The 144,179-nt window shown below is 40.9% G+C and overlaps 2 protein-coding genes across 3 annotated transcripts; both read left to right on the top strand.

The window, feature by feature from the left end:
* The first annotated feature begins 8,045 nt into the window (after nt 1-8,045).
* On the top strand, nt 8,046-9,829 carry Cited2 (Cbp/p300 interacting transactivator with Glu/Asp rich carboxy-terminal domain 2). Of its 2 annotated transcripts, none has more exons than XM_042682654.1 (3): nt 8,046-8,286; nt 8,858-9,412; nt 9,488-9,829. In XM_042682654.1, the coding sequence occupies exons 2-3, from the start codon at nt 8,866-8,868 to the stop codon at nt 9,757-9,759; spliced, it is 819 nt and encodes a 272-aa protein (XP_042538588.1). In that variant the 5' UTR covers nt 8,046-8,286; nt 8,858-8,865; the 3' UTR covers nt 9,760-9,829. The 2 variants fall into 2 exon arrangements, with proteins under 2 accessions (XP_042538588.1, XP_042538650.1); XM_042682716.1 differs by having other exon boundaries at nt 8,852-9,412.
* Nucleotides 9,830-63,944: 54,115 nt separating this feature from the next.
* Txlnb (taxilin beta) lies at nt 63,945-106,190 on the top strand. The gene is made up of 9 exons (XM_042668526.1): nt 63,945-64,389; nt 72,823-72,914; nt 77,686-77,856; nt 87,594-87,788; nt 90,385-90,504; nt 93,740-93,814; nt 101,011-101,103; nt 103,511-103,606; nt 105,334-106,190. Exons 1-9 carry the CDS (start codon nt 63,945-63,947, stop codon nt 106,156-106,158), a joined length of 2,112 nt encoding a protein of 703 aa, XP_042524460.1. The 3' UTR covers nt 106,159-106,190.
* Nucleotides 106,191-144,179: the final 37,989 nt, after the last annotated feature.

The raw sequence follows: 144,179 nt of genomic DNA, 5'->3' as shown, positions 1-144,179 counted from the left end.
GACAGTGCCCAGGCCCTGAGTTCAAGCCCAGGATGGGCAAAAAAAAAAAAAGTCAAAGGTAAAGCAGTGTAACCCTTCCTTCCAATGGGGATATTTGGTAGACAGTAACTAGCTTCTCAGATGCCTATAGCCAACTGACCATGTATTTGCTCAGCTCACATTCAAAGACTCAAACTTCCAGTTTGAAGTGGTAAATTAATCTTAAATAAGGATACATATGTGCACACGTGTGTGTGCTTGGTAGTCCTCAGGCTTGAACTCAGGGCTTTTTTGCTCAAGGCTAGCACTCTACCACTTAAGCCATAGCTCTACTTTCAGCTGCTATGGTACTTAACTGGAGACAAAAGTCTCAGAGACTTTCCTGCCCAGGCTGGCTTTGAATCTTGATTCTCAGACCTTAGCCTCCTGAGTAGCTAGGATTACAGGCTTGAGCCACCAGTGCCTGACTTACTCCCCCCCTCCACCTTTTTTTTTTTCAAAGTAGAGATTGATGTGAATTCTGTTGTATCTTGTACAGCACCTTATAAAATAGAACTCTGGCTGGGAAATGCTGACCCCAGAACATTCCATACTACAATGTCAGTCTGTTTCATTGATGTCTTCATAAAGACAGGCTCATCTCTCTGATCATCTGCACTGGAATTCTAAAATCCTAATGTTTAGGAAGCCCTTTATGAACAAGTCTTGTAACCTCACAGACCTCAGATTTCTCATTTAGAGAATGAGGAAGTTTGGATAACTGGTTATTTTTAAAATGCCATCCAGAAGCAGAATTCTACGCTTTCCTTGTGTATTATTCAAAGTATCATTCAAAGTATTCATTTTCCTAACTGCTTGACATCAGAACACTGTTTTGAAACATACAGCACATAAAAAGCAACACTGAGTATACTCAAGATCTGCAGAACACAATTTGGAAATCACTCATTGAAAGCTGTCTTTAAAAAAAAAAAAGCTTTCCTTTTCTCTTTGTCCCAGTGGAAAAGGAAAACATCTGGGAAGGATCCACCATATTCATGTCCCTATGTGTACACCAGAACATACGGATTAAGTAACCTGACAGACTTTTCTTCTCCAGATTAAATAGCCAGTCACATTTCCTACTCCTTTAAAATATATTTCCTTTTTTTAAAAAAAAAAAAAGTAAAACTCCTTTGTTTTCTCTAATTCTTTATTAAAATGTAACATTACAAACCAACCATGATCTCTAAGCAGAGCCAAAGGATTATTTCCAGCTCTGTTGAGTGATCTTCTTACTCTTAATACACTTCCAGTTTTGTTTTGTTTTTAATCTCTTTTTTTTTTTTTTTTTTTGTAGGTTGTGGGGCTGAACTCTGGGCCTGGGCACTGTCCCTCAGCTCTTCAGCTCAAGGCTAGTGCTCTACCTCTTGAGCCACAGCGCCACTTCCGGCTTTTTCTGTTTATGTGGTGCTGAGGAATCGAACCTAGGGCCTCATACATGCAAGGCAAGCACTCTACCACTGAGCCAACCTCCCAGCCCTTTAGCCTCTTTTTTAATAATAGCATTCCATTCCTGATTCTGATTCAACCAACTCAGCATGAACCATAAGCCCTTCCCTGCTCCCCTCCCCACCCTCCTCTACTATAAACTTGTTGGAGCTACTCAATAATTTCCCATCCAGTCCCATGTAATTGGTTAGGATCTTTGTAAAGTCTCTGCTGTTTCATTCTGATTGAACATGATCTTGTTTTTCTCTAATCAAAGTCACTGGGTTTTTCTTCTGCCTTTCAACAGACCTCATCCAGCTTCAGAACCAACGCAAATGTAGTTTAGTCTTGAAGTCATAGACTACTAAAATGGCAAGTAGCCAAGAAGAGTTTGCACAGGAAGGTTAACATGGACAGAACTGTGACCCCCAACCCCTCTAACTTCCTATGCTGAAGGGCTAAGCCCCAGTACCTCAGAATGTAGCTGTATTGGGAGATAACGTCTTCAAAGATTACAGTAGAGCAGGTCCTAATCTAATCTAGCTAGTGTCTTTACAAGAAGAGGAAGCACTTACCCACAAGGAACACCAGGCTTTTCTGCACACAGAGAAAAGACCACATTGAACACAACAAAGAGGACAACTAAGACCTAGGAGGGAGCTCTCAGAAGAATAGGAGCCATCGACCTTGGAGATGTAGCCTCCGAAAACTCTGAGAAGATAAATTTCTTTCATTGAAGTCTAATTTGGCACGGCAATGCTAGCAAACTAGTACAAGGTTGCCTTGTTGGATGATATGGAGACCATGGAGCCTCCTTCCACCATTACAGAAAAGGCCTCAGGAAGGAACAAATAAGCCAGAATAGGTCAGAGAGGAAGACCTGGGCAAAACCCCTTGGAAACACTAAGGAAGTCTGAATACTTTCCATCTGAGGGACCCAAGAAAGCTCAAAAGAAGAGAAGGGTTCTGAGTTTGGCCTTCAAGGCTGGACAAAATTGCAGTTATGGGCAGGAGAGAGAAGAGATGGTAATGCAGGTAGGTAGGATCGTATGTGGATGAACTAGGTCCATGCTACATCTACTGTCCATGTCAACAACCACCTTAGTTGTCATCTGCTGGTGGTTTACAAACATAACTCATCACCATGATCAAGTGGGAAGCTTTAAAAAACAAACAAACAACAACAACAACCTGTAAAGGCTGACGAGTAATTCAGTGGTAGAGCATTGCCTTGCATGGACATAGCCCTGCAGCTGATTTCTAGAACCACAAAAATAAACTAAAAATACACACACAGATCCTTAAGTCCCAAACCCAGCCTGCTGAATCAGAAGCTCGAAGGATCATCCCAGAGTCTTTATATGTTAACCAAATGCTTACACGACAGCATGCCAACTTCATCAGTTTAATGACCCCTTTTAATATAAACATTGCCCTGGCCTCCCACACAATCATAGCTTGATTTTTTATTAAATGAGAAAATGTATGCGGAAGTCAATTAGGAGTGTAGTAATGATTTCAATGATTTTGTATTCTGTTCATTAGAACCAAATTCTTGAGTTTACAAGTGATATGCATGTATTATTTTGGCATTGTGTATTCAGGATGCAGGCGGTATCAGGTGGCTTAAAGGGTCTCTGGCTCTATTAACCAGAGGTTCATAACCTCTCTCTCTCCTCGCTCTCTCTCTCTCTCTCTCTCTCATCTTTCTCTCCCACTTTCTCCTTATTCCTCATTATGCCTTTCTACATTTTCTTAAAAACTCTGAAACTCCTTGTTGAGAATCAAAGGTGATTTAGGTAATATACAAGAACAAGGCCAGAGGTGCCATCCTACTCTTACATGACACAAAACACCCAAAGATACGAGACATGGAGATTTCTTTATCAGCCCTCAGAACCAACCCAGCCACACAGGTAGGAGCTCTTTAACTACCTGTGTTGGATTTGAGCTCTTCAGTTGGTCTTTTCTTAGCTCAAGTATTATTTCATTTAATTGTTTATTTACTTTTTTTTATGGTAGTGGTACTAGGACTTGCACTCAGGTCCTCATGCTCTTGCTTGACTTTTTCTCTTCAAGGCTAGTGCTCTACCACTAGAGCAACAGTTCCACTTCTGACTTTCTATTGGTTAATTGGAGATTAGAGACTCATGGACTTTAGTCCTCCACCTGGCTTTGAACTGTAATCTTCATATCTCAGCCTCCTGAGTAGCTAGGATTACAGGCATGAGCCACCAGCACCCAGGGAACAGCACAGTTCAGCTTTTAGCTAAAGCTCAAGACTAACCTTTAAAATGTTCATTTCTCTCCCTTTTTATTTCACTAATAGGAATCGTCTTCTATTTCTGAGCAGTCAATGGACCCCTGGGTGAGCCGACTTCCAAACAGAGGACAATTGAGTGCAAATAAATATTAGAGATAATGCACAGAGCAATGAGCAACTGTGTTCTTGTTTTGTCTTGTTATGAGATGGGGACTTGGTACCTGATACTTTGGCTCACTGGCTAGCACCCTACCACCTGAGCCATACCACCAGTCCCAGAGCAAACATTCTTTACCAGTGGAGTTTTCTACCCCACCCTTGAAACTGATCTCCAGAAAATCTTCCCCATCTTTTCATTTGGATTCCAAAACATTCATTCGCTCATGACTGTTTCATTCATTCATTCATCCATCTATCCATATTCATTGTCAGTGAAAGTCTACCCCATGCCAGGACTTGTTTCAGTCTCAGAATGATCAAACAGACTGAGTCTCTGCTCTCAGAGAGCTGCCATCTATCTGGAAAGGGGGTAAGATTGTCATTCTATGTTGTTATATGAAAGGTGGGACAAACACTAAAGAGAAAGCAAAGGAGGATAAAATAAAGAAGAGAGACATTGCCATTTGGGTAAGACAGGGAGGACGTTGTTTCTAAAGTGGAAGAAGGTTGGCCCAGTGAAACATCTGTGAAGAGGTCCAGATTTCTTCCTCAGTTTCTTCACAGATGTTACGGGTTGAATTGTATCATGGTGTAGTCCCAAACCCTAATATCTCAGAATGTGATTTAGATCAAATTAAAATGAGTTCTTGGGCTGGGATGTAACTCAGGGGCAAAGCCCTTACCTAGCAAGTTCAATATCCTGGGTTTAATCCCCAGTACCAAAAATAAAAAAAGAGAAAAAAAAGAGGTTCATAGGAACAAGCATTAATCCAATACAACTGGTATCCTTGTGAATAAATTAATAAATAAAAGGAAGGGGTGGGGGAGGGTGGACAGGGAGACACACATAGAAGGAAAAATGCCACGCAAGGTGAAGGCAGAGATCACTGTGATACATTTACAATGTGGCAAACACTGCCAGCAAACTGCCAAGAGATAGGAGAGAGTTCCGGAACAGGTTTGCCCTCACAGCCTTCACAACCAGCCCTGTCAACTCCATGATCTCCTACTTTGGGCCTCTAGAACTGTGAGACAATATTTGTCATTGAAGCATGATATTTTGTTATGTCAGTCCTAGCAAACCAACTAGCACCGCAAAGATCAGGGGCAGACCCCCACATATCTACTAGAATGACAGGACAACACCTGTCTGATTACAAGGAGCCTCCTAACTGGACTTTGAGTTTCCAGTATTTTTTTTTTCTTTTCCCCAAACCATGCTCAATCGCACATGCAATATACTTTCTCACAGTTTTACAAGCTTACAGCTGCCCCTTCAGGTCCCAACCCGATTTTCTCAGCTTTGAGATAGAGTCTTCATGGGTTTATCTACCTATGACTCTTATCTTCGCATTGTTAACTCCTTAACCAGGCATTTTCCAACTCTGGTCCTAGTGGTCAAACTTTTCTTCTTCTTGTAGTCTCAATGCAGTCACTATGTCCACTGGAAAGCTTCCTAACACCTCTAAGACAGGCCCTGGTGTCCCTGCAGGGTGCTCTGGGAAGCCCTGGCATGAAAGTTCTTGTCCTGACATTCATCACAGAGTGTCCAAGGCCTGTTGGTGTGACTCCTCCTCTTGACCATGTGCTCTTATCTTGTTTGTATCTCCGGACACTAAGAAAATTCCTGGCACTTGGAAACACCTATAGGATAAACCAGAATAAATGAACAAAGCATGCCAGATCCCAACCTGCTGGTCCCAGAAGTCTTCCTTCTCCCCGCCCCCATCCCCTTTAAGGGGTGGGGGAGGGGCAAGTGACCTTTCCAGAGATTTCTCAATATGTATGAAGCCCTGGAACTGGACGGTGTGGCTGTGTCTTTAATGGTTGTGAGAGGAATTTAGACATTCAAAAGCTGTGTCGCAAGACACTGCAGAATAAGGGAAGTAAACCTATCCAGCAATTTTTGAATAAAGGTGAACCAATATTTTAGCATCTTTTTTAAAAAAGGGGGGGTGGGGTGGGGGGCATCTTCAGGTTTCTTCCCTGCCTCTACCTCCCCTTGGCACATGTCTAACCTATAGATAAAGGTGGTGGTGGGCAGCAGAATAGGGAATTGTTGTGACTAAGCCATCCAACGGGGCCTCTTCTCAAGTCTCCCAAAAGTAAATATTTTTGAGGTTTCAAATTATTTGCATGCATGGTTATAAATGCCAAAGAGCTGGGAAAAGGAGAGGAAGACAGAGGAAAGTGTGTGCTGGTGGTGGGGTGGGGGTGGGCAATATTTTTAGACACAGGAGTAACGGTTGAAAAGAATCAGGATTTGGGTGTCTTTTGCGAATTACTAAATGGGGACATACATCTGAATCCCCCCCCCCCCCCTTCAGAAGTCTTGTGTGCTAAGAGAGAGAAAAAGGAGTGGGGGGAAGGGGGGAGGGGAGAGGAAGAGGGGGGGGAGGGGAGAGGAGAGGGGGAAGACGACTCCTCTCTGCAACAGGAAGTCTTCAATGGCTATCGAGTTCAGAAGAAGCCGCTCAGCCCTGAAGTCCTCATTCCGAGCGCGGATTTCTCCCCCCCCCCCCCCCCCCCGCACACATAAAGAACGATCTAAAAGCTCGGGAGCCACTCCTCCTGGTGTTGGGGAAACAGCTCGGCTGGCCGGTGCGCGAAAGCCAGCCCAGCTCCTCGCGGCGACTGGGTGGTGGCCGGGACCCGGGTGCGGGGTTTTATTTGCAAGTCAATGAGCCAAATGGGCGAACGGGCTCGTGGGGCCGCGTTCGGCAGGCAGGGTTATTATTATCGCCTATTGCTCCACTGAACAATTTCACTGAAAAGAAAGAGTCCCAGCCGAGTGTGTGCGCGCGCGCGTGTGCGCGTGTGCGCGCGTGCGCGCGCGCCCTGCGGGACGGCTGCCGCCACGGCCCCCCCTCCAGAACGACTTTATTTACAAAGCGATCACCGTGTTATCTATTTGTTTTCCCTTTTCCAGCGACCAGCGGCCGCCTTACCCAGCCCTCGAATTTCTTCATTACAAACCCGTTTGCTTCTTTAAAAATAAACCAACCCCAAGCCGCCAGGCAGAGCCCAGAGGGAGGTTGTGCAAGTTTGCACACACACACACACACACACACACACACACACACCCGGATCAAGGGCAGCAGAAGAAGAAAAGTAACTGTGTATGTGCAAAAAGGTGGATCTGGGGACGGGGATCGCTGAGTTTGTTTACAGAGCACAGACGCCTCAGCTCGGATGCCAAAGCTACCAAGAGCTGCAAATGCAAACTTAGTAGAAGCACACGTACCCGGCGGCGCAGAGCCGGCCCCAAAGTGCGGACCGGATTCCCCGGCGCGGGGAACGGAGGGCCCCGGGCCCCGCAAAGCCAGCGCGCTCGCTCCACCTGCCGCTCCCCGCCCCGAGAGCTCCCGTCCTTGAAGGGGGGCGGCGGCGGGGAGGAATCGGTCTCTACGCAGAGTAATCCACATGCAGCTTCTTGGCCGCCCCCTAGAAAAGCACAAAGAATAGTGCCCGGGAACGCTCGCCCGGGGTGGAGAGGACATTACTTGTCCAGGGCTTTCCACGCAACGCCCCCCCCCCCCGCCCCGCAGCCTAAGCAGGCGTTTGCAAGGTCTAGGAAGCCGAGGGGGAGCTGCGCAGGGCGGGCGGGAGGCGTGGGGCGGTTGAACCCCCTTTTCCTGTAGAGGGCAGACCAGATCGCTGGGCGAACCGACTGTGAGGGCTGTGGGGGGGGGGGGGGTAGGGAGGGGAGGAGCAGGGGGGGGGCGCTGGAGGACCCGGAGGTCTCCTCGCTTCTCGCGAGCAGGCGCTGCCGTCTGCGGCCAGGCCGAGGGGATTATCTACCCCCCCCCCCCCCCCGCTTTCGGCCAGGTGGCAGATCCGGCCCTGGTGTTTCTCAGCTAGAAGGAAACCCGAGTTCGGGGCGCTGCCGGGCGGCTCCGGGGCGCACAGCCTCTGTCTCTGCCCCCCTCCGCTCCCCCCCACCTCTCTCTCTCTCTCTCTCTCTCTCTCTCTCTCTCTCTCTCTCTCTCTCTCTCTCTCTCTCTCTGCGCACGTGCCGCTGGCCGCGCGGGGACGCCGCAGCTCCCGGGAGCCGGTCCGTAATTCCGGAATCCGTCTGTTCGCATCACCCTCCCGGGCGGCCTTGGCTCCGCCCTCCCCGAATCCCTTATATTAACCGTGGCCAAAGCCCAGAGAAACACAGCTCATTGTTGGCAGCTGCCGGGCGGTCCTGCGGAGCGGGCGGGCGGGCGGCGGGCGAGAGCCGGCGGAGAGGGGAATCAAAGGGACGGCTGCGACTCGGCTGCGAGCCCTCGGCACCGACAGCGCTGCGGCCGGCGCTCGGCACGCCTCGAAGGCTTCTCCCCCCCATCCCGCACACCTATGCGCGGCTGAGCCGGTCCTGGACCCGTCGATCCCGCCCTCGGTCTTCCGAGCAGAAATCGCCAAGACGGAAGGTGAGCGCGCGGCGGCGGGCGGGTGCACCCGGGCCCGTGGGGCGGCCGGGGAGGGGCGGGGGACCCGCTGCCAGCGCCGTCCCCCGCGGAGGGCAGGGTTTGCCCGGAGGAAGAGCGCGAGGCGGAGCCGGGGGAATAACAACAGGATGTGCAACAACAGGATGAGGAGGGCTGCTTTCGTGCCTGAAGTTCGCGGCCGGGCTACGGGGCACTTCCTTTATTAGGCCACTTCGGGGAACACCGGAGGAGGAGGAGGAGGGGTGGGCTCGGGTGACCTCCCCCCCCCCCCGCACCACCCCGATCGCAGGGGCCGGGGGACATGGCGCAGCGGCCCCCGGCTCTGCCCTGGCTGTAGGTCCGCTCAGATGGCAAGCCGGGCTGGCACGGGCTGGAGCGGTGGGCATCCTGGACCCGAGGGGGAGCCGCGCGGGCGGGCGGGCGCCCGGTGGCGAGAGAGGGCTGGAGGGGCCCAGTGGGGTGCGCCGGGGTGGGCGACACGTGTGGCGCGCGGGTCTCAGCAGCGTCTGCCCCCCCTCCCCGCCCTCCCCTCCACCCCCCTCTGCCCTTTCAGGACTGGAAATGGCAGACCATATGATGGCCATGAACCACGGGCGCTTCCCGGACGGCTCCAACGGGCTGCACCACCACCCGGCCCACCGCATGAGCATGGGGCAGTTCCCGACCCCGCACCACCACCAGCAGCAGCCCCAGCAGCAGCCCCAGCACGCCTTCAACGCCCTGATGGGCGAGCACCTACACTACGGCGCGGGCGGCCTGAACGCCACCGGCGGCATCCGGCACGCCATGGGGCCGGGGACGGTGAACGGGGGGCACCCGGCCGGCGCGCTGGCCCCCGCCGCCAGGTTTAACAACTCGCAGTTCCTGGGCCCCCCGGTGGCCAGCCAGGGCGGCTCGCTGCCCGCCAGCATGCAGCTGCAGAAGCTCAACAACCAGTATTTCAACCATCACCCCTACCCCCACAACCACTACATGCCGGATTTGCACCCCGCCGCGGGCCACCAGATGAACGGGACCAACCAGCACTTCCGAGATTGCAATCCCAAGCACAGCGGCGGCAGCGGCGCGCCCGGCGGCTCGGGCGGCAGCGCCACCCCCGGGGGCTCCGGTTCCGCCGGCGGCGGCGGCGGCGGCGGCTCGGGCGGTGGTGGCGGCGGCGGCGGCAGCGGCTCGGGCGGTGGAGGTGGAGGCGGCGGCGGCGCGGGCAGCGGGAGCAGCGCGGGCGGCGGAGGCGGCGGCGGCTCCATGGCCGCGTCCGTGGCCCACGTCCCCGCCGCGATGCTGCCCAATGTCATAGACACTGATTTCATCGACGAGGAAGTGCTCATGTCCTTAGTGATAGAAATGGGCTTGGACCGCATCAAGGAGCTGCCCGAACTCTGGCTGGGGCAGAACGAGTTTGATTTTATGACGGACTTCGTGTGCAAACAGCAGCCCAGTAGAGTAAGCTGCTGACTGGGTCGAAAGGAAAAAAAAAAAAGAAAAAAATGAATCAACCCCCCCCTCCCCACCCCCACTTCTTCGGTGTGAATTAAGAAAAAAAAAAAAAAAAGAAAACCACAAGAAAAAAAAGCAAAAAAAAAAAAATCCACCCCCAAAACAAACAAATACAAAAAAAAAAAAAACAAAAAAAACAAAAAAAAAAAAAAGAAAATCATTCCCTTAGACACAGTATCTCACTTTTCACATCCTGAAAGGTTTGAGAACTTGGAAACAAAGTAAACTATAAACTTGTACAAATTGGTTTTGAAAAAAGAAATCGCTGCCAGTTTTTTTTTTCCCTCCTGTTTTTGTTTGTTTGTTTCTTTCTTTTTTTTTTTTTTTTGTAGCCTTGACATTGACTTCCCTGATGTAGTTGAAATATCTGGCTAACTTGGGTCTCTCTTTTTCTTTTTGGTTGTTGTTTGTTTTGACTCCTTATTTCTCACTTTCTCCAGTGCTCAACTGTTAGATATTAACCTTGGCAAACTGCTTAATCTTGTGGATTTTGTACATGGTCTCAAATGACTGAGCTGCATTCAGATTTATGAGGGAAAGGAAAAAAAAATTGCATTTAGTGGGTTGCATGAACTTTCGGAAGGCAGATATTACTGCACAAACTCTGCCATCTCGCTTCGTTTTTTTAACTATGCATTTGAGTACAGACTTAACTTTAAAAATAATAATAATAATAATATGCTAAACTGGAAGATGAAACAGATGTGGGTCGAACCGTCTGGATCAGGAAAAGTCATACTGTTCATGTCCACCTTGCTGCCCCCACCCCAGCCCCGTATGTACAGAACAGTAGAGTGTGGAATGTAGTCAGGCAAACATTTCACAGATTTTTATTTTGTTTCTGTCTTCAACATTTTTGACACTGTGCTAATAGTTATATTCAGTACATGAAAAGATACTACTGTGTTGAAAGCTTTTTAGGAAATTTTGACAGTATTTTTGTACAAAACATTTTTTTGAAAAAATACTTGTTAATTTATTCTATTTTAATTTGCCAATGTCAATAAAAAGTTAAGAAATACTTTTTTTTTGTTTTCTAGCTGTCATTTGGGGTTGGTTTTTCTCTTGTGTGGCTTTTTGTTTGTTTTGGTGGTTGTTGTTTAGTTTTCTGTCTTTAAGTTGAACACTTGACAGCTGAGAGCACTCCAAAGGCTAAGTTACAGGACACTAAAACAGGTCACCATGAGCTTAAGGAGAAGAGCAGGATTTAGCATAATTGGTATAATGCTTCATTGTTATCATTGTAAAATGCCTCTTGGTGTGGTTTCATCAAAAGCTTGCAGACTTGTCAAAGTGCTTTTTTTTTTTAAATTGCCATGGTATGCCAATGTATTCTAGTTACAAAGGTTTGCAATACTAAACATTCTAAATGTCCTTTTCACTTGGGGGGGGGGGGAAGAAATCAAGTGTTTCTGGTTATACCTGATTCAACTACTGAAAGGAGCTAGACTGGAATAATATACCGAGCGATTGATGGGGGTGGTATTAAATATAAATCTACTTTATCTCTTGTGATGAATTTTATTTCTCATCCAAAGTGCTAAGGATAGGCACACGTTTTCTAGCTTCATCTCTGAAATAGCTTCTGTCTAGTTTATAGTTCTAAAAGGAAGAGGGGGCGGAATTCCACCTTGAGGCTGCCTAGTTTGTTCTAGAATATTTAAAATTTCCTCAGCAAGGTTGATTCAAAGGGCAGATTACTGTTCCTTTTTCACACCTGTTCTGTTTCCCAGAATGCTGAGGATTGGTTCTTTTATTTTGGTTTTGGTTTGTTTTTTTTTTTTTCTGTGACATGCATTGCATTCAAAACACATGGGAGAAGATGATTTCAATATTCCTTAGGTGAGCTCTCAAGAGGACCCTGACTACAGTGAGCTGGGTGTGAAGTTTTGCCTTATAGACTCAAGGAGAAAAAAGTAATGTTGTTGAGAGAGATCTCAAATTATCCCAGGTGGAAGGAGAAGGAAAGCTATTTGGTGTCTCCTTTCATGTTTACATGGCTTATCTTCTAAGAAGATGTACCGGCTTCTACTTAACCTACTTGGGGAAGTAAAAAAATAAATTACATTGAGGACAATCGTTAAAAGAATGCTGTAGACTCAGATTCTCATCTTAAATGCCATACTTGATAATAAATCAAGAAAGACAGGTATATCAAAGTGTTCTATTAGATCTAGCATAAGTCTGATATAAGTGTAATTCATATCATCTACGTTCTGTAGGTAGGACTTGTAAAAATCAGGATATGTACTCCACTGGTATGTTTTTACACCTCTGTAGTTGACATTTTCTTATTAAAAAATATGTTCTTTGAGAATACATTGACTCACTCTAAACTCTGCTCACTCCATTAAGCATATACACATACATCTACACACAGGTTTCCCCATGAATAGTTAAAGCTGAAGTTTTCTTCAACACATTTCAATATTAAATTTGCAATCAGCAGTAAATCTTTCAGGCTATGCATCTTCACACTAAGTTTTTCTTTCTCTTTATTTTCCTTAAAGGTCAAGTGAAAGAAAAAAATATACATATGATATTTGCATACATATTAAGAGAACAATGTTAGATCTTTTCACTTGTGCTAGGAAAAAAGGAAGAAAGCTACTGCTATTGCAAAGAATTGCCACTCTTTACCATTTCTTCTGCCAGGGAAAAAGCTACAACACCTGCTCGGTCACTAAATTCCTCCTGCTGCTCCAACACCATACATGTATGTGGAGATGGGGAGCTCAAGAAACTATTATTAGTTCTTGGGCCCATTCCTGCCAGGACAGAAGAGCTGGCTACCAGCACAATTTGTCCTTGGTTCTGATACAACACACCTACCCTCAACTTCACTCAGATGATCTCTATGTCAGTAAAACTTTCTTGATCAACAATTGAGCAGATTCTGCGTGATATGTGCAGGTCTCTTATGCAGAGAAAAATAAGTCCTTGTTTAAACAACCTGCTTAATGAAACCTGCACAGTGACCTAGATCACCCGTCTCCTGGAGGACATTTGCCAAACCTTCTGTGGTTTTGCTTCCTATTAAGTTGCTTATAGCATATGGGGAAATTTGACCTCTATACCTTGGCTGTTCATCAAAAAAAAAAAAAAAAAGAAAGGTTCTAATACGGTACAAGGGAGCCTGTGTTCTTTAAGCTTTGTCCACAAATAGACACTCCATGCTTGATTTTCAAGAAGAAATCAATGAGGAGCTACAGCACAATCCCATAGACACAAGTCAGAAAAATCAGTCTGCATCAATACAGATGTGTACCTCTGCCATATGGCTGAAAAATCCTGGCAGTAGCATCTTTGCTGGAGCTGATAAAGATGTGAGAGCTATGGATGGGTCTTAAAGAATAGTTACCTAATCACCACTGTTTATGGAGTGCTAGGCTAGAACACTAGTTCCAGCAAGCTGACATCTATTGCGAAGTTTACGGTCTCTGTGACTTTTACTACTGTAAATGTCTGGGATGGCTATAAATTGATGTCAACATTAAAGGCCAGATCCTTTAGAGCAAAATATTAATCCACTAATCTATTATGGGTGGCCAGCTTTGCAAAACAAAAACTTTACAGTCTCAGACCATTGAGGTGTTTTCGCCCCCTGGTGGAATTTATTTAGAAGGTCAAAGGAAAGCTGTTTCCTCCAGGAGTTTTTTGTTGTGGTTTGGTTTGGTTTGGTTTTATTGTTTGTTTTCTATCATTGCTGAAACCTTTGATTTTTTTTCCCCTTGAGCAAATAGCATATATTTGTACAATATTTTTTTATCAACGAAGTCTCCAGAATAAACACCCTTTATGAAAACAAGAGCGTTTCACTTACCAAACACCTTAGCCTATGATTAACTGTGCATCATTGAAATTTGCCTCATATTTGAAAATAAGGACTGGCTAAGTGATTTTCTTTTTGAAAGTGTAATGAGCAGTGGTTTATGTCGTCGCTTTTGCCTGTCAACCACGTCAAGGAAGCAAACACCTGCACCGACCACCCCGCCCCCCTCCCCCAAAGAGTACTATGGGAGACAGCCAGGAATGCAGAATGCAGTTATCCACACTGGAATGCAATGAAGCCACTGGATGTGTGCAAAACCACCACAGGATTTTGTTTTTTAATGAGAATGAGTGGTGCTACCTAATGGAGTGGGTGACATTCACTTTACACATAACGGCGTCTCCAAATAAAGAAATAAATTTAGAATTCAAGGAATTTAGGGCTAATGCCACTGGCATCCATTCCCACCCCACCTCCCACCAACCCCCTACCTCCCCTACCCCCCCCCCCCACCGCAACCGGTGGTGTTTTTTGTTGTTGTTGTTGTTTTCCTAGTAGAAAAGATGTAACACACAGCTTTGCTTCTGAAATGGCATTTACCTTTCCGGGACTGTCTCCTATCTGCAGAATCAGAATTGCCACACAGGTGAAGGGTCCAAGGCAGCAGAAGGAGAACACTGTCATCATGTGTTCTGTTTGCCTCCCCCCACCCCCACCCCCAGAACAGAAGGAACAATGGCTGTGTCAGGATTTTAATTGCAGTGGACTGGCTTAAATTACTTGACCTATTTTTTATGCAGCCAGGAGAGAAATGACTCTTTCTTCCTGGTGACCACGCTTATCATTGAGACTGCAAAAGCAAACAGCAGGACATCTTCGGTCGGCCTGTGCGCTGTGGATACCTAGTTTTGCTTTGCCTTCTTGTACTTAAGTCGCACCTATATTTTTGAAAACTATTAGGGCATGTGAAATAAAGGTATGCTCCCCTCTCAGGAAGGCATTAACCTCCTCAGTAATGCTAAAGAATGGATTTCAAAGAGTTTAAGAGCTGTGTGAATTTGTATCCTAGTTTGCTATATAGAAGCACAATAAAGGAAAAGCTAAGACAATAGGAGTGTACTGTGGTGAGACTAAATTCACAGACCTCAATGAAGAAAGATGGTAGCACCAACTTTCTTCCATACTTTCCACAAATAAATACAGCCTTTACCCCCAAGATGAGTACCAAATATCAGAAGCAGGCCCAGAAGAGAGTGGATGCTACTTTGGGAAACCAAGGGCCTGAAGAATGATCGCAGGCAGACCAGAGGAGTACGATGAGTATTCCTACTTTCTTTCTATGTTGTTGCTGTCGGTGAGTCTGAACTAATCGGAATGATCAGTGGGCCCGAAGCACACCGGGTCAGCAGCATGGTTCACAGGTTTCTTGGAATTTCCCCCATGGTGTCACTAATTCTGTTCAGTGCTAAAATCCTTCCCTTTCTTCCTTCTCCCATAGGGGTTAACTTCGTGACTTGGGTTAGGGGAGGGCTTCTGTGGTCCAGGAAGGGCTGTGTGGTAGAAATGCAGGAGATAAGCAAATAGGCAAGCCAGTGGCTTTTGAAAAGTTAATAAGGCTAAAAGAATTTTGCCAGTGTATTCTTGGAAGCCGAGGAGGAAGTAAAATTTAGACTTAAGTGAATCAGACTAACAAACTCAGAAAGCAAGTTAGCCAGCTACACGTTGTCAATACTGTGTTATGAGCAGGTAAGTAGGACAAGGTGGCAGCAAGCCACAAACACGAAGTCTTTTCTTTTGTGTTTCCCTTTGGCCTTGTGGTCCCTTTAAGTTGGTTAGTTGGTCACAGAGGTGTTGGGTTTGTTTGTTTCCTTTCTTCCAATTCATTGCTTGGGGTATTGTTTTTGTTGGTTTCTCAATAATTAATATCTCCCTGCTAACATCTTTAAATTACCTGGCTAAATAGTGCCCTGCTCTATTTATTTGGGAAAAGTCTTGAAAGGAGGACAATACACAAGATGACGGCTATTCCCCGTTTCTCTATCCCATATGTTGACCAAATAAATGCTCAATAAGGCCAGCAGGTAAATGGTGATGGAACTGCTATTAAGTTCTTGATCCTCAAATAAATCCCTCAGTATTTCTGAAGTTCCTATGTCACACCATTTGGGGGATAATAATTCTCAAGTAGATGGGGCCACTCCTCTAGAAGGTGGATCAGAATAGGAAAAGAGGAGAAATAGTCCTTTGCAAACAAACAAACAAACAAACAAACCATATTCCATACTCTAGTTGAAAACTGTTTAAATAAATAATCGCATAATAAAACAAAATGCAAAGAGAGTAACTTGCAAGAAACACCGTATGATCTATGAGTCCCAATTAAGTGAAGATTTCTTAATACATTTCCTTGTGACCCTGAATTTCTTCTGGTTGACTTGGCTGAGCACCTACTAATGTGTTGGCATCGTAGGAGGCCTTTCACACACCATCTTATTGAATAGTCCTGCCTGTATGTGTAATTATTCAAATTTTAGAGATTGAAAATGCCATTTAGAAAGAAGGTAAGTCTCCAAGTCAGCATAGCTATCAAGGGCAAATACACAGAGTGGCTTCAGAATTTCCAAACAATTCTTCCTATTACACACCCCTGCTGACCAAAACCATCCCTCAATGGTTGTCAGTGAGTTCCAGCCACTGGTTGTCAAATGAATTTGTTTAATAATAGCCCTTTAAGAAAAAAAAAGTCTGTATGTTACATGTTAATAAATTATAAGAAACACTAACACTACACAGCCACAACATGGGTCCAAAGTAATCTATCCATAACTTTACACACCAGATCTTTTGGGAATCACAAGATGTAGGTCTACACTTTTTCAAACCCAATATAAATATTCTTGTAAGTATGATACCAGGTGCCTGTGGCTTATTCCTGTAATCTTTACTACTCAGGAAGCTGAGATCAGAGGAGCCTGCTTCCAAGTCAGCTTGGGCAGACAGACAGATTTATCTCCAATTAATTTGCAAAAAACTGGGAATAGGGTACAGCTCAATGAGAAGAGTGCTGGCCTTGAACAAAAAGGCTTAGCAACAGAGCCCTAGCTGTGAGTTCAAATCCCAGTACTGGCACAAAAGAAACAAAAACCGGTGTAGCCTGAAAGTACATGAGTTGCATCATGGTAGAGAGTCTGAGTCCTTCTTAGTGTCTTTACCTCATTCGAACAAAGAAATCATCAGAAAAGTGAACGAGTACCAGTGGTTTAAATTATGATCCTTTTTTATTCCTTGCTTGAATTTTATATTGCTGGATAGTAAATAGTTTCTTCAGAAGGTGGGTTTGGGGCAGAGTGTATGGCTCAAGTAGCAGAGCACCTGCCTGGTGAACCAAAAGCCCCGGGTTTAAAACTCAGTGACATATTGAAGGAAAACAAAATGCCTTCAGAAACTAAGCCCATGAACTCAGCTTTGCAAATTCTACAACCTATTAAATAAAATTATTTGTGGCATGGAAAGATGACAACTTCACCATGTGCCCTACTATCTGGAAGCAATTAGGAGTCTTAGCTGGTGCTAAGACTCCAGCTGATTTCTGAATGGCATTCTGTGAGAAAAATGTCTATCCTAAAAACAAAAGACAAACAGAACTTAGCTCACATTTACATAGTCTTCCTTGACCTATCCAAACTTTAATCATGGGCAAGTTTACTTCTCTTTGCTTTGGTTTTCCACCCAAAAAAGGAACAACTCTTCTTTTAATAGTTGTATACTAGACAGAATTTTTTTTTAAATGGTGTGTAGTCTTAACTCTGCAACCTAATAGCTGTGTAATTTAATCGTTGGTTCAAGTTTCTCCATCAGTCAAATGAAGATGTTTAATTAATACATCTTGTATTCAAATTCTCATGAAAAAAACACAAGCCCATTCCTAGTGTTTGTCCTCCTCTGCAAAGTGGGAAGGTTGTAAAACACTTAGATCACCTGTTACCCCGTTACCTGCCATTCTGTTTCCAGGCTAAGGCTGAGCCTTATCATGCTCCACTCCAGCAAGGGGTGGGTTGCGGTCATCTCTGTAAATATCATCCTGCAATGCTATCGTGACCACAGTGTGGGGCTGCTGAGATTTACCAGCCCTAGCACCAATAAAAAAAATTCAACACCCATGAGCTATGTCTAGCAGACGACACCTTCAAAGATACAAGGGACTACAGATCATTTTTCCTGGGGCAGTGGTTTAAATTGCAGGTACTGAAGGTGATAACTTTGATCAGCTCTTCAAGTTCTGTCCTTTTTTCTTAAAGATTTACTCAATTTTCCAAACGTCATAAATATACAACACTCAATAAACATTCGAGCTCTCTTTCCTTCAAACATATCTTCCCAGGCCATAATCACCACCACCACCATCACCACCATCACCACCACCACCACCATCACCACCACCACCATCACCATCATCATCGTCGTCATCATCATCATCATCATCATCACTATTTCTCAAAGGCAATATCCCATATCTGCTTCTAAAATAGAGGAGGTTAGCATATGATAAATGCTACAGCAGGTGGGTAAGGGTTTTTAAGCAATTATGAGTCTTATGCCTATATCCATTTACTTATTTCCTTTTCCCAACTCCCCAACATGGTCCTCAAACTTGGGGAATCAATTACTTTTTTAGGTGACAAACTGGTTGAAAATAGTTTACACAAAAAGGAACTATGCATCATAAGACATAACTTCCCAAGAAATATTTCTTGACTGATAGGTAAAAATAAGGTGGCTAAATTATTTGTTCATTTCCTTAAATCAGCACCAGGTGGCACTAAAAGCCTGTAAATTCTTATTTGCTCATTCTTCAGGAGCAGGTAGAAGATTATGACTTGTTTAAAGAACTGTCCCCTGCAAAGAGGGAGAATTTTACTTCATCTTTCCCTATTTGGATCCCTTTTATGTTTGCATCTTGTCTTATTGCTGTAGCTAGGCATTCTAATACTAAATTGAAGAGAAGCGGAGAGAGTGGACATCCTTGGCTCGTTCCTGAGTTAAGAGAAAATTGCTTTAGTTTTTCACCATTAAGTGTAATGCTGGCTGCCCAATAAATAAGTGGGCTAAAGACTAAAAGAGAAACTTCTCTGAAGAGGAAAGAAGGATGGACAATAGACATATGAAGAAATGCTCAACCTCCCTAGCCATAATAGAAATGCAAATCAAAACAACATTGAGATACCACCTCACCCAAGTTAGAATGGCTATAATCAAGACATCGAATAACAACAGATGCTAGAGGGGATGTGGACAGAAGGGAACCCTACCATTGTTGGTGGGAGTGTAAACTTGTTCAACCACTTTGGAAAGTAGTATGGAGGTTCCTCAAAAGCCTCCCATAGAGCTCCCCTATGACCCAGCAATCCCACTTCTGGGCATTTACCCAAACGATCACAAACAAGACCACACTAAAGCTATCAGCACAACTATGTTTATTGCAGCATTATTTACCATAGCTAAGATATGGAATCAACCCAGATGCCCCTCAGTAGATGAATGCATCAAGAAAATGTGGTAAATATACACAATGGAATTCTATGCCTCCATCAAAAAGAATGACATTGCCCCATTTGTTAGGAAATGGAAAGACTTGGAAAAAATTCTATTAAGTGAAGTAAGCCAGGCCCAAAGAAACATAGGTTCCATGGTTTCCCTTATTTGCAATAACTAGTATATGTCGGAGATAAGTAGAAACGGTTAGATAAGTTGATGTTAGGAAAAATGAACCCCAAGATGAGGACTGAAATGTTTTTTCTTTCTTGCTATTGTTTCTAACATATTTAGAAGATATTTCTTTGTTGCTTTGTATGTCCCTCCTCCATGGGATAAGCCCTGTTTTCACTGTATTTGATGTTGCTATAATTTGTGGAGGGGAAGGGGAAAAACCAATTGTTTAAATAGGGATACAGGTGGACCCATTGCAACAATGAGATGTACAAGACAGTATGTGGAAAAATGAACTTTACAACTTTGGCGCAGGAGGGGAGGGCATGGGAGGGAGGTAGAGATGGGAAGGGATGGGAAGGGGAAACAAAGGAGGAGGCAACAATGCTTGATAAGAAATGTACTCCTTATCTTGCCCATGTAATTGTAACCCCTCTGTATGGTATTTTCACAATTAAAAAAAAAAAAAGAACTGCCCCCTCCCTTGTTTTGTTGAGAGAAAATATCCTGTGTGACCTATTATAACCTTAAAAGCAGAGCTAAACCAAAGAGACCCTAGACATACTCTTCCGAGACACCATTTCTCACTACAGTCTAATGAACATTAGTGTTCAGAAAAGTTGGTCCCCTTCTTTGGTCCCCTTTCCTTCCTGAAGTGTCCTCCTCCTCCTGCCTTCCATTCACTCAAATGACAGTGACTCCACTTTATGCCCTGCTGGGAACATTCACATTATTAGAAAAAAAATATATAGAAATTAAAAGAAATTTTGAATGGAATGAATTGGTCCATCAGCCAAGAAGGTATTTATTTGCAGTTTTCTAGGCCTTTCTCTACCTTTGACCTGGACTCATTCCTTTCTCCTGCTTCTCTTACCTCTCAAGCCTGCCAATTCCAGTACCAACTAGGGCCTTTTGCACTCCCTTAGCTACTGGTGTTCACTCAATGCCTACCTAATCTCACCAGCCAGTTCCATGCATCCTTCCATCAAGACATTCCAAATTCCCCATACCTTAGCTTGGCCTACTAGAGAGTGAACACATGAACACACACACACACACACACACACACACACACACACACACCACAAACACAGAGATTTCTGAATAACCTTTAAGCAAAATATATCCAAGACTACATTCAATGTCTCCTCTGCTCATTCCTGGTCATTAGAACTATGACTTACTCACCTATCTCATAGGTCAGAGATCTACAAATCTCAATTCGTTCCTTCTCCACCACCAGCCCCCACTAAGCTAATGGGCTACTACATTCAGTAAGTTTGTTTACATTTTCTGTCTCTCTGCCCAGTATGTATGTTCTATGTATGCTCCTTCCTAGCCTCCTAGCTGCATTCTCCAGCTTCTTCCATTGAACGCCCTGTCTTCTTCTCTATCTTGCTCATTTTATTTTTGCCCCAGCGCACCATGCTTGGTTTTTAGGTGTTAACAAGTTCTTTGACACTTAGCAACTGGTGGCTTCCTTGGATTCCAGGGTTCACTAAGTGACTTTTCTGTCATTTGACTTCTGAGACAGTTTAAGAGAAAGGTGGAGAGAGAAAAGGAGCACAGCTTCCTCTTGGTTGGCTTAGGATGCATACCAAGGCTGCAATGAAATCCAGTTACGGTGAGGCTGCTGTGCTGGGAGAAGCCAGGCCCTGGGGAAAGCCCATGTGCTGGTGTTTCCAACAACAACCAGTGGTGACAGGTCCATAGTGACAATGGCTGTCTGCAGGCGCCACCACGACTGCGTGACCTTCCCTGGTGAGTTTCCCCAATATCAGATATAGAGCAGAGCAAGCCAGGCTTTCGTGAACTTCCTCTGAATTTGTGATTCACAGAATCCATGGACAAAATAATATGGCCAGTTGGGGAGTCATTTGGTAAATAGAGATACGAACTGGAAAGCACGTATCATCTTCCCATTGAAACATATCTCCTCCTTCAAATGATTTGTTGATTACCACCCTCACTGTAAAATAGAAGCTCCCATCCTTCCTTTAAAACAGATCAAACGCACTGATCAAAATGCATTGTATTCATAAACTGACACGTTGAATTGAAATCCCTTTGTACAACGACTTAAAGATAACTAAAAAGTAAGGATAAGAGATAAAGTGGTTGTCAGCCTCGGAAAAAATAAAGAATAGAAGCTCCATGAAGACAAGAGTTTTTGTCTTCGTTCATACAACACCACCTTCAGTACCTAAAAGAATAACCAGTACGTGCAATGTGTTCAGCCAATGCTCGCGTTCATTTATTTGATGAATAAATGAATGCGCCAATGAATGAATTAATGAATTTCACTTTTGCTGTGTGCTCCTTCTCTCCCTTTCACCTATTGTCTTAGTCCAGAAGATTATTCTCTGCGAGAACTCCTCATCTCGCGTGACTTCCTCCCACGTAGGCTCCACATAACCTCTGCTTCAAACTTCCAGAGGAGAAATTCTCAACTAGAGATTTATTCCTATAGCTCAGCTCAACTGAAATGGTACAGCTATGTGTGTGTTATAACTAACCAGTGAAACAATGGATCAGACTATGGGCCAAGGTACTGTCAGAGATCGCTGAAGAAGGCTAGCATGTGACTGGTCAGGAAAATCCCAATGAAGAAACAGAAACTATAGTGACAAGATGACAGTGCTTAAACTGAAATCAGCCAGACACCAGTGGCTCACGCCTGTAATCTGAGCTACTGAAAAGACTGAGATCTAAGGATCGCAGTTCGAGGCCAGCCTGAGCAGAAAAGTTCCCGAGACTCTTTTCTCCAAATAATCTCTTAAAACCTGGAAGTGGTGCTGTGGCTCAAGTGGTAAAGCGCTAGCCTTGAGCACAGAGAGGCTCAGAGACAGCACCCGGGCCTTGAGTTCAAGCCCCACAACTGACAAAAAACAATAAAAGGAAAAGAAAATTGAAATTATCTAGAGTGGAGCCTGGATGTCCCTTGAGCTCTCAGACACATGGAAGAACAGGGAAATTCGTTTGCAGAAGTCAACAGGTAAGTGCAACCACAGCCTGGACAAAGCAATACTAACATGATTACATGACCCTAAATAAAACTAGGAGAAGAGGCATTGACCAATTTCTAGTTTCTGAAGGAAATCCCCATCAGACCAGACCAGTTGCTGTCAGAGTCTCTCGGCCTTTCTTTATTTGCTCTGACAATAGTTAGACCTGTAGAGTAGAGCTAGACCTTTATTTGCTCTAGCATTTGCTCTACTCTGACACCAGCTATTTCTTCGTCTTTGTTCTTTGGGTGTTGGGCCCTCTGTCCGGAAGTCTCTCCTCATCTTCATCCCCGTGTTGAAGGGTTCATTAGTACCCACTGCAAGCATCTTCTCTGAGAAACATGATCACATGACTCCCAACTTGATGGCATAGCTATCTATCATAAATACCTCTAGTCTTTGTGCTGATTATGTAGTATGGTTATTTGACAACAAGCTCTGCTCTTCTGCTTTGCAGTTAGATCTTCGTGTTGGAAATGTTCCATCTGCAAGTTACAGAAACTCTGTTTCTGTTTAATCTTAGGAAAGATATTATCTCTCCCTGTCATGTCAAAGCAAGTGCAGTCTGGAGTTGATTAATTCACTTACTCCATAAGGCTGGCAAACGTTCACACTCTTTTCATCTCTCTATTGAGATGTCCTCTGTATTAATCATCTATCATGGCCTGGTAGCCAGTGGCTTTAGTAGAGTTCATGTGACACGAAGGGAACAGAAAACTTTCTGCTGAAACATCCCTTTCCTGATGGACCCTATCACTGGCCCATCTATGAATCGGCCAACCACTGAGGCCCATTTCCCACTTGAAGGAATGATCAGAACTGATTTAATTGCAGGGAGGTGGAATGGACAGAGGCCAGTAAATCTATTATCAGGACAGTCAACAGCCAATGCAGACCCTTTCTGATTTATTTTTTTGGTCAACCGTGGGGCTTGAACTCTGGGAATGGGTATTGTCCCTTGGCTCTTCAGCTGGAGGTGACTGCTCTACCACTTGAGCCACAGCACCACTTCCAGTTTTCTTGTGTTTAATTGGAGATAAGAATCTCATGGACTTTCCTGCCCAGGCTGGCTTTGAACTGCGATCCTCAGATCTCAGCCTCCTGAGTAGCTAGGATTACAGGCGGGAGCCACCTGGCCTCAGCTCTGAAATTTTTATTTCAAAACATAGATTTTCTTGAACCTGTAATTGAAAGTAACTCTTTTTAATTTTTTATGTTGTCAAGTCTTTAAGAAAGATTTACAACAAAATTATAGCTCGAACCATTTAAAGCAGGTTTAAATGTCTCCTACAAAGGGACATTTGTTAATATAAATAGTCTCTTTAAAAAGAACTATACCATTATTATGTCTACACTTACAGCCCTTCAAAAGTTCCCTTGTTAATATGCCTAATAAGTAAATTCTCTGAACCAAGAAAATCATGTATACATTGGCAAATGATTCATCTCAGTGCAAGTGAACAGAACCTAGCATTTATGAGCAAATTGCTGATGGTTGTATGGTCTGTTTCCTTGATAAAACATACTGGTCCATATGCCAACATCAAAAAGAATACAAAATTAGTCTTGCTGGCAAGAGAAATCCATTCAGGGCCTGGCCTATCCTTCCACAAAAGGCCTCCTTCTATACTTATACCTCAGTCATTTGTAGCCATGAATCACAAGTGCAACAGTGATCTACTCATTAGACAGTATGTAGAAAATGAACCATACAATTTGTGGGGGAGGGTATCGGGAGGGGAAAAACTGGAAGAAAAATGAGGGAAGAGGTGACATTGCTCAAAAAGAACTATACTCATTACCTGACTTATGTAACCTTAACCCCTCTGGATAGCACCTTTACAATAACAAAAACAAAAAATAACTTATCTTAATTTTACACGACCCTCTTCTAGGATACAGGGATTGGTTGGTCAGGGATGCTCAGAGAAAACCAGCTAAGGGAAGTCATCGGTACTCAACCTTCCTATCCTGACGGTGGTTGATTGGCTCATGGATTTCAGCAGACTCTCTCAAAATCTGTCCTCTGGAGTTTTAAAATTGACCACAGAGAGATTTGGGGTTGTCTTGAAAGGTAGTAATAGAGCCAGAAGCCTGGAAATGGCTGCCACTAGCCAAATTTCTGGCTGTGTGGAAGGAGCTACCCTGGAGGAAGCAAGACAATATGAAGCAGGAAGCTGACCAAGAAGCAATCTACGCCATCTTAGTCCATGAGGTCTAGTTCCAATTTCACCTTTCCTGAAGTTTGGTCAAATGAGGCAGTACCATTACCTGTTCTTAGAGTAATTGAATTGGGTTCAATAACAGAAAAAAAAAAAAAAAAAAAAAACATTAGTTAGGTACCAGTGGCTCATACCCGGCATCCTAGCTAGTCAGGAGGCTGAGATCTGAGGATACTGCTTTGAAGCCAGCTAGGGTATAAAAGGCCCTGAGACTCTTAACTTCAATTAACCATCAAAAAGCCAGAAGTAGAGCTGTGGCTCAAGTGGTAAAGTGACAACCTGTGGCTCAAGTGGTAAAGTGACAACCTTAGGTGAACAAGCTAGGGAGACAGTACCCTGGCCCAGAGTTCAAGCCCCAATATCTGGCACAGAACACCAAGGGTAACAAAATTTTCATCTCTGCTGTTATTTTGTTTAATTTTTCACTCCATGAACCTATATATGTTTGGAAGCCTTTCTATTTTATACCTCCAGTCATGAGCGACTTTAGAGTGATCTTTGCAATACACAAGATGAGATGTATGGCATCAGGACAACCGTTCACTTCCTTCTCCCTGAGATAACACTCCTGGTGTCTTCTTGTACCACTGTCACATTGGGTAATGGATGCTGTGCTGTGCTCTGCTGCCTGACTCCTTTGGAGAACTAAAGAACTCATCCCCCCTAGCTCCCCCTCCCCTGACCCTGTTTCTGGGACTGTGGCCAGCAGACATGGTTCTAGTACACCCAGCAGCATCCCCCCCATCCTTGTTCCCTCACTCAGACTTACTGTGAAACCCCATCCTGATTTCAGAGCTTCTCACGGGGTGAACATTAGACTTGATCAAGGCCGCATTGCCCAAATCCACCTTGCCAGGTCCCCCTTTTCCCTTCCTTGGCCTTCTTTAGGCTCTGCTTGTACACTCAATCCTCGGTCCCCTACGACATCCATCCTGTCCCACATGTGTGGAACTGTGAGCGTAGGATGTGGGATTTCAAGGGAAAATTCCATATGTACTAGAGGAAGGGCAGGGCTGACATCCGGCTCAGAGTAGCTTTCTAGTTCTATAGGAGACATACAAGGAAAGGAGAGACATCTTCATACCACACTGCAGTGTGCTCAGAGGATCAAACCAAAGGAAGCCAAATACTAATGCTAATATGCAGTGGGTCATTCATAAATATGAAATGAGTGCATGCGTTCATTCATGAATGGGGAAGAGTTATTGAGCTGGGGTAGATAATATCACTCACTTGAGGATAACCCACTCCCACCCTCGGCCACCTTTCTTTCATTCATGAACACCGCAGGATATTTCTCCCACATGCCAATGGTCCAACTTTCTCAGATGATTACAGAATAGACTTGAAAGGCAACAGCCAAGGAAAGGTGGAATGGCTGAAACAGGACAGACTGTGAACATCTCTACCTTGAAACAGGAGTTCCTTCCTTAGGCCTGGAGCTGCCTCCCCATGTGGCCTGCTTCCTGGGGTGTCCTCACATGGGGGACAGAGAGAGAGTAGGCAGGGGGAGTCTACCCACCCCGAGCAGTTTCCCAAGCCTTAGGGATTGGTTCATCCTGAGTCCTGTGCTTCTGTGATCTCCTGCTGTGGATCTGTGAGTAAAAAAACACAAAAGAGACAGGCACCTGTGGCCCATGCCTATCATCCTAGCTACTCAGGAGGCAGAGATCTGAGGATCACAGTTCAAAGCCAGCCTGTGCAGGAAAGTCTGTGAGACACTGTGAGACTCTTATCTCCAATAAACCACCAGAAAACCGGAAGTGGCACTGTGGCTCAAGTGATAGAGCACTAGCCTTGAGCTGAAGAGCTAATGGACAGCGCCCAGGTCCAGAGTTCAAGTCCTACTACCACCACACACATACACACACACACAAAATCCACTTGTGTAACCTTCTGTGCATGTGAGATATGATGCTGAGGAGAAAAAGAAAGAGAGAGAGAGAGAAAGAAAAGAAAGAGAGAGAGAAAGAAAGGAAAGAAAGAAAGAGAAAGATAAAGAAAGGAAAGAAAGAAAGAGAGAGAGGAAGGAAGGAAGCAAGCAAGCAAGCAAGCAAGCAAGAAAGCACAAATCAAGAGATAGGAGCCTGAAGTGACAATCAGCACACTATGAACCTGCTTCTCGCCCATTTTACCACCTCCAGTCCTTCAAAAAGTGGATCATGAGCCCACATGCACAGAGCCAGAACTGTTCTCTGGGAATAGAGCTTGTCACTTCCCCATAGGCCCAAACCTAAGCTCTCTTACACTCTCTTTCTGAATGGCCAAAGTGGACAACCATTCCATTTCACAACCACTGTAACCATGGCAACAACAATAATGTACATGAGTAGGTCAGTTTTCTGGCTTGGTTTGGTTTGAAACCTGGTGTCATTATATCACTCAGGCTGGCTTTGAGTTCTCAATCCTCATGCATTAGCCTCCCAAGTGCTGGGATTACTGATGTAAGCCTGCATGCTGATCCAAGCTGTTTTAGAGTTTGGTTGTCCCAGGCACATTGTCTTTTGTGATCAGTGCAGCATTCTGGGAGAAGTGGAAGTGCCAAAGTCCCACGTGCTAGAGCTGAGATGAAAATTGAAGTCTTCTTATTCCATTGCAAAGTCTCAGTTTCCATGTAGTGGGTCATTCGTAAATATGAAAAGAATGCATGCATTCATCCATGAATAGGGAAGAGTTACGTGTGAGCTGGGGTAGATAGTCTAAGTTTTTGCAGAGACCTCTCATAAGGTTTGATCTTTTATCCTACCAATTGAGTATTATGTTTATGGCAGTAACGAGGGAATTGGTATTTTTTTTTCTAGTTCAGGTAGAACAATTCATTCTGGACTCAATGAAGAGCAGTCACACTTAATAAAACACTTTTACAATTGCATCATGTATTGCTCCAAATGGATGCATTCAAATAGGAACCTTCATTTAGAAAGCAGGGAAAAGGCTAGGCGCTGGTGGCTCACGCCTGTAATCCTAGCTACTCAGGAGATTGAGATCTGAGGATCACTCTTCAAAACGAAACCAGGAAGGTCTGTGGCTCAAGTGATAGAGCACTAGCCTTGAGCAAAAAAGTTCAGGGACAGAACCCAGGCCCTGAGTTCAAGCCCAGGACTGGCACAATAAAAGAAAGAAAGAAAGAAAGAAAGGGAGGGAAGGAAGGAAGGAAGGGAGGGAGGGAGGGAGGGAGAGAGGGAGAGAGGGAGGGAGGGAGGGAAGGAGGAAGAGCAGAGGGAGGGGGGAGAGAAAAGTGTACAATTAGTTATATATACACAAATAAACAGGTATATTGCATTCTAAATAATAATTCTCTTTAAACTCTGTGTAGTGATATTTGTTATTATTTTATTATCTTCAGTTGTACAAAGAAGTTGCCACTTAACAAAGCAGTTTATGAATACAACACATTTTGATCCATATCACCACCCTATCCCTCCCCACCCACCCCTTCCCTTAGTCTTCCCTTGTTATTAATAATTTTATAATTCTTCAAGAAGTAAAAGCTAGATTTCATTGGAAATGTTTTTTTTTTCCTTTTCTTTTTGCTATACAGCAAAACACACATCTCTTCTTAGCTGAGATATGCATTTATTTTGAATGTCTACATTGGCAGGTCCCTTGTTTTTTTTTTTTTTTAAAAAAGGTGGCAGTGGGGGTAGGGAGAAAACTGATGGGAAAAGAAATTGGGCTGTCAGCTCCTGCGATGTGCCTTCAGCTTAAATCAGCGTGCGATTTCCTCCACGTGTCTTCCGAAGCATATGGCAAAAAAAAAAAAAAAATGGTTCATTTTCTCCTCCTTTCATGAGTGAATTGAGGTCATCTCTTGTGTAGTCATTACTCTGTAAGGATTGTTTTGAGGATGATTTGATTTCCTATTCTCTTGTCTACTCTTGTTTCCACCTATATTTACATCTCATTGATTCTCAGGAATAATGTCTTACTCAGCTTCATTCCATCTGCTCCTGTACATAATGAAGATTCTATTTCTAGCATGTTCCACTCCTGAATCTAAGATTCATCTCAGCCATCTCACTTAGAGACAATATGACCTTGGCCAAGACAATTATCTACTAACTGGCTTTGTCTTCATCCACTACCCAAAGGAGATAGAACTGTCTCTTTAATGTGCCTTGACATGCATCACTGTGGATCTGTGGCATGTGTGGCTGCAGTGCTCATGTTTGTACATTCACACATCATCTCTGAGAATCCTTGCCATCCACCGGGGCATGTTGTTTGAAGTGTGTGGATGTTTGAGGATGGAGCCCGTTTTGTGCGGCCCAGTTAACAACCTTGTTCAAGCTTCTCATTGCCCAAAGCTCCCATTAAGAAAATCTTCTTTTAGAAAGACTAAGTCAAAGCCCAACAAAATAAGCACCAAGGGATGGGTACTTGCAAGGAAAGGGGTCAAGGGGCCGGGGGTAGCCAATGAAGAGGGGAAGACCAGGAGAATGCAGTCAAGAATTCATTGTATACACCACAAAATTAAGAAATGTAAGGGAATGGAGGGGTCAAAGGGAAAAGAGATTGATGGCGTAGGTGACAGAGATCAAGACGCATTCTATTCAGATACTGCTTTGTTCAATGACACCTCCCTTGTACAACGACTTAAAGATAATTTTTAAAAAAGGAAAATCTTCTTCGTCATCTTAGTGAACAGAACTCCCAGACAAGCCAGCTATGAGTGACATTGGAAAGGGTGAAGAGAAAATAAAGTAGTGTAAGAAGATGATTATTAGTAATCATCAATGTACCACCTTGAATAAATGAGAGGATGCTGGAAGGGGTAATGTTTAGGCTCTATTATAAAAATAGCTCTACCAGATTGATTCAATATGGGAAGAAGAGTGATTGGTTTCGGCAAGGGTTTCGACCACTGCGCATATGGAAACTTGCAGGGAAAACTGTATGTTTAAGCAGTTTCATAGATTGAAAGATTCCAGATGGGTTTGGCTGTCTTGCTTTTGAACACTGAGCAGCTGCTACATGAGGAACTGTGGGAATGCCAGCATCTTCACACTATCCTAGCCAATGAGGTCATTCAGGAGTTGCTTTTACTTTATTTTCTAGTCCTCAGTATTTTATAGAACCTGGAGTTTATACGTCTTGCTGGGAAAATAGTAAGCATTTGTTATTCATAATAACAATAATTTAAAAAACAATTCGTAACTAAAATGTGCCACTATGATTGCATAAATGTCTATACCTTTTTAATTCATGTTCTCTACCAGCTGGATCTATCCTAGGAAACACATGCCTAAAATATAGACAGATGCTTATGCATTAATATGTATTGCAACATTGTTTGCAGCCAAAAGTTTTTGCCTACTATTTAAGACATGGTTCAAAAGCATAGAAAAGAAAATTACATAGCTGTTTAAAATGGTATTTTTAAAGAAGCTTACTGAAAAGGAGTCCTGTGACAAAAATGCTAAGAACTTCAAGAAGAAACTAGATTTTACTGTTTGAGTTCAACCATACAAAGCGTACGTGTGATTAAAAAGTAGCCTGAGGGGCTTGGAAGGTGGCTCAGTGGTAGAGCGCTTGCCTTGCATGCATGAGGCCCTGGGTTCGATTCCTCAGCACCACATAAGCAGAAAAAGCCAGAAGTGGTGCTGTGGCTCTGTGGTAGAGTGCTAGCCTTGAGCTGAAGAGCTGAGGGACAGTGCCCAGGCCCAGAGTTCAGGCCCCATGACTGGCAAAAATAAATAAATAAAATAAATAAAAAGTAGCCTGAAAGTGATAGTGCCAAAGTTTCTGAACATTAGAATAAAGAACTTAGAGTTAATGTCTTTTCTAGCTCAGTTATACTACATACATATTATATTTAGAGCCAGTGGGGAAAAAAAACTGAAGAAACTTTTAAATAGACTACTAACTTTCTTCTGTCTTTCTAGTAATTAACAATATTCTGTGGTGGAAGAATTCTCCATGAATAAATGAGACTATAACCCAACATTAGAAAACAACAACCAATAGCACTCACACATGCAGGCATGGAAATTTCTCCAAGATTCTTCTTGCCATCTGTGAAATCAGTCTGTCTATAACTTTTGAATATTTACCACAACTGATGAAACAAAAGATCATGGACGTAATTTTTAAAAAGGAAACTATCTAGATATCTCCCATTATTACCCAAAGTAGTCATCCATTTACAAATACCTAGCTAATTAGATGCCAGTTACTATATGTACTTGGTCAGAATTCATAATTCAGAGTTTGCAGTCTAATAGGAGAGTTAACTAAGAGGGAAATAATTATTTATCTGGAGGCTAGAAAGACCAGAGGGTATTAGCCAAGCCAAGTTAAGGGGTAAGTCAGTCATGGAGAGTATATATAACAGTTCAGGAAGCAAGAAGGTACCCAGACCAGATCTCCTTCCCTTGCTTGTCCAGAGCCTTCCACTCCTCAGCCCTCTTGTAAGGTAGGTAGTCATGTGACTATTTCTGTCCATTAAAATGTGAGCAGGAGTCAACACAAAGCACCTCCCATCCAACATAATCTATTTCCTCCCCCAATCTTTTATATGAGGCCCAAGTTTTCTAGAAGGCCCAGGTACATAATAGCATACTGAGAGAGCTGAATTGTGACCCTATGGATAGCTTTTGCCCTGGTTCATAGCCTGGATCTGCAGAGGATGGTGCATTGACAACAAATAAATCATCATGTTCAGCTGTAAGGGATTTCAGGTAATTTGTTTCTACTGTGCTCCCATCTATTTTTTCCTAAGAGGTTGTGGGTCAAAATCACATAATTAAGTCCAGTAGCAATGCATAATGCTACAAGGGATATGCATCTAGGAATGGCAGCATTAACTGCATCAGCTTCGGCTGACATCATTGCAACCGTTACCATGGAGACACATTCCTCAGCTCTGTAAGTTAGCACTCACCTTTCTTGTTCTCAAATGTCCCCACGACAGGCCTCTGGAACACTTGTTCAATTTCTGGCTGTTATTCGCAGGCTGCAGTTATGAGTTGGCTATCCTGTCATCAATCCTGACTATTTCCACCACTGTCTTTGAAGGCCCCCCGTCTAGTTAATGTAAAAATGGTATTTTAATACCCACCAGGAGGTTTCTTTGCCTTGCTTTCCTTGAACCCTGTCATCAAATCTGTTTTCCAAGCACAAAGTAAACATCATAAAGAGTAGTCACAGAAAAGCAAACTACCATGTTGCAATGCAGAGCCAGCTAGGCCCAAAATAGTACAGAGAAGAGTATGGGAGATAGGCCACACAAATACGCATGGATTACAGTCTGCTGAGCCACTTTTACTCTGTATATATAATAATAGCTAATGGTACAGGGCCTTGCCACATGTTGACATATTAGAACCAGAACAAACACCTCCAACAATCACACCAAACAGAACTAGAAGGACGATTTCCAGTTCTAACTTTGAATGTCTTAGGACTCACATAATACTTCCTTCTTCTTTTTTTTTTTTGGGGGGGGGTCCGGTCATGGGGCCTGAACTGTGGGTCTGGGTGCTGTCCCTCAGCTCTTCAGCACAAGGCTAGTGCTCTACCACTTGAGCCACAGCGCCACTTCCGGCTTCTTTTTCTTTTTGCTCATGTGGTGCTGGGGAATGGAACCCAGGGCCTCAGGCTTGCAAGGCAAGCGCTCTACTACTGAGCCACCTTCCCAGCCCTACTTCCTTCTTCTTTTGGAACCTCACAACACTCTCATCAAGGCTCAGTTAAAAAAAATCAACCAGTTCAAAAGACATTTCCCACTTATGATATACCAAGACCAACCAATAAAAATAAAAATTGGGTGATCAGCTGGGTGTCAGTGGCACACACCTATGATCCTAGCTTCTCTCAGGAGGCTGAAATTTGAGGATCATGGTTCAAAGCCAGCCTGGGCAGGGAAATCAGTGAGACTCATCTCCAATTGTATCAAAAATTTTTTGTATCAAAAAATACAAAACAAAACAAGCTAGAAGGGGAGCTGTAGTTCTCTTAAGTTCAAGTACAAGCACACACACACACATACACACACACACACACACACACACACACACACACAAGGTGATCATTTCCCTCCAAGGGACTAAAAAGTTCCTTTCTTGTTTGTGCAAGTTTATAGTTTTAATTATTTGAAGGGAATTTCCAGTTTGAAGAACCCATCAAAATTCAGTTCTAATCCTCTTGCTATAGACTATGATTCTGAGCCAAACAACTTCACTGTGTTTTCTTCAAGACACTGAATGTCTAGACGTTTCTGACCTACAGTGGAGAGGTGAGTTGCATGCTGGGATTGATTTCATTGTCACCTCCAAGCACTGAATTTGATTTTGTTGGTTGAGAACATTATCTTTCACTCATTGAAACCATGGACTTTTAATTAGGTCTGTGTGTCATTAAAAGTTCCTGGTGATTCAGTGTTCTCCATCTAACTTCAACTTTATCTTCTTTTTTTTTTGGGGGGGGGTCCCGTCGTGGGGCCTGAACTCTGGGCCTGGGCGCTGCCCCTCAGCTCTTCAGCTCAAGGCTAGTGCTCTACCACTTGAGCCACAGCACCACTTCTGGCTTTTTTCTTTTTGCTTATGTGGTGCTGAGGAACTGAACCCAGGGCCTCAGGCATGCAAGGCAAGTGCTCTACCATGGAGCCACCTTCCCAGCCCCCAACTTTATCTTCTTATGTCTTCTCATAAAAGAGAAACATCGAAGTTTGTTGTGTTGTTGTTTGTTGTGTTGTTTGTTTTTGTGCTGGTAATAGGGTTTGAACTCAGGGCGCTGTCACTGAGCTCTTTTGCTCAAGGTTAGCACTCTACCAGTTGAGCCATAACTCCATTTTTGGCTTTTTGGTGTTTAATTGGAGATAAGCATCTCACAGACTTCCTGCCCTGGCTGGTTTTGAACAGTGATCCTCAGATCTCAGCCTCCTGGGTAGCTAGGAGAGCAGGGTATAAACCACCAGCACCTGATTCCAATCCCCAAGTTTTCAGAAATATTTTCAAAATTCTACTCTTTGAAGGTTATTGTTAAGGAAATAAATCTCACACTAGGAAAATAGTCATAAACTGTATGAGGATCAAGCTGTGCCCTGCTCTCAGTGACTCCATATTGTCTACAGCATCAGCTTTCAGGCTCTGCCTTGCCCTGAGAGACTCCATTTTATAGAACAGCAATTTGCTCCACGTGCATGCCAATGCTGAGGCTGGTAACTCTATGTTGTGTTTGTGCGAGTAAACAACCACCATCTGTCTAGCATAAACCCTGAAGCACACACTGAAAACTTGTTCATGCAAATACAATACCATCACCTATGAACACTTCAAAGTAAATAAGGAACCCAGGACCCATGGGTATATCAGAGCAACCAGGTCCAGCAGCTTTGCAAATACACCAGAACCAGGAATTATGCAACCCCTTTACCTAGACCATACAAAAGGAGAGGCACTGAACATCCGGGTACAGCAGCACCCACTAATCCCCCATCAGACCATCTGGCGCACATGTCTGCAGATTCACAGATGACAAACTCCTGACTCCCTCCTGAGCCTTCAGCTCATCATTTCCCACGAGCTGGTACTCCAATTCCCATTCATCTGGACCTAGTAAGCCTGGACCAGTTCTGCACCTAGAAACACTCTGTGCCTCAAACCATCCCTGGCCAGAACAGCTCTGTAACTGCATTCCTCATAGCCAACTTCTTGCAATCCTTACCATCAGCAGGGCCTCACTGAAACTTGCAGTCACCTTAACTCTTCCTTAGCCATAAGTGTGTGAGTGTGTGTATGTATGTTATCTAAAAGTTACTATTAGTAATTAAGGGCTGGGAATGTGGCTTAGTGGTAGAGTGCTTGCCTAGCATGTATGAAGCTCTGGGTTCAATTCCTTAGTACCACATAAACAGAAAAAGCTAGACGTGATGTTGTGGCTTAAGTGGTAGAGTGCTAGCCTTAAGCAAAAAGAAGCCCAGGGACAGCGCCCCGGCCCTGAGTTCAAGTCACAGGACTGGCAAAAAGAATTGTAATTAAGAATGGAATATAAGAACTTAACTGCTGGGCGCTGGTGGCTCACACCTGTAATCCTAGCTACTCAGGAGGCTGAGATCTGAGGATCACGGTGCAAAGCCAGTCCAGGCAGGAAAAGTCTGTGAGACTCATCTCCAATTAACCACCAGAAAACTAGAAGTGGTGTTGTGACTCAAGTGGTAGAGGGCTAGCCTTGAGCTGAAGAGCTCAGGGATAGCGCCCAGGCCAAGTTCAAGACCCCATAACCAACAAAAGGAAGGAAAGAAAGAAGGAAAGAAGGAAGGAAGGAAGGAAGGAAAGACAGAAGGAAGAAAGGGAGGGAGGAAGGGAGAGAGAAAGAGAGAGAAAGAAAGAAAGAGAGAGAAGGAAAAGAAAAGAAAGAAAGAAATTAAACCTTGTAAGATGAGTATTATTCAATAAATGCTGACTTTGTGGAAAGACATCAACATGTCCTTCTGTGTTTTTGGCATAGCTCGCTCATGACATGTGATGTTCAAATTACATAAAGAAATTCCCCAACAACCCACTTTAAAAGTGGGTCTCAGGCTAGATGGAAAAGTCTCCACCAAAGAAGATATACAGATGGCAAATGTGAATAAACGATGTTCAATATCACTAGTCATCAGGGAAATAAAGATTGAAACCACAATGAGATACCATTAAACACTTGCTGAAGTGGTTTAAAAGATAGTTTAAAGATAGACCATAAAAGATAGACCATAAAAGTGTTGATGAGAATGTAGAGAGATTAAAACTCTCTCCAGTGATGGGAATAGAACTCTCTTATACTGCTGGTGAACATGTAACATTTGCATGGACATGTTGGAAACCAATTTGACAGTTTCTTTAAAAATTAAATATATAGCCAGGTGCTGGAGGCTCATGCTTTTTGTAATTCCAGCTACTCAGGAAGCTGAGATCTGACAATCGCAATTCAACCCCCCCTCCCTCCAGGCAGAAAATTCTGTGAGATTCATCTCCTATTAACCACCAGAAAACCAGAAGCGGAACTGTGGCTCAAAGTGGTAGAGTACAAACCTTGAGCAAAAAGAGCTCCCAGATAGCAACAAGGGCCTAAGTTCAAGCCCCCACGACCAACTACAACAACAAAATTAGATATATACTTGCCATACTTTACAGCTAGTCTACTCCTTGGTGTTTACTGAAAGGAAGACAAAGCCTGTTTCCTACAAAGACTCAGATATATATATAAATACTCCTAGTAGCCTAATTTTTAATAGCAGAAATATGAAAAGAATTTTAACATTCACAAATAGGTAAGTTGCAAAACAATTTTTGGCAATACCTATATAATAGAAAGCATGAAAAAATGTTTTATGAAGTTAAATGTTTTAATTATTAAAATTAATGATGAATGAACCACTGGGGTTTGAACACAGGGCAGGTGCTCTTCCACTTGAGTCACGCACTCAGTCCCATTTTGTTTTTTGTTATTTTTCAGAGAGGATCTTTTGTTTTTGCTCAGTCCATGTCTTCTCACCTATTCTTCCTGCATAGTTGGGATTGTAGACATACAGAAGCACTGCCCGGCTTCTTTATGAGATTGAGGCTCATTCATTTTTCACCGGGGCTGGCCTCAAACCCAAATCTCCTGATTTCTAAGTCCTAAATAAATTACAAACATGAGTTGCACATCCCACCCACCCCCCTCAAATGAACTGTTGACATTTCCACAACAAAAAGTGATTCTCCAAATAATTATGCTGCATGAAGAGGCAGGGAAGAAGAGAATGTGTGTGGCGTGCATTTATAACTGATCTGTCATGATAGACATAGTTCCAAATAGCATTGAGGAAACTTTAGGAAATGATATGCATTTTCAGGGCACCACAGTTGCAGATGTGTGTCAGAACATCAAATGTTATGCTTCCATTTTATCTCGTTGCATATCAATTAACCCCCCCCAAATCGTTTAATAAAAATTTTCAAGCTGGTATTCCTTCGTAGATAATATTTGCCTTGAGTCATCAGCCAAAAACCTTACAAGGTCTATTTTGCTTTTGCTCTGTGTTTGTAATTCTAGGGTTGATGTAGGAATGTTCAAAATTTCTGTCTGCTGAGGATTCTAAATGATCAGCCTCTTGCCAAATACAGTCAAAATATGACATTCTGCCCCCTGCCCACAATGAACTATTGATATGTCCACAAAAGGGGGTGAGTCTCAAAATAATTGTTGCATGAAAGAAGACAGGAAAGAAAAGACGGACCATGATGCTTTTGCCAAGAGTTGCCTCAGTCCAAGTTAGAGTTCTTGCCAACCCAGGCATCTGCTTCTTCATTAATACTCAAATTCTTGTACACATCTCACAAAATGGCAGGATGTTACCCACGATAATTTGAATTACAGCAGCCACATTGGGAAAAACCCCAGATATTTCCTAATACGTCCATCTTCCAGTGCTCTTAGATCAAATGGGCAGTAATGAAGTAATGTTCAATGTGCTGGGTTTGGTGTTTTTTGTTTTTTTTTTTTATTCGTACTAAGATTGTAAAGAAAATTCCACCTCTAAGTTGGGTGCCTGTGACTCATGCCTATAATCCTAGCTACTCAGGAGGCTGAAATCTGAGGATCACGGTTCAAAGCCAGCCAGGCAGAAAAATCTGTAAGACTCTTATCTCCAAGGAACTACTCAGAAAAAGCTGGAAATGGTGCTGCGGCTCAAGTGGTAGAGTGACAGCCTTGATAAAAGAAGCTCAGGGACAGTGCCTAGGCCCAGAGTTTAGGTCCCAGGCCTGGCAAAAAAAAAAGAAAGAAAGAAAGAAAAGAAGGAAGGAAGGAAGGATTTCAACTCTATTAGCTTTAATTACATGGGAAGCCCTCCAAACCTATAATTTATTATCATCTCCTTATGGAACCAAAGACAAAGATTTACCTTCCCTCCAAGCAATACCATTCTTTGCCAGATCCATGGCAGCCACTGCCCATTCAGTTTCAGGGTTTCTTTTGGAGCTAAGGCTACATAATTTTGGTATTTAACCCAAAAATAAATAAATATACATTTCCAGCAAGCTGGCTTACCTCTTGTAAATTAGTTCTACTTATCCTTTACAACTCTGTAGTCATTGTTTCATTTTGTTTTGTTAGGTTTGTTTTGTTTGGTGTCAGTAATGAGGCTTACACTCGGAGCCTTGGCACTGTCCCAATGTTTTTTCACTCAAGGCTTGTGTTGTATCATTTAAAGTCATACCTCCACCCAGGCATTTCTGGGGTTTATTGGAGGTAAGAGTCACACAGACTTTCCTGCCTAATCTGGCTTCAAACCAAGATCCTCAGATTTCAGCTTCTTGGATAGCTAGGATTATAGGCATGGGCAATGGCATCTGGCTGTAGTCATTGTTTTAACACTTTACAACTTGTCATTCATCTCATTCTCAGGAAATAAGGTGGCAGGGGGAGGGGGAAGTGTGTAACCTTGGATCACATCATCCACAATGCCTTCTGAAAATTTGATGCTGTTTCACCTCCAAATGGATCAAAGACCTCAGAGTCAAAGCAGACACGCTGAAAACATTATAGGACGGAAGAGGAGAAACCCTAGGTCTCCTTGGCAAAGGGCAAAATTTTCTTAATAGAGACCCAGAAACACAACAAATAAAAGAAAGGTTGGACAAATGGGATTGCATGAAACTATAGAGCTTCTGCTTGACAAAGGAGATAGCTAGCAAGATCAATAGAAAGCCCACGGATTGGGAGAAGATCTTTACTAGCCATACAATGGACAAGGGGCTCATATCTAAAATATACTTGGAACTCAAAAAATTAAATCCCCCAACAACAAATCCAAAGAAAGAACTGCCTGATAAGTAAGTGGGCTAAAGACTTAAAGAGAAACTTCTCTGTAGAGTAAATATGAATGGTCAACAGACACATGAAGAAATGCTCAATCTCTCTAGCCATAAAAGCAAGACAAATCAAAACAACATTGAAATTCTACCTCACCCCAGTTAGAATGGCTATAATCAAGACATTTAATAACAACAGATGCTGGAGGGGATGTGGACAGAAGGGAAGCCTACTGCATTGCTGGTGGGAGTGTAAACTTGTTCAACCACTTTGGAAAGCAGTATGGAGGTTCCCCAAAAGACTCCACATAGAGCTCCCCTATGACCCAGAAATCCCACTTTTGGGCATTGACCCAAATGATCACAAACAAGGCCATACAAAAGCTACCAGCACAACTATGTTTATTGCAGCATTATTTACCATAGCTAAAAGATGCCCAGATGCCCCACAGTAGATGAATGGATCAAAAAAAAGTGATATATATATATATATATATATATATATATATATATATACACACACACAATGGAATTCTATGCCTCCATCAGAAAGAATGACATTGCCCATTTGTTAGGAAATGGAAAGACTTGGAATTACATTAAGTGAAGTAAACAGACCCAAAAAATATAGGTCCCATGGTTTCCCTTATTTGCAATAACTAGTACATGTGTAGGACAAGCAGAAAAGGCCAAAAGCTATACATATGACCATATAAGATGATGTTAAGTGAAATGAACCCTAAGATAGGGACACAAACATCTTTTTTCTTTCTTGCTATTGTTTCTAACGTATTTATAATGTACCATGTGATTTTTTTTGTTTCATTGTATGTTCCTCCCCCGCAAGTATAGCCCCTATTTTCATTGCATTTGATGTTGGTGCCCTGCATCTTGTATATACACTTCTCTAATTAGGGGAGAGAAAGGAAAAACACAAAATGCTTAAATAAAGATACAGGTTGACCCATTGTAACCGTGAGATATATAAAACACTATGTTGAAAACTAACTTTACAACCTCAGTGGGGGTGAGGGGGTAGTTGTAGAGGTAGGAGCGAAGGGTTGGTAGGGGGAAAACAAAGGAGGAGACAACAATGCTCAGTAGGAAATGTACTCAAACTGTAACCCCTCTATACAACATTTTTACAATAAAAAATGTACAAAAAAAAAAAAAAAGAAAAAACTGAGCAATAGAAAAAAAAAGAAAATTTGATGCTGTTTCAGAAAAATTGAAATTCAGGGGAAGAAGCCTAAACTGAATATGTTTACTCTGAAATAATGTTTTCAAATTCCTAATTTGATTATGTTCCTTCTAAATTGAAACAACTAAAAATTTAATTACCAGGTAAAAATTAGCATATCGGGTAGAAATTAGATTTAGTTGCAGAAAAAAAAAATGTAGTGCTATGTTATTCACAGTTCAGTTTTGAATTAATACATTTGCATAATCCAGGAAGAACCAGGCTCTTGGTCTCCTTTGGCAATGATGGAGTGAATCATACAAGCTCCAGGGGAAGGGTTTTAAGCTAGAGTTTAACCACTACTGAAAACAGGCTCTAGGGTAGGAATGGGGAATCTAAGCCATATTCTATATTGAGGTTTAAGTGAATCTTATGTTCACATTCTTTCTTTCTTCAAATGACACTGTTCAGGGTATGAATTTCGCCGTGGCCTCTTACAGAGAGCAATGATTGTGATCTTGAAGCACCATCAGTGTGTTTAAGACAGATTATTTGAAGGTGCCACTCTGCATAGCAGAATGCCAAACGAGATGTGTAATCTCTTGAGAAACAGCCCTCCAAAAAGGCTTATATACCAAAATTATGGCTAAGGAAATTCAAATTTAAATTGATAAGAGACAAGCAGTGGGATTGTTTTTAACTGCCTAGACACAACGGGGTGGAGCTCAGATGGAGCCCTGAGGAATTTAGGCTGCTCCCCTACACCAAAAGCTTTCTGGGCTGTGTTCAGACTCGTTCTAAAGCTTCAAAGGTATAGAGCCACTTTCCAGAGACTGTTACTTTACCTCCCTCCCTCAGGAGACAAGCTAGAACTTACTCATTAGAGCAATTCTGGAGTATTTCTTAGAGGCTGAGCACATGTTGACTATGCATAAGGCCCTGGGTTCAATTCTCAGACACACAGACACAGACAGACACGCAGACACAAACACAATTTTTTAAGAGAACATATTTCTATATACAAAATTTACTCATTTTCATTTTCCTCCATAGCATATATACTTCAATTTCTTTCTAAAATCCTCCATGTTCAATAATTTCACTTAGATTTGGCTTTGCTTTCTGCCTGATGCATGATTCCAGGCCATTTATTATCCAACATCCCAAGGCCTTTTCCTCCCTGCCTCTCAAAAGAACATTTTCAGAGCATCTATCTAAGTAACAGCCTTACCTGCATGCTACCATCTCTGGGATTATAAAATCAATACAAATATATTTTTTTCTTTTGAGACAGATTTGATCAGCACAGCAGGCAAAGAAACATAAGATGATTTTTCTCCCCGCCCCCCATCTTTTTTTTTTTTTTTAGGGAGAGGTCTGTTTTGATGGAACACAAGCCCTATTCAGCAAAGGTTTAAATGGAACAGCGAGTTTGATGAATCTGTCTGAGGTTTAAGAATATTCAGACACCTTTTCTTCCCCCAGAAAATCCCTTCAGATCTGCTCAGGAACAAAAGCTTCTCTACAATGAGTCCAAATGATTCAGACATCCCTTCCTCTAGATGCCACCAAAGGGATTTCTTTGCTTTTACTAAAATCATTTGCCATGCTTGCCAAATTCTTCAGCAAAACAAAATTATAGTCTAGTCCTCTCTTGGGCCAGCTGAAATGGTGAAAACTGCCCAGAGAAAATTGAAACCAAAAAATTGAAACTGATCATTGATTTTCTTGCTGCTTTTCTCAAAAGACACAAACCTTTCCATGATTAAATGGAAACTTTCAGAGTGAACATAATCAGAACCACAGGGAATGTGTGGATATTCTTAGAAGTCTTCCAGCTATAACCTATAGATGACATTGCTTCTGATACAAATTCAGAATTGTTTTTCTAAAGAAAGACTTTCCCTGCTTATGCAGAATCAGCTAATTTGACTGCATGAGTCACTTTGTCCTGGTTACATGATGTTTACAAATTAAAGTAGAAAAGAAAAAATAAGGAAGTAATAGTTGTTAAACAAGTGCTTTATGCATAAATTTGATACTGAAAAAAACACCTCTTTCTCCTCATTAGCCAAATGCTAGAAATATAGACTGTTGGCAAAATAGCTAAGATGTGAGACTTGTAGTGTCCTCATTAAATATGCTTCTAAATGATTAGATAAGATTTTCAATATGCGTATGTGGCAAATATGTTTCCAAATAAAGATGCTTTATAAATTTCTAGAATACAGATCAGGTTGAACAAGACTATTGAAAAATATAGGGAAAAATATATGCTAAGGAAATATATGAAGGAAACTTTACCTTTGAAAATTCTTCTCATAAAAGAGCCAATGAACTTTTCCAGACTCACTCCTTATATTCCGCAAGAATATTTGGACTATTCATTATAATATTGAATTATTCATTTCTTCAATATGATTATATTATTCTGCTCAGGTTGCTGTAATAAAATGCTCTATAAACAGACTGGATTAAACTAGAGACATTTATTTCTCAAAGTTCTGGAAACTGGGAAGCCCAAGACAAGCCTGTGTCCTCACAGACATGACCGAAAGGTTCTCTCTCCCTCTCTCCCTCCTCCCCGCTCTTCCTCTCTCTTTCTTCTCCACTTTCCTCTATCCCTCCTTCCCTCCCTTTCTCCTTCTCCCCCTCCCTCTTGCTTTCCTTCTCCTTCTCTTGCTTCCCCTTTCTCTCCTCTCTCTCCTTCTTATGATTCACTACTCCCATCATGAGGACTCTCTCTTGTGACCTTATCCAACCCTAAGTAAAATTCCAAATTCCATCATATTGGGGGTTATGGTTCTAACACAGGAGTCAGGGGTGGGGTGTACAATTTACCCTTTAGCATTGATACAATGATAACAAATACCTTGGCTAATACATTCTTCATTCTCCAAGTCTTAGATCAGTAAAAAGGGGTTTGAAGAAAGACTACAAGGTCATTGACCCTGAACTCTGGCCAGCTCTGTCACCAGAACTTCTGTGTGCTACTTGAAGGTGGATTTTTCTTCCCAGAACATCCATTCCCCTTTATCATTGCAATAGTACCTCCATTTGTCTTTGGAGGTACAACTCCGTCCTTACTCCATGTGCTCAGGAAAAACTGAATCCACTATACTTTGTGATGGAGACTAAGCCACAGAGCCCATTTCCACCACCATCCTCTACACCCCCACCTTCAACCACAGTGCTGGAAACATAGGATGAACATATTGACCCAAACTGCACTGACAGGAGGCAGATCAGTAAACCCTAGACCTGTGAAAATGCTTCAGGTAAGCCATCCATCCTATACAGAATGCAGAAGGAGAATCATACAAGTTTCAGTTCATTGTGCGCCACAGTGCAGACCCTACGAATGGATCAAATGGAATTGTTTGAGCATAGAATCAAAGCACTTAAAACTATCTATATGCTTAGATGGTTTCACCTCTCCTAAAGGAACAAGAAATGCCAAGGTAAAATTTGATTTCCAAGAAAGTATTTGTAATAAGAAGGAAAACGAATTGACATTTGACTTTCTCCACTAGGCAAAAAAAAAAAAAAAAAAAGTTCATCTTACATTGTAATTAAATCATTGTGAAAAGTTTTCAAAAGAAACATGCATTCACCTGAGAGTAAAAAATACAACATATAATATAGATAGCTGTATCTGTAATTTATAAAGTATATGCATTGCTAGTAACTTGAATGGAAATATTATTTAGTCTTAAATTTCTTCGCCTTAAATATTTAGTCTTCAAAACAAATTAGATAAAGGGTCTTAGATATGCTAATCAGATCAGCAATAAGTACAGATTTGGGAACATATTTGTCTGTACTGTAGCTTTTCATAAGACTATCAGGAGAGCACAAAATACAATTCTGACTCTGGGGCTGTTTGAGCTTTGCAGGCTAGCAAACATCTTTCAACGTATGTTGGACAAACATTTATATTTGTATTTCTATTTCTACCCAAGAGGAGCAGAAACTCAGAGGTGATCTTTTAAAAGCTTACAGATTCCTTTAAAGCTACCCTGAAATCATTTGCTTGTAAGATCTTTTAGAAAGTATGCTGAGTGGCAAGATTCAACTGTGGTCAACTGTTTTTAGTGTCACTTTCAGATAAAGTTAATACTCTGTAAAAGAAAACGGTTGTCACTACAGTTTGTTTTTCTTTGACAATATAAGACAATTTTCAGTCCTGATCTGGGTTTTCCAATCTTTCACAAGGGGAAATACCCAAACATAACCAACCAATCACTACACTGCTGTACTTTCTTTCCAGTCACTTAAAGTAGCTAGATGAATGTCAGGATCATGTTGGTGTTCATTAAACACATTTGCTAGCTTCCCTTTCATGGGTGTAATCTTGGTATAGACAGCTAGCCTTTGAATTCCTTCCAGACAGTGTCTTAACATTCTGGCAGAATTCAAGTGAATGAGTGTGATGTTCCGAAGGCAGTTTTAAACTTCAATGTTTTGGAACTGGAACATGCATACGCCTGTGTGAAGGTACTGTAGCCGTGGTCTCCCCTTATTTACAGTAGATATATTTCAAGATCCCAGTGGATGCCAGAACCAGCCAGTGACACAGAACTGTATATGTACATTTTCTTCTTATCTGAACCTACTTACGAATTTATAAGTTAAGACAGTGAGAGATGGACAGTCACTAAGAATAAAGTAGAACAACTGTAACAGTGAAATATAATGAAAGTGATGTAAATGTCTTTTTCTCTCGACTGATTCAGGACACTGTTTTCAGAGTACAATGGAGTGTGGGTAAGTAAAACTACGGAATGTGAGGCCACAAGAAAAGGTCATTTCTGTAGTCATAGCTTGGGTCTTTGAAAAAGCTGGACAGATTCCAGCTTTCAGGTCTAGGTTTCTCAGTCTTATACTTCACACTATTAGCCTTCCCACCTTTTGAAGAGGATGTCCTTTTTAGTTGGATATTTTCTGCTGCATGCAACAGGAAAATGAACCGAAACTGACTTTATCAAGAAGAATATTTCTTCAGGCATGTCTGACTCCAAGACTCAAAAGCTGTTGTCAAGTCATCTCCTTATTCAGCTTTATCCTGTGTAGCCTATCATCTTGGGTCTCCCAGGTAGAAAGACAAGACTTAACTCCAGACCTTCTAGTTGGGAAAACAATTCTCTCTCCTAGAAATCAGAAAATGTCAATATCCCTCTTTGACTCAGGACAATCTTTAAAGCAATCAGGAAATGCAGTGTGTACAAATTTCTCTGTGTACAAATGCCAAATGGATGATAGGAAATCAAAGAATAACTCGTCTTCTAGGAAAACTTTACAATAGGTCACAAGAATTTGTGTGTGTGTGTGTGTGTGTGTGTGTGTTGTGTGTGTGTGTGTGCATTAGGGCTTGAACTCAGGACTTGGGCCCTGTCCATTAAATATTTTACTCAAGGCTGGTGCTCTACCACTGGAATCACAGCCCCACTGCAGGCTTTTTGGTGGTTATCAATATACTTTCACTGACTTTCCTGCTCAGGCTACTTTAAATCATACTCTTTAGATCTCAGCCTCCTGAGATTAGAGGCATGAGCCATCGATCCCCTGAGTATCATGGGACACATCTGTAATGCCTACTGGGTAGTTGTGGCAAAAATGTGAGATCCTATCTGGAGATCAAACAAAAAGCAAAGAAAGGAGGAAGCAACAATGCTTGATAAGAAATGTACTCATTACTTTGCTCATATAATTGTAACCCCTCTGTATGGTATTTTCACAATAATAATAATAATAAAAGCAAAGGACTGGGGGAGGGGAGGCATACCTTAAGTGGTAGAGTTGAATCCCAGGATCATAAAAAGACAGTTATTTGTTGTTGTTGTTTAAAAAGACCAAAAGTATGTGTCAACTTACTGCTAATACCTGCTGAGCTCTGTTCTCATTAGTCAACAATATCTCTCACTTGCATTGTGTTAAAGCTGTATAAACAAAAGTGCATAGGTTTGTCATCTCCCCTGTTCCCATGCAACTAGCATAGCTAGGGAAGATAAAAGAGAGACAGGCCAACACCGGGGACTCGGAGATCAGAGGGGCAGACACTCCACCGAGGAAGGAGGAGAGAAAACAATGGTGAACAGTCATCACTAACTTATGGAGAAAGTAGGGAAAGGGACGGGGTAGAAGCCTAATGCTCTGGTGGCAGAGGAAACACTCCCAGCCAAGGGACGCAGTCAGTGGCTGGCCCTGTCTGCTTTAGCCAACTATGGCAGCAAGGTAGGGGTATTTTGGTGTTCCCATGTCAGTCTTGCTCAGAACAAGTCTGTCCTAGTCTTTGATTAACCAAGAGGTTTTACTTTCATTCCCCTCCAAGGAAAAAAAAAATAGAAGTACTACTTATTTAGAAATTTTGAAGTTGGGGTTGTGTGTCTTGACCTGTTTCACTTTGTGTCAAGAAAACAATGTCGGTTTTATAATTACGAGGTAAAATAGTTAACAGTTACACACTTATTTGGCTGTGTGTGCATGCATTGAAGAGAAACTGTAGTGGTTATAAGCATGCATCAAATAAGCTCCCCTGGAAGAATGAGGAAGCAACGATTGCAGCTGGTGAGTGGTTTCGATCTCTAACCACAGAAGCAGCAGCCAGCAACAAATTCAATTTACAAAGTAAATGTAATTTCTACTGTTGGGCAGAGTCTGTTGTTTTCTTAAAGGAAATATATTTTAGTTTTGCACTATAAAAATACTTGGATTAGCATTTTTCAGAACATTAGGAATCAAATGCACTGTCATAAAAAGCCTAGAAAAAAGGGAAGTAATTTTCACCATCTAGTTACAGATGATGCTCAGAATTAAAATGGTGTGTGACTAATAGAGTCCAAATTTGTGTGGCTCTTCTCTTTTCCGTGTGGTGTTCCATATGTGGTTCTATAGGAGAGCAGAAGATAGGACCAGTATAAGAAGCCCACAGACAAAACCCCACCACTAAAGACAGATTAGGGCCGGGAAGGTGGCTCAGTGGTAGAGTGCTTGCCTAGCATGAATGCAGCCTCGGGTTCAATTCCTCAGTACCACATACACAGAAAAAGCCAGAAGTGGTGCTGTGGCTCAGGTGGTAGAGTGCTAGCCTTGAGCAAAAGAAACTCAGGGACAGTGCCCAGGCCCTGAGTTCAAGTCCCAGGACTGGTTAAAAAAAAAAAGATTAACAAGAGGAAAGCATAACCAATTTATTGAATCAACATTTTATGTGGCATAGGATAGGAATATTCAGATTGAAGAATCAAAAGAAAAGAAAAAAGAAAAAAAAAACTAGGAAAAGCCATTACTTTTGACTCTCTGACTTGATAAAGAATAGATGGCCTAGAAGAAATGGGATTGGACAAAAACGTAAGTACTACTAGACGGAAGTGGGGAGGCCCACCAAGGCCTGTGTGTCCAGATTCTTCCTGGTGTCTCAAGGTGTCCTTCCTCCAGGTACACGCAAGACCCTTTGAAAGAGGCTCATGATCAGACAAGTTTGGTCAGGGAATTTCTTTCTGGCCAACCCTTATACAGAAAGGCAAGGAAAGGCTAAAGAAATACTTGTAGGCTTTATGACTTGCATGGGGGAAAAGAGATCTGGTTCCCATGGTCTATCCTGGGAAAGAGGAGTCCTGATTTCTTTACCTTGTTTCTGGGGACAATGAGAGGAGGCAAGAGAAGGCCAAAGAGACCTTGGTGCTGCTGTTCCTGAGGCTTTTTAGTTCCCTCAGAGGGCCACAGTGCTGTGCCCCAATACCACCATGACTCAGTAAAACCACTCCAACTCCTGTCTCTGCCCAGCTTCTTAATATCACCTGACTCTGAAAAATAGTACCATCTTATTTGAATTAAATTTAGGATTTCTTTTTCTTTTTTTTTTTTTTTTTTTTTTTTTTGGTCGGCCGTGGGGCTTGAACTCTGGGCCTGGGCGCTGTCCCTCAGCTCTTCAGCTCAAGGCGAGTGCTCTACCACTTGAGCTACAGCACCACTTCCGGTTTTCTGGTGGTTTATTGGAGATAAGAGTCTCACGGTCTCTCCTGCCTGGGCTGGCTTTGAACTCTGATCCTCAGATCTCAGCCTCCTGAGTAGCTAGGATTACAGGCGTGAGCCACCAGCACCCGGCTAGGATTTCTTTTTCAAAGTAAATCCTCATCTTAAAAAATCAGTTTGTATTAATATTAGACAATTTTACTGGAATTTTCCAGAAATAATAATACACAAAGCAAAGCATTTTATGTGTTCCTAAATCAGAAAATAAACAATATGGATGCTCCTTGAGACTTTGGTTCATGTTGGTGCTTTGGGCTCAGACAGAAACTGAAGGAACCTGCTAGAAACTTCGGACAAGGTTTTCAAAACATAAAGTTAAGCGTAAGTATTAAGGTTGTATGCCTGCCATTTGACAATAGGATAAGACAATGTTAATATCCCACAGTACTTCTCAAAGTCAAAAGAGGAGTTCTAAGAGCTAAATAAGCAGTAATATAAATGAAGCAAAACTCATTTATATGAAGACGATTCCCCTGCTAGCTGTCTTGCTCAAAGCTTCTGAGGCTGGGCATGTTTTGCAAACCCTGGTCATTTCTGATGGACGTGGGGTGGGTACTAGCCGGACCAATGTGTGCACTGGACTGGAAACCAAAGTTGACCCGATTTGGAGAGAAGCAGCCAGAAGTGGGGGATGGGAGCTAACTCAAAAGGAAGTTCTGAGGCAGACCATGGCCCTTGCAAACTGAAGAGGAAATTAAAATTATGAGTAAGCAACGGAAGTTGGTAAGAAGCTTTCACAGGAAAATGGAGCAGATGTACAAAGATTCTGAGACCAAGTTTGGGACGCCTGCCTCTGGGTGACTTTGCTCCTCAGCCTCAGCTCACATCCCCAGTGCCATTATTATGGACAGGAAGAAAATGGTAAACAAGCCTTTCCTTGGGGTAGCTATAATGCATCTGTAGAGGTTTCTCGCAAAGAAGCCCTAACCACACACAGATCCACTTCATCTTACACTGACCCAAAGCACCGGTGATAGAAAATGACTTCCTGAGTCTTTCAGTAAGGAAACAGTTGCTGGCCCAAAACGCGGTTTCAAGTTGAAAAGACAAATGGAGTCTTTCCAAATCTCTCACAAAAATTCTGATGTAGCAATTTAAAATAATGAAGAGTCCTGAAGAGTTAAAGACAGATAGTAAGATGAAGAGGATTAAGAAAGTCATTCCAGCATTAGTGGTTCATGCCTGTAACCCTAGCTACTCAGGAGGCTGAGATTTGAGGATCCAGGTTCAAAGCCAGCTCCAGCAGAAATGTTTGTGAGATTCTTATCTCCAATTAATCTCCAAAAAAAGCTGGAAGTGGTACTGTGGCTGAAATGAAGCTGTGGCTGAAGTGGTACAGTGCTAGACATGTTCAAAAGCAGCTCAGGGACAGTGACCAAAATTCAAGCCCCCAGGACTGGCGCGCATGCGCGCGCGCGCACACACACACACACACACACACGTACAATCTAATCCATTAATGTAAGTTGATGCTGTGTAAATTCTCTCCCTTTACCTCTTTAATTTCGAGTAATATCTATTTCACATTTAATTAATTAATTAATCTTGCTGTTTCTGGGGCTTGAACTCAGGGCCTGGGCTCTATCCCTGAGCCTCTTTGTGCTCAAGGCTAGTGCTCTACCACTTGAGCCACAGAGCCACTTTCAGCTTTTTCTGAGTAGTTGATTGGAGATAAGAGTCTCTGGACTTTCCTGCCCTAGCTGGATTCTCAGATCTCAATCTCCCCCAGTAGCTAGGATTACAGACATGAGCCACCGGTACCCAGCCTAAATTAAATTTTAACTCTTTAAAAATGTTTCCCCAGGGATTAAAAAAAATTAATGTACCTTACTCTTTCCTGAGCCCATAAGTATTTCCTTGTATGCACCATGAAACATTTCCTCATTCATTTAGTAGTCTAATAGATCAAGAACATTTTAATTGCATATTATAAGCCTAAAGGATTCTATTCAGTGCCAGGTCCATTCAAAGTGTCTGACTTTTTGCAGGAAGATCAAAGACAGACTTTGTATGCAGGAAACATGACAATACAAGCTCTTGAGGCTTAGATTAAATATCTTTCCTTGACCTATGATCCAAAATTTATGTATTTAAAATACATCATATGATGAATTTTCTCTTATCTAAAACATATATGCTGTTAATTTAATTTCTCATGCTAGAACTTCAATTTCTCAGAGGTTTTGGATAAAGAAAAATGTCTCTTACTTTAATATTTTATGAATTCAAGCTTCCAAATACCAGCTTCAAATATCTGACAATAAGCGGAGAACTGTCAAAATAAAACAGTTCAGTAGAAATATACATTTGCATAAAGTAATTACATATCTCCATGTCAGTTTTTACACAGACATTAAAATCTATGTCACTATCCATTCTAGAAAAATGCAAAATCACATTAAATCTCACAGTTTTATTATACAATATAGACCTGGCTACCTTTCAGCATTTAGTAGCGTTTTAATACAAAAAACATGCATGTTGTGATATGCCTTACAGCACCCCCAGTAGATGAGACTCTTGCTATTCTTTGCCCCATGTCTTTCTAGAACTGAAAGTTTTGCTCTTAGAGAAGATTGAAAGCAGCCACTGTGTTCCCTCTCAGACTTTTCAGCCGGCCTAAGCTTCTTATTTCTGGGTTTATTTTCTTCTTTTCAGCCCAAAGGCAAACTTCTTTTCAGCTTAAATATCTGATATAAGAAGCATTCCTTTAAAAGACATTTAACCTTGTACACATATGTGCATATTATCATGACGGTTGGGCTGTGGTTTGTTCACCAAAGGCTCCTGTGCTGGAAGCTTCCCCTCCTCACTTGTAGCCTAATGCATGTGGGTCCTGGTACCAGCTGCTAAGGTCAACAAAGGGGATTAATGCTATGAGATCAAGTTGTAGTTGGAGGACCTACCACTCCCTCAGAATCCTCCTCATTTTCTCTTTCCTCACATGATCTCTTTTGTAAGTGTGCACGCACATGTGTGTGTGCACGGGTGCACATGTGTGTGTATACACAGGTGCACATGCACACACACACACACACACACTCCACCTATGGTAATGTCATCACCATGTGGCCCTCACCAGAGTCAAGTAGACACCAGGCCCATATTCTTGAGCCTCCAGGATTATAAGTTAAATAAACATCTTTTCTCTATAAAGTATCCTGCTTTGCATATCTTATTACAGCAACACCAAACACGTTGACTACAACTGCCATCTTATTTTCAAGCAAAATACACAAGTTCATTGAAGCAAAATATTCAAAGGCAAATTCTTTGTTTTTACCAAACAAAATCTGAGGTTTCAATTGTGTGTGTGTGTGTGTGTGTGTGTGTGTGTGTGTGTGTTTGGTGTGTTTGTTTCCATTTGTTTGGTGTTACTTCCTCCCCTACAAATGGTGCTCATATTTTAGTTTTTCAGATCCCTAGCTCTTTGCTACATGAGCCACAGCTCCACTTCCAGCTTTTTGGTGGTTAATTGGAGATAAGAGTAGAATGGACTTTCCTACTCAGGTTGGCTTTAAACCTGGCTCCTCAGATTTCAGCCTTCATAGTAGTTAGGATTGTAGCCAGATCCCACTAAGTTTAAACATTTTTTAGCCTAAAGTTAGTGGTGTGCCAAGGATTGTTTTATTGTTGTTGTTGTTGTTACTGTTGCTTTATTTCATTTTCAGTGGTAGAAGGGAAGACTTTTTTACATATTTAACTATTTTTATATATGCTCAGTGGGGGAAGAGGAGAGGTTACTTCATTTTTTATCTCTCTTCAGCTTCTGTGAAATAAAATCCAGTCAACGAAGACACCAATGCCAGTAAATAATCTTCAGTTAGGAAATGGGATATAAAGCTTTCCTTGGAAGGTCCTCAGAGTATTCTAAACTCATAACTTCTTAGGAATGCTGTTCTTTGCCACGGGAGACTTGCTGCCCATATTGCAGGGACTGACTCTAATTTCTAGACAAGCTCTAGAAAATGGATGGCAGGAGGCCTCTCTAGAGGAGGAAGTTTATGTCTTATAGAAAGATAGATGTGGGGCTCAGAGAAACAATAGAGGTTTACTCAGGCCCCCAGAACCAGAGATCGCTAATTACTAATCATACTTCCTATCAATACTTGTATTTTCCTCCTCCTCCTCCTCTTCCTCCTCCTCCTCCTCCTCCTCCTCCTCCTTCTTCTCCTCCTCCTCCTCCTTTCTTTTTTTCTTTGGTTGGTCATGGGGCTTGAACTTGGGGCCTAGACACTGAGCTCTTTTGCCCAAGGTTAGCACTCTGCCACTTTGAGCCACAGCTCCACTTCCAGTTTCTGATGGTTTATTGGAAATAAGAGTCTCACAGGGACTTTTCTGGCCCAGCTGGCTTCAATCCTTGATCCTCAGATCTCAGCTTCCTGAGTAGCTAGTATTACATGCGTGAGCCACTGGTGCTTGACTTCCTTCATATTTTTTAGTGTTCTCCAATCTCTCTTGGGTATCTGGGAGGAAAGCAATCAGGAATTTGTCCTTCCCACAGACACCATGATTCTATTTGTCTACCATTCTTAGTATATAGGTTCATGTTGAATCAAGGAATACTGTGTTACACAAATCCATGGGGCCTACATCTATTTTATTTAAATAGCAACCCATGGAACTAATAAGGCAGCTCAACCATGATCCAACTACAATCTGAAGTCATAAGTTGTACAGTTGCTAATTCATACAAGGCAAAGAGCATAAAATAGTTTAAACATAATAATTATGGTATCTCTTCCTAAACCTTGAATTTGAAATAAAGAGCTACATGGTAAATTAATCTAATCTAGGGATGAGCCAGTTAAGAAAGAATGCTCTCCAAGGTCAGACAGGCAGGTAGACTCAACAATGTCTGTTTCTAGGCTGGGAATGTGGCTTAGTTGTAGAATGCTTGTCTAGCATGCATGAAGTCCTGGGTTCGATTCCTCAGTACCATGTAAACAGAAAAAGCCAGAAGTGGCTCTGTGGCTCAAGTAGTAGAGTGCTAGCCTTGAGCAAAAGAAGCTCAGGGACAGTGTCCAGGCTCTGAGTTCAAGATCCAGGACTAGCAAAAAAAGAAGCAAGAAAGCGAGAAAGCAAAGAAGGAAGGAAGCAAGGAAGGAAGGAAGGAAGGAAGGAAGGAAGGAAGGAAGGAAGGATGGAAGGAAGGGGAAGGAAGGAAGGAAGGAAGGAGAAGGAAGGAAGGAAGGGAGGGAGGGAGGGAGGGAGGGAGGGAAGGAAAAAAATGTCTTTTCAAAGATGATCAAGCCTAAAAAGAGATATAATGAGGAGCAGAGAGAGATAAGGAATCAGAGTATGAACATTTGCTCCCTCTGTTCCCCCATCTTTCTGGCCACTTTGCCATGCCAACTTATTATAGAACAATCACCACACATTTAGACTTTTAAAATAAATGCATGCTCTTCAGAAGCACTAGCTGACCATTAGAGAGAAGAGCATTCAGTCATTGTCTATTAACTAGGTGACTGCCATATCACACCACTGTTTTTCATCACATCACTTTCCTTTAAATAGAAGTTCAGACTCCTGAGGAATGCTTTGTGACCAGCAGGAGAAGAGAGTCCTCGTGACACTCAGGTAGGGGAGAGAAGAATTTAGGATCTTTGGGAAGTGAAGTAAACAGAAAAGTAGTAAACAGAGATGTAATAAACAGAAAAGAAAAAGTAAAACCTGTAGCCATTAGAAATCCTCAAAAATGCACTTGAAAGGAGTCAAGGTGCTTATGGAATAAAATACCATGGAGCTATCATTTTTGGAGGCTGTATTTCTTTAACTATTGTGAGTAGAGCCATCTTATTAGGAATGGAGGATGTATTTTTCATCAAATGTCATCTGCCAAAAGATGGATCAAGGGGACTCTAGACGGGACCTTGGAGCTATTATGAAGTTTCTAATGTCAGTGGGTCTTTTGATAAACAGATTCCAGCCCAAAGGACAGCCCAGAACACATGTAGACCAGCCACTGATGAAGTCATCGTGTGTCTTGTGAAGTGGACTTAGAGAAGTGTCCGTGCTTCTGTCATGGGCTCTTGAGCCCTTCTCTGGCACACGGGAGTTGGAATGTGGAGGCTGTTTGAGAGAATGTCTTTGCTGCAGTATATGGCAGCTTTCAAAGCCCAACTCTGTTCTGTGGGTGGGAAGTTGACCCACAGTCCGATGCTCCTGAAACTACCACATCAAGAAGAAGGACTCTTCAAAGAAAGAAGGTCCAGTATTACTGCAGTATGATCGACTTTTATTCTGATTTTCCTGGGAGAAAATATTGGCATGAGTCAACTCCTCCCTGTAAAATGCATACAGCAAGACCTTCTTAGTTCAAATTAAACAAAGAATCAATATAAAGGAGCATTGTCTAAAACTTGTCTGCATTACCTCTAAGATGTCCACGATTAAAACTGCTACTGTGAAAAAAATGTAAGTGTAATTTAATAAGGCTATTGAAGAAGTGAAGCTCTTTACAAGCGCATACAAGTGTAGTACCCAATATTTATTCAAATTTCAAACTGCTCATTTTATTCATCACAGCCAGTCCACTTTACCCTTTATTGGAAATAAGCTTTGTTTGCTTAATTCTAGCTTAACAGAAATAAAATAAAATCCTTTTCACAGACTATGAATCATATTTTCCACATGTTGAGATCGACCACACACAACTAGTTCCAATGAGAGTTGTCACCATAAGAAATAACTATTATAAATGTGATGCATGGCTCGAGACTAATAAAAAAATATTTTCTGAGGAAGAATATAATGTTCCAACATTTGCACCCTTACCCCAACCCAGATTTAACCCAGATAAAATACATATCTGTATATCATGATATGACAGAATGGATTCTCCCACTTTGACGTGGTTCTAGACAACAATGCAAATGCCATTAGTGGAGGAAATATTAATTCCTATTCACAGGCTTAATTTCTTATCTATAATATTTATATGGAAAATGTTAGGGTAATTTAGTACATGTATAATAGTCAAGTGAAGTGATAAGTATTTCTACTCTTCAAGCATGAATCTATATCAGGAATTGTGCACTCTCGCTATGCTAGAGAATGAGAATTCTTTCATTCTAACTTGCTTTGTTTTTGTTTGTTGTTGCTTTCTTGCTTCCCTTTTTGTTTTCTCTCCTTTTGCTTGCTTGGTTGGTAGGTTGGGTTTTGAAATGGTCCAGCTGGCTTAGAACTTGACATGCACCCCAGGCTGGCTTTGTCCTTGTGATCCTCCTGTCTTTACTCCCAAGTGCTAGGATTACAGATGTGAGCCACCACACTCAGTTTTCTGTATATTGATACCCCTTATTGAACTTTTCATCCTGCCTTTCTCAGTCTTTGGTAAACACTGTTTCATTCCATTCTTTGATAAGATTGACTTACTGGTTTCCATCAATGAGTGATATTTGATTCAGGGTGACTGACTTATTTCACTTAACATAATGATATCCATTTCCCTCCATGTAGCTACAAAAGACAGGATTTCATTCTTTTTCTAGGACTGATTCATGTTACACTGTGTATATAGACCACATTTTCTTCATCCATTCATCCATTGAAGGTTACCTAAGTTAATTCTACATTTTAGCGATGAAGAATAGTGTTGCATGGGCTGGGAAGGTGGCTCAAGAGCACTTGCCTTGCATGCATGAGGCCCTGGGTTAGATTCCCCAGCACCACATAAACAAAAAGAAAAAAGCCGGAAGTGGTGCTGTGGCTCAAGTGGTAGAGCGCTAGGCTTGAGCTGAAGAGCTGAGGGACAGCGCCCAGGCCCAGAGTTCAGGCCCCACGACCAGACCCCCCCCCCAAAAAAAGAATAGTGTTGCAGCTGGGTGCCAGTGGCTCACTCCTATAATCCTAGCTACTCAAGAGACTGAGATCTGAGGATCAGAGTTCAAAGCCAGCCCGGGAAGGAAAGTCCATGAGACTCTTATCTCCAATAAACCACTAGAAAACGGGAAGTGGCGCTGTGGCTCAAGTGGTAGAACGCTCACCTTGAGCTGAAGAGCTGAGGGACAGCGCCCAAGCCTAGAGTTCAAGCCCCACAACTGACCCAAAAAAAAAAAAAAAAAAGAATAGTGTTGTATTAAGCATGCAAGTTCAAGTACGTTTTGGGGTACCATTATTTCATCTCCTTTTAATATATTCCTGGATTATGTGGTAGCTCTGTTTTTACTTTCCAGGTATTTTTAAAGAAATTTCCATAATGCCTAAAGTCATTTATAGTCCTAACAACAATGTATAAGGGTTCCATCTTCACCCTGTCCTCACTAGATCGGTTATTCTATGTCTCTTTGGAGCATAGCCATTCTAACTGGGATGAGGTGGACTCAACTGACTTTTGATTTACATTTTATAAGGACCAAACATAAATCCTCATTATGGATCATTCTTAGGCTTTTGCTCTGAGTCACAGAGGCGGGAGTTTCCCTCCTGTTGTGAGTATGAATCATTACCGGGTAGACACAGCCATCTAGAGCTGACTGAGGCATATCTTGGCCAGGGTAAAGTCTTTTCAAGCCAGTGCAAGTTTTCTGGAGCAGCCAGAGCCGGAGCAAGGCCGCCAGAGGCAGAAATGGTGGCTTCCGTGGCATCCAAAGCCGCGGTGGTCCTTGCAGCTGCAGTGGGGTGGCCTCTGCGTGACGCAGAAGGCCTCAAAGGCAGCATCCGCTGGTCGCCAGAGAAGGGGCTGCTTCGCAGACAGCTCCTCACTCAAGGCAGCTGGACACAAGGGAGGGACTGTCAGCTGTCCCTCGAGCAGCAACTGGCTCACACTTGACAACTTTTGCCCATTGAAAACAGCAAAAGATGCTTACAATGCAGTCCTGGGAAAATAGCCTTATTAGCAGTCGTTTATAGGGCCTAACTCCCCGTCAAAGACCCTTGGGGAAAATTGGATCCTTCAGTCTGTTTTTTTAGGGTTTTAAAGTAATATCTATTTTAATGTTAGTGTGTAAAAACTGCGAATCTAAAGATGCATACCTAGTTCCCCTCTTTTTTTTGGGGGGAAGGGGGGAGGGCACTAATAGAGTTCAAACTCAGGGCCTCACACTTGCTAAGCAGGTGCTGTACCACAAACGCCACTGCACCAGTCCCTTTTGTCATTGGTTATTTTCATTTTATGCCAAGGCTGGCCTGGTCTACTAGGATAGGTTTTCTAGGATAACAGGCATGTGACACAAGACCCAGTCATTGGCTGAGATAGCGTCTCGTAGATTTTGATGCTAAAGCTGGCCTCAAACCACAATCTCCTAGTCTCTGCTTCTCAAGTTTCTAGGATGATAGAGGGTTTTTGTTTGTTCATTTTTTGTCTTTGTGTGTGTGTGTGTGTGTGTGTGTGTGTCATGGGGCTTTAACTCTGGGCCTGGGCACTGTCCCTGCACTCTTCAGCTCAAGGTGAGCACTCTACTACTTGAGCCAAGCACCACTTCCAGTTTTCTGGTGGTTAATTGAAGATAAGAGTCTCATGGACTTTCCTGCCCACGCTGGCTTTGAACCTTGATCCTCAGATCTCAGCCTCCTGAGTAGCTAGGATTACAGGCATGAGCCATCAGCACCCAGCTGGATGATAGGTTTGTAATTATTGTGAAGGTCTATTTTCATATGAGTACATATTGGTATAAATGATCATTTAGTTCAATCAAAGTCAGATATTTTTCCTTTAAATTAATTTCAACATTATTTAAGTTATTTTGTTAAAAAGATTCTGTACATTACTTAGAGAAGCATAGGTATATCATTAGGGTTTACTTAGAACTCTGACTGCCTTGCACCCATCCACAATATGATGCTACCTAGTCTGACAACTTTACAAAACACTTGGAACGTAACACATTTTTCACTTATACATTTTACTAGCAAGCAATGCACTGACTATCTTTTATTTCTTAAGTACTGAAAAGGTTTTATTTGGAACTCTATTTGTTAGGTTAACTTATCAACATATATGTCTCTACTGAATGCAGAGAAAGAAGTAGGGAAACATTTGAGAATGGGAAGCTTTCATTTCCTTTTGCTGCTGTAAGAACTGACCACAAACTTAGTGGTTTTAAAACAACACAACGGTACTATTTTACAGTTCTGGTCCTCAAATGTCTAGCATGAATTTTGCCAGCTCACTATCAGCAGGACTGCATTCTCTGGAAACTCTACAGGAGAATGCGTTTCCTTACCTTTCCAGGCTCCTACAAGCTTCTTGTATTTCTTGGCTGATAAGTCTATACCACTTTGACCTATGCTTAGAGTACCAGATCTTTTTTTTCCCTCACTCCAACCTTCCATCTCTCAATTATAAAGACCCTAGAATGACAGTGGATTCACTCAGAAACTTCTAGATAACAGCCCTACATCAAGAGTCCTAACTTAATCACATGTGCCCAGTCCCTTTTGCCATAAAGTAACATATCACTGAATACAAACATTAGAACATGGATTACTTTGGCAGACGGCATTATTCTGCCTGCTACAACTGTGCCAGATTAGCCACATAAAAAAAGCTGGTGGAAGCCAGGCCCAAAGAAACATAGGTCCCATGGTTTCCCTTATTTGCAATAACTAGTATATGTCTAGGACAAGCAGAGAAGGTCAAAAGCTATGTGCATATGACCATATAAGATGATGTTAAGTGAAATGAACCCCAAGACAGGGACAGAAGTGGTTTTTTCTTGCTTGCTATTGTTTTTAACGCATTTATAATGTACTATGTGACTTTTTTGTGTTTCTTTATATGTTCCTCCCCCACAGTATAACACCTGTTTTCACTGTATTTGATTCCGGTGCCCTGCATCTTGTATATACATTTTTCTAATTTGGGGAGGGGAAGGGAAAAAACAAAATGCTTAAATAGGGATACAGGGTGACCCATTGTAACAATGAGATGCACAAGACATTATGTTGAAAATGAACTTTACAACTTCGGCTGAGGGGTGAGGGGGGAATAGTTGGGAAGGTAGGGATGGTAGGGGAAAAACAAAGGAGGAGGTAACAATGCTCGATAGGAAATGTCCTCATTACCTTACTCATGTAACTGTAACCCCTCTGTCCAGTACTTTTACAATAAAAAATATATTTAAAAACAAAACAAAGCTGGTGGAAGAAATCTGCCCCCACTGGGGAAAAGTGTCGATATACATTCTCCAGAACAAGAGGAGAGGAGTTCATCTAAGAGAAAGGCACCTTGTGTTGAGTGTGGAAGAGACTTGCAAAGAGGGGCAGAGCTGCAGTACAGGCCAAAGAACAGAGCTCCCTCAGGGCTCCCCCAAGATGACATCACTTAGCAAGATTGGGGTCCCGGGTTGGGCCAATCATGTGCACAAAACCCAGCTCCAAATGGCCACCTCCATTTTTTAAAATTCGAATTCTGCGAACAAACCAAGCAGTGCCATGGTCCTGGGCTTCCGCATCCTTCTTCCACGATGGCTGGAAGAAACCTGACACTCATCAGCCTCGTCCCAAGAAGGGGGCGAGGAGGAGCGGTGAATCACGAACCACAGTGGAATGGAGCCAAGAAATAAGCAAAAGTGATGTGGCCCCCACCCAGCCACCCAGCCAAAGGACAATGGTGAAAACGGCCAGGGGGTTATTTATCCAAGGTTAAAATTTTTAAAAGGACAAAACATGGAGCATCCAATTTAATCTTCCAGTTGCTTTTATTCTCTTAAGATATTCCCTTGGCAACAGCTTCTGAAGCTGGGAGGATTCGTCTCTTGCTGTGTCATCCCATGTTCCCTTCCCCGCCCCCCTCCTGCTGCCTGTGGGCTCCGTGTGTGTGTGTGTGTGTGTGTGTGTGTATTTGGTTTCTCTCTCCCCTGTAAGAGCACAGCCCTTCTCCTGTTCCTGCTCTTGCTGCTCTGCCTGGCTTTCTGCTGCCTCTTTCCTCTCCTTTCTCTTCCTGCTTAGCTCCAGGCCCTCTGGTAAGTGTGACAAACACTCCCCCAAGCCCGGAGAAGAAAGTGCAGTTTGTAGTGCTGGAAATGTGCAACTTGGACACGGCCAGGGAACTGCTGAAGAACTTGCCATTGTTGTATTCAAATTCCAGTGTGTTGCTCAGGAAGGGAAGGGGTGTGTGTGTGTGTGTGTGTGTGTGTGTGTGTGTGTGTGTGTGTGTGTGTGTGTGTGTGTGTGTGTGTGTGTGTGTGTGTGTGTGTGTGTGTGTGTGTGTGTCCACTGGGACTGCCAGTGCAAAGGAAAATTCAGAGGAGGGAGGAGGGGTCAATAAAGTTTTTAGAAGATAAAATTCAGAAATTGTTTCTTGGCTATCAAATACATTGCTAAGAAGGAATAATTGAAAAATAACAAAGTTCTTTGTTCTCCTCCCTGCCCTCTTGCTAATTTGTCTAAGTTCTTCTTGTAGGAATTGTGTTGTGCTGTTAGGCCACTTTAAAATACTTGTGATGGTTCTTTCTCCCTTGTCATTACGTTTGGAGTTTGGGGAAATGAAAACAGGACTAGCTAGTATAATAAACAGGACAAGTATATAATAAACATATACAATAAATTTCATTTCTATTTTATTTTATAGATAAGTAGTCAGAAAGAGACAGACAGATGGGTGGAGGGGTCAGGGATAAAGGGTCATTGGTAAAAGTACTCGTGTAGGACAATGAGGCCCTGTGTTCCCAGCACAACACCCAAAATACAGCAACATCAACACTAACATAAATGTGGTATAGAAGCTCAAGGAATGTCCATAGAACTAAGAATGAAAACTTGAACCATTGTGACTTCCGATGAATGACTAAGTCAAGGACAAAAAAGAAAAAAAAAACATTTTGCAGGTAACCTAACTACAGCAAAACTATGGACAGACATGTCTTAATTACTTACTTGGAAGTTCAGTTTACTTTAGGTTTTTTTTCCATCCAAAAATACTTTAAAACCCACATAGGGATTTAAACCAGTAAGTGCTTACTATTTTTAATTTGATTTTAAAATTATTCTCTGCACTTCCAAGGATAAAGTGCTACACACCATGACTCATTTTAGATGAGCTTAAAATAGCTTCTGGCTGGACCGAGGGTGACATGTGTCTTCTCTGAGTTTAGGGGAGGCAGAAGTTATATATAGATGAGTGTGTCTAATAAGGAGAGAGCAGGAGAAAGAAGTTATAGTGCTAGAGACTATTGGTTTTATAGATAAGACCATTTTACTTGGTAAAAGTTGGTGAATGAACATTGATGAGCTTACTTCCTGGTAGTCAACGGGACTGAGAGCGAGTACTAGTCGTCACTTTGATTGGTCCTCCTGCGCTCGCTTCCAAGCATTTGACTTCGATCTTGACAATGGAAGAAGGAAGCCATGCAGTTAGGAGAAACAATTTTTTGTTTTCATTTTGATACCAACACAACAGCAAAAAGCTGTGAACTAGAGGGCCTTGCCACCTTTTTATGCGGCTAATTAGCAACTATTAAATGTTATTTACAGGGGCTGGGAAGGTGGCTCAGTGGTAAAGCACTTGCCTTGCATGCTTGAGGCCCTGGGTTCAATTCCTCAGCACCCAACCATAAGCAAAAAAAAAAAAAAAAAAAATCCAGAAGTGGCGCTGTGGCTCAAGTGGTAGAGCGCTAGCCTTGAGCTGAAGAGCTGAGGGGCAGTGCCCAGGCTCAGAGTTCAGGTCCACGACCGGACCCAAAATTAAATACTATTTACAAATGAAATGCATCATACTTTAAATGTCTAAGCCAAACCTATTTACCCTACACAGGGTAATAACCAGAAGTCTTAGAATCTTTTTTTTTTTTTTTTGCTAGTCCTAGGCTCAAACTCAGGGCCTGGGTGCTGTCCCTTGTTAGGTTTTTAAAAAGAGGTAGCCGAGTAAAAACTGCACCAGCACGCACGTGGTATTCAGGTAAGGGGGAGGTTTATTCAGTAGACCTGCTGGGACCAGGCAAGGTTGGCACTCCACGTGGCTGAGAAAGGCCTGGCAATGAGAGAGAGCTGGGAAAGAGAGGAAAGAGCTAGAAAAGAAGAGCAGAGAGAGAGCAGAGAGAGCTAGAAAAGAAGAGCAAGAGCAAGAGAGCTAGAAGAGCAAGAGCAAGAGAGCTAGAAAAGAAGAGCAAGAGCAAGAGAGCTAGAAAAGAAGAGCAAGAGCAAGAGAGCTAGAAAAGAAGAGCAAGAGAGCTAGAAACGAACAGAGAGAGAAAGAGAGAGTCTGGGCCTGGGCTAGGCCTTATGTAGGGTATGGGCGGGGAAAGGTGTGGCCACATCAAATTCAGATGTGACCTCTTCCAGGTGTCTCAGTTGCCTAGGTAACGCAGGTACTGGGTGGAGACTTTGCTGCGAGGAGGGTGGAGTCTGCTTGCCATCCAGGAGCGGACCTTACATCCCTGAGCTCCTTTTGCTCAACTAGTGTTCTACCACTTGATCCACAGTGTCACTTCCAGCCTTTTCTGAGTAGTTTATTGGAGATAAGAGTCTCAAGGACTTTTCTGCCCGGGCTGGTGTCAAACCATATCCTCAGATCTCAGCCTCCTGAGTAGCTAGGATTACAGATATGATCCATCTGTCCCTGGCTTAAGTCTTGGAATTCTTAACTCATTCCCTCAACCCATATTTCCCCAAAGCTCATGGTACGTCTGAATTATATCCCTCATTGATTTACTCCCTGTATATTATACATAGGTATTTCTTTTTAAAATATTATTAAATTTCCTAAGGGATTTTTGACTTAGAAGTGAAAGTTGTCATCTGTTTTCTTCTAAAAGGAAGTCATTTTAGAGTAGAACAAAGACTATTGTAGAAATTTAAAGAATTAATATCACAAGTATCATCATGTTTCCAAATTAGTTGGCTTATTTATGCCCTCTCTCATTCCTTGTCTTACTTATTAAAATGATGATAGTTTGAACCTCAGAAAACCTGTTTTTTTTAAAGTGATAATTGCATGTTCCCCTCTAAGAAAAAGAAAACAGAGAAGAAATATTTCCTATTACTAACATAATATGTTTATATCAAAGAACACTAATCCAATGATGACTTGTGGAACAAAATAATGCTTAGGGACTTATTTATTTATGTAAGCCCATCCTAGGGCTTGAACTCAGGGCCTGACTCCTGTCCTTGGGCTTTTTTGCTCAAGGCTAGTATTCTACTGCTTTAGCCCCAGCTCCACTTCTGGCTTTTTTTAGTGGTTAATGGGAGATAAGAGTCTCAAGGACTTTCTTGCCTGGATTGGCTTTGAACTGCCATCTTCAGATCTCAGCCTCCCGAGTAGCTGGGATTACCCACGTAGCCATTGACATCCAGCTTACAAACCTACCTAGGATGAATGATTTTAGGAAGCACATTAGTTTTTGTACTAAATATTTTAACTTTGAAAAAAATGTATATATCTATGTAGCTCCAGCGATTAGGAATTATCAGTAATACTGGATACTACTGAAATCTGAAGAGCAAACCAAAAATATGCCAGTAATAGAACTTGATTTGAAAAATGTTTCTTGTTCTTTCTACCTCACCAATTGTAAAGTCAATGGTTTGTGAAGGTACATTGAGATCTTCTTCCTTCTTCTTCTGGTTCTTCTGCTTCTGCTTCTTCTTTTCTTCTTCTTCCTCCTCCTCCTCCCTCCTCCTCCCTCCTCCTCCTCCTCCTCCTCCTCCTCCTCCTCCTCCTCCTCCTCCTCCTCCTCCTCCTCCTCCTCCTCCTCCTCCTCCTCCTCCTCCTCCTCCTCCTCCTCCTCCTCCTCCTCCTCCTCCTCTTCCTCTTCCTCTTCCTCCTCCTTTCTTTTGCTAGTCCTGGGGCTTGAACTCAGGGCCTGGGCACTGTCCCTAAGTTTCTTTTGCTCAAGACTAGCATTCTACCACTTGAGCCACAGCACCACTTCTGGCTTTTTGTGTGTATGTGGTACTGAGGAATCAAACCCAGGGCTTCATGCATGCTAGGCAAGTACTCTACTATTAAGCCACATTCCCAGTCCCATAAAGAGTATTTTAAATATTCAGAGGAGTTACACCTTTAGGTTCCTCCCCTAAGAGCATCCTCCTTTTTAGGCTGACTGTGTGTGAATGCCTAGAGTCCTATATAATTTATTGTGTCCCAGAGTATTTTAGATCTAGCTTCCACATATGAAAGAAAACATGCACTGTTTGTCTCTCTGATCTTGGCTTACCTCCCTTAACATGATTTTTTTCTAGATCTATACAAATGACATAATCTATTTTTTTTTTGCCAGTCCTGGGCTTGAACTTAGAGCCTGGGCTCTGTCCCCAAGACCCTCTGTGCCCCAGCCTAATACTCTACCACTTGACACACAGCACCACTTCCAGCTTTTTCTGTTTATGTAGTACTGAGGAATAGAACCCAGGACTTCATGCATTCTAGGCAAGCACTCTACCACTAAGCCACATTCCTAGCCCAGAGATCTTTTTAATTGATATCTTTGCCATTAATATGTCATTGGGTTAACTGGGTTAATACTTAACTATGTTTACCACCAGATTCTACTGCCCTTTATGGAGGCTAATCACTCTGAACAGCCCTCAACCAAACCAGCACCACAGTCAACACCCCCAAATGACAGTTCATCATCACCCAATCAAAATGTCATGGGAAAGCAAGATGGTCAGGATTCCTCAACTTCACTCCAAGCAGCAGAGCAGGTGGCAAGTATACACTCTGAGAAAGGAGCTCACGATATCTCCGACGAATTGAATAGACAACTGGAAGACATCATAAGCATGTATGGGTCTGCTGCAGGTACAACTGGCAAAGAAGGCCCTGCCAAGCCCAAGGAGCAGTCTGAAAATGCAGAAGTACCTGACCATGAGGATGGGGACTGTGAAGAAACTGCTGAAGAGGCTGAAAGAGCAGCCAGTGCTCCTGGAGAGCCATCCACAGGCAAAGACCCAGCCAGCAATAAAGAGCAAAAATTGGAAAAGAAGATCCTAAAAGGATTAGGCAAGTAGATATACTCCATATTACCATGTTTTGCGGGGGTGTTGGTACTAGAACTTGGGGCCTGGGTACTGTTCCTGAGCTTTGTTGCTCAGGGCTAGAGCTCTACCACTTGAGCTGTAGCTCAACTTCCAGTTTTTGAATGGTTAATTGGAGGTCAGAGTCACCTGGACTTAACTGCCTAGATTGGCTTCAAACTGTGACCATTAGCTCTCAGCCTTTTGAGTAACTAGTATTACTCAGATAAGCCATCAGCACCCACCCAATTATAGTACTTAAAAAAATAAAACTACAAAAGCAGTGTACTTCCTAAGCTTTACTAAAAGTTACATCTAATATTTAGACTACGATAGCCCCCTCAGGACTTTCCTAAATTTCCTCTTGCTTTGTTTGTCCCTGGCTTCTTCCTCTTGATAGAGGTCACATGAAATTTTCAACTGGTTTTTCATCTACTCTGTATGGCAGTGGTAATTCCCATTGCTTTTGGAGAGAAGATATATTTTTTCAGAAAAAAAACCCACATTTTCTAAGGCCTTGGTCAAATTCCAACCAGTCCCAGTTTTACTTCATATGAGGGTACAGCCAAAACATTCCCTTCCTGAACACCCTGAACACCAAGCACACGGCAATCCTTCTGATCTTTCTCAGTGTTCAAACTTCCCATTGTCCATCCCCTGTATTCATTTCTTACTGCCATCAGTTCAGCCCTCGTCTGAGATCTTTATTGTACCATGCCCTTTTTTTCTTTGTTTAATTAACCAGTATTTGAAATTATATATTTATTTTGGGGATCTTTTATCTGAACAGTAGGGTATCAGTGTGCTTAGACATTACTGTATGCCTACTGCATAGGTCAAGAAATGACATATTCTAGGCTCAATAGATATTTCTGAATATCTACTGGAAAAATTGGGAAATAGCAATTGGAAGAATTGCTTATACCCAAGCTATTGGAGTCTGCATACAAGCAAAATATAAAAAGGTAAGTTTTTTTTCCATAAAATGATTATCAATGAGATCACTTAGTAATATATTCCATGACTACATAAAATATTTTGATTAAACACAACTCATCAGAAATGTATCGATTATCTTTGTCATTAATTGCAGAAAATATATACTCCATTGGTTTAATAAGAAAACATATACTTCATTGGTTTATAAGTATGTTAATGTCTAGCCATCGTGGGACACTGTACTAAGTATACAAAAGTAAAGAAGCTCTAGATAGGATAGATAGATAGATAGATAGATAGATAGATAGATAGATAGATAGATGATATATAAACTACTTTGTATATAGATAAGTGCCAAATCAGGAGGAGGATTTTCTTTTAAGTATGAGGGACTGGTAAAAACCAACAATAGTTTTAAAAGAAGAGTGAGAATGTTAACTTTCTCCTGAAAAGATGTTAATGTACATAGTAAAGTCTCACTACCAATCTGTCTTTCCTGGTGAAATTTCACTGAGAGTATCATTAGGTGATAATTTTCTCATTGTGCTAGGCTGAACTTTTATCCTCCATTAAATGTTTTGCAGCAATCATACGACTGTCTTCCATGCTGGATGGCTAGCTTATCAAGGGAAGTAGTGACATTTTATTTGTTTCTGGAAGAGAGACTGGGAGAATGAATAGGCATTGGGGCTCAAACTAGGTTCAAACTTCAGTAATAGATTGGCCTGAAGTATGTCTACATTTGAGTAAGATAGCACTATCATGAGTAAAAATCATTGAAGGGCTAATTAATACCCCTCCCAATTACCTACTTGATCCACTCAATATAGAGATCAATCTTTAAAAATCTCTTCCATTTCCAAAGTACAAACTGTGAATCAATCTAGAGAGTTTTTTTAATATTAAGATAATGAAGTTGCTCTATGTTGCAGAGCAAGTCTCCTTCTCTAATCAAAACATCTCAGACATGTCCTTTTGAATTAATGGCGTTAAATTTTCCATAGAAAGTTACCATAAACACTTATTTCAGAGGTAAACAAGTTCAAGTGTTTCTAATCAGTATGTTCCTAATGCACATCCTTAACCATTTTACCTTATCAATTCAAAACGTTTACCCAGGAATCTCTGTAGAGTATGCCATATTGAAAGGAAAGATATGAGGAAAAGAGGAGTAGAGTTCAAAGTAGCCAGTTCTGGCTTCTAAACTCTTTTCCATGAGTTATTTTATAATATAGATTAAGATTATAACTATAGCTGGGTGCTGGTGGCTCATACCTGTAATCCTAGCCAGGTTGGAGGCCAGCCCAGACAGGAAACTTTGTGTAACTTATCTCCAACTAATCACCAGAGCACCAGAAGTAGAACTGTGGCTCAAAATGGTAGAACACTCAACCAGGCTTGAGCAGAAAAGCTCAGGGGCAGGTCCAGGCCCTGAGTTCAAGCCCTACAATTGACAAAATTAAAAAGCTGGATGTGGAGGTGGTTCAAGAGCTAGAGTGCCAGCCTTAAACAGAAAAGCCAATCAAGATCATAAGGCTCTGGGTTTCAAGCCCCAATACCAGCACACACACACACACACACACACACACACACACACACACACTTTATAATTATACAATTACTAAATAATTACAATTGTACAATTGTACAATTGCCAAATAATAATGGATACAAAAATAGATATGAATTTTGTCATTTCCTAAACTTACTGGATCAGGATGACTGTGTGGTTTTTCACAGCTGAATCTACAACCCAAGCATTCAGGACTTGTTTTTCCAATAGAGGATGTGTATTCTCCCACAATCAACACACCATATCCTGACACAGTTGGGAGCATTTTTTAAATCTTTTTAGCTGGTAGAGTCTCTTTCCCCTTGATATCTGAACTGAAAGAAAGAAAAGAGTCTTGCGAGCTCCCTGCCACGTCCCATGAATATCTAACATGTCCCCCTTGTCTCCCTCACCCCCACTGCGCAAGCTCAGAAATGGCTTACTCATGACTCCCTTCACAACCTTATGTTGCCTGCATAATAACAAGCACAAGACAATGATATCATATAATATACCTTCTGCTATTTCACTTGTAACTGATGACATAGAAAATCAGAGGTTTGAAGCACAAACCTGGGGGTTGAGGAAACAAAGCTAAGCCCAGGTCCATTCTGAGCTCAGAATCTATCTACTCAACCTGCTAATTTTATAGACAGGGAAATTAAAGCCCAGGGACTTTAGGAGTCTGCCAAAAGGAAAAAAAAAAAGAACTCAGTGACTTGATGTGATTAGTCACAAAGAAGGCAAGGGGGTGGAACTGGCATCAGCATAGCAGGATCAACTGGCATGTTGGTTGAAGAGAACTGGACTATAGCTTAGTTAATGGATCTTGTCCTCCTGATGCTGAGAAGTTTCACAATTATTCTTTTCTCTCTGAAGTGTCAATAATTTTAGTTTATGAAATAAACAGATATAGGAGGGGAAAGAAAACTTAAGAATTTTATTACACGCCAAGGCACGGGGGTATGAAACTTAAAGAAGAGCAAGATGGCTCAATCCTTATAAGGAGCTTCTGTGGGGAAGAATGGTAGCACAGGTTCTGGAAGGTCGAGGAGAGGATCTAACCCAAGTAAAGGGTGTTCCAGGTGGCAGTAATGCATTGTGATCCGTTAGCACCAAGGGACAGATCCCAATCTTGTTAGATCTCTCCTGAACAGAACAACTCTCACTCCACCTATTTACATTACTAAAAGAAAGCTTTTCAGAGCCACTTCCATGACTGCAGAGATATGTAGTTTCTCTGAGCAACTGGTGCCAAAGAAATATATCTGTGGTGGGATATTTTACCCACCCACACCAGATACAGATGAATTTTAGTACCACCTTCTGAGAGGTCTCTAGCTAAGAAGTTGGTATTTCTGTGGTGTCTTCAGACACCCATTTACTTAGCCTTTCTTAGACTGACTTCTTCTGAGATGGTCTGATTCATCCTTTTTGGGTGATATCTTTATACTCTGAGAGGATACTATCCTGTGGCTTAGATGCAGATGCTAAATGTTCTGGAAGGAAAGACAGAACATCAAAGGAATATAAGGAAAAGAGGAATTGGCAAAGACTCATGACACATAGGAAAGCTAGAACTTAGGGCAGAATCTGAGTGGAGAGCAGATTAGAGAAACAGATGCAAAAGAAAAGCATGTCTTGAGTGATTATTGGTGAGCTCTTCTGACCATGGCAGGAAATGAAAGTGCCAGTATCTTACTACTCTTTCTGGATTTGTAAAAATGTTTCCTCTGTGACTGTTAATATTTTAAATACATCATTGGTTGAGCTAATAAGTCAAGGTCCACTCCCCAATTACATGAGAAGCTCCCAATTTAAGATCCCTAAACTACCAGAGACACAAAATGCCAGCTAAGTGGAAAATGTTTGGCCAGAAAATACAAGTAGGGTAGTACTTTTCAAATTGATAGTGGCAATAAAACTGTAAAACCTCTATGAGAAGAACAGTACTAGGTAGAACTCTGATAAATTTCAAAGGTGGATGAAAACCTTCTAGGGTGACTAGACCATCCAAACAATGCTGCTTTGGTTTTGATTGTTATTTAAGTTACAAATGGTTACAATTTCAGTTCTAGGATTATCTAACCTTAAATGCTAAACTCAGGATCCATTTAATCAGCCCATTAATAGTGTGTGTGTATGTGTGTGTGAGTGTGTATGTGTGTGTGTGTGTTTACACCAGTCCTGGAGCATGAACACAGGGTCTAGGCACTGTCCCTGAGCTTCTTTTGCTCAAGGTTAGCATTCTACCACTTGAACCACAGCTCTACTCCCAATGTTTTGGTAGTTTATTGGAGATAGAGTATCAAGGACTTAATGCTTGGGCTTTCTTTGAACTTTGAACTGGACTAACTTTGATACTCAGATCTCAACCCCCTGAGTAGCTAAGATTACAGGCATGAGCCACTGACACTTGGCACAACCCATTAATTATATACAAGGAAGTTGAGGCCACAGAATATAAATGTCTACCAAATAAAGTTGCACAAATAATTGAGGACAGAGTCAGTTCTAGAACTTAGGTCTCCTGGTCTTAGTCCAATGTGAATTTAACTACCCTAACTTCATATTTTCTACATACATAAAAAATTCTCTGAAAAGATATCTGCAAATGTGCAGGGATTATTTAATTATTTTTTATAATTCATAAGAAAACAAAAAAATGAAATATGATTCTGGGTCTACCATTTGAAAGAGGACACTTAATCTTCTCCTATTTTAGGTTTTGATTTCAATACATAGATATCAAAAATAGAACAGAGAAGCACACGAGTTATATTCAAGGCCAACTTTTAAACTTAAAGATAGAAAGTGTAATTTTGGAAGAGAAAAATATGAACACATCGGATTTGTGTGTTATCATCAAATTTAATAAAAACAATTACTTCTATGTAAGAAGTTTGAGAAATATCCTGGTCCACATTTCTGATCCAGTTGTTTGAAGTGATGGATTTTAATTTTCTTCTTGAAGGATAAAGAGGTTTTTTTATTTCTTAGATGTCAAAATAATTCCATTACATTCCAGTGTAACTGTGCCAAGGCCACAGCCAAACAGGACACTGTGGTTCGTGCCCCACGGTTGTCTTTCCTGCAGACTTCCCACTAAACTGACCACTTCCCACTACATGCCTTTGCCAGCTTTAGTGGGGGAGAAAAGGCCCTTGCTTTGGAATGACACATTAGGGAGACGGCGGATAGAATGCCCCCACAGAAAGTCAGTTTTCCTTTTGGGTCAGTAAATGACCCTACGTTTGTGGTCAGTTAATGGTAGCTTTTCTTAGAAGATAAGTAAGTCACTGCCCACTCCTCTCTTCCGTGATCATACCATCAGCTCTGGAGTCCAATAAAACCAACGAATGTTCAAAACCTGAGTGCTGAGTCTCTGAGTTCATAAATTTATGAATTTTGCACATTCCCCATTTTCTTAGATTTTTCTTTGCTGTTGCTGTTAAAGAGAGAAATGACATTTGAAGCTATATTGACCCACCTGAATAGGAATCTTCTATCCAAAATAACACATTTTCTGAGCAGAAAGAGACCTTAGGAAATATGAAGGTTAAACAACAGAAACAAAAGCTACTTTTCACGACTACACAAGAAAAAAAAAACCCTAAACACATTTAGTTCAGGAAGAAAGATCTATTGGATTCATTCACTGTTTTTATGAGAGTTGTCCCAGAATTCACTAAACGTCACAGAAAGACCTTTTTACTTCTAGTCAATCAAGACAGTATTCATCTGATAAACACGATTCTACTTTGTGTTACTTGGCTTTATTATCAAGCATTTACTGTGAATAGTTAAGTGTTTAGCAGTAGGCTAAGCACTGTGGTAGGCCCGGGCCCCATAATGATCTCTTGACTTTTCTAAGTGACTTGTGACTCCGGACCCTGGTCTTCCTATGAGCACCATCCACTGGCTGAAGTCAAGGTCAAGTCAAGGGTGAATAAATGGCCTGGTCAACGTAGATCATGTGGGCTTCTAGAGAAGTAATTGGAAGCACTTGCTTGGCAGGAGTGGGGCAGCAACTATCTTTAGGTACAAAGGACAGAGCCCTGTGTCATAGGTTATAACTGGAGAGCCAGGACACCCTCATCCCCCGCTCAACCCACTTTCTCTCTTGTCTTAGCCGGTGTTTCCTGTCCGAACTTACTCACTGGGCAAAGATAAACTAACTGTTGGGAATGTGGCCCTTTGTTCTTGTCTGCTTTCTTGCTTGATTTTTCAAAAGTTTCCATTACTTCTCTAGGTTTCCCCCACACCAAAGAAATGTAGCGATTTAAAACAAGAAGAGTCACCTTAGATTCAATCAGAGCCAAACTGATTATGTAACTTTGGTCTTTTCTGGGCTTTTGTTACTTTATCTAGAAGACTTAACTGTCTGGATGACCTCTGAAATTCCTTCTGTACCTAACTTTCTTTTATTCAAGGTAGTATTGCTAGATTTAGTAAATAAAAATACCAGGTTCCCAGTAAAGTTTGAATTTCAGGCAAACAATGACTAAGTTTTACACACAAGTGTGGCCCATCCATCTGTCATCGGGCTCCACCTTAGTTCTATATTCTCTGCCTCACCAAGACGAAAGCACAAATTCTAGCCAAGGGGACAATATTTATTCTTGGGGGAAAGGTGGGAAAGTTGTTAGCACTCTTCCATAGATTTATATCAGGAAACATGAGCTCTGTTGGGTGGCGTGAATCCCTGCTCTTACTAGACAGAGAAGTATCACAGAGAGTTGAAGACAGGAAAGTTCCTCCATCTTGAGTGAACAGCTTGAAAAGATATCATTAGCAGTAAATGTGGGAGTGAGTGTCCCAAACCTTCCTCCAAACTTGGAATGGTTGCTTGAAATCTTGAAGACAAAATATCTAGACAGAGGCTGGGGATGTGGCTTAGTGCTAGAGTGCTTGCCTAGCATTCATGAAGTCCTGGGTTTGATTCCTCAATACACACAGAAAAAGCCGACAGTGGTGCTGTGGGTCAAGTGGTAGAGCGCTAGCCTTGAACAAAAGAAGCTCAGGAATAGTGCCAGGGCCCTAAGTTCAAGCCCTAGGACTGGCAAAATGTCTAGACATCACAGAAGAAAAATTCTAAATAAAGGAAGAACAATGGGGAAAGAAAAGAAAAGCCTGAAAATCATTTTTCATAATTATGATGAGTTTTTAAAGTAGTTTTGAAGTCCATCTAGGGACAAAAACATGGAACCACCAACAGAAATTAAGTCCTGGATGGGAGAAAGGAAGGTCTGAGAAAGCTAGGATACAAAAAGACTTATGGAAACAGCTTTCCCTATCTTCACTGTTTCCCTTTTATATCCATTTTATTCTGTTTGGTAGAAAATATGATCAGAATTATTACCATGCAAGCCTCATGCACGGGCTTTTACACAGAGAGGAGAGAATTGGTTCCCAAATAAAGAGGAACAAGGGGTACTGAGAGAACTCAGGGGGAATTATGAGCCCAGCGCACTATCCTGCCAAGATTCTCTGCTTTTGGCTGTAATTCTAGCAAGTACATGTTTCATACTGACTGTTGCATGCTCATCACGAAGTTGTTTTGCTTTTTTAAAAAATTAATTTTAGAAAAGATAATTATTTTTTCATAAAGTCAGTGTTTTAATGCATTGTGTATCTTTTGAAAATTAAGATTTAGGAGGGAAAGTAACAAGATTGGAGTTGAGAATTTGGACACAATTGTTCTATTGTTATAGCAGACATTTATCCAGTCTCCCATGAATCTGACCTTGTACTCCATAAATGATCACAAACTTCCCAGCTAATCCACACTCAAAAGCAGTCTATCTGAGACTCAGATAGGCTAAGTGATTTGGCCAAGATTGGTAGTAAGTCAATCTGAGATACCAACTCAAGTTAACTGACTACAATTTCAACATTCATGTTTTAAAACATCTTTATATTTTTAAGGCAAAGAAGCCAACCTGCTAATGCAGAATCTGAACAAGCTGCAAACACCTGAAGAAAAGCTCGAGGTTTTATTCAAGAAGTATGCTGAATTGGTAAGATCTTTGATCAGTTCTTTTGGGAAGAGATATCTAGTCTCTTGTTAGAGCTGTGAAAAGGAGACTGTTAGATTTTTATGTACTTCATTCTAGACTAGAGCTGGTTACCTCACACAAGCCAAAGATAGAATTTATAAAAGAAGAATCTTCTTTAAGGAAAAGAAATCACAGCAAAAGGAAGAAAAGAGGATTCGAGTCTGCTCTGTTATTAATGGTGTTTTACACAATGGAAACGGGGAATGAGAGAGAAAAGTAATTGAGAAATATGAATATTTTAAAGTTCTTTTTTTACTTCAAAACAAAACAGAAATATACCCAGAATAATGATAAGCAAAGCTTACATTTTCATCCAGTTGTCATATTTAGAGTTTCCAAGGGTTAAAAAGAGAGGAAAACAGAGAATGAGTAAATGCCACCCTCTTGGAATATACTTGTTTGGTCTGGCCCATTTCTGTACTTTTCTTCCATTCTTTCTCTTCCCTACAATATGGGTGGTTGAGTGCTTAGTTCCAGGTCTTCCACAGGCAACCACACTCTGAGTAGATAGGGTCCTGGGAGTAAAGAAAGCCACTCCAATCCACCCAAGGCTTCTCGCAGGGAATATCTGCATAGTGCTCTAGAATCTGCCAATGGAAGAAAGGGGGAGGGGCTTAGTGAGAAAGTCTCACAGCCTGCTGAGATGAAGATGACTGCTCTCTAAGGTTTGTATACTTGCACACACAGAGAGGAAACTCGCAGCTGAGGTGTCAAGGTGTCCAGACACGAAGCCAGTGACAGGAAAATGAAATTTAGGTCTGCATATTCCAAGAAAACTTAACTCTAGCCAGGCGCTGGTGGCTCATATCTATAATCCTAGCTACTTAGGAAGCTGAGATCTGAGGAGCCCAGTTCCAACCTAACCCAGAAAGGAAAAGTGAGCCTCTCATCTCCAATTAACCACCAAAAAGCTGGACGCAGAGCTGTGGCTTGAGTGGTAGAGTCCCAACCTTGAATGACAAAGCTAATGGACAGTAACTAGGCCCTGTGTTCAAGCCCCAATACTGACAAACACATGCAGAGAGAGAGAGAGAGAGGGAGAGACAGAGAGAGAGAGAGAGAGAGAGAGATGCACATCCACACACATGTACATTCACAATTTTTTTTTTGCGGGGGGGGCGGGGGGGGGGGGGTCCTGTCATGAGGCCTGAACTCTGGTCCTGGGCACTGTCCCTCAGCTCTTCAGCTCAAGGCTAGCGCTCTACCACTTGAGCCACAGCGCCACTTCCGGCTTTTTTCTTCTTGCTTATGTGGTGCTGAGGAATCGAACCCAGGGCCTCATGCATGCAAGGCAAGCACTCTACCACTGAGCCACCTTCCCAGCCCACATTCACATTTTTAAAAGAAAAAGAAAAGAAAATCTTACTTCAGGGAGTTTATTGAAATGCCTCCCATGTCTAGGTGATTTTTTTTTACAGGTAATGAAACCCCAACATGGGTCATCTCACTTTTTAGGGTCTCTAGAAGATCTTAAACTTTATTCTTCCTCCTTAATTATTTTTTTCTTAAGTATACCATAAAATCTGACTAAGCTTCAGGCCCACAAATTCTCTAAGCCTGTGAATTAAATAGAGTGAATGACTTGCATTTTTTGTTGTTCACTCTGACTTTAATCCTGTAATCTTTATTTGTTCTCTCCTACCACTTTGAGTCATAGTACTACTTCTGGCTTTCTGGTGTTCTATTGGAGATGTGTCTCAAAGACTTCCTGCCCTGGCTGGCTTTGAACCATGATCCTCAAATCTCACTTCCTGAGTAGCTAGATTTATAGGCATGAGTCACCAATGCCTGGATTGAATTATTTGTAATCCACCAATTACATTACGGTGGTAGAAGAACACTGAATACACAAAACTTTTTTAACTCTAATCCCATCATCTAAAACACCAGCTTTTTAAGAGCATTCTAGTTCTGCTAAAGACACATCTTAGCTGGTATCTGGTTTTCCTGGTTCATATGACAGATATTTTCTCAGGTATTTTACAATTTTCATAGCCATATTTTATAAGTATTATGTCACATTAAACCAGGAATGGTAGCATATAACTATAATTCTAGTTATCTGTAGAGTGAGACAGGAAAGTTGCAAGTTCAAGGCTGGGGCTGGGAAGGTGGCTCAGTGGTAGAGTGCTTGCCTTGCATGCATGAGGCCCTGGGTTCGATTCCCCAGCACCACATAAGCAAAAAGAAAAAAAGCCGGAAGTGGTGCTGTGGCTCAAGTGGTAGAGTGCTAGCCTTGAGCTGAAGAGCTGAGGGACAGCGCCCAGGCCCAGAGTTCAGGCCCCACGACCAAAAAAAAAAAAAAAAAAGAGTGGCCCAAGAAAAAGTACTTTAATTTTCTTAAATTCAAATTTTTGGCACTTCCTTTTAAGTAATTAAAAGTTTTTAAAGTTTCAATGTACATAAAACAATAACACTAGTACAATTCTAATTTAGTATTTGATATTAACTTTACCTTGGTAATTTGGTAAGAAAGAGAGAAAACATGAAAGATTGTAGATAAAGTCCTATACGCCTGTTACAATTCTACAGTCAGCTGCAGCCAAAGCCAGCACTTGGCGAAGGTTGATCTAGTTACAATATGTTCGCTTTCATTCATTCATTAAGAAATCTCATGTACTCATATGCATTCACATAAGTTTGAATTATTATGAGCGTAATTATCTACCAAAAAAAAATCAGAAAAGTTAAGGGGTTTATTTTAGAGCAAACCAAAATACAGCCATCTAACTTTTACAATTGTATGATCTTTCAGTATAATTGTAATATTAACCAGTCAAGCACAAATCATCAATCTTCCAACTTATAAAACACTTTTTTTCCTTCTGACCAGAGGCAGTTTTGCTCATTTCCAGGGGTCAACAAGTATCTGTCTGGAGATGGTTTTAGATGTCAGAGCAGGATCGTGTTATTAGCATATAGTGAGTAGGTGTCAGTGACGTTAAATTGCCTACAATGTACATTGTTTTGCACAATACAAAATATGTGATCCAACGTGACAATGGTGCTGAAGTTGAGCAGCCTTGCATGTACTTTAATCTTCAAAAGGTAAAGTCTAAATCATAATAAGAATCACAATATGTAAATTCTAAGGAAGAATGCATTCACAATCCCAATATAATCACATGAATCAATTGCAGCCCTGTGGAATAATGGTACAAAGTCAAAGAACATATCTATCATATAAACAGGAGTTTAGCATGAGAAATATAACTTAAAAAATCAGCGACTTCCAAGAGAAATATAAATTTCAGTCAATATTTTTAGTAACATGGCTCTTGTTTTCCCCCCCAAGTTAATTTCTCCCCAGCAAGTAAAAAATTATACATGTGTATGAAGATATCAAATGTATATACCCTTTGCTTAATCTGGCAAGCATTTTATAATGGTTATTTCAGTGTGGCAGAAAGAAATGAATAAAGCAAAATGTCAACGCTCATATAGCTCACAAAGAATGAATTCCTTTTCAAAACATTTTAAAACTAACACATACAGCAGACACATGTGGTATGTGTATGCATTTGCATCAGGCTTTTTGAGGTACCAGGAGCAGCTGGGGTCTGGAGAGGCACCTGAGAGCTCTCCATGGCTTTTCTTTTCTATTAGCCAACAAGCTCATCATTTGTACCTTCACCATAGGTACTACATCATAGTACCTTCCTGGCTTAGGCACCATTCAGGCACTAAATGAACACACAGTTACGCACAAAAGGCTGGTGCATGAATGTGGCCACACCGTTGGTCTCTCTGGAACTGACATTCCAACGGTGTGCTAGTGTCTTTCTGAAGGCTTCTGAAGATTGATCCCTTAATCTGGATTAGTATTCCATGATGATGTTATCAAATTTAGTAAATAAAAAATGCATCCTTTAAGTTTTCATTTCCAATAACTAATAAACACTTTTATGGTAAAAGTGTAGCTCACCTAATATCTGGAATACATTTGCCCTTAGCAACATTTCCTTTATACCTGAAATTTAACTAGGTGTCCTGTGTTTTATCTGGCACCCCTACCCTAGAATTTTAGCATCTCAGGATGGAAAGTACAGGGGTAAATTGGTTTCATTTCACATGCCATCTGCGATTGCCAGAAACAAGTGCTTGTGGTGTCTTTGCTGTAGCACAGAGAGGGTAGGGGCGGGGTAGGCAGGAAACAGATATTTGTGTTCCGTGTTGTTGAGTTATGCAGTGGTTATTTCTGACTCTGGTGACAATTCACCAATGTTTAGGTGTTTGAAGGATGCTTTTTCTTCTACTCCTTTCCCACACTCAAAATATCCAAAGCCTAAAATTATAAAGAAGAAAATTCATCTTTTGTTCACCAGTAGGCCATTTTCCTCTTTCCTTTTTTAAATAGCACTACAAGTTTGCTTTGAGAAGGACTTAGAAGAAGGGAATTATAATCCAAGCAAATTGTTGACCATTGTTTGAATGAAAGGTTTATCACAAATTCTGGCAATTTACAGATTCTGAGATATGTCCTGCTAGCTATACTGTTGAACTCAGAAAAAATAGTCCTAAGACAACCAAAAAAAAAAAAAAAAAAAGGGCAAATCAAAGAAGAGACTATTCCTTCTGGTAGTACATCGAAAACCTCTAGCTATTATGTTAACACTGTCTATAAGTACTGCAAAGGTGTGTGTCCACTTAGTGATCATTAGGGTTTGCTTCTTTTCTGTCAACCCTCAAGACTCCAGTCAATTCCATTCTCATTTGCACCCCCAACCTTTAGCTGGATGAACATCGCACTGAGCAAAAGAAGTTAAAACTCCTGCAGAAAAAACTGGTACAAACCCAGAAAGAAAAGGACCAGTTACAAAGCGAGCACAGCAGAGCGATCCTCGCTAGAAGCAAACTGGAGAGTCTGTGCCGAGAGCTACAGAGACACAATAAGACACTGAAGGTATGTGTTCCCCCGCTGGATTAATGACATGTTTGCTTGTAGGCTGCATAGACACAGGCCTCTGCTACCCAGGGACAGATGAGTCCAACCATCAGAAAGCACTGAGTTTACTTGTTTGTGACCTTCAATGCATCATTTTTCACCCTTGACTTTTCTTACTGATAAAATGAGTATTTCTATGAACTTCCTTCTGGGGTTGGGGAAAAATTAGGTAAAATTCTATATTTAAGGAATCCATAAGTACCTGATACAAAGTAGGTCCTTAATAAAATAAAGGCAAGTCTTTTCCCCTTCTTACTATGTTGTATTTTATAAGGTAGCCCTTGGTTTACTATTTAAGACATTTGCAAAACTTTAATAGTTCATATTATACTAAATGCTACATGACATGAGACAGATCCAAAGCTAATTGATATGAGAAAGTGAGATTGAAAGCCAAAATGTCAATAGTTATCTGCCATGGCGGGGAGGGGCGGGAGGAACTACTTGGGAAAAAAAAAACCATAGGGACTCTTCAGACTTAATTATTCAATCTAAAAATAATAGACTGATCACTTCAGTCTGCACAAGGTTCATTAATTATAGCGTAAGCCCCTAACAGTGTGGTTAATTTGATTACATGCAGACACTAGCTCCATTCAATAAAATAAGATGCTGGGCCTTCTAGAATAATGCTGTCTTTGTCCATAGTTTCCTTTCAGTGAAAGATCTCAAAGCCCTGAACAAACAGTAATTAACCAGACACTAATGTTTCTGTGAGGTAGTTATTAGTGCATGAGATTAAAGGAGATACTTTAAGAGATGATGGCTTTAAGGATTCTGAGAAACCCAGGCTAGCAAGGGCCTGGAAATGGATGTGTTATCCTCTGCTCAAGATAGGCATCCATGTGTGGTTTTCTTTGTTTCGCTGAGTCTCCAAACTCTTGAGAATGTCATCTAGTGAGGACGTGCAGATTAAATCAAGCAAGTGGGAAATGTTTCAATCAGGAGATTTAAAGGAAGAATGATGCAGGTTGGGCCCTTTGATGACACTGAGAGGTAGGATGGTGGAAGAGGCAAAGACCTTGGCAGTGTGTCTACATTCCTGCAGTAATGGCTCATGGCTACAGGAGATGAAATGATGCAGCACTGCTACACCAGCTATGGTGCTATGCACCTTATTCTTCACAAACAACCCGTGAGTGCTTATATCTCCATTCTAATGAAGTGGCAGTCCAGATCAGTCATTCAAGGCTGTGACTGCTTTAAGCATCAGAATTAGGATTCAAATTCAAAGTATTTCTAGTTAGTTCCTTTTCTGCTTTTTTTTTCTTTGACCCATGGGTTTTGTTTAGAGTTACTGTTTAAATTTTTTTTTTTTTGTACTGTTGCTTGATACAGCTCCAACACCGAAGATATAAGAATTTAAGGGCAGGAAAAGGCTACAGAGCATTTATGTGTGCCTTTTTTTTTAATGTTTAAATTTTATAGCCATTGCATATGGTCTCTCTTAATAAGTATCTGGGCAACTTACTGTGCATTTGTATTCCTCTGTAACAATTAGCTTTAGGTCATGTCTAACTGCTGACAAATGGGTGTTAACAAAATTTACCCTAGAAAATTGTTGGAAACACTCTGCTTCTTTCAACCGTATCAATTTTTGTTTCATGTATTTTGAAGCATTGGTACTAAGTATATGCTCAATCATGATTGTTTTGTCTCCTTGATGTATTGGCCATTTTATCATTATGAAATATACTTTGGTATAGACCTTTGTCTTAATAGTTACATTATTTGATACCAAATTAGCCACTTTAGTTTCCTTACTCTCATTTTTTCCCCCAAGTTATCTCCTTTCATCCACTTATTAGACCTGGGTCTATAAGTTAAAGAGTATTTCTTCTAGGGAGTACATAGTTGTATTTTGCTCCTTTTCATTTGCAAATATCTTCCTTCAATTGCAGTGCCAGTCCATTAATATAGAATATAAAGACTGATGTGATTGGATGAAATGGCAGGTGCCATGGTAAATACCATTTTATTCTTTGTCTACTATATACCACCTCTCTTTTCTGTTTCTCTTTTCCAGTCTTCCTTTGGATTATTTGCCATTTAAAGATTCTTAAATTATATTTAATATCTTACTTTTTTGTTTTGTTTTGTTTTTTGTCAGTCATGGGGCTTGAACTCTGGTCCTGGGTGCTATCCCTGAGCTCTTCAGCTCTACCAGTGCTCTACCACTTGAGCCACAGCCACTTCCAGTGTTCTGGTGGTTAATTGGAGATAAGAGTCTTGCACAGTTTCCCACTCCAGCTGGCTTTGAACCATGATCCTCAGATCTCAGCCTCCTGAGTAGCTAGGATTACAGGTGTGAGCCACAGGCAACAGGCTAATGTCTTAGATTTTAAACTATCTACAGGTGTTGTTCAGTGATGACAATCTACATTCTTCACATTTCATAGCTTACCTGGAGTTCAATACTGTATCAACTCAACACATAGAACCATCACAACTAAAGAGATCTTACTTTTTATATCATTAAGCTATGGCTGTCACGTATACACAATGATGTTAGACTGTTTTCTTAACCTTTAAAAATTAAACTATAAAACTATCTTTTTACAAGTACCAAGATAGTTAACATTCCTGATACCTTTATTTACTCTCAGCCTAAAGAACTTGTGGTAGTACTTGTTCTATGGTACAGTTCTTCTAGCAATCAATTCTCTTGATTGTCTTTTTTTCATATTCTATTTTTTGTTATTAAGGAGTTGTACAAAAGTGGGCTACAATCCCATGTTAGGTAATGAGTACAATGCTACTTGAGCAATGTCACCCCTTCCTTCACTTTCCCCCATTTTCCCCTTTACATTCCTGCCCATAAATTGCTTCATTCATTTTTTACATAATGCATATTGAATACCATGCCTGCATTTGTTCACCCTCCCTCCATTTTTGTGCCCCCCCTTTGTCTTTTATGTTTAAAATGTCTTTTTTTAAAAAAAGTTTACTACTTAATATAATTTTTTCCAAGTCTTTCCATTTCCTAACAAATGGGCAATGTCATTCTTTCTGATGGAGGCATAGAATTCCTTTGTGTATATATACCACAGTTTCTTGATCCATTCATCTACTGAGGAGCATCTGGGTTGGCTCCATATCTTAGCTATGGTTAATAATGCTGCGATAAACATAGTTGTGCTGGTAGCTTTAGTGTGGTCTTGCTTGTGATCATTTGGGTAAATGCCCAAAAGTGAGAAGACTTGGAAAAAATTATATTAAGTGAAGTAAGCCAGTTCCAAAGAAACATAGGTCCCATGGTTTCCCTTATTTGCAATTACTACTAAATGTCTGAGACATACAGAAACGGTCAGGTAAGTTGATGTTAGGCAAAATGAACCCCAAGATAAGGACTTAAATGTTTTTTCTTTCTTGTGATTGTTTCTAACATATTTATAAGATGATTTCTTTGTTGCTTTGTATGTCCCTCCCCCACGGTATAACCCTTGTTTTCACTGTATTTGATGTCGGTATAATTTGTGGAGAAGGGGAAAAAACAAATTGTTTAGATAGGGATACAGGTGGACCCATTGCAAGAATGAGATGTACAAGACGTTATGTCAAAAAATGAACTTTACAATTTTGGCGGGGGGGGGGGGGGGGGGAGGGGGGAGGAAGAGGGGAGGGGAGGGGAAGGTGGGAAGGGATGGTAAAGGGAAACAAAGGAGGAGGCAGCAATGCTTGATAAGAAATGTACTCATTACCTTGTCCATGTAATTGTAACCCTTCTGTACGGTATTTTCACAATAAATTTATTTTTTAATTAAAAAAAGTTTACTACTGAAGACTATATTTATTGGCTATAAAATTCAACATTGACAGGATTTGTTTACAGTTTTTCTTTAAGCTTTTATATAAATTGTGTACTATGGTTTCTGATGAAAATCAACAATAAATTTGAGTTGCTATTCTTCTATGTATGATATCTAATTATCTGAGGTTATATCAACCTGCTCTCATGAGAATTAATGCATTCTTTAAAACCATCACTGATGCTTTCTGAAATCAGCACCCCCAATGACTTAACCACCTTCCACAAGACCCCACCTCTTAACACCATCTCTGATTACACTACTGAACACTAACTGTAAATACCACCAAGCTGAGATCCAGCATATAGCATATAAATCCCTGGGGGACACAGTCATAGCATATTTAAAACACAGTACATTTTATGACCCAGCCTCAAAAATCATGGAGTATCATTATCACAAGAGTCACTGTCCATCCAATTTCAAGAGGAAGAACATAGTGCTCACTTTGCTTTGGCAGGACTTCAAATGTGTTATTAAGAATGAAAAACTGAGCTGAGTGCTGGTGGCTCACACCTGTAATCCTAGCTACTCAGGAGGCTGACATCTGAGGATGGTAGTTCAAAGCCAACCCAGGCTGGAAAGTCATGAGAATCTTTTATTTTTTTAACATTTATTATTATTATATTATTTATTATTATTATTAAGTAGTTGCACAAAGAAGTTCCCATTCTACAAAACAGTATATGAATACAGGGTGTCTGACGATGTTCTTAGAGTCTATCACTGCATTGGTCATCTGTACCTCTTGCTCTTGTATCTTCAGACTTCATCATTTCTATTAGTCTATCTTCACCTTCATTGCTTCTTTCCTCTCTAATCTCTATCATACTGTAAACCCATTCCATGGCCTTAAATTTCTGATTCCATACTATTTAATTGATCATCAATTGAGACCATATATTTCCTTTACATCACTGAGCGGCATTATAATACCTATATAAAAATTCTTAGCCAGGTGCCAGTGGCCCACACCTATAATCCTAGCCACTCAGGAGGCTGAGATCTGAGGATCACGGTTCAAAGCCAGCCTAGGCTGGAGAGTCTGTGACACTCTTATCTCCAATAAACCACTAGAAAATTGGAAGTGGCATTGTGGCTTAAGTGGTAGAGCGCTAGCCTTGAGCCGAAGAGCTGAGGGATAGTGCCCAAGCCCAGAGTTCAAGCCCCACGACCAACAAAAATTAAAATTTTTTCTGCTATTTCCACATTGAGACTATTGTAGAATAAGCATACTCTGTCTTTTCTTTTGATAAGTAGTCACTTTTTTCTTAGCTTTTCATGTGTCAAGCCATTGCCAATTGTATCAAGGATATTGTGACTGATGTCCTGGAAAACAGATTCCTCCATTGCATTGACCTTCCTTGGCTGCGATGAAATACCTTAGAGAAATCATCTTAAAGGAGGACATGTTACTTGGGATCATGGTTCAGTTTGTGGTGACTGGCTTCATGGTCTCTGGGTTGTGCTGAGGTGGCTCCTGGTGTGAAGCAGGTGGCAGAGCAGGTTCCTCCACCTTGCCATGGCCAGGAAACAAAAAGCCACGCCCAGTGACCTACTTTCTCCGAAAAGGCTTCATCTCCTAACAGGCTATTCAGCTATAAACTCATCAATGAGTCCACTTGATCCCCTCATGATAGAAATAACCTCCCCAAAGCCCGTCAGTTGAGGACTCGTCCTTCAAAACATGAATCTTTAGGGTACAAACTTGCTAGGGAAACCATAACAATTATACTCCTTTGAAGAATGTTGACTTTTTCCCCCATCCAATCAGTTTAGCTAAATTAAAGCTACAATTCTTTGTTTCTGGGACAGTAACTTAGCTCTTCGTTCAGTTCTTGTTTTTTTGTTTTTTACTAAGCTGGGTTGCTTTGAGTCTACTCTACAATAGGTATGGTTCAGAATCAAAGCTTTGAGCCAGGGTTATTCACGGCATTTAGATTTCTCCCTCTCCCTCTCTTCTTCCTGAAACTCTCTCCTCCATGTCTGTGGCTATAATTGCTTAGCATTCTGACCTCTTGTTCTGCAGACCAGAAGCAGGGTAGATTTCCTAGGAAAAATTTTACTGGCAAGTGCCAACTTGCCTCCAGGACTGTCTGATTTTCTTTCTTTCCCAGTGTTTAAATAGCTGTTTCTTGCATTATTTAGTCCAGAAATTATAGATGTGATCTTGAGAAAGTCCAACCTGGTCTGACCTTTCTGGCTATACTAGTAAGACAGAGTCAGCTCCTGAATTTGTTCCTGGGAAGACCCAGGAAGACAATGCATAGCCAAATATCTTCCTACCATCATTAACGTTAACCTTCACTGTTTCTTCATTAAGGTAAAAACTCACACAAAACCTTAACAAGCTAGAAGAGCTTAGGGGAGAACAAAAACAATGAAAGTATAATGTGCTAATTTTAACAAAATACTACCTATCTTTGACGTATCAAAGTTGAGTCTAAAACAATATTGTGAAAGACCTGCCTAGTGAGAGATGTTATCTCAGGGAAAAGATTTGGTAAGGAAATAAGCAACATTTGATATCATAACACAGGATTTTTAGTGTGCAAAGGGCAATAGCCATCATCTCGTCCAAGCTACTCATTTGTCTATATAAAATTAATAATTTGTCAAGTAGTTAATTTTTTATTTTTATGCAGTTGTGGGGCTTGAACTCTGGGCCTGAGCACTGTCCCTCAGCTCTTCAGCTCAAGGAGAGCACTCTACCACTTGAGCTACAGCACCACTTCTGGTTTTCTGGTGGTTTATTGGAGATAAGAGTTTCACAGGGCTGGGAAGGTGGCTCAGTGGTAGAGCGCTTGCCTTGCATGCTCGAGGCCCTGGGTTCAATTCCTCAGCACCACATACGCAAAAAGAAAAAAGCCGGAAGTGGCGCTGTGGCTCAAGTGGTAGTGCGCTAGCCTTGAGCTGAAGAGCTGAGGGACAGCGCCCAGGCCCAGAGATCAGGCCCCACGACCGGACCCAAAAAAAAAGAGTTTCACAGACTTTCCTGACCAGGCTGGCTTTGAACCATGATCTTCAAATCTCAGCCTCCTGAGTAGCTAGGATTACAGGCAGGAGCCACCAGCACCCAGCTCCAGTAGTTAAGTATTAACTGAGTACCTATGGATTATATGCCAGGCATAGCATCAGTTCTAAGATCTGTGATAGTGGCTACAAAATTATTTCCAGATTGTGTCTTCAACCTTATTTGCTACTGATTTTTTTTCACTTTGAATAATGTACTTGGTTTTAAAAGACAAAATCTTGTCTCACTGTCCAAATGATTGCAAATTCTTTATCAGTGAACTCAAATGTGTAAGATATAGCTAAATTATGTATTTATTTTCAGTACTGGGGACTGAACTCAAGATGCCACTCTTGCCAGATAGGCATATTTACTGGTTTGCTGGGGTGTTTTTTAAATTAATCTTTACTTTAATCAAATTTTTTTATTATGATGTCTGAAGTTTCTTTCCCCCCCCCCCCCCCCACTTACTGTTGAGACACAGCCTCCAAACTTTTCTGTGTTGGTGATTTTTGAGATAGAGCCTAGATTCCTGATTGGCACAATGCCTAGAGGTCCCTTATTTTAGTCTTCCTGCCCTGGTGCATGCAACTGTGTCCAGCTCTTCATTTGAAAGGAGTCTCATGATTTGCCAGTCCAATCTGGCCTTCAATTGCAATCTTGCCAATCTAAGCTTCCCATCTCTAGATTTAATTATTTATTTACATGGTTGTAAGGTTTGAACTTAGGTCCTAGATGCTGTCCCTGAGCTCTCTTGCTCAAAGCTAGCACTCTACCACTTTGAGCCACAGTTCCACTTCCAATTTTTGAGAGGTTAATTGGAGATAAAGAGTCTCGTGGTGACTTTTCTGCCCAGACTAGAATCAAACTACAATCCTTATATCTCAGCCTCCTGAGTAGCTAGGATTACAGGTGTGAGCCACCAGTGCCCAGCTAGATTTTTATGTCATTGAGAAACATGATAGCGAGGTATGGTGATATAATCTGTAATATCAACACTCAGAAGACTAAAGCATAAGGATCAAAAGTTTGAGACAGGCTGGGTTCCATAGTAAAACGCTCTCAAAAAAGAGAGCGAAAGAAAAAATGAGAAGGGAAGAAAAAGGGAACACAAGAAGGGAAGAGGGGAGAGAAGATAGCAGAGAGGAGAAAGAAGAAAAGAAGAGAGGAGGAGAGAGAAATGAAAGATGTACATTTTGTGGCCAAGATTGAGTGTGGTTCCATAGTTTGCCATGAGTTTAGTGCCATCCTAACATCGGTTCCTTTTTTTGGTAGCCAGCTTCCCTGACTCACTTGTGGATGGGATCTTTATCAATTCAACTAGAGTTCATATCATGGTCTGTATGTAGTCCTGTAATTCAGAATTTCTTGACCTCTAATCTTATCAGAAGCAATGAGATGACAGTCATTATTGCATGCATCTTGAATTGCTCTTAACAGATAGCAATAGTCATTTTTAGCAAAATATATATAGTAGACATTAGTTCAGGGAAATAATATACAGTTCATGTCTTCATATTCAGAAGTAGAACTACCTTACACAATATCCCTGAGGAGTTATTGCTGGACAAAGGTTTATAACATAACTGAATTACAAAACTGATGGCCAGGTCAGAGATAGGAAATGTTTTAATTGTGATAAAAGGTTTCCAGAGCACATATTTTCAGGATCCGTTTTTATTTTGATCACATTATTCTATTATAATAAAGATTTGTGCAATTACTCCTGCTAAAGTAATTATTTCTTTTTTAAAATCCCATTGTATAACTTGAACTTGGTAGGCAACCAAATGCAGTATATTTTTACTTGCCAACAATGAAGCAAGCTTTCATATTAACAATCAATCAGAGCTGAAAAGAATCCTAAAATGTGTGTATCATTTGTCATCAGTGTAAGTGTCTATCTTTGGTATGATGTACCAAGATCAACTCCTTTTATTCTAAAACAATGAGAGGAATAATCACAAAGCAAATAATTCTCAATATAGATGTGGCAGGAAATTGGGTATATTGTTAATGGTAAGCAAAGAATGGAGAGTTTTGATTTGGGGGAAAAAAGAGAACAAAAATAATTTTAAAACTAATTTACAATTCTCTGTTAACAAAGGATCAGGGAGAGATCAGATGTTTTATTTTAGAGTTAAAGAGACTTAAAACTTAATATTACTTTTGATTCAAATGCTACATTGAATATTTCAATTACTCAATGTGACACACAGAATGGTTTTTCTTCCAGAAATAAAATATCCAACTTACTTAGAAATTTTCCTTTTTTTATTTTTGAAAAGCTTTTATTGACATATATCTGTCTTCATTTCCCTTTTTAAGCTTTCTGATGAAAATATCTTTCTTGCTATGAAGAGGTTTACATTAGTATAACATATTTCTAAAACCTGGGCATGACAATTGTGTGGATAATATGACATGGTTTAAAAAAAATAGAGGAATATTAGCTCTATCACTCCTCTCCCTGTACCTTTCTATGGGAACAAAAGGAACTCATGATCTGTCCCATCCATCAGTAAAATCAAGTTGCCTTTTTTTCCACTCCATAGTGAAGAGATCAAAACTGTGTGCCTGTTTGTCAGAATCACTGCAGTTCGTTCACCCAGCAGGGGACACATCATCTTTAAAACAAACCTATTCATCACCAGGATCAAATTCAAGGTCCTCCCAGCATCTGCTCTGAGTGACTGTGCATTTAACTGCCAAAACCTCTGCTCATATATTTATTTTGGGACAGGGTAACTTCAGCTCGAGAGGACTGAAAAAAAATTCCATTTACTCTACACTGAGTCCTCATGGTGATCTTATCCTGCATTCTCTAAGCCTATACACCAGCATAACAAAAACATTTGGCTTTTTATTCACAGGAGGAAACCCTCCAGCGGGCACGTGAAGAAGAAGAGAAAAGGAAAGAAATCACAAGTCACTTCCAGACTACCCTGACAGATATCCAGGCTCAGATAGAGCAACAGAGTGAGCGGAATATGAAGCTTTGTCAGGAGAACACGGAGCTTGCAGAAAAACTGAAAAGCATCATCGATCAGTATGAGCTCAGAGAGGAGGTGAGAACCACATCGAGCCTTTTGAAGAACTGCACATAGATCCGGCTCTGGGTTGTGAAGGTGGGGAGCTTGCTTGCTTAATAACAAAAGTCATGGCCAACCCTCTTGACTGATGAATGGTGAGGCTTGGATTTCCTTTACATCCAGACAGATGGTGCTTACAAAAATGCCTGGCTGAAATTCAAACTGGATTTCTTCAAAACTGAAATCACTGTAAAGGCAGTAAGTAGAAAGTGGAAGGCTTGGAAACAGTATTTCCCAGCCCTTTAAAAATGTTCTCTATATAGACAAAAGTACCTCTCATTTTCTTAATAAAAATCACTCTATCATCTAAATCAAGAGGTAGTAGTCTACAAAGTTTACAAGCCAATACTAGCACTAATAAGGTAACAATGATAATAATGATAGCATTTATTTGGCACTTACTTTTGTCAGGCAATATGCTAAGTGCTGTACTTTGCATACAATGTGTCATTTAATTGTCTCAGCCATTTTAAAATCAGCCAGAAGAAACTATATTTTTTACATTTTGTATATGATAAGCGGAGGCTCAAAAGCAAAAATCACTTCTAGTCACAAAAGCTAAGATTATTTTTTAATACTTTCGATGTTCTTAAGACCCCAGATGGCCCTTTCAGGAATTTGTTAAGCTTATATGCCTTTCCCCATCCTAGCCAAATTTTACATCTGCCTTAAAATATAACATAACATAGTCAAAGTGACTCTCTAGGCAATATTCTATGAAAAAAAAGGAACCTGAGCCAAGAGCATATGGTCCCAGTAGTTTGGTAAGCAGGAAACGCTTCACAGTGTACCAAAATGCCTTGCAACCACTTTAGCAAGCCTAGTTCAGAATGGAGGTTCAGATAAAGAAGAGGGGACGATGTGAAAAGAAAATGGCCACACTCTTCAGAGAGCTGCAGATGGGAAGCCCCGGTATACCAATTGTATATCCACACAATCTGATCTCTGTAAAGCCCAGAATTTCACATGGCCTCTTTTTGATGATGGGAACATCTCCATGATTAAGACTTCTCAATGAGGTAGAGTGGAAACTTTACTTTATCCAGAGTTCAAAAGGTATGTGAATTTGCACATCTGCAAATCTGTTCTTTTGTGGCCCTTGACTTTGTCATCCTCATTTGTGTTAGTCAGCTTTCTGTGGCTGTAACGAACGTGTGTTATAATGCACTTACCCAGAGGTTTGGGTTTTGTGGGGTTTTTTAAATTTTATTTTATTGTAAAGATGCTGTACAGGGGGTTTACAGTTACATGGGTAAGGTAATGAGTACATTTCCTATGAGCATTGTTACCTCCTCCTTGTTTTTCTCCTATTATCTGTTTTGACTTAAGAGCTCTGGAGGCTTTGGTCTACCCTCCATCGGCCCCAGTCATCTTGAGCCTGTGACAAGGCCACATAATCATGGTGAGAAATGTGGAGCCAGAGACATGCTCATGTCAAAGCAGCCAGGAAGCAAAAGAGGAATCCAAAGGAGCAGAGTCCACAGTACGCTTCGGGGCACTCACAAATCAGGCCCCACCTTTTACATTTTTCTGCCACTCCTCACTACCAGCAAGTTAGACACTAGGCTTTTAACACATGGCCTTTGAGTGCCATTTCAGATCCAAAGGACAGCACCAACCCATCAGACCAACGGAGTGGAATTCGGGGACCTGGGACTCACTCCTACACACAAGGACCACGTGGTGGTAACTCACACTTTCTCACCATAGTGCAGATACTAAGCATGATACATATGTTAATGTTGTAGTTAAAAGAGCCAAAATACTACAAGACAGTTTTCTGTCACTCACAGTATAGATCTTTGTGGTGGCTACCATAATGACATCCTATCAACTACTTAATTTTTTTTTTTTTTTTTTTTTGGTCAGTCATGGGCCTGAACTCTGGGCCTGGGCACTGTCCCTCAGCTCTTCAGCTCAAGGCTAACACTCTACCACTTGAGCCACAGCACCACTTCGGGCCTTTTCTGCTTAGGTGCTACTGAGGAATCAAACCCAGGGCCTCATGCGTACAAGGCAAGCACTCAACCAATGAGCCACCTTCCCAGCCCAACTACTTAAATTTTTTTAAGTAATGTTTTTAAATAATATTAGGATCTTAGTCAGGCACCAGTGGCTCATGCCTATGATCCTAGCTACTCAGGAAGCTGAGATTTGAGATTGTGATTCAAAGCTAGTCCAGGAAGAAAAGTCCCTGAGACTCTTATCTCCAAGTAATCACCAAAAAAGGTAGAAGCAGAGCTGTGGCTGAAATGATAGAATGCTAGCCTTGAATAGAAAAAGGGACAGTGTCTGGGCCCTGAGCTCAAGTCCCAGTACTGGCATGCATGCATGCACACACACGCACATACACAAAATAATAACTAGGTCTAAATCAGGCATTGACATGGTTGAACTCTGGCACCTCGACGCTTGTGTCTACCACTGCACATGCAGCAATGCAAGCACATTTATTCTGCCCCCCCCTCCCTTGTTAAATCTCAAAACAGAGCACTTGGGTTCCTGTGAATTCTTTTTGTTTCAAGCACCAACAATAAGCTATGTTTTCTGTGTGTTCTATATTTTTTCTTAGCATCTGGACAGAATATTTAAGCACAGAGAACTGCAGCAGAAGCTGGTGGATGCAAAACTTGAGCAGGCCCAGGAGCTGATGAAGGAAGCAGAGGAGCGGCACAGTCGAGAGAAGGAATATGTACATATCGTTTCAGTTGGTGTGCATACCTGGTCTCCCTGGTGTCATAGATGCTCTAGCCAAGTCGTTTACAATCACAGATAAAGAGCACTAGACGGATGAAGGAGTCCTAACTGGGCCAGCATAGTACAAAGTACTGTACACCACTTTTCACCCCCAATACTCAACAACTATTCAATGATTTTTTCCTTATGTACCTGTCATCTACTGAGCACCATTTAAGGTATTGGGGTGTAGCTACGAACAAGACAGAGAAGGGTTATCTTCCTCCAGGCAGAGGAGTTTCTGATTAGGAAGAGGCAGGCAATGATTTGAGGGAGCACTGTTATCTATAAGGAAATTAAGGTAGAACTGAGAAGGAACCAAAGGAGAGGATCTACTTTAGATTGGGTGATTCCAGAGGGGAGGGGGAAGCTCTCGAGGTAAGCCCTACTCAATTAGGGGCCACCACCTGGGGCGTGGTCTCCAGCCGCAGACTCTGCAGTTAGGCTTGTGATGACACAAGCCTGACCTGCTCCCCAAATAGCAAATGGTCAGGGAGTAAGGAAGAGTAAGTTAACCACTGGGGAAAGGCTTACAGTGAAGTTGCAGAGGTAAGCAAGTATCAATGCTACATTGTCTTGCTTAGAAAATAGTATGGAGCCATTCATGGTGATACATGATTATAATCCCAGTATTCAAGGGGTTAAGTCAGGAAGATCTTGGGTTCAAGACTATCCTGGGCCAGGTGCTGGTGGCTCACAACTGTAATCATATCTACTGAGGAGGCTGAGATCTGAGGATCACGGTTCAAAGCCAGCCTGGGCAGAAAAGTCTGTGAGACTCGTATCTCCCAATAAACCACTAGAAAACTGGAAGTGGCGCTGTGGCTCAAGCAGTAGAGTGATCGCCTTGAGCTGAAGAGCTCAGGGATAGCACCCAAGCTCAGAGTTCAAGCCCCACAACTGACAAAAAACAGAAAGAAAGAAGACTATCCTGGGCTACACAGTGAATTTGAGGTGACCCTGAGTTACAATAGCAAGTATCTAAAACAAAATAAGAAGTAGTTTGAATTTTATCCTAAATATAGTGGTTAAAGTAATGGGAAGCTTTAGGAAAAGAAATGAGAGAATCCTTTGCATCTGTAATGGATTCATTGGGCTTTTGGGTAGACAATGGCTGGGGGAATTGGCAGCTGAGATGGAAAGACGGAGATGGATAAAAGTTATTGTAACACCAACAAGCAGTGTGGATGATATAAGGTGATCATGAAGAAAAGTAGAGTCAAGGATGACTCCTAAATTTGGAGCTGACGAAGCTAAGTGGTCATATTTCCTGCTCTCATTAATCCTAAGCATCTCCTAAAAGTTTGGGGTGAAAAGAGCAAAGTTCAAGGAAGATACACAACTTAAGGCCACACACTGCTAAGTGACAAAATTGGGCTTCAAGTCCACATGGAACCACCCTCCAAAGAAGAAATTTTGGAAAACTTAAATGTGTAGCCATTTCATATCAGAAAGCTATGCTCTAAGAAATGGATCCAATCTAGTTCTTAAAGAAAACATTCAATCATGTCTCAAAATCCAAGAAAACAGGTACCCTCTTAGATAACATATGCTTCGTACAGGACAGCTGAACTTTCCTATGGAATATATGAGACTTGGCAAAGGGAGAATAAGACAAAGATGCAGGTGAGGGGTCCTGGAGAGCAGATTGCAGGGAGGGGTACAGCCTTAGTGAGAAGCAAGCTCTCTATCAGATTTTCCTACCCTGGCTAACCAAAATAGCAGATGTGAGTCAAAGATAGGAGGCTCCCTGAGGCCTCAAGGCTGGTCATGTGCTTGGCTTCCAGCTGGTACCACTTCTAATGAAGTGGTGAGGTACTACATCTGAGCTGGGGTCTTAATAGAATCACCTGGTTCCCTCCAGGCCACAGACAACAGTCCTACCTGGTTGGTTCAAAAAGACCGCTGCACGTCTACTTGCAGCTGCTCCAAGCCTCTCCTAGGACCAATCAGGTGCACTTCATAATTAGCTTTAGGTGGTAGCACAGTTGTTTTTTTGAATAACAACTAGAAGTCTTATATGGCACATCATAGATTGTGCATTGTATCTAACCCAATGCAAAGGCCACAGCTTTAAAAAAAATTTTAAATTGATACACATCTTAAGCTAAAATAATATCTGTTACACAAGTGTACATGGATGCGGTGCTAAAAGTACCTTTTCCAATCAACCATTCCAGGGCTCACTTCTGACCATGTCTGACCAGGTTTGGAGGTATCTGCCTGTAGAAGAGGGGTGAAGCATCTTGCTTTGTAAATTACCACAGGGCAGGACTGAGAACAGTTGGCCAAATTTCTGTTTTTTCAAAGTACGATCCATGGAACTCCAAGATCCAAAGCATCCTGGGTATTTACTATAAGCAAAGGGTTTGGTCCCACCCTATATTTCTTAAGTCTTACTCCCCAAGAAGGATCTGTCTTTTAATGTGCCCTGAGCACATTCAGATGCATTTTGGAAACTGTGTATCAGAAATGGGGCACAAAGATGAAATATAAATCTCTTACCGCATTGCACTCACCGTAGCGAAGCTCAGAGTCTTGGAGAATTGCTGTGATGATATAAAGCAGCAGCTGCTGCCAGTCACACCCAGGTAGAGAGGCTTAAGAGATGGTGAAGAAGAGATTGATGCTAGCTGAAGAGGATTGCTAGAGAATCTTCCAGAATTTGGTAGAAGGTTGAATTTTGTGTGATTCATCCTTGATTGGGAAAGGGTTGTTTAAATTAAAAATGCCAGTTTTTTATTAAAAATCTAAATTTTAAAAATAAAACTGTTAAACTTTTTTTTAGCTATCTCAGATTATTTTAAGTTCCAAACAAGATATAATCTGGTTAATATGAAAGAAATTAAGCTTTACCCAAATAGCAGGCAAATGGTGGTTAAAAACAATTTGAAAGCTGGGTACTGAGGAGCTCATGACTGTGATTCTAGCTCCTCAGGAGGCTGAGCTCTGAATGTCATGGCTCAAAGCCAGTCAGGATAGAAAAGTTTGGGAGAATCTGACCTCCGGTGAACAAACAAACAAAAACACCAAAAGTGGAGCTGTGGCTCAAGTGGTAGAGTACAAATTTTGAGTGCAAGGGCTAAGAGACAGCACTCAGGCCCTAAGTTCAAGCCCCAGTACCAGCACAAAGAAACAATAATTAAAAAAAACAATCTGACCTTCTTCCCTTGCATTCTGTCTTTTTCCAGTTGCTGAACCAGGCAGCAGAGTGGAAACTTCAGGCCAAAGTGCTGAAGGAGCAAGAGACGGTGCTGCAGGCTCAGGTAAAGTGGGGGTAACAGGGCATCTTGGTTCATGTTGACCGTACTCCTCCTCACCATGAGCCTAGGGCCAGAGGTGCCTCTGCACATGGCCTCACAGATGACAGAGGATGTGGGGACAGAGGGTGGAAACTAAAAATAAAAACCAACCTCATGTTTATTATTTTTAAGTAGAAATAAAAATATAGTATTACATCTATGAAAAGAATATGTTTTGCACCAAGAACATTGAGTCAAAGGTTTGTGGACGAATGATGCCATTAAAATGGCCAGTCACAGAAAGCCACAGTCCAGATTATCACCTGCCTGTGCAGAATTCCTATTTCTTCCTTTTCCCATTACCAAATTAAGAAGAAAACACAAACTGCGCCAGGCGCTGGTGGCTCACGCCTGTAATCCTAGCTACTCAGGAGGCTGAGATCTGAGGATCGCGGTTCAAAGCCAGCCCGGGCAGAAGAGACTGTGAGACTCCTATCTCCAATAAACCACCAGAAAACCGGAAGTGGTGCTGTAGCTCAAGTGGTAGAGTGCTCGCCTTGAGCTGAAGAGCTGAGAGACAGCGCCCAGGCCCAGAGTTCAGGCCCCACGACCGACAAAAAAAAAAAAGAAAAAAGAAAACACAAACTGCTGAGATGTACAATTTATAACTGTCAGTTCTTAAACTGGTGTGTGTGTGTGTGTGTGCGTGTATGTGTGTGTAAGACCATACTGGTGCTTGAACTCAGGGGATAGTGCTTTTGCTGGACTTTTTCTCTCAAGACTGATGGTCTACCATAAGAGTCACAGCCCCCCTTCTGATATTTTGCTGCTTAATTGGAGCCAAGAGTCTCAGATTTGTCTGCCCAGGCTGGCTTTAACTCAAGATTCTCAAATCTCAGCCTTCTAAGTAGCTAGGGCTATAGGCATGAGCCACCAGAGCCTGGCTTGATATAATTTTTAATAGGACCTGAGAGGGAAGGTTTTCCACGAGTTAGAGTCTGTATAGCAGGTCTACAACTGCCTTGTCCTAGGGCACAGAGAGGCTCTAGCTCTGCAGCTGGGAGTGTACCAGGCAATCCCAGAGTTCATCTGGGATTGTGTAGCAAGAGGCAGGCAATGGCAGATCCCTTGCTAGGAGATCAGTAGTGGAAAAGAGGTATGACCTTACTGTTCAGAGGTGCAAGAAAACCATGCCAGGGGTTCCGATTTACCTATCACTGTTCATTCAAAGCAGAGAGCTTGGGAGGAACAAGAAACTACTTGGAACTATGCAATGCTTACATCATCCATTATATACAGTCTACTCTTCTGTGCTAAATATAGATGAATTTGACAAGAGTCAATCAATATGATTAGATTCTGAGCTGAATTATTCAAGTGGCACTAGAATCTAGAGTTGTAATGATCTGAAAAATAAAACATAAAGATGCAATCCAACCTTCAAACCCTAGCATTTCAAACTTGGAAAAGAACCCATCAAGGGTTCTAGATTTGCCCTTGATCCTCATTCATCCCTCAGGCGTGGACAGCTCTAGGAACCAAAGTCAGGATCCTATTTCTCTATGTGACCCTGTGGACCTCTACTCAACCTATGTAAGACTAACTTTCCTTGTCTGTAGAGTGACATGCCAAGCTGGAGGCCTCGGGGATACCCAATGCTTTTTAGTGTTAAAAAAATAGCATAACACCAGGCACTGGTGGCTCATGCCTATAATTCTAGCTACTCAGGTGACTGAAATCTGAGGATTAAAGTTCAAAGCCAGCTCAGGCAGGGAGGTCCATGAGACTCTTATCTCCAATTAACCACCAAAAGAACTGGAAGTGGAACAGTAACTCAAGAGGTAGGGCACTAACCTTGAGCAATAAAAGCTCAGGGACAGTGTCTAGGCCCTGAGTTCAAGCCCCTCAGTATACACACAAAAGAAAATGAGGCTTCACTAATAAATATATAAAATGTATACAGTTGTTTACTAAATAATCTATGCAAAGCACCAGGCCAGTTCCTAGTCCCAAACAAGTACAATTAACTCAACCCATACCTACTGTACATTTTCCAAATGCTGGTCAGGGTTTTAGGTGATAGTATACAGTCAAGAAACAGAAAAATCACTGCCTGAGTTGATTCCCTTTTTAGTGTTTTCCCTAAGGCTAACAAAATGCTAACTAGCAATCAGTGTGTGAGTATTTCATAGGTAATCATCTTTTGAGAAAATAAGAGAGTCTTAAGTTGAAAAAGTTTTAAGAAGATGACCTCAGGACCCCAACTGGCTCTTGAGGATAACTGTGAAGAACTTGCAGAGCTGAAGAACTTGGCTCTGGTCTGAATGAACCCTAACTTCTCTGCCCACAGTGTAGACTACCTCTCAAGTTGCAAAGACTCTCCTTTTTTCTCCTCTTTAGACAAAAGCAGTGCTTTCAAAACTCCAATTATTACTTAATCTTCCAGAAGGAAAGAAAGGCTGTAATCATTATGTGTACTGTTGAAGCAAGCTTCCCCCCACCCTGAAGTATCAGCATTATTGGTGGTAAGCTTTTGCTGGGGATGGTAGCACACATACGCAGCCTCAGCGACTGAGGAGGCTGAGGCAGGAAGATCTGAGCGGCAGCCCCAGGGTAATGCAAGGCTAACCCACACAACATAAACAAGTCCTTGTGTCAAAAAACACCACACTTGCCAGGCATTGGTAGCTCACGCCTGTAGCTACTCAGGAGGCTGAGATCTGAGGATCACAGTTCAAAGCCAGCCCAGGCAGGAAAGTCTGTGAGACTCTTACCTTTAATAAACCACTAGAGAACCAGAAGTGGCGCTGTGGCTGAAGCAGTAGAGCACTCGCCTTGAGCTGAAGAGCTGAGGGACAGCGCCCAGGCCCAGAGTTCAAGCCCCACGACCGACAAAACAAAACAAAACACCTTGACAAGCAACCTTATTGCAAATCTTACTTAGCACTCTCACACTTTCTTTGGTTTTATGCAGTCTTTAAAGAGGTGTGAGTGGCACCACTCCAGGCCTCCTTCCCCATATCTAAGGCCTGAGCAAGAGAAAGCTCAAGGACAGACAACATTGTTTGTTCAAACTGAAGTCACATTTTATTCATAAGGCAACAGCTGGCCAGCTGGGAACATGTTTCTTACTTAGGGAAGAGATGTCTGGCTTTCAATTATATAGACTGAGGCAAGAGAGGGACTGTCAGAGATGATCAATGGCATACAATTGTCACTACAAATGAAGTGTTCATTGGATCAATAAGGATGCAGACAGTAGCTGATGTGGAAAGTCAGTAGTATCTGACAGCACAGGCACAAACCACCACCAGCGGGGAAAGATCAGTGAGTACATTCGTAAAAATGTGTCACCATGGTCTCAGAAGTCTTCTCCCTGGTCCATCCATGACGAGAGGAAAGCCCCTGCAAGTAGTTACTGTCTCCACACCATTCTCAAAGGCTAGCAAAGACAATTCCGGGACATGAGTTCAGTTTCCTACACTCTACAGATGTTTATAATTAAAATTCAGTGCTCAGTTAAAAGAATGTGTGAGTCCCTTGCTCCATTTAAAAATGAAATGTTGAAGCAATTAGCATGACTTTGAACAATAGAGTAGTTTTCTTTCTATTTCTGCCTCTGGTAGGAAAAATACTGCACACAACCTCTAGCTGTCCTCTGCTGGATTCTCTGAAACCCCAGGATGAGCATAGGAACATCCCTTGTCTATTCAAACATGCATTGTGTCAGCATAATCCTCAGAGGGAAAGTACAATTGGACAAATAACCATTAAGGAAATACGTTTTTTTTAGGGGATAGTGTTGAGGCTGGTTACCTGAAAAATACATAACTCACACATGTGTTGCCACTTAGGAAAAATAAGTCAGGTAAAAGAAAAGCAGACTATTAAATGCAGGTCACTAGAAGGAAGAAATAGAGAGTTGACAATAGGTTATAGGGTTTACATTTTTCATTTCTGAAAACTTCTAGAGATTGGCTGTACAGCCATGGGAACATACTTACTACTGATCTATATATTCAAAAGTGGTTAGAACTATATATATGTATATATATATGTATATATATAAACTATATATATAGAACTATATATATATATAAAACTATATATATGGAACTATATATAGTCCCCTACTGGAACTCAAACTTGGTACCTGATGCTTTCATTCACTCACTAGCATTTTACCAACTGAGCCATGCCTCCCACCTTAGGATGATAAATTTTGTTATACGCATTTTATCACAATTAAAATGGTTCGGGCTGGGAAGGTGGCTCAGTGGTAGAGCACTTGCCTTGCATGCATGAGGTCCTGGGTTCAATTCCTCAGCACCACATAAGCAAAAAGAAAAAAGCCGGAAGTGGTGCTGTGGCTCAAGTGGTAGACCGCTAGCCTTGAGCTGAAGAGCTGAGGGACAGCGCCCAGGCCCAGAGTTCAGGCCCCACGACCGGACCCCAAAAAAAAAAAAAACAATTAAAATGGTTCCCAAAAGTGGATATGGAAGGAAACAAAAATAGTCACCAGGAAAAGCCCAGAAGAGGTGGTAATGGAGCAAGGCATGCTTCTTGGCACTTGTCTGCCTTCTTCATGCCGCAAGCCAGCAACAAGAAAAAATGGCAAAGGAACAAAAACACCTGCCCAATTAATTCACAAAAAAATAAAAATTCTGATTTTCTCCCTTAGATCTTTTACTTTGAGAAATGATGGGGGAAGCTACTTTATAAGTACATGCAAGTAAAAGTCACTACAGCTGAGTGAAGACAGTCTAACCAAAAACAAAACAAAACAAACAAAACCAAGAATGCCTGTCAACACTGTTGACGTTGAAGTTCAGATGCAACTGTTTCTGACTGTGTCAGTGTCACATCTGGGAGTGGAGAGACCATGCAGGTTGCCTAACTGAATCCTGAAACTAGCGTGTAAGAAAGGATCGGGAAGACCAGTTTAGGAGACCACAGTTTTTCAGCAACCCCCACATTTGTGAAACTGCTGAGATTAGTAGTAAATTATTAAAAGATTCAGGGGGCATAAGGGATAAGAAAAAGAAAATTTCAGGATGGACTTGGCCAAGAATGCAAGTGAATAAATTTTGTGATAGACGATTCCAAGCTGTTTTAAGGAACAGACCACTAATGTATAGTATAGATAGCCAGACCCACAAGAGTTTACACTAGGATTATTATTATTTTATACATTCTGTGTGTGTGTGTGTGTGTGTGTGTGTGTGTGTGAAATCCAAGAGCATTTTCCTAGCCATGAATTCCTTGCTGCCCCTTGCTCAATTTTCTGTAATCTTTCTGCCAAGGAATCATGAGAAACAAACATAATTTCAATTCTGTCATATGGCAAATGAGAGGTTTCAGACTGATGGTCATTTGTTTGACTTCTCTTTGGAAAATTTATATCCTATGAAAGAATTTATGATAATATTTTGTTGCTGCTTGCTGTACTAAGCCTTCTATTATTCTGCATTATTTAGAAATAAACCAATGTGATCAGCTGCTTTCTGAGATCTAGGGGTCCTTTCTTCACATACACTCATCCACTCGCTCTGACACTGCCTCCACCTGTGAGCATTCTCCAGTCTCCTGCTATTTTAGTCTGTGTGCTCTTCTCTCTTTTAGAAAAGAGAGTCCCATCAAAACTACCAGTTGCTCAGCTTTTCAGACAGCCCAGTCCACCAAGTCTGGCCATATTTGTTATTGAGTGCTGTAAATTTGTTGTAACCATCTGAGGACCTGGGACTGTTTCCCACACTGAAGAGTACTGAACTGAAAATGGAGGCTTAACAATGTTAATTCATCTCTATTAAGTCTCTTCACTCAAAACAAGCCATCCGGATTCCATTTTCAGAACCAAGGTTTTGATGTTAGTGTCATTCACAGTCAGGGACTTAAACACTTTCCTTCCTAGTGCTGCCCACTGTTGTCATCTCAGATACAAAACTTGAAATTAACCATGTGAAGATACAACGGCCCTTTTCAGTTCCTCACCTCTCAAGAAAGCTAATCCTTTGGATGCTTTTTTTTTTTATTTTTATTTTTTTTATTGTGAAAATACTGTACAGAGGGGTTACAATTACATGGGCAAGATAGTGAGTACATTTCTTATCAAGCATTGTAGCCTCCTCCTTTGTTTACCCTTCCCATCCCTTCCCATCCTCCCTCCCCCCCCCACCCAATCCTCCCCCCCCCCAAGTTGTAAAGTTCGTTTTTGACATGACAACTTGTACTTCTCATTGTTGCAACAGGTCCACCTGTATCCTTATTTAAACGACTTGTTTTTCCCCTTCCCCTCATGCTTTTTGTATAAATGAGAAAAGGCATCTCTTTATCAACACTCGCTGCTCTCATCTGTGATTTTGCTGGAAGGGGGCATTGTGAAGAACTAGTGGCTAGAATACCGTGTTGATAAGCATACAAAAGCTGAATGTCTAAGGCAGATATGGTAGTTGCTTACAGTGATTACAGTCTGCACAAAAGGTAGCCATCCTGGTCCTTGGCCATCCACCTTCCTTTTTTTTTTTTTTCTTTTGCCAGTCCTGGGGCTTGAACTCAGGGCCTGAGCACTGTCCCGTGGCTTCATTTGCTCAAGGCTAGCGCTGTATCACATGAGCCACAGCGCCACTTCCGGCTTTTTCTGTTTATGTGTTACTTAGGAATCGAACCCAAGGCTTCATGCATGCTAGTCAAGCACTCTACCACTAAGCTACATTCCCAGCCCCACCCCTTCCTTTTATCGCTCAGTTCATTTGTCTACATTCTGCCTCCTGTCAAGATACCTTCCCTACCAACTCACGTCTCACACAATCACCCACTGCACCTACTGGCTGATGGGGCAATTTGTCTCCATCCTCATAGAGTCGTTGTCTTTGAGATTAGCCTCTCATTAGGAGTGAGGGTCCCTCAAGAACAAAATCCCCACGTGAAACACCTTGGTGCCTATAGTCCACGTATATGTATTCAGTGCTTACTGAATGTTGGTAAAAGGCTTGATACAATGAAATAGTGGAAATATATTTTATCATTGTTTTCCTTTATGGAAGCAAGTCAGCCATGTTCACTCAGCTGGGCTGAGCTTATAGTGAATAATACAACTGAACACATGATTAACACTCTACTGAGAATTCCTTTAAATCATTTTTCTTCTCAAATAATGAACAATGACATGTTGTTTTGTTCTGGAAGCAGCCTTAAAATAGTTCTCTTTCCTCTGTTTACAGCTTACTCTTTACTCAGGAAGGTTTGAAGAGTTCCAGAACACTCTGGCAAAGAGCAATGAAGTGTTCGCCACTTTCAAGCAGGAAATGGATAAAGTGAGTCTTACTTACCATCTATGAAATATTGACATTTTCTGACAGGCAGCTCTCCTTTGGGTTCATTTTCCCATGCTATTTTGGTGTATATCATGAAGTAATGAAGTATTAAAGGTAGGAATGAGACTTGAGTCATATTTTTTTGGTAAATTTGTAGTGAATTGATCTTAACAAGAGCCCAAAACTTCTAGGATATATTTCAGTCTGGGGAACAGTATTTCTTTTTTCTTCTTCATGGCTAACATGTATATAGCAAGGGCCAATATTATATTGTATCTATTAAATCTAACCTTCTAAAAGTTAATAAAAATCTTTCATATAATTATATAAAAGTATAATATTAGAGGAGAAAATACTGTTAGAGTGGCTCCTTCTAGACCCCTGACTAAAGATGTGAAAGTCCAATTTTACATTTTGAGTGGTTTCTCTTTTTTTTTTGGGGTCCGGTCGTGGGGCCTGAACTCTGGGCCTGGGCACTGTCCCTCAGCTCTTCAGCTCAAGGCTAGCACTCTACCACTTGAGCCACAGCGCCACTTCCGGCATTTTTTCTTTTTGCTTATATGGTGCTGAGGAATCAAACCCAGGGCCTCAGGCATGCAAGGCAAGCTCTCTACCACTGAGCCACCTTCCCAGCCCTTTGAGTGTTTTCTCATACACTCTACGGCTGGACAGTACTTGTTGAAGAGGTGAATTCACTTTTCTCTACCGAATTTTATTTTTCTTATCTATAAATTGAGATATTATCTTTCCTCATTCACGCGATTGAAAAACTCATAAATTAATGTACTTCAAAAGGGGTTTCAAATTTTTGAGAATATTTAACAAATACATGCTATGAGTAGGTATGAATAGTATAACTAGACATTTTGTTTCATTTTGTTTTGTTTGTGCTGACCCTGGGGGGCTGAACTTTTAGGCACTATCCATGAACTTTTTTGCTCAAGGTCTAGCACTCAGTCGGTTGAGCCACAGCTCTACTTCTGGCTTTTTTTTTTTTTTTTTTTGGTGGTTAATTGGAGATCAGAGTCTCATGGACTTTCTTGCAGTGGCTTTGAACTGGAATTCTCAGATCGTAGCCTCTTGAGTAGCAGAAATTATAGGCGTGAGCCACCAGCACCAGGCTTGGATGTGTTTAATTAAATCTCATTCAATTCAGTATTTTTGTAAGCATGTCAGTAGCAGAACTATTTGATGGGTATGACAGCTTAATTCTATAGTCCTAGCTACTTGGGAGGTGGGGTAAAGTTGCCACATGGTTTGAGCTAGTCCAGGCAAAAAGGTCACAAGACCTCAACTCAACCAACAAAAAGCTGAGCACAGGTGGTGTATATTTATCACCCCACCTATGTGGTAAGGGTAAACAGGAACATCACAGGCCGGGTAGATACTGGCAGAACGGGAATCCCTAGCCTCAAAATAACCTTAAGCTAAAAGCGCAAAGGGTGTAGCTCAAATGATAGAACAGCTGTGTAACACGGCAAACCCCGGACTCTCACCTGAGTCCAGCCCCCACCACCATTCTGCAATGAATCAATTTATGGGTGGACATATTTTGGGCAGTATTTTCATGAAATCCTGTAATTAATTTCACAATTAAGAATGTTAATGCTCGGTAAAAGCTAGCTTTCTCCAGTTTGCATGTATATATAATCCCAGTTACTTCACAGGTAGAGATGAGGGGGACAGCAGTTCAAGGCCAGCCCTGGCTCAACGTTAGTAAGACTCCCCACACGCCAACTGTAAGATACTGGCAGTTCGTGCCTATAATCCCAGCTACTCAAGAGGCTGAGACACAAAATTCACTAAATGAAATGAAATGGAATACATCTAGCCCATTCTGTTAACTCTCTGAATATGATTCCACTTCTCTGAGACTCAGTTTCCCCACTAATGAAGTAGGGGGTAACCACAGAACCTTTTTTCAAAGACTAAATAAATAATGTGTAATCATGCAAACAAACACAGATAGAGGACACAGAGAGTTGCTTTACTGTGGCCAGTGCCCAGATATTACCAATATTGCAAGGACCAAAGGCTATGCCAGCTTTGTGATTGTGATAGTCTTCTGCTCAGTAAAATAAATGATCTAATTTGCAAGTTTATTCATGGGTCTTGGTTAAGAAATCTTGACCTTGAATGAAAGGAAAAGCAACAACAAAACAATGTGCTCCTAAGTAGTTTTCTTTCTCTTGAATTGGCTCTCAGACAAACCCATTCATTCACCATTGACCTAGAGAACTCAGAAATAAGTCCTGACTCTTCCACAACCTTCATTCTTAGCATTCAACATCTGTTTGCTTTAGCATCTGACAACAGAAGGACTGCTCTAGATGCCACATATGGAACTAGTAGCTTCCTTGATACATTCTCTCTTCAGAGTTAACACAAAACATTCTGGTTTCTGTAGACAACTAAGAAAATGAAGAGGCTGGAAAAGGACACTGCCACATGGAAAGCCCGGTTTGAGAACTGTAACAAAGCTCTGTTGGACATGATTGAAGAGGTGAGGAAATTCTTCTGTTAGTTTTTATTCCCTATGTCCCTCCTCTCTAGTCAAAATATTCACACACAATATAAGCTAACAGTACAAGTGATTACATTGGGGGGAAAATGGGCTGAATTTTGCAAGGATGTAACCTGTTAAATTGTCATGAAAGTAATAAAACAAGGGTAATTTAGAATCCAGGCCTGTGTCATAAAAGAGCTTTATGGCCCTTGATCACATGCTTGTTAATACAAAAGCTGTCCCCATAACAGCACTAAGCCTGCTGTGCCTTACTTAAAAGTCGGAAGAGTGCCGGGCTCACACTTATAATCCTATCTACTCAGGAGGCTGAGCTCTGAGGATCATGGTTCAAATCCAGCCCAGGCACAAAAGTCTGTGAGACTCTTATCTCCAAATAACCAGCAGTAAGCCAGAAGTGGAGCTGTGGCTCAAGTGGTAGAATGTTAGCCTTAAGCAAAAAAGTTTAGGGACGCTCCTTGGCTTTTAGTTCAAGCACTGGGACTGGTACACACACACACACACACACACACACACACACACACACACACACACACACACACACACACACACACACACACACACACACACCCCACACACACCACACAAAATTTTTTTTCATTTCCCCAATGCCTATCTAAGAGGCACAACCAATGATGTGAATACACTAAGAGTCAACATCAACCCATTCACCCAGAGCATATGTAATTTTATAGACAGATATGGAGAAATATTTTCTTATGCTCCTTAAACAGGCATTTAAATACTAATATCATACCAGGATCTAAAGGTTTTTCTGTTGTAATAGCAAATATCCATGACCCTGACATTATAGACAGGGTTTTTTTGGTTTTTTTTTTTGGGGGGGGGGGTCCGGTTGTGGGGCCTGAACTCTGGGCCTGGGCGCTGTCCCTCAGCTCTTCAGCTCAAGGCTAGCGCTCTACCACTTGAGCCACAATGCCACTTCCGGCTTTTTTTCTTTTCGCTTATGTGGTGCTGAGGAATCGAACCCAGGGCCTCAGGCATGCAAGGCAAGCGCTCTACCACTGAGCCACCTCCCCAGCACCTATAGACAGGGTTTATATGTTACATATGACCCCCAAAAAAGTCTCAAAGGTACAGAGTAGCTCAAAGGAGAATGAGTATGTACATGGTGACTAGATGAAGAACCTGTCTCTGCACAGATACACCATTATTTCTAGAGAAAGAAGTCGATAGTTTGGCCACTACAGTCATGAATTAGTATACGGTGAGTTTCTATGGTTATAATTGCTGTTCTAACAATTCATCCCACATTGCAAACCATTCTAAAGACATATGCTCAGTGATCATCAACATAAATCAAATAATTGCTGGGATTAACACACATTCATCTATATCTTCATCAATATAGGGCCTAAGGCACCACTTAGGGAAAGTTTGAGTCTGTCTTATTCATTTCACCCACAAGCTTTTACTCATAGCTTGTAGGTATTTATTGTACGATTTGAGAGGCTCAGGCTTAATTCAGAGAAGAAGCCTTAGCATCTTTCTTTTCCAAAGAAAGATTCAAGTTCTACTATGGTAATTAAAATTCTACATACAATGCAAAAAAAAAAAAAAAAACATACAACAACTTGTCTCCAACCACAGGTCTGTTCAGCTACCACTCCAATGCTTTCTTCCAGAAAGCATCCTGGAAATTCAGTTTTTCATTGCATTGTGTTTTGTGTGTGTTCAAATCACAGAAAGCACTGAGAGCCAAGGAATACGAGTGCTTCGTGATGAAAATTGGGAGGCTGGAGAAGCTCTGCCGCGCTCTACAAGAAGAGAGAACTGAACTCTACAGAAAAATCAGAGAGGCAAAAATATCTGAGAAAGATGACCAAAGTCAGCATACCTCCGATGAGGAGCCGGAGTCAGATATCAGTGCAGAGAAAGAGGTGAACACAGAGGAAGCCAACAGTGTTCAAGACACTATAAAGAACTTGGCCACCGCCTTTATGGTAATCCATCACCCAGAGTCCACACTGGACCCATCAGAAATAGAAGCAGAACTGAGTGGTCCTCAGGAAGGTGGGGACCCTGCCCTCCAGAAGCCTGAACAACCCCCTCAGATCCCTAGTGGACATCCAGGGAGCCTTCTGCCTCTCCCAGCTACTCAGACAGAGGCTGGAAGAGGCCAGGCTGCCACATCCGCCACTATGGCCAGTCATGTCCTGGAAAGGTCAGGAGGAGAACCTCAGAGTCTCTCCACTGGGGCACAGGCTTCGAGTCAGTTCTCACAGCCCCCAGCCCAGGCCTTCCTATCCCAAGTGGAAGCAAATGGTCCTGCTCATGTAGAAACTTCTAATCAGGCCCCACAACCTCCAGCTCAGGTCTCCCTCCTGCAGTTAGAGGCAAATGACCCTGATCCACTCTCCACAGTCAGTGATCAAGTTCCAGCCATAGTACCTGAGTGTGAGCCCAGCGGGCAGCCATTGCCAGTAGCCTCAGAGGAACTGACCCCAGAGTCCTCTGCCCAGCCCCAACTGCCCAAAGCAGGTGACAGCAACCTGGAAGGAGTGGACTAAGCATCATCATGTCTTCAGAGGTTGTCGTCCTCACTTTGGGTCTTGTCATAGCAGACGCTCCCTAGAAAGGGCATTAAGCAATGGGTATGTCAAATGAAAGAAAGTTAGGATCAAGACCAGATTTTTTAAACACATGATTCAAAGCACATTCAGACTTTTTTCTATGTTCTCAATTCATAACTGAAGTGGAACATTTCTACTTAACATTGAGTGATAGTATAATGTTCCCAAATGGCAGCAAAACATACAATAACAAGTTTATATTACTTTTCCACTAAAAATATACTTTATCCGATCTCTAAATCAGCAGTAAGATTTGGTATTTCAAGACTTTCACTGCAAATACATAAATACTGACAATGTTGTATTTATTTCTATAAATAGCTCAAAAATTCCCATAATAAAAGATGTCTCCTTTCCATTCAATAACATAGGGAACATATATATGCATAGGTGTTGGTGTACATGTGTATCTATTCACATATGTACAGTGTGAATACATACATATGTGCATATACATAGACATGTGTATATATTTTACATGCAGGTATACACATTTGTAAATTTATTTCTCTTACCCATTATGTATTTTTCTCTGTGCAAGATCTTTAGAAGCTAATCAAATGATTACCTCTTATCTGTACCTGTACCAAAGGTTCAGAACTTTATTCATTTAGGCCATCACTATATGTGGCAAAAATAAATAACCCAATAAGAGATCAATAAATTCAGCCAAGTGGTCAAGCCACAAAATAGCAGTTGTGCTAGACTGCAAGTCTGTGACCAGCATGGACACAAAGGTGGTCACAGGAGACCCCCAAGGGAAAGGGAAAGAACACAGCTGCTTCTACACTCCTCAGCCAGCTTCCTCCCAACCTCTACCACCCCCAGTATAAGACAGCCATTCCTGACTGCCCACACTCCACCACCACCCCCCTCGCCCCGCCCCAAGTTGGATTGGAAATGGGCAAGGGAGCTAGCTAGTGGTTGAGGGCTGAGGCTGTGGCTAGGTGTCTTCGTCTTATGCTCCTTATGTCTCATGACAGGATATTTACTTCTTGCTATATTTGACCCAATCTGTATTCTCAAAGCATCTGTTCCCTTCCTTCCAATGACCCTCCTTTGTAGCAGGGAATTACACCTGGCCCTCAGCTCAATTAAAGTTAAGTAAAGCTGTTATTTTTCTGCAATAGAAACCCACACAGGGTCTCGATATGAGTGAGGAGACTTACAAACACATTTTCTGCTTTGAGGGTTTTGTTTAAAGGCCAGAAATACAAAGTAAAAAAACAATAGGTCCCTACTCAAAATAGTGAGAAACAGATGAAAACTCAAAAAAGGCAAAAACTAAAAACATCTGGAACTGTCTACATAAAGATCATATTATCATTGCTTGACAGGGGTTCTAACAATACCAGCAGCATAATTACTGGACCTGGGATAAAGGATCCTGCAACAATGATGCCGGAAGGAAAATAGGGAGAGGAGAGAACAGAGAATGGAGGAAATGGAAGGAAAGAATGAAAAAAAAAAGTCTACTCAATCTCTGTGTTAAAAAGCTGGGCACTAAGCCGGGCGCCAGTGGCTCACGCCCATCATCCTAGCTACCCAGGAGGCTGAGATCTGAGGATCACAGTTCAAAGCCAGCCCAGGCAGGAAAGTCTGTGAGACTCTTATCTCCAATTAACCACCAGAAAACTGGAAGTGGCGCTGTGTCTCAAGTGGTAGAGCACTTGCCTTGAGCTGAAGAGCTGAGGGACAGTGCCAAGGCCCGGGAGTTCAAGCCCCATGACTGACAAAAAACAAAAACAAAACTGGGCACTGATGGCTCACACCTGTTATCCTAGCTACTCAAGAGGCTGAGATCTGAGGATCACAGTTCAAAGCCAGCCTGGGCAGGAAAGTCTGTGAGATCTTACCTCCAGCTTACTATCACAAAACCAGAAGTGGTGCTATGGCTTAGAGTGGTAGAGCACTACCCTTGAGCAAAAGAGCTCAGGGACAGCACCCAGGCCCCAAGTTCAAATCCCACAACTGACAAAAAAAAAAAAGTTGAATCGAGAACTTTAACTCCCCTTTCCTGTCTGGGGATCAGGAGAAATTTCTCTCTTCTCTATTTCTCTCTACTTTGACCCTGACTGACTAAAATAAATCCTTGCTGAAAATAAAAATGATAAAAATAAAGTTAAACCCAAGTACAACACCACCCTTCAGAGCCAACTACTAACTTTTCATGAATTCTGATAGTCAAATATAGCCATTTTCCAATGCCAAATTAGGTGATTTTTTTCATCAAATCAACGATATTAAAAACAAATAGAAAAAAAAAAACCCAAGCTCGAACTGGGGCGTGGCTCAAGTAGAGTGCTTGCAACTGCTCCACCATTAGGGCAGTCCCTAGTGCAAATAAAAAAATTGAGCCCAAGAAGAAAAAATGGATAAAAGCAAGATTGTCAATTATGCAGCCAAGAAATCATTCTTCAGTGCTGGGCGTGGCTGATTGCCAGGGCACACGAAGAGCTTGTAGGTAGTAGCCATATGTTACAAGAATTATAAACTGCTTAAAAAGTAGACAATGAGAGAGAGAACAGAAATGCTACTCAGTGGAGAAAAAAAAAAAAACAGGAAATAACCATGGCACTAATTTGAGAATGTAGGTGTATACAATCAAGTTTCAACATTATTGGAAATTAAACACCCCAAACCAAATATTCACAATCCATAATGATCCAAGACAGTCTCCTTTCCATCTGTTTACACAAGTTAAACTTCCAAGGATGGAGTAAGATTAGATAATCACAATAAAGTCTCAGTCTGAATGCTTAACAAGAGAAACAGACAGCTGTGCCAACAACCACTAAATCAAATATTCTCATATCCAAAGTTTATTATTTTCATCCAAGAGGCTTTCAAGGCAACACATTACTCACTGCTGTGTCTTTCTTCAACAGATTTTCTGACATAATATCTTGCTTGAAATTTGTAAAACTTAAATATTAGCTTTGGGAGAATTATTTTAATATTCAAAAATGTTTTATTGCACTCCTTTGTTAGAATTTGGCCTTGGTAATTATAACAATAACTCATAAGGTTGAAAAGCAGAAGTTTCTATTCTTTATTAAGTTCATGTAACTATTTTTAGAGATGCCCAAATATACTTTCTAGAAACCTACTTAAACAACGTAATTTATGTATCTATTAAAAAAGTACTTCTCCTGCCAAATTTTATCAAAGTAGTTTTTTTTACTTAATTTTCACTTATCTTTCTGTTACTTCTGTGTTTCAACAACACATAGCAAAAATTATGGTTTTATTTTATTGTCATCTGACTGTTGTGAAGAATCGATCTGGAGTCCACACATTGAAAACTGTGTGTGTGTGTGTGTGTGTGTGTGTGTGTGTGTGTGTGTGTGTGTGTGTGTGTGTGTTCAGAATACAGAGGAAGGATACAATGACAGAGAGATCCTTAACAATAAGGCTACAGTCAAAAACCACTGGAGCTTACAAGATAAAAAGGCTAGAAACAGAATGCCAAGGTGCTATGGTTTGAATGTGTTTTCTCAAATTCAAGTGTCAGAAACTTAATCCCCAGATTCAATTTAGTGGTATTTGGAGGTCAGTCCTTTGGGAAGTAATCACATTATGTGTGCGAGTGAGTTGGGGCACAGATACACATATGTGAAATTAAATTTGACCTGTTTACTTCTGTTCTCGTAGGTGAGGCTTAACACCGGTATTTGCAAAAAGATGGTTAATGTTATCTTCCTTGCAAGGAAAAACTATAAAAAACAATTATTTCCTATGTGACTAAAGATATTTGAAAGAAACACTTAGCTAGCAATATAAACCCAGAAATTCATTGATCTATGGCACATAAATTACCCACAGGAGCTGTTTCATTTACCAGGGTATAAAATGACTAAATCACTTCAACAGCATATGCAAGCTCAGCTAAATCCAAACGCATGTTCTCCTTTGCACTAAATTTAAGAACCCAAGATCTCTACCATTGCCAATGACTATCCCACTTTCAATGATATATTGTAACTTCATGCCATAACTAATGTCTATAGAAAACATATGATTTCCAAAAATTTCAATTGATGACATTTTATGTTGAATAACCCCCCCCCAAAAAAAAGCCCAGAAGACAAGCAAAGAGACATTATGTTAAGAGAAGGAAAAGAAGAAAAAGAAAAATAAGACTTTCAGTCTGGTAGCTGTAATATAATACAAAAGGAAAAGTTAAAAGTTAAAACCCAAAGAGAACTGGAAACAATAAAGGGAAGAGGCATATAAATTGCATAAATTGGAAGTAGACTGACCGTGAATAATGCCAATGCATTTCAACACTATATCTCCCAAGCTGAGAAATTTTTAGTAACATGGTGTTTAGTGCTGATACATCATTATCTTTCTTCTTTTTTGTCTTCCTTTTAAAATGAAAAATACGTTCTTTCCCATGTCAAAATAAAGTTATGTTATAAAACTCATAGAAAAACAGGTCACTAGCAAATGTCAGTGAAAGCTGTTGATCAGTAGCTGGGATGAGGGGAGACAGTAAGGGAGAACAAGAGAGAAGGATACTCAGGAAAATAGAATATATACACATCTGAAATTCCATGGTGAACGCCCTTGGTGCAACAAATACATATTAAAAATAAAAAGAATAGCGAGTTTTAACAGGTAAATTCATAAGCTACAGTCAGCCCTCATGGCAGGTGTACTATTCAAGTAAGCAGAGATTAAAAATAGTCAAGAAACAAAAAGTTCCAGAGTTTTAGAAAACACCACTGATGTGATGTATGCATACACCCTGCTGCAGCCTCTGGCCAGCCCATAGATCTTGTTTCTCTCCAGCATGTGTTTGAAGAACTTGTCTCATGCCTCATTCAGTGGCGTTCTATGGACTTAGGCCTAATGATTGCATCCTCCCTGGTCATTCTTCCACAGTGTGCTTTACCTAGCAATTATTCTGTATTAGATACATGTCATCTAAAAGTGACTCAAACGCTAAGGAGGATACACACAGATAACATGAATACTGCTGTCTTATAGAAATATCTTGAGCATCCTCAGAATTTGGTATCTGAAGGTTTCTTCCAACAACCCCCCTAGGGATACCAAGGGATAGTTGTGTGTAACCCAGAAGATAATAAACTAAGACCAATGGAAAACAATTGAAAATAAAAATGTTACCAACCCAGAATTCTATGCCTAATGGAAAAAGAAAACCTTTTAAAATTAGACTTTTATTTTTAAAGCAGTTTTAGATCAGGGCAAAACTAAACAGAAAATACAGTACATAAACCCATGCCAATGCCAGCCACCCCCACCAGGAAATTCCCACACCACAGTGCTGCTTATGTTCACGGACCAACAATGACACATAACTAGCACACCAAGTCCACAGCCTACAACTGGTGTGGACACCTGACAGGGCCTGCTAAATACTCAATGGCAGGTAGCTCCTGCGTAGAACCATACAGATTCCATCACTTCCCTCAATGTTTCAAGAAATCCTCAGGTTCCACCCCTTCATTTCCTTCCTGACAATCACTCCTCCTCTATTCACTGTCTCTGGTTTTGCCTTGTCCAAAAAGTCTTGTAGTTTGACTCATATTCTGTGGCCTTTCAGATCACCATTTTTAAAAACTGAACAACATCCACTTAATGCTCCAATTTTTTGTGGCTCCATAGCTCATTTCTTTATACTGCTCAATAATATTTCATTGTATAAATGTATCATGGTTTGTTTTTCCATTTACCTATTAGAGGATATTTTGGCTGCAAGCAGGCTTAGAAATTATAAAGCAAATGAGGATATTCTTAGGACAGGATCACAAAGGTTCAACAGTTATGTGCATATGATCATATAAGATGAGGTTTATCAAAATGAACTCCAAGAAATGGAAATGAGGGTTTTTGTTTATTTTGCTTTTTTTTCTCCTTTGTCACTGTTTTTGTTTCCTGTACTTTTGGTCTTGTATGTAAGTTTATCCGTTTGGGGAAGAGTAAAGAGGAACACAGAAATGGGACAAAGGGTGGACCAATGCGGCAGTGAGACTCTTCAGACACTATGTTGAAAATGGAAAAACCATGAGAAAACAAGGGAAGAGGCGACATTGTTCAAAAAGAAATGTACTCATTTCCTGATTTATGCAACTGTGCCTCCTGTACATCACCTTTACAATCACAATAACAAGTTAAAATTTTTAAAGAATTTATAAAGCCACTAGAAACAGAAAATAAATCACCTTAATTTAATTATGGTTCATAATCACTAAATGACAGTATATTCTAAATTATCTATGTGTCTTTAATATTATGTTAGTTTCTCTTTTAGGAAGGACCTGGTAGTTCAAATGAGAATGTAAGCTATTAATAGTTACCAGATTTGAGTGTTTACACTGTGTATTTAAACTTAAAAAATTATACCTTTTGCTTATATACTAACTCCTATTATAGAATCTACATGACTATGAAAATTCAAATACTTAACACACATATACTTTGTTTGAAAAGAGTACACTATGCATTGCACTTAAACATTCCACCACGACACACATAAGTTCCCATTCCACACATTCAAGTTTGTACTGGACACAGAACAGAACAAGATGCTTAAACTCAATATAGCTCAGAAAAAATCAAAATCCAATTCTAGACAGACACAGATAAAGTACAAATAAGCAACCAAACAAAAGAAAAAGTCAGACTCCTATGTGACAAGAAAGCTAATACCATAAATTATAGCATTGGCTAAACAAAGGTCACAGTTCTAAGACAAGTAAATCTAAGCTCTTCAAAACTGATGATTCACTGTAGTGAAGTGATAGTCTCAGAACCATCCACATCACAGCCATTAAGTGAGGCAAGGCTAAGAATCATTGTGAATACAAGCTTGCTCCAATATATCTGCTACACAGATGTTACTACTGAGATTTCAGAGACTTCATATACTAAGACATTTGAGAGCCAGAATCAAGCTTATAGAAATAGCACAATAAGCATACCTTTAACTCTGCTACAGTGCCTCTGGCTGAATATGTTAGATAGGATGCTATCAGTATGATAGCATAGACCAGATTTATGATGGTATAATAAATGTTTTATGCAAACCATCATAATCCCTCAATTAAGACTATTGTAATACTCTGAGTAAAAACAAATCATGTTCAACTCACTTCTTTCTTAGCATTCTTATCAAAGAGTTGTTTCTGGAATAAAACTACCCAGGTCTAATCCAGGCCAGCACTAATCCAAGAAGCAGATTATTGAATCCTTGGTATTCTATCAGGTAAGTGTCTTTAGAGAAATCACTAACAATTTGGACCTCTATTCACTTTTCTATACAGTAAGAACCTGACCTAGAAGACATGTAGAGATTTGGGTGTCTCGGATTAAATCCTCAAGGTTACAAAGTTCAGGGAGAAATTTTCACTCTCCAAGGAAATTTCTATTCCAGACCTTGGATGCTTGTATTACAAGCAGGCAAAAGAAAGGAGACAAGAAATCACTCAACTAAAAGGTTTTAATTTTAGAAATCAGACAAAGGAAAGGTTGAGTTGGATAAGCCTGTATGAATTTCTGGGCCAGACTCTGGAATAAATGGTAACAAGTACCATCTCTACTCCCACCAAAACTACATCTGGTCATCTGACTCAAGCCTGAAGATTCCCACCATCTGTAATGAGAGCTGCACACCAAGCGAAGGCCTCCACCTCACTCCACAGGGTTCAGAAACTACAAAACAGGGACAATTCCGCTAAGGAACTTTTTTTTTGGGGGGTCAGTTGTGGTGCTTGAACTCTGGGCCTGGACACTGTCCCTCAGCTCTTCAGCTCAAGGCTAGTGCTCTACCGCTTGAGCCACAGCACCACTTCTGGTTTTCTGGTGGTTTTTAGTGGGGATAAGAGTCTCATGGACTTTCCTGCCCTGGCTGGCTTTGAACAGCGATCCTCAGATCTCAGCCTCCTAAGTAGCTAGGATTACAGTCATGAGATACCTGTGCCCGGGTAGGAACAATTTTATTATAACTGATACTGATATCTAAAAGTAGAAAAGTCGGAAGTGGCGCTGTAGCTCAAGTGGTAGAGAGCTCGCCTTGAGTTGAAGAGCTGAGGGACAACGCCCAGGCCCAGAGTTCAAGCCCCATGACCGACAAAAAAAAAAAAAAAAAACTATATAGAGCACTCAGAACCTCGGCGATTGAAAACATTATTGTAAAAAATAAAATAAAATAAAAGTAGAAAAGTGAAAGTCCATGGTTCAGAATGAGATATATATTCCCGCTATATCTATAGAGAGAGAAAATGAGTATATTCTTGAGTATGAGGATATATGTATGGATGTAATGTGTAGCAGGGTATGTGTGTAGTGTTGTATGTATATATAGAGTTCTGTGACTATATATATTCTGACTATATGTATGTGTGACTATATATATTTTTGTGTGTGTGGAGGGGGATTCTGAGGTTTGAACTCAGTGTCTGGGCACTGTCCCTAAGGTTTTTTGGTTTTTGTTTGTTTTTTGCTTAAGACTAGTTCTCTAACACTTGAGCCACAGCTCCACTTCCTGGTTTTTGGTGATTAATTGGAGATAAGAGTCTCACGGACTTTCTTCCCCATGGTTTTGAACCTTGATCTTCCAGTCTCAGTCTCCTGGATCAGTACCTGATCCATATGTCATTATAGTTTACATAAGCTGTTGTGAATAGTTGGGTGGTTGCGTTTTGGGTCTGTGAAATGAAGTCACATTGTAAATGTGACACCAGTCATAAGACTAACTGGTTTTCTTAAGATCCCATTATGCTAAAGATTTCTGCTTGCTCAGGTAATCCTCTTTGGTTTACAGTGTCACGGAGCTTACTTTTTTTGGCTGATAATCTGCCTTTTGAACAAACAGGCAGGTAAGCGAGGCTGCATGCGCCGTGGCGGCTGTTCATGAAATCATTTGCACACACATCCAGCCCAAGATGACAGACACCACTCACTCACAGCTCCCATCTCCAGGAAAGGATGTGGATGTCTGGAGAAATTCTCCATGCTATTTCTCATACAGCCTCGTAGCTGGAGCAGAACACAAGACTGACACCAAAGGGCCTGTGTTGTCTCTGGTCTTCCTAAGAGAGAAAGAGGCTCTTCACATGGTCTCTGTCTCTCATAAGGGTAAAATTCCTGAAGGAAGAATTAGTCTCCTTATCTTTATGCTACCACCCTACCAAAACCAAAACCTAGAATATTAAGAATGGTTTCCAGAACTAAAACCCAAAGAGTGATAGTGTTTAATCTATTTCTGCTTTCACCTGTGGGTTAGGAGGTAGTAAACCAGAGTTGATTGCAATCACTCACACCCATGACTCATTCTTTTTTGTAGAAAGATTTTTGTTTTTGCTGTGATACAATTCATCTCCTAAAATATCTACTATTGACTAGCTGAGCTGTCAGAGCTGGGCCATCTGGCTGATCCTTGCTTGTTATTAGGAAACTCATCCAGAAACCTTCTAATTCCGTCTGGGAGTAATTTAAAGCAATGCCCAAAGGAAGGAGAGTGAGAGCGTTTCATAACAAATTAATCACCAGCCATACAAGCTAACTGATGATCTTCCAAAGGTAAGGGGAGAAGAATAAGTACACATAAATTAAAAGACAAGAACAGAGGAGACGGTTACAATAAATACAATAAAACAATGATGTCCAGAATACCAACTGAAACAGTACAAAAGCATTGAGAAAAGCCAAACTATTCCGGCGTAAGCAGAGAAAGTGGGCCCGGATACCTGAGGTGGGTGCCTTGTCTACAGAGAATTAAAATAGTAATAGATCTGATGACCAGCCACCAGTTTGCTTTTAATCCATCACGTACTACAATTCTCAATAATAGCCATGAGAAGCTGTCTTCCCTCCTTGTCAGATCACGGCTGATAGGGAGACTCCAGGGCACCAAGCCCCAGCCATAGACCTTGGCCATGAATGGAAAGTTCCTAAAAAATACTAATGACCAAAATACATCAGACAAATAGATGGAACAAGAAGACACCATCACTTTGGTTCATTAGACGGACAAAAGTTTAAATATTGTAACATCCAATATGAATAGCAAGGAAGAGGGTCAATGGGTACATTCATAAACTGACGGGACAGTATGAAACCATCTGTCCATTCATAGGAATTCTTTCAATTTGACAGCATTTTTTTTCAATTTTTTTTCTAATGTACACCACCAAAAATTACTTGGCAAAGAATATACACGTGTGTGTGTGTGTGTGTGTGTGTGTGTGTGTGTGTGTGCGTGTGTACAAGTGCTTGGCTTGAATTCAGAGGCTTAGGCAGGACAGCTGAGTTTTTTTTCTTTTTTCTTTTCTTTTTCTTTTTGGCTCAATAATAACTCTCTATCACTTGAGCCACAGCTCCATTTGTAGCTTTTTGATGGATAATTGTACTTTCCTGCTGGAGATGACTTTAAACTGCAATACTCATATCCCAGCTCCTTGGATAGCTAGGATTACAGGCGTGAGGCATCAGCACCCTGCTAATACATACATATTTTGACTGCTTGCACCTCTTTCTTGCCTGGTCTATTTACAGTCTAGCTGGGGTCAGTCACAGAGGCCCACTCCTTTCACCTACTCACATGGACTGCCAACACAAAGCCCTCCCACTCACCTAGTCCCAGGGTCAGTCACAGAGCTGTCAATCACAGAGCTCCACCCCTCGAGCTGCACCTGTAAAGCAGAATACTTGGTACACTAGTGAGTTCAATTTCCATTGAAAAGGGGCTCATACACCTATAGCCTAATTAAAAGAGAGTCATGAGGCTATTTGACTCTTCATGAAGTTGCATTTGCCTAAAGATAACCACACTGTTTTTACTGAGATATATGTGGGGTGGGGGGGTGGGGAAGGGATGGGAGGAGGTATGGTTGTGTGTTGCATGCTCTGAAGGCCTTCCAATCCAAACTGAACAAGTTTTCTATCTAATCTAGCTGTTGGTTTATGTATACACATGTGTATATGCATATGAGGGAAGGCAATTTTTGTATCTCATAAATGATTGCTCATACATTATATATGAGCAATATATACTATAAATAATATGTATATGTATACATGTGTATATTAAATGTATATTTATATTATGTATGCATTATGTATATTCTATGTATATAGTATAGATACTACACATCTTATATGCATATATATATATTATATATTACATGTATATTAGATGTATATGCTTTGACTCTTGGTAGCTTATTCATTTTCATTGCTATATATGACTATACTATAATTTATTCATCCCAATGTAGATGTTTAAATTGTTTTGAATTATGGGCTATTACAAGTAATACTTCTGTGGCACTTCCTAAATTATTATCCTGAAGGGAAGTATTAAAGGGGAATGTGGAAGGTGTCTGCTCAGCTACAGAAGATACCACCCAACAGTTCTCTAGAGAGACTGTACCCATCATTTCACTACAGTATCCAAGAGTTCTAGGTGCTCCATGTCCTCCCCAATATATGATGTTATCAGTTGTCTTAATGTTAGCCATTTGGAGCTGTGACCTATCATTTGCTATAATTTTATAGTTTTGCATTTCCAAGATGAGTAATGATGTTGAGTATTTTTCTGTATAATCATTGGCCAGATGGATATCCTCTTTTGAAAATGCATACCTGATTGTGATGCTAGTCTTTCAGATTATCTCCTGGAAGATCTAGTGTTCTACCTTTTACATTTAGATCTGCCTAGAATTTTTTTGGAGATTAGAGATGTAGAGATCAGATGAAATTTTTTTATTTAGGAATGTAATTGATTAAGCCCCATCTATTTAAATAAAACATATTCCCCATGTTATTTTAGTGGATTCTTGGTCATGAATTCAGTGTCATGTATGAGTGGGTCTTTTTCTAGACTCATATATATATATATATATATATATATATATATATATACACACACACACACATATATATATATGTTTCACCTTGCAACCAAGACTATATTGTTTTTAATTATTGTTATTTTATTTTTATCATTCATCACATTATCTCACCATAAGGGTATTTTCTTTTCAGTTTAATATATATATATATACACACACATACACACTTCTATAATATTTACCCTCGTTGCTATTTTCCCCACTCCTTCATCCCACTGCCCTCTCACAACAACCCTCCTTTTACACTGATGTTTTTTTATTCTTGTTTTAGGCCTCCATCTCATTTGTAAGTAAAAACATATTATATTTGTCTTTGTGAGCTTGGCTTAACCCCCCTTAACATGATGACTTCTAGTTCCATCCATTTTCCAACAAAGTGATTTCATTCTTCTTCATTGCTGGATAACACCTTTTGTACACACATATCACATCTTTATCCAATTATCAGTTGACAGGAACCTAGGCTCATTTCATACACTGGCTATTATAAATACCGGTGCCATAAACATGGGTGTGTAGGAATCTCAACTATATGTTGACTCACATTCCCTTAGATGTATGCCCAGGAGTGCTATGGCAAGATCATATAGAAGTTCTATTTTTAGTTTCTTGAGGGTTCTCCATACTGATTGATTTACATTACTACCATCAGTGCATGATGGTTCCTTACCTTCCCCCACTGCCCCTCCCCCACACCTCCACATCCCCAACAGAATTTGCTATTGTCCATTTTTTTCTGATAGGCCTCTGACTGGATTGAGATAGAATCTTGGGGTCATCTTGATATTCCTTTCCCTTATGGTTAAAGGTATTAAACATTTTTTCATGTATTTAACCATTGTACTTCCTCTTTTGAGATTTCCTTCAATTTATGGTTCATTTATTAATCAGATTAACAGTTCTTTGGGTGTTTCACTTTTATTAGCTCTTTGTATATTCTAGATTTTAATCCTTTGATGAATAGCTTCCAAAGATTTTTCTCTCACTCTGTGGGTTGTCTCTTAATTCTGAAAACTGTTCCTTTTGCTGTACAGAAGCTTTTTAATTTGATGTAATCTTATTCGTCAATTCTTGCTCTTAATTTGATGAATTATTGATGTCTTATTCAAAAGGTGTTGCCTGTGCTTAAGTTTTCCAGTATTTTCCCTGTGGCTTCATGTAGTATTCAATGTTTCAGGTATTAGAACAAGGTATTTGATCTATTTTGAATTGATTTTTAGTACAGGGCAAGAGACAGAGATCTGGTTTTAGTTTTCTACATGTAGATATACAATTTTCCCACCACCATTTGCAGAAGAGGTTAGGCTGTCTTTTCTCCAACATATGTTTTTAGCTCCTTTGTCAAAACTCAGTTGGCTGTTGGTATGTGGGTTTATTTCTGGATCCTATTCTATTCTATTCCATTGGTCTACCTTCTATTTTTGTAGCAGTACCATGCTGTTTTTGTAGAATAATTTAAAGTCGGGTATTACGGTACTTCTGGTATTGGATCTTTTTACCCAGGATTGCTTTGGCTATTCTGAGTCCCTTACGCTTTTGTATGAATTTTTGGATTGATTTTTTTTATCTTGGTGAATGAAAAGTGGCACTGGGATTTTGACTGTCACTTCATTTTTTTTAATTTGTCTTTTTCTTGCCTCTTTTAGTTTACTTTCTAGAGAACTATCCAATACCTTCAAATAGACATTGAATGCATTTTTTTTTTGTCGGTCGTGGGGCTTGAACTCTGGGCCTGGACACTGTCCCTCAGCTCTTCAGCTCAAGGCAAGCGCTCTACCACTTGAGCTACAGCGCCACTTCCGGTTTTCTGGTGGTTTATTGGAGATAGGAGTCTCACGGTCTTTCCTGCCCGGGCTGGCTTTGAACCACGATCCTCAGATCTCAGCCTCCTGAGTAGCTAGGGTTACAGGCGTGAGCCACCAGCGCCCGGCCATTGAATGCATTTTATCAAGCTTTCCTGTTATTGCTGGATGAAAGATTTCCTCAAATGGATTTCCTATTCAAGAAGCAGAATTTGCCTGTAATCCCAACTACTTGGAAGGTAGATCTAGGAGAGTTGCATTTCAAGGCTAGCACATACCAAAAAACTATCAAGACTCTAATCAAACAAGTTGGGATTGGTGGTGAATGTCTGTAATTTCAGTTGCCTGAAAGGCAGAAATAGGTTTATAGTCTTAGGCTGACTCAGGCAGAACTATAAAACTGGATTTTTTTTTTAAAGCAAAGCTAAAAGGGCTAGAGACATGTCTCAAGTAGTAGAGCTCTAGAGTATTTGCCTAACAAGTGTGAAAAGAAACCGAATGCCTACTCCATCAGAAAGAATGACATTGCCCCATTTGTTAGGAAATGGAAAGACTTGGAAAAAATTATATTAAGTGAAGTAAGCCAGGCCCAAAGAAACATAGGTCCCATAGTTTCCCTTATTTGCAATAACCAGTGTATATCTGAGTCAAGCAGAAAAGGTCAGATAAGTTGATGTTAGGGAAATGAGTCCCAAGATAAGTATTCAAATGTTTTTTTTTCTTTCATGCAATTGTTTCTAACATATTTATAAGATGATTTCTTTGTTGCTTTGTATGTCTCTCCCCCATGGTATAACTCATGCTTTCACTGTATTTGATGTTGCTATAATTTGTGGAGGGGAAGGGAAAAAACAAATCATTTAAATATGGATACAGGTGGACCCATTGCAACAATGAGATGTACAAGTCGTTATGTAGAAAAACAAACTTTACAACTTTTGGGAGGAGATCAGGTGGGGGAAAGGGGGGGTATAGGAAGGAATGGGAAGGGGAAACAAAGGAGGAGACAACAATGCTTGATAAGAAATGTATTCGTTATCTTGCCCATGTAATTGTAACCCCTCTGTACGGTATTTTCACAATAATAATAAAAAATAACAGGGAAGAAAGAGTATACCAGAAAAAAAAGAAACTGAATGCCTATCCAGCTTTGTCCTTTCAGCATATAATTTCATCATCGTGAGATTCTGGTGACTCCTCAGGGTTCTTTGTATCCCCAAATGTAAATGATTCCCAATGACATTGCCTTCCTTGAGTTCGTGATTCTTTAAGGAACAACTCTGAAGGTTCTGATTCATTATTCTAGGTAAGATTTTAGCTTTTGACACAACTACTATATAATGGAAACACTAAAGAACAAACATGGTTTTATTCCATATGCCAAAAATTCTGAAACCACAACTGGTACAGTAGGAAAGTATGCCATACTAAGCAAAAATCACGCATCTTTGAAAGAGGGTGATAGACCTATGTATGGCAGATATCTGCCCAGCTCTATCTGATGTCCACAAGCAGATCCATCATTCTGCATTGTTTTGCATCCATTCCAACTTCAAGGCACACAGCTACTCTCTTGAAAGTGAACAAGGATTTGCTAGCATGCCAGACATTCAACCCATGAATTAAAGTATTAGAAAACAAATAAAATCCCATGGAGTCATCATTTCCCATTACTCTGTATAAAAGTTTGGTAAGTTTTGGGGCTGGGAAGGTGGCTCAGTGGTAGAGCACTGGCCTTGCATGCCTGAGGCCCTGGGTTTGATTCCTCAGCACCACATAAGCAAAAAGAAAAAAGCCGGAAGTGGTGCTGTGGCTCAAGTGGTAGGGACAGCGCCCAGGCCCAGAGTTCAGGCCCCACGGCCGGACCCAAAAAAAAAAAAAAAAGTTTGGTAAGTTTGGATTAAATATGGGGAAAAAAGACATATTGTTGGTTGTCTTAACCCATCAAGGTTGCTGTAACAAAAATACCACAGATTTGAGCAACTTATAAATACATGTAATGCTCACAGTTCTAGAGGCTGGACAGTCCAAGACCCCTGTGTCTGGTGAGGACCCCTTCCTCGTGGATAGTCATCTTCTCACTGTAACTGATGCTCGGGTGTTCCTTTAAAGAAGAGCACTAATGTATACTATGTCCACCCTCATGACCTAATCACATCCATCTGAAAGCCCCATCTCCTAGTACCATCATCTTGGATATAAGGATTTTAACATATAATTTTGGGGGGAAATCAAAGATTTAGTGGATATGTCAGTGGAGGCTCAGCCATCAGGAAATGAAGGGTAATTACAGTGACCATACAGTAGAAATTCTGACAAGGCCTAATGTTCTTTTTTTTTTTTTCTAATGTTCTTCTAGAAAATAGAACATAGCTGGGTGCTGGTGGCTCATGCCTATAATCCTACCTACTCAGGAGTCTGATCAAGGCTTGAAGCCAGCCAGGACAGAAACATCCTTGAGATTCTTATCTCCAATAAACTACTCAGAAAAAGCTGGAAGTGGAGCTGTGGCTCAAGTGGTAGAGCACTAGCCTTGAGCAGAAACATGCTCAGGGACAGTGCTCTGGTCCTGAGTTCGAACCCCAGTACCAGAAAACAAAAAACAAAAAAACAGAACATAAGAAACCAAGGCTGGGGCTGAGAAGGTAGCTCAGTGGTAGAACGCTTGCCTTGCATGCATGAGGCCCTGGGTTCGATTCCTCAGCACCACATAAGCAAAAAGAAAAAAAAAAGCCGGAAGTGGTGCTGTGGCTCAAGTGGTAGAGCACTAGCTTTGAGCTGAAGAGCTGAGGGACAGCGCCCAAGCCCAGAGTTCAGGCCCCACGACCGGACCCAAAAAAAAAAAAAAAGAAACCAAGGCTGACCAAGATAAGCCAGCACATTAGATATCAACAATTCAGGACAGTTTAAATGTTTTCTACCTTGCTTCCATGATGTGCTTTAGAGATCTGGCCAGTTTGATTAAGACTTTGGAGAACAGAGGCACCTAGACACCAGTGGCTCATGCCTAGATAATCTGAGGACTGTGGTTTAAAGTCAGCCCCGGACAGAAAATTCCAAAAGACTCAATCTGCAATTTAGCCAGTAAAATACTTGTAAGGCTCAAGGGGTAGAGTGCCAACTGTGACTGAAAACACTGAGAGAGCACAGGGCCCTGAATCCAAGCCCAGTACTGGCATAAAAATAATTAATTTAATTTAAACTGAAAAAAAAAAGAGTTATAGGAATGAAGGGCCTGCCTGTGGCTCAGTGTCCCTCTTGCTCTGAGACATGCCTGAAGGGGACCAGATAACTGATTCCCAACCGGCTTCTTTTAGACTCTGGCTTAGCATCCTGACTACTCCAGTCTCAAAGACAGATTCCGAGGCCCTTGCTCTAAAACTTCCTGCAAGCAGAGACAGACAACAACAGCTGTCTCCACATATAGAATGGGTTTGTGCTGCTACTCGCCCAAAAAAAGAATGCAGGTTGCTCTGGTATTGCTGATTTGCATTCCTGTCTGCCCAAACACAGAGCCTCTGAGCTGCCACCTTCAACAGAGAGAACAGCAGTGCCACCTACTGAACCACTGGAGACGTAGCCGGCGTGCAGCCAGCCTAGACAAGCTTGCCACTTCACCTGTCAGGACTGCCATGCCCAGCAGAGGGACTGAAAAACACCTTTGTGCAGCGATTAAGTAGGCCTCCCGTTCTGCCAACTTCAGTGACTGTTTATCATCGCCAGGCTGAAAAAGATCTCAGGAAATTTATTCTGCTCTGGCCAAGTGAAACTCAACTGCAGTCAGATCCAGGCTGTATTCCATTTGATTGAGAACTGGGCTGGCAGGCAAAGGAACATGGACTGCCATTATTAACACCTTACCCTATAATGGGCACTGAGTGATGCATAAGGGTAGAAGAGGGACTAGTCTACACCAGAGAGCAACAGAAAGATAGCAGGCAGCTGGGTCCCACAACACACAGACATCCACAGGCGCATAATTCAAAGAATAGAATTTGGGAGATCTGAGTTTCCTTTCTTCCTTTCCTTCCCTTTCCCTTTCTTTTCTTTTCTTTCTTTTCTTCTTTCTGTTTTTTTGGGTCCTGAGGCTTGAATTCTGGGCCTGGGCACTGTCCCTGAGCTTCTTTTGCTCGCCACTTCTGGCTATTTCAGGAATTTAATTGGCGATAAGAGTCTCACAGACTTTCCTGCCCAGACCGGCTTCAAACCTCAATCCTCAGATCTCAGCCTCCTGAGTAGCTAGGGTTACAGGTGTGAGCCACCAGAGCCCGACTTGAGCTTTCTATTTTTTTCCTTGGGTTCTATCACAGCTGTTACCAAGCTTAGATTAAGAAGCTTCAGTGACTTCTTCAACAGTTTGTTTGGCTTCTGAATCACCAATTACCAAATAACATAGTTAAGAGTTTTGTTCTAGAAGTTGTTGTTTTTCGGATGCCCTCAACATCTGCTTGGCCTGCCTCTTGGAAAATCTTCCCAGAAAGATTTCAAAGTACTCTCTCTGTTCACATATATACTATACTGTTCACAAGCATACTTCTGACAATGACAATACTTTTTAATGTTTTGAGTGTCTAATACCAGAATACCTTACTTCTGTTTGCACATCTACACACACACACACACACACACACACACTCCTATGTATAAAAGACCACCCTATTAAGTCAAAAACTGCCACACACTTATTTTTGTCACACATTTGCAGATGAAGGGAAGGGACCCTCCCCTGTGGAGAGACACCAGTGCTTCTGCCACCCTAACATAAACAAATGAACTATACGGGCGTAGCAGCCCTTTGGCTCTTGAGACGAACTATAGCAAAACCACATAAGAAAGCAGCATTAAGCCAGGTACCTGGAGCTGTAATCCTACCTACTCAGGAGACTGAGATCTGAGGAATGCCGTTCAAAGCCAGCCCGGGCAGAAAAGTCCCTGTGAGACTCTTAGCGTCAACTAACCACTCAAAAACCAGAAGTGGCATTGTGGCTCATAGTGGTAGAGGGCTAGCCTTGAGCACAAAGGCTCAGGGACAGTGCGCAGGCCCTGAGTTCAAGCCCCATAACTGACACAAAAATAAAGGCATTATGAACCAGTACATAGCTTGTCTAACAATTAAAAAAAAAACAGAAAGCAACCTGGATGCCAGTGGCTCACACCTGAAATCCTAGTTATTTATAACACTTAGCCCAGGCAGTAAGTCTGAGTGACCCCCCACTCTAATTCACCAGAAAAATGAGAATAAAGATGTGTCTCAGTAGTAGAGCACCAGCCATGAACAAGAAAGCTGAGTGAGGACGTGAGCAAAGCAATGTCAGATTCATAGTAAACGTGGATTATGATATGCACAAACAAAACATAGATTTCTTAAGCTACAACTGTAAAAAATACATATATAGCAGAATGAGGTTTATTCCTACAAAAGTTTTTGGGATTTTACTGTTTTTAACTTTTGAGTACAGTGCAGGTAGGTGAAATGTAAGAATTATAAACTTAGTATGTATTTTAGCTCTTATGTTCACCCATTAATATTCAGCCATCAAATTTCCCACCCGTTCTCATTCCCTTCTTTCTGCAAGCTTCTGAGAAAAGCAGTGTTTAAGATAGGTTCTCATGCAATCTTTCAAGAGAGTTTTTTCTTCCATGCCTTATTCCTCAATCCCCATGATTCAGTGAAAGCGGGGCTGTAGAGCACCAGGCTGTTGTCAGCTGCCCCAAGTCCACATCCAATCATCAGATGCGCTGCTCAGAGGACAGCTCAGACACCTCTGAAAGTCACTTGCAACCCCAAATCACAAAACTCTGAGGCCGCTCCATTCTTGAGAGAGGATCTCCACTGCTCTGAGGGTAGGCCTTGCAATTTATCTGGGTCTCTTTTTGAGATACACAAAGCTGCTAAGTACTGAACAAGGGACTAGAGGCTGAGCTTCAGCAGTCATCCACTGCCCTTCTTCCCTCCATTCTTGCTCCTCCTGACTCCTCCCTTTCAAAGAAAGTAGGGGACTGTTAACTGTCATCTGACCAAGTAAACAATGTTCAAGGCTTATGAGAAAATAAGTATGAAACAAAAGTAATATAACCACAGGTCCTAATGTGAGAAGCAAACTCTATTATAGGAAGCAACTATCGGACTGCAATTCAGCCTCTTATTCTGTGATCTTGTGGCCACTATACTCCATGGTTTACAAAGCCTTAAATACCGCTAGCGAAGAGAACTTAATAACTCAAGAGCAGCTCATTCAATGTTTAACTCATTCTTCTTCAGTCACAGTATAACACCATCTTAACTAACTTCAGTTAAGCGTATTCTTTATATACACGTATCTATAGTTGTGTTTATTCTCTTTGATAATGCTATCAGGAACACATTATATTAGAGAGATGATGTAACTCACCCAAAGTCATCCACAAGGAAGCAGTATATACAGGATTTGAACACAGCTATCTGACTGTAGAAGCCCTCTAAAGTATTTGGTTTATATACCACCATTCTGGCTTTCTCTAACTTCTGCTCATTGGCCCACAGAGCATCTAATTCCCCTTCCACATGATAGCCTTGCTTAGTAAGAAGAGGTGATGCCTTCTTACCCTAGATAATCATGTTTCTTTAACACACCTCATATGACGTTTCAGGGTTTGGGACCGCTAATCTTACATGTTCCATTTGGTCTATGTCCCTCCAATGTGTGCTTTAAAAATTTTTTTTACCAGGTGCTGATGGCTCAGGCCTGTAATCCTAGCTACTCAGGAGCCTGAGATCTGAGAATCATGATTCAAACCCAGCTTGAGCAGGAGAGTTCATAAGACTCTTATTTCCAATTAATCACCAAAAAGCCTGAAGGGGAAGTGTGGCTTAAATGGTAGAATGCTAGCCTTGGGCAAAAAAGCTCAGGGGCAGCACGTAGGCTATGAGTTCAAGCCCCAGTAGTGGCACAAAAAAAAATGTTACCCTAGGATAATCATACGCTAAGTGCAATGCAAGCAATGCAGGGCAGAAAGACATGACACCAACTGCATTCCAAATCAGCACTGTCCAATACAATCTTCTGCAGTGAGGAAACAGTCTACCATTGCACCGTCCTTCCTACTCAGTAATCAATCACTAGCCACACTGGGCTGCTGAGTACTTGAAGTGTGGCTCTAAAAACTAAAGAGTTAAATATCTTACTTGATTTTATTTGATCTGATTTATTTTATAAAGCCATGTGTGTCTCCCTATTACAGAGTGTAGTTAGTTGTACATAATATACTGATCTAGAATGTTACCTCATGCCTTTCTAGTCTAACAAAGTCATTCCTAATCTCATTTTGTCATTCACAGATTTTAGTATCTCTGACATTTTGTGCCATCTTCAAGTTGGAAAAACATTCTTGCTATGACTGTCACAGAATACAGCTAATGCCATAATAAATGTTGTAATAAATGTTGCTAACATGTATTGAAGGCATACTAAGTATCAGCAATCCCACCATCCACACTCCAGAATTCTACATACATCTTATCTAAACTGAGGGCTGTCTGGTTCCACAGCCCAGCTCTGACCTACTGACCAGGATGCCTTCCACACCATTTCAAACTTTCTTCTATTTACACACCAGTTACTAATGTACATCTTACATATCATTTAGACTGGATCCAAGACACTACTTTCACCATGTTCATGAGAATTTCATTAAAGTCTTCGTTAAATCTTTTCTTGCACCATGTATTCACAATGTGTTAATATCACCCTGAATCACTAAGAACTCTTCAGGAAAAAGAATCAGATCAATCTACCATAATTTCTTATAAACTCATCCTGGCTTTTAGAGATATTTAATATTCACTTTCTCTTCGTCATTCACAGAGTCAAGAATATGTCCCCAGTCTATCAAGAAGGTAAGACTGAGGGGGTGGAGTGTGAGGGGGTGTAGCTGAGGAGGTGGGAGGGAAGGATGGTAGGGGGAAACAAAGGAGGAAGCAACAATGTTGGATAAGAAATGTACTCATTACCTTGCTTGTGTAACTGTAACCCCTCTGTACAGTATTGTAACAATTAAAAAAAGAATTATTAAAGCATATGGATTGTGTAAAAAAAAAAAAGAAGGTAAGACTGGGACATTAATGGAAACTTCTGTTTCAGTAAGCTGTCCAACACATCCAGCAAGAAAGAGGGAAACACTGAAAAGTTTAGAACAGTTTGGAATAAAAAAAACAAGACTCATGAGTAAGAATTTGTTTGAAAAAGATATCTGTATAAGTGACTTCAAATAAGACTTTTTGTTCCTTTTTACCCCAATTTCAATAAAATTCCAAGACTAACTTTCATAAGGGCTAAGGCCCTACACACATTCTAAAGAGTAGGCTGTATTTCAAAACTTCCATTTGAGAAAATGAGAATTATGAAAAGAAAAAACTCTGATGGGGACCAAAGTCTTCGAAGAGATTTGTCAGACTTCTGTGCCATCTCCTTCTCTCTGTGTCAGGGCTTAAATAGTCTAAGACTTAAGAGATGGGTAGAAAAAGGCTGAAAAGCATTGGGGGGAGGGGGCATTAGAGAGTACATTGTCATGGAAACCAAGAAAAGAAAGTGAGTGGGCAGCTTCCTCAAGTGCTGCTAGAAAAGTTAAACCAAGGAATGAAAAGCATTTACTGTATTTAGCAATAATAGGGCACTAGTTTTCTTGATTAGAGCAATTTCCCCAATGTGGTAAAAATGGAAATGAAATTGCAGCAGGTGAAGGGCTAATGACAGAAAATCCAGACAATCCTTAAGCTGAATAATACTCCATTGTGTATAAATACCACGTTTTCTTTATCATTCATCAGTTGATGAGCACCTTGGGTGATTTCACACTTGGGCTATTATGATAATGCTAATAAACTTGAGTGTGTAGGTATCTTGATTATATGTTGACATACATACCTCAAAATGGTATAGCAAGATCACATAGTACTTCTATTTTTACTTTACTAAGGACCCTCCATACTGATTTCCGTAGTGGCTACACTAGTTTACATCCCCACAAACAGCTTATCATAGTCTCTCTCCCCTATTCTTGCCAGTATTTTTTTTTCTTGATGATAGCCAGCATGAAGTGAGATTAAATTTCAGTGCCACTTTGATATGTATTTCTTTTAGGATATTGAGCATTTTTTTCATGTATTTATTAGTCATTTGTACTTCTTTAGGTAACTATGTGCCCATTGGTTAGCTGGATTCTTTGTTCATTTTATGCTTAATTTTTTAGGTCTTTTTGTATTCTGGCTATATTAATCCTTATCTGATGAATAACTGTCAAAGATTGCTACCTTTTTTTAAAATTCTGGTAATTATTTCCTTTGCTGTGCAGCTTTTTAATATGATGCAATCACATCTATCAATTCTGGTTCTTATTTTTTGAGCAATTACGGTTCTACTTAGAAAAGCATCTTCTCTACTAAGGGTTTTCCCATAGCAGTTTCAAATTTTCAAGTCTTATATTAAGGTATTTGATCCATTTTGAATTAGGATTTTGTATAGTGTGAAAAATAAAGGTATAGTTTTAGTCTTCTACATGTGAATATCCTGTTTTCAGTATGGGATATTTCTTCTCCAGCAGCTGCTTGAGCCTATTTGGCTGAAGAAGATGGATAGGCTAGGATTAGATTGGCACTGTTACAAACATGAGCAAGATACAGATTGAGGTCCAGTCTAGATTGGAGCACAGGTCATTCAATAAATTTTTATTAACAGGGGAATGAAAAAAAGATAGAAACTAGAAACCTAGTAGAAACTTCCCACCAGTTCTAATCACTCATCTTACTGACTTTAATATCCTCATCTTAAATATCCTCATTCTCTCATAACAATCCTCATCATCCTAACATTACAAGGACATTGTTAATGGCAAATGCCTTAGATGAAAACTAGAGAGACACAGGATGCTGAGAGAGCTGCCAGACTGTGGCACAGATCTGACCCAAGTAAAGGAGAACGGAAAAGAGGGTGACTAGAAGTACCCTGAATTGCCAGGGGAGTCTTAGAAAAATATGGCAAAGCCACAGAAACATCCTCAAGCTAAAAGCAAAAAAACCAGCCTTCCAATGAGTCCTTTGCCTCCCCAGGAAAGCCAACCTTGCTAACCCTGATTGATCAGGCTGGAGCTGCATGCACAAGCCTGAGTAAATGTACTGATGGAGTTCAGAGCACAGCTGCTGGGCTCTGTGATTTCTTTCTGTCACTGGAGGTCTGTGAGACACAGTCTTACGGCTATCACCCTGACTTCCCATTACCCTTTTAAAAGCACCATAGCTTCTAATCTCTACCCACTTCAAGATCTAAGCTATCCCTGTTCTTTTCTACTCCTAAATTCTAGAAACATGTCATTTTTGTCTCATCAGTCTTTCATGCTGTTGTATCATCTAACAAGAAAGCTTGCCTTGATTTATTTCTTTATTATTATTATTATTATTATTTTGGTCGTGGGGCCTGAACTCTGGGCCTGGGCGCTGCCCCTCAGCTCTTCAGCTCAAGGCTAGTGCTCTACCACTTGAGCCACAGCACCACTTCTGGCTTTTTCTACTTATGTGGTGCTGAGGAATCAAACCCAGGGCCTCATGAATGCAAGGCAAGCACTCTACCACTGAACCACCCTCCTAGTCCTATTTCTTCATTTTTTTTATTTGTTTTGTTTTGTTTTGCCAGTCCTGGGGCTTGAACTCTGGGCCTGGACACTGTCCCTGAGCTTCTTTTGCTCGAGGCTAGCACTCTACCACTTGAGCCACAGCACTGACGAGTCTCATGGACTTTCCTGCCCAGGCTGGCTTCAAACTATGATCCTCAGACTTCAGCCTCTTAAGTAGCTAGAATTAGAGGCATGAGCCACCAATGCCCAGCTGCCTTTTTTTTTAAAAACTCAAACTTGAACTCAATAGTTTTTTCTTTAACTACCATCTCCTAGCTCCACTATTGATATTCCTCAGATTAGGTGATATTCCTTTAGCAGTTAATTCTTCTCCTTTGGACTAGTTCAAACACATAAGGGCTTGTCTGATGTGTGATTTCCCTGCCAAGTGAGTTAGCTCCATTTGCAGAAAAGCTTATCCATCTTGGCTCTGAATCCTGGGAACTAACAGGATATCATTCAAGAAATACTCAATAGTTCATTTTGACTGATAAACTAGTAAAATACACCAGGTGGAAGGGAGCTTCTGGCAAGAAATTAGGGCAGCCACAGGTTTTGTGTGTCAGATAAAGTTGAAGCTTAAGTAGAAAAACTCAGAGGGACCTAAGAATGACTGAAAAAAGGTTAGTTTAAAAAACCAAAACCCATTTGGTTTGCAAAGAAAAATAAGGCAAAGATCATATTCACAATGTGATCATTTTGTGAACTACGTGTGAATCTAAGGTATAAATATAGACATCTTTGAAGTCACCTGCCCCCTGGAGACTGTAACAGTCAGGATTAAATTTAGCTACATACAGCAGGGTACCTAACTACAAAGCTCTATCAGTTGGGGATGCCAGCATGAAACCGATGACACATTCAAAAGATTTTTACTGGAACAAAGTTTGAAGAAGCCAGTGGACATGGCTAAGGAAACCACCAAAGGGGTGCTGAAGCTTCTAGTAGGTAGCAACAGTGGGAGGCCATTTCCACTCTTCAGCTGAAGGGACATGGGAAGGATGGTATCCCCTCAAAACCTGAAGCGTTGGAGAAGGAGCCTCTGGACAGGTGCTATGGCATAGAGGAGCAGGGACTCTGCTGCAGCAGAGTAGGGAGAATTGTCATTCTCTTCTTCCGCACTGGCCTCCCATCAGGTGTCTCTACTAAGAACTAACTGGAAGCCAGAGGGCCAGAAAGCTAGATTGTAGAAGACAGAATAGAGAATATGTTTTTGGGAGAGGAAAAACAAAATTATAGCTTATTTACCTCACGCTATAGCAAGTCTATATCACTTTTGAATTTTAATGCTTAGCAATTCTGGTTAATTTTCTTTTTATAAAGCTTAGATAACTTGCTAAAGATGTTTTTTTTAAAAAAAACGGAAATGAAAACCCTAATATAACAGATAAAAAGCATCAGGTTTAAGAAAAATAAATCACAACATTTTTAACCATTTATCCCTGTCACCTCCTTTGAAATGATTTTACCTTGAAAGTTGTATTATTACCTTTTACACTAAGAATCGTACAAATGCTTAATGTTAAAAACATAAATTGCAAACGAATCTTGTGTATATGCCCCCCCACAAACCAGTCCTGGAGTTGGAAGTCAGGGCCTGGGCACTGCCCCTGAGCTTTTTTACTCAAAGTTAATCCTCTGCCACTTGAACCACAGCTCCACTTCTGGCTTTTTGGTGGTTTCTTGGCATTAAGAGTCTCTCATGGACTTTACTGCCCTATGTGACTGAACCATGATCCTTCAGCCTCCTGAGTAGCTAGGATTACAGGTATGAGCATTAGTGCTCAGCCTAAGAATAGTCATATTTATATTCTTCACAGCCCATATCCCACCTACATAAAACACCAGATTAAAGACATTTGGAAAGTGATTGGGATTCCAACACATTCTTCCCAAAGCTCTTGTTTCCTGCACATCAAGTGCTACATGTACACTAAGAAACCTGACAAAATGTAAATGAGAGACATGCCAGGAATTAAATTGCTCTGAATTTTTTCAGTCCAACAAAATTGCTGTTAATGTAAAAATGCAAATCATGTAAGTCAAAGGCTTTGTTAGAATTTCAATCGGTTTTGTTTTAAAAATGGATCTAACATTTAAAATTTCACTTCCGTGTTAGGAGGGACTATCACAGATAAAGTATCAGTTCAGTTAAACACTGCTTTAGCTGGACATACCTCAGGACTCACAGTGCCTTTTAAGAAAGCAGCTATTTCAAGACTAGAAGTCAGCAGACATTCAACCAATTTTGATTCCGGTGCCCTGCATCTTGTATATACATTTTTCTAATTTGGGGAGGGGAAGGAAAATAACAAAATGCTGAAATAAGGATATAGGTTGACCCATTATAGCAATGAGATGTACAAGACACTATGTTGGTAATGAACTTTACAACTTTGTGGGGGGAGAGAGAAGTTGGGGAGGTGGGGAGGGAAAGGATGGTAGGGGAAAACAAAGGAGGAGGTAACAATGCTCGATAGGAAATGTACTCATAACCTTGCTCATGTAACTGTAACCCCTTTATACAGTATCTTTACAATTAAAAAATATACAAAAAATGTTCACCAACATTGATGAAAAAACCAACCATAGATCCTTTCAGTTCCTACCACTGCACATGGTCATGTGCTCAAGTAAACACTGAGCTGAGTAACATTTGCATGTCAAGTGTGATATGAAAAGAATGGATCACTGTATTGCTCACTTTAATCTTTCCTCATGCCTATTCCACATTAAAGAGTTTATAAATTCTTTTAGCCTATTGCTTCGTTATATCTCACTATGGGAATATTAGAAAGTTGGTATTTGAAGCCAGGAACTGGCAACTCAAGAAACTGAGATCTGAGGGTCGGAGTTCAAAACCCAGCCTGCAAAGACAAATACAAGAGACTCTTATCTCCAATTAACCAGCAAAAATCTGAAACTAGAGGCATAATTCAAGAGGCAAAGGAAAAAAGAAAACCCAAGTAAGAGGGAAAGTTCAAGTCCTAAATTAAAGTCCCAGTACTGGCATCAAAAAAAAAAAAAAAAAAAGCCGGATGCTGGTGACTCACACCTGCAATCCTAGCTACTCATGAGTCTGAGATCTGAGGGTCCCAGGTCAAAGCTGGCCCTGGGCAGAAAAGTCCCTGTGAGACTCTTTATCTCCAATTTACCACTCAAAAACTGGAAGTGATGCTGTGGCTCAAGTGGTAGAATGATAGCCTTGAGCACAAAGAGCCTCAGGGACAGTGTCCAGGCCCTGAGTTCAAGCCCTACAACCTACAAAAAATAAAGTTGATATTTGTTTGCATGCTGTAACAGAAAACCAGATCTGACAGGTGAAGTGATCTGCCCAATAGGACTAAAAGTCAATGTGAAAAAGGAAGTATGAAACGATGTGACTGGTAGAGGAAGAAGGTAGAAGAGGGAGATGAATGTGAGGATGGCTCTGGGCAAGATGTGCGGTGCATATAAATGGCCATGTTAAATTGTAACCCCCCTTGTAGATAAAAATAAAGTTTAAAAATTTGGAAAGAAAAATGTAGTCTCGATTTACCCCTAGACCCTCTGTCTGCCACTAGCATATGCATCACACTGGCCTTGGTGGGCTAAGAGTTCAGATACTGGTCAAACAACCCTGCTACAGCATTTTATTAGGTGGATCTAGCAACCTACACTTCTTGGTGTAGGTCTATTCAACCTGTTATAGTAGAATACCTTAAATTGAATAACTTTTTAAAAACCAATAGCAATTTATTGCTCACAGTTCTGGAGGTTGGGAAGTCTAAGTTAAAGACATCAGCAGGTTTGGTATTTGCTGAGTGCCCTTTTTTCATAAATGATGCCTGCAGGCTAGGTCCTCCTATGGTGGAAGGGGCAACTAAACTCCCTTGAATCTCTTACTATTAGGCCATCAAACGTTCTGATGATATTAACCACTACTCAAAAAGTCCTATCTCTTAATGTCAGTGCATGAATTTCAGTGCATGAATTTTGGGGAATACAAATAACCAGACCAAAGTACCTCTTATGCCAAATCAGGTCAGTAAAGGGAAATATCAGTGCTAGTGCCACACAGTGACTATGCTCTGCTTCTATCACATTCTATGAGTTACCACTGTCAGGAGACCTTTATAGTACTAAGTCAGGAATATACCATCCTTCACAGGCATAATTCATATTTTTTTTCTAGGCCTGGGGCTTGAGCTCTGGGCCTGGACTCTGTCCCTCAGCTCTTCAGCTCAAAGCTAGTACTCTACCACTTGAGCCACAGCACCAATTCCGACTTTTTCTGCTTATGTGCTGCTAAGGAATCAAACCCAGGGCCTCATGCATGCAAGGCAAGCACTCTACCACTGAGCCACCTTCCCAGCCCTACTTCAGATTTTTTTTAAGCCACCCATTAGCCTATTGTTAGCTGTTTGGACACCCAGGGGGAAAATGGATCATTTTCCAACCCAGGAAGAAACTGGTTTTAATTTGAAGCTAACCCAAGTGGGAAAAAGAACAAAATTTCTAACTCACTTTACTAAGACTGATTATATCTGCCTACTGGTCCTATAACATTCTTGACTCCTTATCTCACTGGCCCATGGGAGCCTGATTTCATCATCTCTCTTCATACACCCAATGATTTGAGAAATTAAATAAGACTGCCCACAAAATTAGCTCCTTCATGAGCTTCCAGACAGTCTGAATTGCTCCACTAGCATTAAAGAACCACTTCACAAGTCCTGAGAAGCTTCCTTAGAGGTCACCCCTTATTAGTGATGGGAACACCTTTAGACCCTTTATACTGCTGCAGTTAACATTTACCCACTGTCCTCTTCTGTGTTATCCTCAGTCTCAAAGGCTCTTCTTATCCTAAAAATGCTTTCAGAAATAACATAAAGGATCATAAGGGATATTTCTAGTGCTTGCCATGTCAGAGCTTTGCACAAAATATTTTATATATATTTTACTTAACTATTAAAAAATTAAGAATCCCTATATTGGGATTCATAGTATTTAAAGATAAGGAAAGGAAGGATTAAAGACCTAGAACAGCAGTTCCCTCTCAAGAAACCTTTACTTAAGCACTGAAGAAAACTACCGTCATTGGTTTTGTAAAATTATGCTATGAATGACCTCAGCCAGGTGAAAGCTGGTAGCTAGTGACCTTTTACCCATGAGGCACAGTCTGTATGTATGGTAACTTCAGCAAAGTTGGATGCTTACCAAAACTTAAGATATATTTGCAAGGGACAACTATCAATACAATGATGAAATTCAACTAAATAACGCATAAGCCAGGCGCTGGCTCACACATGTAATCCTAGCTACTCAGGAGGCTGAGATACGAGAATTGAGGTTCAAAGACATCCAAGGCAGAAAAGTCCCCATGAGACTTTTACCTCCAATTAGCCACTCAAAAACTGAAAGTGGTTCTGTGGCTCAAGTGGTAAAGTGCTAGCCTTGAGCACAAATTGGCCCAGGGACAGTGTCCAGGCCCTGAGTTTAAGCCCCAAACCAAGAAAGAAAATGAGAGGGGTGGGGAGAAGAGAGAGACAGGAGGAAGAGGAAGGACAGGGAGGCAGGGAGGGCCAATGCAATATCACAAAAAGAAATTACAAGTGCAATAGTTCATGATTCTTTGAATAGATCTAAAAATATCATTAAAAAAAACAGTATTGTTGAGGTTAACATGGGAGGGGAAGCAAAAAGATTTGGGAGTAGAAATCCTATAGGTAAAAATAGCGATACCATAATAAATAATAGACATTCCATATTTATAGCATTCCTTATGTTCTTATTTCACTTTAAAGAATCAAGCCAGGCTCCAGTGGCCCACATCTATAATCCTAGCTAATCAGGAGGCTGAGTTCCCTCCACTATTTTTTCTTTTTTTTGATACAGGTGATTAAAACCAAGACTCATACTAGGCAAGTGACTACAGTTCGAGCCTTGTGTGCTGCCTCCTAGTACTTCTTCATATCCCCTTTCCCTCCCCATTATTATTCCTCAGACCCCCATGGTTCCTGGAGAACCACTATCAATATACATTTGCCTGCATTTTCTAGACTTTTACGCAAGTAGAATCATCTAAAGTGTACTTTTTCCCCTCTAGCTTCTTTCACTGGTGTGCTTTGATGTTCATTCATGTGTTATACGTAGCAAGCATCTGATTCTTTTTATCCCTTGGTATTCTGTTATGGATATTATCCATTCAGAATAAACCACTCATATTGTGAACATCCATCCTGTTGATGGACATTTGGGTGGTTTCCGTTTAGGGTTACTACAAATAAAGCTGCAAAAAAAACATTCATGAACAAGTCTGTGTGTAGACATGTTTTCATTTCTCTTGAGTAAATACATATGAGTGTAATGGCTAGAACACAGGATAGGCATATGTTTAACTTTAAAAAAAACCATTCCCATCAGTTTTACATCTCTGTCAGCACTTAGCATTCTCAGTCTTTTTCACTTTAGTCATTGCAATGAGTGTGAGGTGATATCTTATTGTGGTTGTAATCACATACATTTAATTTGCATATACATATATACCTACATATGTCTAATATAAGCAAATCTATACAGACATATTATATACTGGTCTATTTCAGACTCCACCAATTTGACTTGAACTCGGGGCCTGGATGCTGTCCCTCACCTCTTCAGCTCAAGGCTAGCACTCTACCACCTGAGCCACAGCACCACTTCTGGTTTTCTGGTGGTTAATTGGAGATAACAGTCTCACAGACTTTTCTGCCCTCGCTGGCTTTGAACCACGATCCTCATATCTCAGCCTACTGAGTAGAGAGGATTACAGGCATAAGCCACTGGCATCTGTTTTTTTAAAAGAATTTTTTTAAACTGGCTGACCAACTCACATCTGAGTTTGTTAGAAGCTTTTTGTAAAATGATTAACAAACTTAAGGTAACAGGAAAGGCAAGAGAAGGGTGGGAAAGAAGAGATGATAGAAAAGAGTAAAGCAAAAGTACACTTGAAATAATCCTAAATATCTATACACCAAACACCAGAACACCCAACTTCGCCAAACAAATACTACTTAACCTAAAAACACACACAGATCCCAACGCATTGACTGTTGGTGACTTTAACACCACACTGTAACCTCTGGAAAGATCAACCTAGCAAAAACTCAACACAAGAAACCTCAGAACTAAATAATTGCACGGACCAACTAGACTTAACAGACATCTACAGAATATTTCACCCAGCAGTATCAGAATACACATTCTTCTCAAGAGTGCATGTAACATTTTCCAAAAGAGATCATATTTTAGGTCACAAGCAAATGTGTGCAAATTCAGAAATACTGAAATTATTCTGTCAGACCACAATGGAATAAATTAGAGCTCAACATCAAAAACCATCATAGAAAACTCTCTAACTCATGGAGACTGAACAACACATTGTTGTTGTTGGTTGTTGGTTTTTTGTTTTTTTTTTTGGGGGGGGGTCTGGTTGTGGGGCCTGAACTCTGGGCCTGGGCGCTGTCCCTCAGCTCTTCAGCTCAAGGCTAGCGCTCTACCACTTGAGCCACAGCACCACTTCTGGCTTTTTTCTTTTTTGTTTATGTGGTGCTGAGGAATCGAACCCATGGCCTCATGCATGAAGGGCAAGTGCTCTACCACTGAGCCACCTTCCCAGCCCCATGAACAACACATTGTTGAATGACCAGTAGGTCACTGAAGAGATCAAAACAGAAATTCAAACATTTATGGAATTTAACAAAGACAAACACACAAAATACCTGCTCCTCCGGGACACAGCAAAGACAGTACTCAGAGGAAAAGTGGTAACTCTGAATGCCTGCATCAACAAATTGGAGAAACCTCAAATTAACAATTTAATGATGCATCTTAAGCTCCTTGAAAAAGAGAAACAAGTCAAACCCCAAGCCAGTAGATGGAAATACTCAAAATTAAATCATAAATAAATGAATTAGAGAAAAAAATAGAATCAACAAAGAATTGGTTCTTTGAAAAACTTAAAGTGACAGACCCTTAGCAAATTTGACCAAAAAAAAAAAAAAGAGAGAATGCACCCAACTAAATAAAATTAAAGATGAAAAATGAGAACATCACAACAGAAACAAGCAAGATCTACAACATTGTAAGAGAACACAAATCTTTATTCTAACAAATCGGAAAGTCTGGAGGAAATGGAAGAATTACTAGCAAATACTGATATATGCAAACTAAACCTAGAAGATTTAAAACAACCTAATAGACCAATAACAAGTAATGAAATAGAAATGGTAATAAAACACCTCCCATCCAAGAAAAGCCCAGCACTAGATGGATTCATAGCTGGATTCTAGAAAGCCTACAAAGAAGAAGTGACTCCAATACTCCTCAAACTCTTCAATGAAACTGAGAGGGAAGCCAGGAGCAGGTGGCTCATGCCTGTAATCCTAGCTACTCAGGAGGCTGAGATCTGAGGATTACGGTTCAAAGCCAGCCTGAGCAGAAAAGTCCATGAGACTCTTATCTCCAATAAACCATAGAAAACGGGAAGTGGTGCTATGGATCAAGTGGCAGGGCACCTGCCGTGAGCTGAAGAGCTGAGGGTCAGTGCCCAGACCCAGAGTTCAAGTCTCATGACAAAGCAAAAAGAAAGAAAGAGAGAGAGAGAGAGAGAGAGAGAGAGAGAGAGAGAGAGAGAGAGAGAAAGAAAGAAAGAAAGAAAGAAAGAAAGAAAGAAAGAAAGAAAGAAAGAAAGAAAGAAAGAAAGAAAGAAAGAAAGAAAGAAAGAGAAAGAGAGAGGTGAGAGGGAGGGGGGAGAGAGGGGGAGGGAGAGAGGGAGGGAGGGAGGGAGGAAAGAAGGAAGGGAGGGAGGGAGGGAGGGAGGGAAGGAGGGAGGGAGGGAGGGAGGGAGAAGCTGAAAGGGAAAGATCACTACCAAACATTTTATGAAGCCAGCATAACCCTCATCCCAAAAACCGATAGGGACTCATCAAAGAAAAAACTATAGACCCATCTCTTGGATGAACATCAATGCAAAACTTCTCAATAAAATTCTAGCCATCCAAATTCAACAACTAACCAAACAAATCACATACTATCAGCATATGAGATTCATTCCAGGGATGAAAGTTGGTTCAATATATGCAAGTAAATTAATGTAATTCAATACAAGGACAAGAACCACATGATCGTCTCAACAGATCCAGAAAAAGCATTTGACAAAATGTTCTATAGAACATTCCTCGATATAATGAAGGCTGTATAAGACCAACCTACAGCCAGCATTATACTTGATGGTGAAAATTTAAAAACATTTCCTCTAAAGTCAGGAATGAGACAAAGATGTCCACTCTCTCAACTCCTCTTCAATATAGTATTGGAATTCCTAGCAAGAGCAATAAGGCAAGAGACAAACATCAAGGGGATCCAAACAGAGAAAGAAGTAAAAAAACGATCCTTCTTTGCAGATAACCGGATCCTGTATTTAACAAACCCTATAGATTCCTCTCCCAAGTTACTTGAGTTGATATAAAACTTTGGCAAAGTAGCAGGATATAAAACTAACCCACAAAAATCAGTGACTTTGGGGCTGGGAAGGTGGCTCAGTGGTAGAGGACTTGCCTTGCATGCATGAGGCCCTGGGTTCGATTCCTCAGCACCACATAAGAAGAAAAAAAGAAGCTGGAAGTGGTGCTCTGGCTCAAGTGGTAGAGTGCTAGCCTTGAGCTGAAGAGCTGAGGGACAGCGCCCAGGCCCAGAGTTCAGACCCATGACCGGACTCAAAAAAAAGAAAAATCAGTAACTTTTCTGCATGCCAACCATGAGAAGAGCAAGGCTATAAGCAGGAAAACAACTCCAGTTGTAATAGCCTCAAAAAAAAAAAAAAAATCTAGGAATTAATTTACCCAAAGATGTAAAGGACCTCTACAATGAAAACTTTAAAAACCTGAAAAAGAAAAATAAAGCATACTTAAGGAAATGGAAAAACCTCCTATGCTCCTGGTGGAAGGATTAACATTTTGAAAATGGCAATACTACCCAAAGCTATCTACAAATTCAATGTAATACCCATCAAAATCCCAACAACGTTCTTCAGTGATACGGAAGAAGCAATCCTAAATAAGTATGGAATATCAGAAGACCCCCAAATAGCAAAAACAATCCTTAGCAGGAAGAACAATGCCAAGGTTCAAACTCTATTTATTACAAAGCCATTGTAATAAAAACAACTTAGTACTGGCACAAGAACAGGCCTGAGGACCAATTGAAAAGAAGACCCAGAAATGAGCTCACAGACCTACAGCCACCTCATACTTGATAAGGGAGCCAAAAAACACCGAATGGAAGAAAGACAGCCTCTTCAACAAATAATGCTGGCAGAATTGGCTATCCATTTGCAGAAAACTGAAGTTAGCAAGATAAATAGCCCACAGATGAGAGAAGATCTTTACTAGCTATGCACCAGACAAGGGCCTCATAGCTAAAATATACTTAAGAGCTCAAAAAAAAAACATCTCCCCAAAACAAATTCTCAAACAACAACCCAATTAATAAGTAGGCTAAAGACTTAAAGGGAGACTTCTTTGAAGGAGAGATAAGAATAGCCAGTAGGGGCTGGGAAGGTGGCTCAGTGGTAGAGTGCTTGCCTTGAATGCATGAAGCCCTGGGTTTGATTCCTCAGCAACACATAAACAGAAGAATCCAGAAATGGCATTGTGTCTCAAGTGGTAGAGTGCCAGCCTTGAACAGAAGAGCTGAGGGATAGTGCCAAGGCCCAGAGTTCAAGCTGACAAAAAATGAAGAGCCAATAGACATATAAAGAGATGTTCAACATCTCTGACCATGAAAGAAATGCAAATCAAAACAACATTCAGGTTCCACTTCACCCCAGTTAGAATGGCCATTATCAAGAAAACTAACAATAATAGATGCTGGCGGGGATGTTACCCAAAAAGAATGCTACCACACTGTTGCTAGGAATACAAACATGTTCAACCACTCTGAAGTGTGGAGGTTCCTCAAAAGACTAAACATAGAGCTTCCTATGACCCAGCAATCCTACTCCTGAGCATTTAATTGAAAAACCAGGAACCAGGCTGCACTAAAGCCACCAGCACAACCATGTTCACTGCAGTACTGTTTACATAGCTAAAATATGGAATCAACCCTGATGCCCCTCAATGGATAAGTGGATCAAGAAAATGTGGTATACATACACAATGGAATTCTATGCTTCCATCAGAATGACACTGCTCCATTCATAAGGAAATGAAAGACTTGGAAAAATTATACAAAGTAAACCAGACCCAAAGAAACATAGGCTGCATGGTTTCCCTCATTTGTAATAATTAGAATCCGCCTATAAATCTACAAGTAAACCCATTGTACAGTAAAAGACAAATAATTGCTCTTGGGCATGATTAAACAGCATTCCAATCACACAGTGAGATCAAAGGATGATATTCTTAGGAGAGGATCACAAAGCTCAATAACTGTGTGCATATGACCATATAAAATGATGCTTATCAAAATGAACTCCAAGAAATGGAAACAAGAGGGTTTTTTTACACTGAACTTTTTTGTCAGTGAAGAGGGTTTTTTTTTTTTTGTATTGTGGTTCTTTTTTCTCTCTTTTTTGTTGTTGTTGTTGTTGTTGTTTGTCACTGTACTTTATTCCTTACCCTTTGTCTTATATATGAGTCTATCTGGTTTGGGGAGAAGGGGAAGCACAGAACTGATGGGACAAAGGGTGATCCAATTTAGCGGTCATATTCACTAGATACTATTTTGGAAATTAACTATACAATGTGGAGGGGAGGGGAAAAACTGGGAGAGAACAAGGGAGTGGGTGACACTGTTCAAAAGGAAATGTACTAATTACCTGACTTATATAACTGTAATCCCTTTGTACACCACCTTTACAATAAATTTATTTTCAAAAAAGTAAAGTTGAAAGAAAAAGGTCTAGAAAAAGTGGAGGATGTTTTTTCAACAGTATTTCCCCAATTCCACCATCACCAAAGCCACCTTCCCACCCAAGACAGCCCCCACTCTATATTTTCAAAGGTGATGCATATAAAGTATATATTATTTTAAATGACAATTCATCTTTCTCTTATCCATCACAGGCACATGCTACTGCAAGAGTTTCTGAGCAGTTCAAGACAGCCATGGTTGTTATACTCTTGCCAAAAGCAAACTGACCTTTCAGATATCCCATGCAGCCTTTTGTAACTTTATAACCCCATGAGCTTTGTGAAATATTCAGAGGAGACTCCAGGGCTCCCGGACCAAATCATTATTCTTTTTTTAGAACCACAGGGTTCTGCAGCCTCAAAGAAACATGACACTATGGGCTTCATCTGGCCTTACATCTCTGATCAACCACCTGCTGTAGCATCTGAGTCACAGAAAAATGGGATTTGATTTGCTGTGATAAAAATAAGGAGTTGTAAAGCACTGATTGCTGACCCATGGTTTTCCACTTAATTGGACTATCACTGACTAGGGTGGTGTCTAAACCATGAAAAAACTTAATCCTCAATTCTCTAAAAGAAAGTCAGCACTTTCTATCCTAAGGATAAACAGTGATCAAGTACAGCAACTCTCAAAAGTGTAGGGTATCAGTGCTTCAGAAAGGATCATGAGAAATTGAAAATAAAACATATCAATAAAAAAATTTTGAAAGTTAATCAAAAGAGAAAACTTTGCCCAAACTAGATTAGATCAATGCTATCAAACCTGACAACTTGACATATTTGAATCCAAAAATACCTAAAAGATACCAAAGTGAATAAAATGATTAGTTTTAGCTAAAATGTCATCTCACTCAGTTCTCAAGCCATAATCTATCTTTAACAAAGGGAACAAGACATCAACAAATTAATGCAAGAAAAAATGAGATAAAAGACACAACCATCAATTTTAAACTTTCTTTTCCTCTTGTTATTGTGTTCCTGTTCCTTTTCCAAAAATAGAGGGTATTTTTTGATGTGCTTGCTATGGTCTGAATGCATCTCCTCAAATTCATGCATAGGAAACTTTATCCCCAGTGTTGGAAAGTAAGATCAATTAGGAAAAGATTCTACTGGGGGAATCTAATGGTTTAAGGATATTACCAGGCTTCTTAAAGAGTAGATTCACTCTGGTCTACTCTTCACCCTGTAAGGATGCAACACAGCAAGAACATTCTCACCAAATGTGGTACCTTGGTTGTGGACTTCCCAGTCTCAAAAACTGTAAGAAGTTTGCTATTTCCTACAATTACCCAATCTTAGATATTGTTCCATCAACACAAATGGATCAAGACAAATGGTCCTTAATGTAAAGGGCCAGAAATGCAGAACCCAGACAATTCTACGCTTTTTTTTTATATTATATTCATCCCCAAACAAATTTCATACAAATTAAATTGATGTCTTCCTAGTTACACATCTGTTGAGTTTATATACATATAAACAACATTTTGTTACCTTTCTAGTAAATGCAACCACTATTCATGCAGGCCCCCAGATTTGTTGACTTTAACAGAAGCTGGAGAAGGAAAAACCAGCAAACACAAATATTAAGACAATGAGGAACAAAAGTTATTCTAGTACTTAAAGTTTATGTAAAGGACAGACCAGTGGTTCATGCCTGCAATCCTAGGAGCTACAAAGGTAGAGATCAG

Source organism: Dipodomys spectabilis, unplaced genomic scaffold (assembly GCF_019054845.1).
Source record: "Dipodomys spectabilis isolate Male_0828 unplaced genomic scaffold, ASM1905484v1 ptg000001l, whole genome shotgun sequence".
In the NCBI taxonomy this organism is placed as follows: Eukaryota; Metazoa; Chordata; class Mammalia; order Rodentia; family Heteromyidae; genus Dipodomys; species Dipodomys spectabilis.
Note: the sequence above shows the minus strand (reverse complement) of the source record. Positions and strands in the feature narration are given on the sequence as shown.

Coding starts and splice junctions, on each gene's coding strand:
- Cited2 (XM_042682654.1), top strand. CDS start 8,866: ATGGCAGACCATATGATGGCCATGAACCACGGGCGCTTCCCGGACGGC. Junction 9,413..9,487: donor CGCCACCCCCGGGGGCTCCG/GTTCCGCCGGCG, acceptor CGGGCGGTGGAG/GTGGAGGCGGCGGCGGCGCG.
- Txlnb (XM_042668526.1), top strand. CDS start 63,945: ATGGAGGCTAATCACTCTGAACAGCCCTCAACCAAACCAGCACCACAG. Junction 77,857..87,593: donor GACACAATAAGACACTGAAG/GTATGTGTTCCC, acceptor TTTTATTCACAG/GAGGAAACCCTCCAGCGGGC. Junction 90,505..93,739: donor ACAGTCGAGAGAAGGAATAT/GTACATATCGTT, acceptor GTCTTTTTCCAG/TTGCTGAACCAGGCAGCAGA.